Genomic DNA, 136,609 nt, shown 5'->3' on the forward strand with positions numbered 1-136,609 from the left:
AAGAGCACTAACATGCACATATATCATCACTTTCACAGAGAGATTACATATATAGGTTTGGATGGATTTCTTACTAACTTTGAATCCATCTCCAAAACAAAAATTAAAATGCATTTGTATCCTTTAGCTCGTACTGCTAAAAATCTAAACTGTACCAACCACAGCACATACATAACTCTTACTTACTCACTTACTTACTTACTCACACTCCCTTGCATTTGTATCTAGTGACTATTTTTGTATATTGGGTACTTTATATTTTTAAATATTTTTTGTCCCTTGTTCACATACTCTATCTTCTCACCTGTCTTGTCACTGTCATTCTGTCTGTGCTGTGGTAGTTCCTGTCACCAAGACAAATCCCTTGTATGTGTCAACATACTTGGCAATAAAGCTCGTTCTGATTCTGATTCTGATTCTCTTGCAGCAGATATGGTAATACGTTGTATGACATACCGTATGACGACGTGGTACAGTTCGTTCAGAGTGCTGTGTGTGTTCCCTTGGGGTGGGATGTAACTGCGGCCATGAGCACAGCCGAGATCTCCCTGGGCAGGTAGAACGGTTGGTATTTGATCAGAAGGTATTCAAGGTCTGGAGTGCAGTTCTGTGAAATCACTTCCACATTCGTACACCATGCATCATTAATAAGAAACGCCTCCTCCTGTGGTCAATAGCAGAACTGCGATAACTCGAAACTAAGTACGAGAACAAGCACCCAGATGGCCTGTTCGTTATCTCTGGGGACTTTAACCAAGCCGATTTAATGTGTAGCCAAAATACCATCAGCACATATCCTGTCCCACCAGATGCTCAAACACCCTCGACCACTGCTACACTTCACACAAAAGGCGCGTACCGCCCCATACTGCGTCCGCACGGGCAGTCAGATCATGCCTCGATCCTGCTGCTCCTGGTTTACAAGCAGAAACTGAAGCGAGAGAAGCCTGCGACGCATACTGTGCAGCGCTGGACACCAGAAGTGGAGGAAAGGCTCCAGGACTGCTTCGACTCCGTGGACTGGGACATGTTGTTCAGAAACATCCTCCAATCTGGATAAGTATGCCACAGTGGTAATGGACTTCATCCGGTACTGTGTAAGTGTTTGCATACCCAAAACAGTCCGCTCATTCCCTAAAACCGTGGATTACCACTGAAATCCGAAATAAAATCCGTGCGCGTACCTGCGCGTTTTACCCCGGAGACACGGACGCATACGAAGTGTACGTACGAGCTCCGCAAAACCATCGCCAGCACGAAACGGGAATACAGCAGGAAGGTAGAGTTTAACTGCACTCAAGATGTACGTAGGTTGTGGCAGGGAATCCAAACTTTAACAGATTATGAACCACAGACGCGGACATTGACAGGTGCCGCTGCATATTTTCCTGATGAACTGAATGCGTTTTACGGCCGTTTTGAGCTCGGAAACAATGACCCCCCCAGTGCTGCATGACTCCAGTCTTACCGTCTCTGTGGCACACGTGAGAAAAACTTTTAGCTGAGTCAACATCCTCAAAGCTGCTGGACAGAACGGAATTTCAGGGCGAGTTTTACAAACATGCAGTGAGCAACTGGCTGCTGACTTCACGGACATATTTAACACCTCCTTAAAAAGCTCAACTGTATCCACCTAATTCAAAAACACCACTATCCCCGTTACTAAGAAAGACAGTGAGCTGCCTTAATGACTATCGCAGTGGCACTGACCCCCCATTGCAATGAAATGCTTTTGAGAGGCTGGTGCTGGGACACATAAGGACACCATTCCAGACACTCTGGACCCACTGCAGCTTGCCTACCGCCACAACAGATCCACTTAAGATGCAATCTCACACACACTTCACACCACTCTGGCTCAACTGGACAATAAAAACAGCTATGCAAGGCTATTATTTATGGACTATAGCTCGGCATTTAACAGTCATCCCGACCAAGCTGACCCACCAACTACTAGGGCTGTCACGATTACTCGATTAATTTAGAGTACCCGGCAAAATGGCGGAAAGGCGGCGGTGTACAGAGACAGACGAGGGTCCGTGCAAAAATGGCAAAAAATGTCAACTGTGTGGGAACACTTCACGTTAGAAAAAAAAAAAAAAAAAAAGAGTTGTCTGCTGTCTGTGCAAAAACCAACTTAAATACAATAACAGCACATCTGCAATGCTACAGCACCTGAAGGCGACACATCCGCGTAACAGATGCTCCGCCAGCACGGTTCACGACTAGCTTTAATCATTTTGAATACTTTTAATTTGCACGCCGTTTTAAACACATGACCAAACATCATATATGTATGATATATTTGCATTATAAAGAGTTTCACCACTTAAACACCCGTCAGAGAGCACAATTTAATGGAATGTAGATGATGATAAACTCTGAGGAAATGTGAAGTTAAGGCGTGAATATATCCATGTTTCAAAATGTTCACATTACTTTTCATCGTGATTTCATAACTCATAAACTCCTGCTTGGGTTAGCATGTTTGATGGTTACTAATCACAAAAATCAAGGAATTATAACCCTTAGTGTGTGTGTATAAAAATTAACCATGACTTTATTTCAGTTTTGAAATGCAAAGCATGATATGTTATTCTTCACTTGTTGATTCTATTTTTATTGCAAATGAAACACAATTAAGGGGGTGCGGTGGCGCAGTGGGTTGGACCACAGTCCTGCTGTCCGGTGGGTCTGGGGTTTGAGTCCCGCTTGGGGTGCCTTGCGACGGACTGGCGTCCCGTCCTGGGTGTGTCCCCTCCCCCTCCGGCCTTACGCCCTGTGTTGCCGGGTAGGCTCCGGTGACCCCGTATGGGACAAGCGGTTCTGAAAATGTGTGTGTGTGTGTGTGTGTGTGTGTGTGTGTGTGTGTGTGTGAAACACAATTACTCGAGTACTCGCCAAAAGAATTGTCCGATTACGCGATTACCAAAATAATCGATAGTGACAGCCCTACAAACTACTAGGTCTGGGACTGAGTGCTACATTGCGCAACTGGATCCTGGATTTCCTCACCAACAGACCCCAGCGTGTGCGGATTGGTAGGAATACCTCGTCCCCACTGACCCTCAACACTGGCACTCCATAGGGAAGTGTCCTGAGCTGGGTGCTGTATTTCTTGTTCACACATGACTGTGTGACCAGGCACAGCTCCAATACCATCATAAAGTTTGCTAACGATACCATTGTGGGTCTGATCACTAACAACGATGAAACGGCCTACAGAAAGGAGGTGAGGCTCGTGGCAGAGTGGTTCCCGGACAACAACCTGTCTCTCAATGTCAGTAAAACTAACTGTTTGCTTGTGTATCTTTAATGTTATAAAAAAAAATGTTATGTTATTAAAAAAAAAAAATTGGTAGGAGGGTATCAGGATTTGTCTATCCGGTGTTTTATGCACCTACTTGAACGATGAACCTCGGTGCAGCAAGTGGTAGGCAACAAACTAGGTTTACTTGAGTCACATCTCTGCAACTGTGTCTCTTTCTTTCTTTTTATGTAATGCATAAATTATACTTTTGCTGAGATGTACATCGCTTTGGACAAAAGCATCTGCTAAATGAATAAATGTAAATGTCCTAAGGAGTTGGTGATTGACTTCAGGAAACAGGATACAGTTCATGCACCCATCTACATTGGAGGGGACATTTGTAGAAAGAGTCAACAGCTTCAAATTTCTAGGGGTCACCCTCACTGTCAAACTCACATGGACTGAGCACACAGCATCAACTATCAAAAAGGCCCATCAACGTCTCCATTTCCTCAGGTGTCTGAAGAAAGCTAGGATGTCCACTACAGTCCTCACCACTTTCTATAGGTGTGCTGTGGAGTCCGTCCTCACAGGGTGTATTACATCCTGGTGTGGCAGCTGCTCCATACAGGACAAGAAAACCCTACAAAAGGTGGTCAAAACAGCTCAGGAAATCATCGGCACACATGATCCTTGTACACAGTACTTGTACATATGACAATAAACTTGAAACTTCAACTTCAAACTTAACAAGGATGCAACCGGTCATCCTCACCTGCCCTTTAGTACACATACAGCTCCTGACTTAAAATTAGCACAATGGTAGAAGCACATAGGCAACATGGTGTGATTTGTAGGTGGTGTGCTCTTCTTTTAAAGGAGCATTTTCATATGCAGTATGTAGTGTGATGTTCAGACTTGTCCATAAAAATAAAGGCCAAGTGTTTATGATGATAATGTTATGTCTCTGAACAAAATGCTCTGTCACTCTGTAATCACAACTATTTGAAATATGTACTGATTTAACATATCTTTGCTACTAGGGGGAGCTGGTTGCGTAGAGATTAGAGTTGCTTTCTTTGGACTGCAAGATTGCAGTTTTGAATCCCACCTCCAACTGTAGTACCCTTGATCAAGGCCTTTACCATAAATTTCTCCAATAAAGTTTCCAAGCTCTAGAAATAATTGCCATTTTGTAGAAAAGTATTAGATAAATGTTATTAAATTGTTTCTGTGCTACACTGACTGTGGTGGTTACAAGAGGACTGTCAGATGATTATCTTTCAACCTTGGATGTACTCTTTTGGCTTCTACAAGTTATTCCTGTAAGGACAAGGGCATCAGCTAAATAAAGCATAGTAGTGTAGCTGACACCTTGACCAAGGCCACTTGAAATGTTACAATCATTTTTACACCACTGTGTTCCTCTTGTATCAATTCATGTTAGTACTTCAATTACTATACCAGGAGTGGGATTCTGGAAAGGGGTTATTAATTGTAACAGCCCATTTAGACAAAAAAAAAAAAAAAAACCTATTTATACCCCCTCTTTATTCTTTCTTTAATTTAAAAAAGAATGTTTATACTCATGGCCTGCTGTATGGTGGGTCTGGGGTTCGAGTCCTGCTTGGGGTGCCTTGCGGTGGACTGGTGTCCTGTCCTGGAAGTGTCCCCTCCCCCTGGCGCCCTGTGTTGCTGGGTTAGGCTTCGGTTTGCCGTGACCCCGCTTGGGACAAGTGGTCGACGACTCTGTGTGTTTTTACTTGTAATGAAGAACCATTTCTAATGCAGTTCAAACTGCTGAATCCTGTTGCTTTCCTATTTGTGTTATAAGATGAGACGTCAGGTTTCTGAAAGGTTCTTTGGAGAAATTGACTCCTTGTTTGTCTGAAATAAGTGCCTGCAGTTGTAAACCAAATGTCTATTATTTCAGTCTCATTGTCTTGTTTTAGGGGGTGCAGTGGCGCAATGGGTTGGACCAGGTCCTGCTCTCCAGTGGGTCTGGGGTTCAAGTCCTGCTGGGGGTGCCTTGTGGGGGACTGGTGTCCTGTCCTGGGTGTGTCCCCTCCCCCTCCGGCCTTACACCCTGTGTTGCCGGGTAGGCTCCGGTTCCCTGTGACCCCGTATGGGACAAGCGATTCAGAAAATGTGAATGTGTGTGTGTGTGTATATATATATATAGTGCTTATGTATTATAAACATGATAATATCTCTGTTCCCATCAGTGAACAGCAGGTGTGGCTGATTTGCTGGTTGATGGAGATGTGACAATAATGAACATAATGCAAAGCACAATATGTATGTGAAGTCATGAGCCAGCTGTTTGAAAAGACAAGGTATATGAAGTCACCTTATTGGGGAATTTCAGCTGAACTGAGATCTTTCCCTCCCTCCATTGCAGCTCTGAGGTTCTCTGTGGTTCCATAAGTGATGGTCTCTGAGTGATACTGATGTCCTCCACTTGAAGTAGCTTCTGTCCTGAGTGCTCATCCTGCCTGAGCCGTGAAGGTTATGAGTGACGATCCAAGTCCCAGAGAGGAGCTGGGTTCCCACCACAAGGAGCTGGCTGACATGATGACAGCCATCAGTGTGGTAGCTGGGAAAAGCCTTGTTTCCAATGGACATATGTCTAGTAGACCACAGGACCAAGTCTGGAGATTGCCTCAGCCACAGAATGTCTCAAACAGGAAAATGTCCTTACAGGAATGGGCGACATACCAAAGACCAAGTTGCAGGCCGACCATTGAATCCAAAAGGGTGTCTATCTCCAATGGCCAGGTCAGAGACATGCTGCGTACTGAAAAAATGGGGACAAGACTGCATAATACATGCATTTGTATCAAAGATTTTTGAACTCCAGCAGTGGTAGACCGTTTAAGTTAGTCAGTTTCCTGCACTTGGTGGCATAGGCACAGGCACTGGTTATGGTGGTTTGTTCATAATTTTGTTTGTACTTCCAAAATCACTTTCACTTTAAGTCACAATTGTTGAAAGCTTAACGATACCGATGTCCCTCGATTTATTTGTTGGTTGGGCTCTGTGAAAATTGTTGATAGAGCTATAAAAAAAAGCCTTGGTAATGATTTTAATTCTTTTATTCTTTATTTCAGGGGGCGTGGTGGCGCAGTGGGTTGGACCACAGTCCTGCTCTCCGGTGGGTCTGGGGTTCAAGTCCCGCTTGGGGTGCCTTGTGACAGACTGGTGTCCCGTCCTGGGTGTGTCCCCTCCCCCTCCGGCCTTACGCCCTGTGTTGCCGGGTAGGCTCCGGTGACCCCGTATGGGACAAGTGGTTCTGAAAGTGTGTGTGTGTGTATTCTTTATTTCTTTCTAATTCATTTCTTTCAGCTCTCTTGCATTAATATTGATGTTATACTTACTTTAAAATGTATTAATTTAAATTAGTTCAAAATTATCTTACACTCACTCGCATTTGTTAATTTTCATGAGCTCCCATTCTGTCTGTATTGTTGACAGATTCATCTCATGTGTAATGTTTGTCATCTTGTTATTGACTGTTAACCCTAATGAACACTAGATCCTGTAGAACTGTAAATGCTGTGGAAGTAAGCTGAATTAAGTTGCACAATCATATTCTGTTTAAGTGCTTTTTACTGATGGCTGACTGTCACGTTCCCCGTATCCGGCACATCGGCGACACCTGCCGTTCCCTGATGGGAACGACAATAAAGAGGGAAGCCGAGGAAACCCAGATGCGGAACCTTGTTTTGCCTCCTTGTTTCCCTGCGAACCGTGTTATCGAGAGACCCATTCCGACTTCGACCTTTTGCCTGTTTCTTTCTGACCACGTTCTTTGCCTAGCCCTTTGTACTACGTTTGCCGATCGCCTGCCCCTCGTCTCTGCTTATGGAATCTGATTCGGCTTCCGTGAACATCGATCCGAGAACTCTGCACTTGAGTCCGTCCGCTCTACGCGCAAGCGTGACACACTGTGTACAAAAACAGATTGATTTACAAGTAGATTTTCTTTTGTTTTAAGAAGTGAAGAAAAATTTAATTAAAAATAAATAACACTGAAAAATGCTGAGACCAGGGAAGCTAGTGTATGAAGGCAAAACGAACTGTGACGATGAAATTATTTTTTGTGTCACACCCCTCTTAGCACATCGGGGATCACCTGCGGTAGATCATTGGACAGGTGCATAAAAAGGGCAGCTCAGAGCACAAGCAGACGCGGAACCTTGCAGCCCTACTCCTTACTATCATTCAGTGTGCTCGTTACCTTGCCTACCTTTCCCGTTTCACCCGTCCTCTCCCCTGACCCATTTCCGCTCCTAGTCTTTTCTGCACTCAATGCCAATGGTTTCCACGATCTTCTGCCTGTTTCCCGGATTAGTTTTTGGATTGTCCTCTTGATCACGTCTGTACATCGGCAACCCTTTGCTTGTTTTTGACTACGGTTCCTGGATTCTCTTATTAAACTCCGACGCTCTGCACTTGGGTCCGATGGCTTCTTTCCAGTATGACACCATGACATTATGTGTCCATTCCTATAAGAAGGGAACATTGAGTTTGTACAGTTGACATCTTCTACAAAATCCAGCCTATCTATCGTGGTATACAGTCAAGCTCTCTGTTAAAATGATTCATTTTAACAGCTTTCTAAAAAATGAAAGCCCCCCTTTTTTGCTTCCTTCATGTCTGGTAGCATGCTGAAGCCAGTTACATTCATTGTTTCACTAACCCATCTATTCCCAGGATTGTGTTCAGCTCAACCAGTACAAGTTGAAGAGTGAAATTGAGAAGGTGGGGACATGCTATGTAAAGTGAAAAAATTTGTTTAAAGTCAAATATTTCCTTGATCTCCACATGGACATCTCACATCTGTCTGTCCTTATTCCTTAGGGCTCCTACAGGTGGTAAAATTGGCCTACAATGAAGATGATGACAAATATTATGTAAGTACTGTGCCTGCCAGGGCTTTCATCCCTGTATTGCTACCTTTGCTCTGGTAGTTTTGAGCTTCCCACTTCCTACTATCAGCCCAACATTTTTTGCTATATACAGTGCTGCTTAAAAGTTTGTGAACCCCAAAAAGGATGGTTGTATTTCTATCATAAAATAAATGTGAATGAATGATTATCATTTACACACCTGATTCAATTTATCTACTTGGTTTCTCAATGAGACTTGGGGTTCACTTATTTTTGTACCTGCACTACCCTTTTCAAACTGCATGCATGATTTCCTCTAAGCCAACATATGGAATTGGTCATTACACATGTTATTGCATGTCAGATGAGAAGCGCTGCTTCTCATTAAATAATTCTACCACAAAAAAGTTAAGGAACACAAGGGATTGACATACTTTCAAGCAGCACTCTAGCTTTCCCTCTGCTGTCTTAAACCCCTCTAATGTATATCTGCTTCCTCTACGAATCTCTTAACATTTTATCTACTTCATACCTGGGTATTTGTGGATACAGTCAGTGCATAAACAAGATGGTGTTATGTTCAGTTCTTTCTAAAGAAACAAGTCTGTTAATCATATGTGCAGTCTAACCTGTGAATAATTTCTAGAACAGTCAGTTTCGCTATGAGATGATTAAATCTGCTCAGTTGATGTATGTTTTAACTATGCCGCTTATATGGTTTAGATTTAGACTGTCTTAGAATTAATTCTATCACTATATCACTCAGCCAGCATTAAAAAGGGTTCCACACCAGCAATCTTAAAAGCATAAAATTTAATAATCTTAAGAATTTTCTCAAACTCTTGCTAGTTAAAGATCCAACCTATCAAAGTAAACAGATTTTTTTTTTTTTGTAGACTATGGAAGTAGTTTCTAAGAAGTTGTTGAAGCAGTGTGGATTTCCATGTAGGTGATCCTTTTGTACATTACATTTATTTAGCAGATGCTTTTCTGCAAAGCAACTTCCAATGAACTCTATATAGTGTTATCAGCCCACACCTATTGTCCAAGATGAGTATGCAGCAGTAGTACGTATAGTAGTATGCAGTGACTTGTTTTTACATACTGTACAAGTTTTACCCTGTTTTGGAGCTGAATTATGAAATCCATCATAACACTGTGGGATCTGTCAGACAGAATGCTACTGGCAGCATACTCCAATGAATCATTCCTTGTGAAATCAAAAAACTGTATAATTTCCAGATTATTTATTCATTTTCAATAACTGCTTGTTGTAATGAAAGGTTGTGGTTGTCTGGAGCCTATCCCAGAAGAATAGTGTGTGAGACAGAGTACACCCTGGATGCAGCAGAAGCCTGCCTCAGGGCAATCACTCACACTCCTTCACTCACAGTATCACACACTACAGACAACTTTAGAGTGAGCCTGTAGTGTGTGATACCTGAAAAGAGTCTTAAGTGTGAGCTGGTGACTCTAAATGGCCCTTGGTGTGTGTGTGTGTGTGTGTGTGTGTGTGGATGGGTAGATATTTGTAAGTTTCTAAGCGTGTCTAGCACTGTAAGATGCTTTGGACAAAGGGGTTAGCTAAATACAAATAAATAAGAATAACACTCTTCCTCACTGAAAATTACCATCCAAGTACAAACCCCATTTCCAGAAAAGTTGGGATATTTTCTAAAATGCAATAAAAACAAAAATCTGCAATTTGTAAATTCTCTTGAACCTTCATTTAACTAACAAAAGTACAAAGAAATGACAACATTTTGGCTGACCAACTTGATTGTATTTTGTAAATATAATAAAATTTTGAATTTGATGCCTTCAACACACTCCAAAAAAGTTGGGACAAAGGCAAAATAAGAGTGAAAGTTTATAAAATATTCAAGTAATACCGTTTTGGAAGATTCCGCAATAAGCAGGTGACTTGGTAACTGGTGAGGGTATCATGATTGGGTCTGAAAGGAGCATCCACGAAAGACAGTCTTTGCAGACAAGGATGGGTTGTGCCAGGCTACTTTGTGCCAAACTTCATGAGAGAATTGTCAGTCAGTTTAAAAAGAACATTTCTCAATGCAGGATCGCAAAATATTTAGGTCTTTCATCACCTACAGTACATAATATTCATGTAACTGTGAAAAGATTCATGGAATCCGGAAAATCTCAGTGCGTAAAGGGTAAGGCCAGAAACCACTAACGAACGTGTGTGACCTTCGAGCCCTTAGATGGCATTGCATGAGAAACCGTCATGCTACTGTGATAAATATAGCCACATGGGCTCGGGAGTACTTCAGCAAACTATTGTCACTTAACAGTCTGCTGCTGCATTCAGAAATGCAACCTGAAACTCTGTTATGCAAGGAGGAAGCCATACATCAGTTCTTTGCAGAAATGCTGCTGAGATCTCTGGGCTTGAGCTCATCTCAGGTGGACTGAAAGGTCGTGGAAACGTGTGCTGTGATCAAATGAGTCCACGTTTCAGCTTGTTTTCAGGAAGAATGGATGTTGAGTTCTCCGTGCCAAAGACGAAAAGAACCATTCAGACTGTTAGTAAAAGGTGCAAAAGCCAGCATCTCTGATGGTATGGGGATCTATCAGTGCTCACAGCATGGGTGACTTGCGTATGTGTGAAGGTACCATTTACACGGAGGCATATATTGGGATTTTAGAGAGGCATATGCTGCCATCAAGGCAACATCTTTTCCCAGGAAGTCAATGGTTATTTCAGCAAGACAATGCCAGGCCTCATTCTGGACATGCTACAACAGGATGGTTTTGTGGACACAGTGTGTGTGCTTGACTGGCCTGCCTGCAGTACAGATCTGTCTCCTATTGAAAATGTATGGCACATCACAAAGAAGTGTGGTCACAATCATGGACTGTTGAGCAGCTAAAGTCTTGTATCAGGCAAGAATGGGCAAAAATTTCACAATTTTGTATCCACAGTTCCCAAGTGATTAAAAAGTGTATTTACAAAGAAAGGTGTTGTAAAAAAGTGGCAAACATGCCTCTGTCCAAACTTTTTTGGAGTGTGTTGAAGACATCAAATTCTGAATTTGTTTATATTTAAAATACAATTAAGTTGGTCAGTGAAAACATTGAAAATCTTTTCTTTGTACTTTAGTCAGTTAAATAAAGGTTCAAGAGAATTAACAAATCACAAATGCTTTTTTTGACATTTAAGAAAATATCCCAAGTTTTCTGGAAATGGGGTTTGTAAAAACAGTTTTTTTTTTTTTTTTTTTTTTCTCTGTTTTACAACTTCCATATTTGCTTGGACCTGATTATTTCACTGTACTGCACTGAAATACATACAGAAATTTTCTACATGGTGTACTATTAATGGTGGTATAAGAACAAGAAAAAAATGGCACTTGAGTACAACTTCAGTGTCCTTGGGTGAACATTTATTGCCTGAAGCATTTTGGGTTTTATTTTCCCTTAGGTCGCCCCCTCCCAGAGGACAGGAAAGTGTCCAAGGACAGGAGCCTAAGATCCTTGGATCACTGGAGAGAGTATACCAGGAGATGGCAATCCTGAAGAAGCTGAACCATCTGAATGTTGTCAAACTAGTGGAGGTGAAATACTGTGAACTTCAGGCAAATGGTGGTGTTCTGTGTGGATGCTTGACCACATTTTATTCATATTAAAGACACATGTATAACACTTTTTTTTTTAAAAAAAACTTGATTGTGGTTGCTTTACTACAGCATTGCTCTCCTACCTCTTTTGTTTTGGTACCATTTCCTTTATGCAGGTTCTTGATGATCCTAATGAAGACAGTCTTCATATGGGTGAGATTTGACTGTTACCCTTTCTGTTTCCTTCAAGTCTGCCTGTCCGTGCAGAAAAAGATTTAAACAAGCAGGTTGATGTACAGTTGCATGGGAGGAATTCTGAATGTACTTTCAGGAGAAGAATGTGTATTAATGGTTTTGGCTGATTTGGGCTTTTTTAAAAATTTTTTTATTATATACAAGTATACCACCATAAGTGAAAGCATAAACAAGTTAATGGCAGCAGGAAAAATTTGCATGAACAGTGATTATTGTTTTTCCTTTTTTGTCTGTTTCCTACAGCATTTGAGTTAATGCAGAGAGGGTGAATATGAGCCCCATTTACTTTATTACTTTTTAAATTACTGTATTATTAAAGAGGCAAGTGTTAGCGCATCATGGGAGGCTTGTTGGACAGCAGCAAACCTCTTACATTCCAGGAAGCAAGTGGCTGGATACATGGGAAAAGGAAAGTGGTTGGGGCTACCTGCTGCTGTGATACCCAGTCTGGCAGACTTGTTTGTATTTCTGGTTCTACTCAGACCTGTTATAGAAGTTCACACCGACAAACCATTCACAGAGGAACAGGCTTGCATCTACTTCAGAGACATCGTCCTGGGCGTTGAATACTGTGAGTATCTTTCTAGGGCCCTGGGTGCCATACAAGGAGGTAGGCTGATCATGACATCTAATTCCCCATAAGCAGTGTCCCTGCACTCAGACTGGACCTTACAGACAGATCAGGCTTCAGATATGACATTTACATTTATTCATTTAGCAGACGCTTTGCTCCAAAGCGACGTATATCTCAGCAAAAATACAATTTGTGCATTACATTAAGAGAAAGAGACACAGCTGCAGACCTGTGATTCTTAAGTAAACCTAGTTTGTTACTTTCCACTTGATGTACCCATGTTCATCGCTCGAGTAGGTGCATAAAATGCAGGATAGATGAATCCTGGATAAGAGCTCTGTCACTCATTGTGACTGAGAGTCATAACAAGGGAACAAAGTGGCATTGTTCATACAAGCAAAGGAGGACTTAAATCAGTTGAAGCAGCCTGGGTAGCAGGGTATGGTTTCACCTGTCCCTCCCCTGCACCATTTTTTGGAGAAGAACAATGGAAACTGGGAAAGGGGACAAGAGTCAGAGAAGCACTCTGCTGCCTGGCAAGCACAGAGATTTAAGCCCCTTTCCAAACAACTGTAACAATCACCTTTAAAATCAGGATCAAACTGTAGGAAAGTTATAAGGTTGCAGAGCAGAAATCCAAAAACACAGGCAATGGAGAGAATGAATTCACAGATGAAGTTGTTTTCTTTGTTTCATGTAAAACCTACAAGTGCACCCAATTGGTCAAGCACTGTAACAGTAGGAGCTCATTTGAAGCTTCATTTTAAAAATAAGCAGTACTTCTCTGGTCTCTGCATTACAAAGAAGGATGGTAAAATTTAACATTTCCATGATCTGTCCAACAACTATCAGTAATTTTTTAAAGTGTCTCTGATTTGCTCAGACAGCTAAATGTCAAGTCTTTGCCCTTGTTTCTCCTCCTCCGCAGTGCACTTTCAAAAAATCATCCATCGGGACATCAAGCCCTCCAACCTGCTTCTGGGGGATGACGGGCATGTGAAGATTGCAGACTTTGGGGTCAGTAATGAGTTCAAGGGCAGCGATGCCCAGCTCTCCAGCACTGCCGGGACACCTGCCTTCATGGCCCCAGAGACCCTGACAGACGAGCTTCAGAGCTTCAGCGGGAAGGTATGAGCCAGCATTGCATCAGCTTACCTGTCATACAGTGGGGCCTGTGTTGCTGACTGGATGCTTCTTTGTATAGGCAGCAAAATTTGCAATACCGTACACGTACCCAACCTTTTAACCAATGTTTTTTTTTTTTTTTTTTTCCTAAACTTTATTCCTATTAGATATAGCTCTGCTTGAAAGCTTTTGAACTCTATAAGGATGGTTATTATTCTTGTATAAAATATTAAAATACATTTACATTTATTTATTTAGCAGATGCTTTTCTCCAAAGCGACTTCCAATGAACTCTAGGTAGTGTTATCAGCCCACACACCTTAATCACCAAGGTGACTTACACTGCTAGATACACTACTTACAATGGGTCACTCATCCGTACATCAAATGAATGATTATACATGAAACACATGAAAATAAACGTATAAAATGAATGATTTGCACACCTGATTCTACTTACGTACTTTGTTTAATCAGTGCAGCTTACTTTAAATTTATTAATTTAGCTGATCATTTTCTCCCAAGCTTCTTACATTAAGGTTACAATTATTACATACTCTCAATTATTTACCCATTGATACAGCTGGGTAATTTTACTAGTTCTAACCACTACACTCCCAGCTTGGGTTCACTTATTTTTGTACCTGCCCTGCTTCTGTTTTTCAACACATGCTATTTCCTATGAACCAACATCTGGAATTGGTCAGTACACACCCATGATAAAAAAGACTACTTCTCGTTAAAGATGTAGTAAAACTGGGGGACACTAAGCATTAATATACTGTGGCACGCAGCGCTGGGGGGTTTGGATGGGGTTAAGAAGGACGTAGAGGCACCATTCATCTCGAACGTTTTACTGAACACCGGCACACAGGGAAATAATGCTCTTGGTCCAAGGACCCCATTTCCGCGAAGACCTACGCCTCCAGCCAACCTTCCCAGTCTGCTTAGTGCCCCCAAGCTCTCCCTCCCAACACACTAGTAGGCACAGTCACCCCATCATTTCCCCCAGAAATGCCCCCAGTGGTTGCACACCCATATTTCACGTTTTTCCCCACAATGCAACTATCTACATTTCACAAGTTTCCCGCCCAAAACAGTAACACGGGTTGTTAAAATACTTTCAAGCAGCACTGTCTATTGGATATTACCATCTAGAGGTTATTACCACACACTGCCTACTTTAACAACAACAAGTTGTAAAGTGCTATGAGGTACTTTCCAAGGTAGAGGAAATAATAATTGCGTAGCAGACATATCGAGACATGCAGCACAGTAAATTGTGGCCAGAAGAGGGTGTTGTTTCTGTGTAGCTCATTATTGATTTTGTTGTTCTCAAGGCTCTTGATGTGTGGGCAATGGGAGTCACCCTTTACTGCTTTGTGTTTGGAAAGGCAAGTCACTTTTGAAATATTATGTCTCATCATGTTAACAATGGCAGATTAGTTGTTTAGGCAGTGGTTGAGGAGCTAGTGATAAAGCTATAGTGCTCATTCAGGTATCCATTTTTATGGATCTTGTTTTTTGGACTTGTATGTATGCTTTTTTTATGATGTGTGTTTACTGGCCTTATATTGTCCTCTCCAATTAATTCCAAATTTTTTAAGTTACTACTGGGAAAATGACTTTGTAGATTCTTCATATGCCTTCACCCACTGATGTTTCTACCATTCTAATGGCTGATTCATTTTCCTTTTCTTTTGGAAGTGCCCTTTTACAGATGAGTATATTCTGGCTTTGCACAGACGGATTAGAACCCAACCTGTGGAGTTCCCAGATACGTAAGCAATTTGACACATTACCAAACCTCACCATGTGTTGCACAGGCTGTTTGTCTACCTGTGTTATGAAAACCTTTGGCACTCATTGCCACACTTGAGTGAACTGCATAGTCCTTGTTATACTGTGACCCCTGACCCTAGATTTTGGCAAAGCATCATTGTAATGTCTGGTGGTGAAGCGTAATCTCACACAATACTTTTTTTGTTCCAAGGCCGACTATCAGCAATGATCTTAAGGATCTGATCCTGAGAATGCTGGAGAAAAACCCCAACACAAGGATCACAGTTCCTGAAATCAAGGTCAAATAGGTCTAGTAGTTCTGAACAGGATCTTGGGTAATATTATATACATAAGCTGAATACTTCATTATGCATCATATCGATTATACTGGTCTTTTTTTTTTTTTCTTACATTCTGCATGTTCCTGACAAATTCATCTGATTTGATCAGTGACATGCTCTCTATCTTTAAATGGTATATATAAATATATATGATGGTTTATAGCCTACATTACACAAGCTGTAAATGCCATCACATACTGGACTTCTGAGGAGTGTAAGCACTTAGATTTAAAAACTGCTGAATTAAAATGTTTATGAAGATGAAGCTATGACAATGAAGCTAATAATCTTCCAGTCTACAGGTCATTGACAGTCTGGCTCTGACTCCTGACTGCTGCTGGCAGCTGCAGCCATCAGTGTACACATTGAATCTCATGTGACTTTCACAGAAGATTAAGTGTAAGGAGGGTAAATCTAGTCCAGTGACATCATCTGCAAATCCACTGCATCAGGAAACCCAGAAATAACTTTTGGTCCATGTAAAGATCACGACAGGCTTTCCAGTAAGCAGCAGCAGAAGGAAAACAAGTTCTCTTAATTTTGCACCTAGCCCTCTTAGTTTTAAAGTCCAAACCTAAAATAGTATTAAACAGACCCACAGAATTAATTTTCCTTAGAATTCCCAAATAAACCCTTATATTTTGTTTCACTCTACCAGTTTTGCCATGTAGGTAGCAGCAGGCTGTAGGCTGGCTAAAGTCACCTGAATACACATTGTGCTGTTAGGGCAGCTGGGACCAGCTGGTATCATAATGGTTAGTGCTGCTGACTTTGGAGCCAATGGTTGTATGTTTAAATCCCACCTGCAGCTGTAGTACCCTTGAGCAAGATACTTATCCTCAGTTGCTCCTCTAAAATTACCCAGCTGTATAAATAAATAAAATGGCTCTTCCCGGATCGGAGCCTTGGTGTGGCAGAAGGGCTTGTGTGATCTAGGGATCTCCAGAGCTATGTCATTGGGAGCAGTATGCTCCTCGTAGGCTTTCCCAAGGCGAACAGGTCTGGAGTGAAGATCCAAACTAACACTATCCAAAAACCTCCATGGAAAAAGTAAACAGGAGAACTTTAACCCTACCCAAAATAGGGTCACCAGGACCTACCCCTGGACCCAGGCCCGGGGGTAGTGTTCCTAGGTGAGTGCCTGGTGGCCGGGCAGGTCACACAACCCGGCCGGGCTCAACTTGAAAAGGCAACGGGGGGGGCATGTGGGCCCACCACCCACAAGGTCCAATATGGGGGTTGGGTGTGATGTAAACCAGATGGCAGGAGAGGGCAGGGTGGCGCGTGGCATCGCTGCCCCTCGCGACAGAAACTGGCTCTTGGCACGGAGGGAAGGAGCCGGAACTGGTGCGGTAGGTTGAGAGATACCAGCTAGATATAGTTGGGCTCACCTCCACTCACCGTGTTGCCTCTGGAACCAAACTCCTCGATAGGGGGTGGTCTCTCTTCTACTCAGGAGTTGCACAGGGTGAGAGTTGCCGGGCGGGTGTGGGGATACTCACAAGCCCCCGGCTGGCTGTCATACAGTTGGAATTTATCCCGGTGGATGAGAGGGTCACCTCAATGCGACTTAATGTCGCAGAGAGGAAAACTTTGACTGTTGTGTGTGCTTATGCACCAAACAGCAGTTCAGGTATTCAACCTTCTTGGAGAGAGTGGGTGGGGTTCTGGACAGGGCCCCACCTACAGACTCCATAGTCCTGCTTGGGGACTTCAATTCTCACGTTGGCAATGACTGGGAAATCTGGCGGGGGATGATTGGGAAGAACGGCTTGCCCGATCTGAACCCGAATGGTGAAATGTTATTGGACTTCTGTGCTAGTCCTGGTTTGTCCATAACAAACACCATGTTCAAACACAAGGATGCTCATAAGTGTACTTGGTACCAGAGCTCTTTGGGCCAAAGGTTGATGATCAACTTTGTAGTCGTTTCATCTGACTTGAGGCCACATGTTCTGAACACTCGGGTGAAGAGAGGTGCTGAGCTGTCAACCGATCACCATCTGGTGGTGAGTTGGATCACATGGCAGAGAAAATTGATGAACAGACCCAGTAGGCCCAGGAGTTTAGTGAGGGTGTGCCGGGTTACGACTGTCGGAGGACTTTGTCCGGAATGATTTTAACTCGCATCTCCGGGAGAACTTCTCCCATGTCCCGGAGGAGGTAGGGGACATGGAGTCTGAACGCATCCCGTTCTGTAGAAGGAGCACTTTGACGAACTCTTAAACCCGAGAGATATGCCTCCCTCAGGGCCAGAGGCTTCCGGGCTGTCAGAGTCCATTTCTCTGGTGAAAGTCACTGAGGTAGTTGGTAAGTTCCACGGTGGCAAAGCACCAGGGTGGATGAGATTTGTCTGGAACTGCTTAAGGCCCTGGATGTTGTAGGGCTCTCATGGCTGACACGCCTCTGCAATGTTGCATGGACCTCAGGGACAGTGCCTTTGGATTGGCAAACTTTAAGAAAGGGGACCGAAGAGTGTGTGCCAACTATCAGGGTATCACACTTTTCAGCCTCCCTGGGAAGGTCTATGCTAGGGTACTGGAAAGGAGGCTCTAGCCGATAGTTGAACCTCGGATGGAAGAGGAACAATGTGGATTTTGTCCTGGCCGTGGAACAGTGGACCAGCTTTTTACCCTCTCACAAATAATTGAAGGGGCATGAGAGTCTGCTAATCCAGTCTACATGTGTTTTGTGGACTTGGAGAAGGCCTATGACTGTGTTCCCTGGGAAGTTCTGTGGGAGGTGCATAGAGAGTATGGGGTACCAGGGCCACTACTGTGGGCCATTCGGTCTCTGTACACACGGAGCGAAAGCTGTGTCTGCATACTCAGCATTAAGTCAAGCCCATTCAATGTGAGTGTTGGACTCCGCCAAGGTTGTGACTTGTTTCCACTCCTGTTTGTGGTCTTCATGGACAGAATATCAAGGCACAGTCAAGACCAGTAGGGAATTCAGTGTGGGAGTCAGAAGATGACGTCTCTGCTTTTTGCAGATGATGATGTCCTTTTTGGCACTGTCACATGGTTGCTTCCAACACGCACTGGAATGGTTTGCAACCAAGTGTGAAGTGGTTGGGATGAGGATTAGCACCTCAAAGTCTGAGTCCACAGTTTTCTCACGGAAAAGGATGGCATGCCACCTCCAGGTAAGGGGAGAGAATTTGCCCCAGGTGGAGGAGTTTTAAGTATCTTGGGGTCTTGTTCACAAGTGAGGGGAGAAGTAAGCTTGAGATTGCCCACAGATTGGGAGCAGCGGCAGCAGTAATGCGGTTGCTGTACCGGACTGTAGTGGTGAAGGGGGAGCTGAGCCATAAGGCAAAGCTTTCCATTTACCGGTCGATCTACGTCCCTACCCTCACCTATGGTCATGAACTTTGGGTAATGACCGAAAGAATAAGATCGCAGATACAAGTGGCTGAAATGAGTTTTCTCCGCAGGGTGTTGGGACTCACTCTCTGTGATAGGGTGAGGAGTTTGGACATCCGGGAGGAACTCGGAGTAGAGCCGCTACTCCTCCACATTGAGAGGAGCCAACTGAGGTGGTTTGGGCATCTGATAAGGATGCCCCCTAGGCACCTCCCTTTGGAGATATACCAGGCATGGCCAACTGGAACGAAGCCCCGAGGTCGGCCCAGGACTCGCTGGAGGGATTATATCTCACAGTTGGCCAGGGAACAGCTGGGGATCCCACAGGCTGAGCTGGAGGAAGTTGTGGGGGACAGGGGTGGCTGGGCATCTCTGCTCTCCCTATTGCCACCGCAACCCTACTAGGACAAGCAGGAAAGAAAATGGATGGATGTATAAATGGATAAATATTTTAAGTAGCTTAATATTTGTAAGTTGCTTTGGAGAAAAGCGTCAGGTCAATATAAAGTTAAAGCCAAACACAAACTGTTCATTGTTGACCAAAGAAAATTGGGTGGAGGCAAGAAGTTCAAGTTACCTGATAAAAACTCTTTCTGTTGTTGAGAAATAAAGTATATTTTAATCTCAAAATACTAAGACAGTAGATTTCTCTGGTACCAAGGTCCAGTCACTTTGCTGCATGTGGTAATAGCTTACTGTGTAATGAACATGTGACTATATATTGTCCTTGCTACACCCTGGCAATATTGTTCCCATAATACACTCTGCAGTCTCAATAAATATAGCCTTGTCTTGTCTATGCAGTTGCACCCGTGGGTAAGCAAAAATGGTACAGCGCCTCTGCCATTAGAGGAAGAGCACTGCACGGTAGTCGAGGTGACAGAGGAGGAGGTGCAGAACTCAGTCAAGCTCATCCCCAGCCTGTCCGCCATGGTGAGCAACTGTATTTACAAGGATAGTAAACTCTGAATACAGATGTTTTTTTTGGTCAAAATTTAGAATTCTGACAGTTTTTTTGTTGGTCTGTGTGCAATATTTGAAAGCTCTAACAGATAATATATGTATACATATTAATATATGCTTATAAAGCCTGTAACAGACTACTTGTCACAGTCCGACCCCTCTCTACCTGTGTATACCTAACTTCCAAACAAAATCCCCAATACAGATCCTGGTCAAAGCCATGCTGAGGAAGCGCTCTTTCAGCAACCCCTTTGAGTACCTGGCCAGGAAGGAGAGATCCATGTCCGCCCCAGGGAAACTGCTGATGTAAGTGGGGCATTGCTTCGCCATTACAATAGCCTGATCTTGATGCATTGTCATCATTGTTTTAGTCCTTACTCTGATCCATGTGCAAAGATCCACTTGCGTGAGTTTGTAAGGATTCGCTCGCTCACTCACTCATTATCATTTACTGTGTGTCCAAATCAGGGTTGCAGCAGCCTGGAGCCTATCCAGGAAGCACAGGACTCTAGGCTAAGAATCAATAGATGTCAGTGCAATTCTTTTTTTATATGCTTGCATAAATATCATATATGTCAACATCACTCAGACACTCAGCTTACCTAACTACATCGACTGCAGTATAAAACTGTTCATTTTCACATTGGCAGTATATGCAGTGTGTCTGTATATGTGTTGGAGGCAGCATGGTGGAGCATGTTCACCATATCTGAAACAGAAACTGGTAGCTGACTTCACAAAGGTGGGAAGCATGGAAGTGGAACTCTGCTGTAACTCAAGCACTGCTGAATTGAATGGCTTACTGCCGGATGCTGAATTTAGGGTTCAGCCTGAAGTAAATTAGTATTAGAGAAACAACCATCATATTCCCAGCTCCACCATAAAGCTCTGTGAGGCCAGCCTTTTTCTAGCTCCATGTTCCAACAGGTGTGTAAAGATGACAATTTCCAATAACCATGATGGGTTAAACACTTCATCCATCTTCTTCTGTCCTGCTTGTCCTAGTAGGGTCGTGGTGGCAGCAGGGAGAGCAGAGATGGGTTAAACACTTTGCACAAGGAATTTTCCATCAAATCTGATTAGATTAGCAGTTACCTCCAGAAACTTGACTGCTTGAAGTTTATGTTGGATTATTATGCATCAGTTTTCCACTGTGCTGGGAAGAATTTTTGTTCTGACTAAAACTAAGTAATCATAATCAAGAATGATTTTTCACTCACTTAATCCTGATATCTGCTTGTCCAAGTCAGGTGGTCTGCAGCCTATCTCAGAAACACAGGGCATTAGGCTAATTAGGGGACACCATGCATAAATTAACCTCAGTTTGCAAGGGCAAATTTGTTCTGTGATATCACCTTGTTAAGGGAATTCCTGTTGTTAGGGGATCAAACTAACTTTTTTCTTATTAGAAAAAAAGGTTGGCTGCCAGACGAAAAATGTGTCACCTAAAATGAATTTTGAAAAACAATAAAAAGTATTTTTATGCATGATACTGGAGCACTGAATAGTGTTTGACTGTTGATACTAGATGATCTTCAGTTGATTGCAGTATTAAAACTTTATTTGTTGTGGTGTGAGAGTGGCACAGCAAGTGATGTTGCTGTCTCACAGTGCCTGGGTGGTGCAAGAGGATGTGGGTTTGATCCTCACTCGGTCTGAGTGGAGTTAGCATATTCTCCCCTCGTCTATGTGTGTTTCCTTTGATTTCCTCCTACAGTCCAAACACATGCTATTCAGGTGGACTGGTAACTCTAAAGCCACCCAGTGTGTGTGTGTGTGTGTGTGTGTGTGTGTGTGAGAGACAAAGAGAAAGTGTGTTTCACTGATGTATGGATGAGTGACCCATTGTAAGAAGTGTATCTAGCAGTGTAAGTCACCTTGGCGAATAAGGTGTGTGGCCTGATAACACTACACAGAGTTCACTGGAAGTCACTTTGGAGAAAAGCATCAATGGATATTCATATTGCTCAATAAACGTGCATGTGTGTTTAATCATTTTTAATCATTTGTTCAATAATAGAAAAACCTATATGCAACAACATCTGTAATGTATTCTGATTCATATTCTAAAATCTGACAAATTAACTGTACTGAAGAATCACGGTTGGGGGTGCGGTGGCGAAGCGGATTTGGCCAGGTCCAGCTCTCTGGTGGGTCTGGGGTTCAAGTCCTGCTTGGGGTGCCTTGTGACGGACTGACGTCTTGTCTTGGGTGTGTCTCCTCCCCCTCTAGCCTTATGCCCTGTGTTGCCAGGTTAGGCTCCGGTTCACCATGACCCCGCTTGGGACAAGTGGCTTCAGCAAGTGTGTGTGTGTGTGTGTGTGTGTGTGTGTGTGTGTGTGTACGTGTACGTGTACATGCGTGAAGAACCACGTGTCTGCATCCAGATCTCTCCTTCTGTTGATTATGCATTCTTTTTATTGTTCTCAGTTGTATTTCACTTTGGAGAAAAGCATCTTCTGAACGAATAAATGTAAATATCAAAACTGATAAAGCAAATTCAGTTTATTGTTCCTAATTCATTTACTTGACATTTTTCTCCAAAGCAACTTACAGTGCTGGGCTACTAAAAATGTTTGATGTGATCATTGAGTACAGTCAATTCATCACATTCCACCAGCATACATTACATCAGTAGGTGCATATAGGCTTTTCCATTATTAAACATCATTATAATTATTAAGCATCACAAGCGCATACATGTTTATCAAGCACTTAAGAGATCAGGGGAGAAGTGAGACTGAAAGAAGAGAGTTTTAAGATCCTACTCATATGTAGAGAGAGATTCAACAGCTCTGAGTGAGAGGGAGAGGTCATTCCTCCACATCAGTCAGAACTGAAAACCTTTGTGCTTTTGATTGTGGACCAGTTGTGCATGGGACAAACAAGTGGGCAAAGGAATGTAGCAGTCTGTTTGGGGTGTAGCAAGTGATCAGGTCTTGTTAATATCGGGAAGCAGATATTTTAATGGTTTTGTGGGCTGTAACCATAGTCTTGTATTTGATCCAGGCAGCTATATGAAGGCAATGGAGAGAGATGAGGAGGGGGGATATATGGGAAGGCTTCGGCAGGTGAAATACAACTCGTGCAGCAGCATTCTGTATCAGCTGGAGAGGTTTGGTGGCAGAGGTTGGAAGGCCAGACTTAAGTCGATCATCACTCCCAGGCTCTTAGCCGATGAGGTAGACAAATAAGCAAGTTGTCCAGTTTGATGGAAACTTCTTGACAGGAGGTGGGACCAGCTGGGAGGTAAAGGATCTCTGTTTTGGACAGGTTAAGTTGAAGGTGATGATCAGACATCCAGTCAGAGGTGTACGAGAGGGAAGTGGTGATGTGTGAGAAAATATTATATTGACACTGATGAATGGTTTTGCCTGGTTGACACTGCCAGTGTGATATGATTTTGTTCTGCCATGTTGTCATACTAAGCAGATTCTGTACATAGTTAATTTTTAGTATTCTGTGATTTTAACTGTTCACGTGGGTTATTGTTTAACTTTGTTTTTGCTGCATTTAATGACTGCTCTGAAGCCAAACGACTAGATTTGTGTTGTCAGGAATCACCTGTGGAGGCCTGAGAACATGCGTGTGTGCTTCTTCTGTTTTCTTTTTTGAGGGTCCTGTGAAGAACTGTGTACCTGACAAAAAGCAATTCTGCTGAAAAAGCTATATATTTTCACAACCTGTTTCAGCAAATTTTTTTTTTTTTTTTGCTGTGGACTCTGGTATTTGAGGGAAGGTAATATACACACAGTCTTTGAAAACCTGACATTCTGTGTGTTAGGGGCTGGTTTTTCTAAATATGCCAGTGCATTTCATTACCCCTTGTTCTTGCTGGGCACTTGATTTGACAGAAGTCCAAAATTTCTTGCATGACGACCTTGACGACCTGTTCTTTGGTTCCCTTCTCTCTATTTACAGTGACACGTGTCTGTTGCGCTCCTCTGGAAAGCTGCATCCATCCCTCAGGTAACTGAGTCTTTATATGCTCTCCCTCTCAGGTCATGGGACTCTTTGTATGCACAAGAAACCTGAGGGTGATGGAGTTTAAAGGTTGCAGTACAGGCTGCAGGATTAAGCTAGTCAAAGAGAGAGTGTAACACTGAAGCTGCTTTACAGTGGGGAGGTCAAGAGCTCAGCTGTACTGTTAGGGGTGTCATAAGCTGTAATAAATTCGGAGTGTTTTGGTGTAAAGGCTTGTGGTTGGGTTTTTTATTTCCAGTCCTGGGGACTTAAGCAACGTCACCATTTTGCTGTAGGCCAGCATTATCATAGCAATGACTTGTTGTCCAAGCCCTTTGTTTAGTTAAAATGGGTGTGTTATGGGTGTGCTGTGGCTGGACTTGCTCTAAAATGTGTAGTCTCTTGGATCCTAAGAACTAGAATTGAAGAATTACCTTAATAGGGGTCATTTGCTTCATTGCATAATTCATCAATCAGTGTGTGTTTCCATCCATCTCTTTGTAATTCTGTCTTTGTCTGGCTCTGTGTTCATGCCAGTCTCAGTGTGATCCTGTGTGTATGGCTGTCTCTGCTTGACTCTGTGTGTGTGCCAGCCTCTCTTTGATTCCGTTGCTCAATTTGCTGGCTCTCTCTCCCTTCTGGCCTCTCCAGATCAGGAAGTGGGAGCAGCCGGGGGAGCAGGGAGGGCGAGCTGGAGGACCTCTGTGAAGATGAACCTTCAGTCTGAAGCCCCCAGCAGAATATCAAGCTTTTTTTTTTTTTTTTTTTTTTTTTTTTTTTTTTTTTTTTTTCTCTGTCTGTAGTACTGAGACTAATGTGGCATTCCAGAGCTGATGTGTTCCATCAAAGTGTTTATCTTGCTGTGGAAACAGCTGTTCACGGCACTTTGTATCATTTAACTGTTATCCCATGTTGTGTTTTCAGGGAACTTTAACTTAAAGTATAACAGTAAAAATTGTACTCATACCCATGCTATAAGACTGATGCTAATAGTGTTGATGCTAATAGTATAAAGGCAAAACGGCTACTTGTATATCTTTCTCTCCGCCTTTCGTGCCAAAAGTTAGAGGCACATTTCCAGCAAAGTACTTGTATTCCATCTGTATATTAAAGCTACAGGGGAATATTTAAAATGTAATTTTTGTTATAATGAGTGATCCTTCTTTGGTTCGCTTAGTCACTCCTCAGCTTTGAGTCAAAGCTTGTCTGTTCTTTTGGACTGTGACTTGTTGTGACTGGAGCTGTCCATGAAAATGTTTTTGTAGAACATTCTGCTTTTTCTCCTTTTTGTCACTCTGGTGTCTCTTAGGACGGTGGAGAAGTAATTACTATGAGCAGGCTAAGAAAATAATAACTTGTAATATTGGAAGCTGTCTTATTTAGACCAGGAGGAAATGTGTAAAGACCTTCTTGCACGTTCTTCATTCAAAGATGTTAAACATTTTATTTAACATCACCATAACCCTAATAAATTTTATCTTGCTATTTGCAGATCTGAATATTTTTAGAAAAAGTCCAAAAAGAGTTTGAGTTTATAAATGTCTGAACAAAAAAAAAATGTTTATGCCTGAAAACTGACATATTAGTTTTATAACTAACAAAATCTAAGTTCTTAGAATGGAACATGTGACAGGGTAATTTAATTTTTAGTTTTTAGGACTGTCTTTGTAAATGTTTCTAACAAATGCTGTATTAAAAATACTAAAGTTTTCATACCTGTTATACTATGCTTTGGCTGCATTACATATTATGGAAATTTGTTATAGTTTGTTAATGTAATTAGTCAATTCTATGGCTAAATACTATCACTTGTATATTTTTAAAAACAATACATTATTTGTAAGCGTCAGATTTTATTTGTACTCATTTTCTGCTGTGTAGATTGCAGTACCTCACAGATGGATGTGATGTTTTTTTTATCATGTGCTGTATATTGATATGTTACTTGTTTTCACTGATCTTATATTCTGATCTGATGATGTGATATGGCTGATATTTGTTTTTCACTTGCTTCACCCCAAGACTGCTATCCTCCAGCTGTGCCCACTTGATGGTCCCACACAAGAAAGGTCCAAAATCATAAGCACTAAGTTTTTCTTCCTCCGATGTGGTGGAGTGACCTCTCACTCAGAACTGCTGAATCTCTCTCTTCATTCAAGAAGGTTTTCAAAACTCTCCTCTTTCAGATTCACTTTTCCTCTGATCTCTTAAGTGCATGATAAACCTGTAAATGTTTAATAATTTTGTGATTGGAAATTTTTGAATAATGGATAGACCTTTTTGTAGCTGCTTAAGTAATGTATACTAGTTCATATGGTGGAATGTGATAAATTAACTGTACTCTAGAATCACATGTTTGTATCCAAATCTCTTGCTGTAGATGTAATGCACTCACTGTATTGTTCTCCGAGATGTACATTGTATTGCAGAAAAGCATCTGCTAAATGAATATATGTACATGTAAATGTTACTCCTTATGCGGACCTATGAGTATCAAAATGCAGTACTGACAGCTCAGAACCACTCTAGCAGTAGGAGGTCAGCAGTACTGACAGACAGAAGATTCATAAGAGTTTGATCATTATGACAAGAAGTGTTGAAAAACCAGAAAAAAACTCCTATAAAGGAAATGCAGTGAGATCAGTCTCCTTCCCGATAACAATAACAGACTGCGGCTCGTAGCAGGCAACGCAGCCGTCTGGGCAGCACTTTTCATACAGAACATTAATGCTTATATTATAATGGGTGCATCAATCTCATTCAGGCAGCAGAGGGCACTGTTTAATATTTACGCCACAGGGGTGTCAGTTGTACTGCGGGTGAGCGAAGTGCTGTCCAGCAAATCAGCAGGCATTTACTTTTACATTTCATTTAGCAGACGCTTTTGTCCAAAGCGACGTACATCTCAACAAAAGTACAATTTATGCATTACATTAAAAGAAAGAGACATAGCTGCAGTGAGGATCATCGTTCAAGTAGGTGTATAAAACACAGGATAGACAAATCCTTGATACCCTCCTACCAATTTTTTTTCCATAATATTATAAGATACACAAGCAAAAACAATGCTGGAGTAGTGGCTGAATAAAGCTTTATCTGGGGATGCTCATGAAGTTACAGTGCATGAACATTTACACCATCCATCAGCTGGAGAGATCTTGGGCGAAATGGGTCCGGAAAAGGTGAGTTTTCAGACCCTTCTTGAATGTAGATAGAGTGGCTGCAGTTCTGAGTGAGAGGGGAAGGTCATTCCATCACAACGGAGCCAGAACCGAGAACCTCTGTGCTTTACCTTTCGTGCGCGGGACCACCAAGCGAGCAAAAGTAGACGAGCGAAGGGGTCTAGTTGGGGTGTAGCAGTTGATCAAGACCTGTAAATAGCTGGGAGCAGTTCTATTGATGCATTTGTAGACAATAACCAAGGTCTTGAATTTGATTTGGGCAGCTATAGGAAGCCAGTGCAGAGAAATGAGAAGAGAAGATATGTGGGAACACTTTGGCAAATCAAACACAACTCGTGCAGCAGCATTTTGTAGAAGCTGCAGAGGTTTGATGGCAGTAGCAGGAAGGCCACACAGGAGAGAGTTGCAGTAGTCCAGATGGGAAGTCACCATGGCCTGGGCAGAGTCAATTGTGAGATAGGGACGGATCCTACAAATATCATGCAGGATGTATCTGCAGGACCGGGTTGTGACTTCGATGTGCTGAGAGAAAGACAGGCTCACGTCAATCATTACTCCCAGACTCATAGCCAAGGAGGTAGGCAAGATGAGTGAGTTGTCCAGTTTGATCGATATATCGTGACAGAGCTGATGTTCTTAGAGATGAAGGTGGAGAGTTGCGGGGAAAAGTTCTGTAGGAGTGACGATGGGATCGGGTCAGGTGAGCAGGTGGTGGCTCTGCGCAGTATCATGAGGTCAGACATTTCTGATTCGGAGAGCAGCTTGAATTCGGATAGTATAGCTTTGCAGGGAGGTCTAGCATGAACTGGGCTGGTTGATGCTGAGAACCAGATGAAAGTACAGTAATGTCAAAATTGCAGTTTGGTTCCTGAATAAATCGTTAGGTCGGGTATCACTTCCATCCAAAATGTGAGATGCTTTATAAGATGTGTCTTTCATAAATAGTGTCAGTCAAGAAAAAATATACACACACACACACACACACACACACACACACACACTTTCAGAACCGCTTGTCCCTTACAGGGTCACAGGGAACCGGAGCCTACCCGGCAACACAGGGCGTAAGGCCGGAGGGGGAAGGGGACACACCCAGGACGGGACGCCAGTCCGCCGCAAGGCACCCCAAGCGGGACTTGAACCCCAGACCCACCGCAGAGCAGGACTGCGGTCCAACCCACTGCACTACCGCACCCCCTTTTCAGAGCAAATATATTTCTATCATTTTCTTTTGTCATTAATGATTTATCCCTGACTACATTCAGGGGTCATTGTCTATCCCTGCAATTTGCCAGGTACAGAGAAATCAGCTTAATAATAATAATAATAATAATAATGATAATAATAAGAAGAAGAAGAAGAAATATTAACCAGGAGATGGGGGGGGTTTGGCTGGGGCCTGCCGTGTGGCGGGTCTGGGGTTTAAGCCCTGCTTGAGGTGCCTTGCAATGGACTGGTGTCCTGTCCTGGGTGTGTCCCCTCCCTCCCCAGCCCTGCACCCTGTGCTGCTGGGTTAGGTTCCAGTTTGCCTTGACCCAGCTTGGGACAAATTGTAGACATTATGTGTGTGTAATAATAAGATACTTATCCTGAGTTGTTCTGGTAAAAATTACCCTTCAAAGAGTTTTAAGTGGCTTTGGGGAAAGTATCAGCTAAATAAATAAATATACACGATACTTTTCATTCACAGTATTTAACATCACCATCAAGCTGAACCATAGTAGCAATATGCATATTTCTGCTTGTGGTCTTTAAACATAGAGCAACACTGCCATCTAATGAAGAACCATTTATTCTCTGAGAAAAACAATACAAGCCAAAAGCACTTTCCCTGTAGTGAGACTCCCATGCCAATCAGAGTATGGATACCTTTATTCTACTGTGACTGTAACCCACCAGTATTTTAAATACCTGTACATTTATGCATGATTGAACCTTATAGTTTGCATTGGTATACCATTACACACACATTTTCTGAACCGCTTGTCCCATACGGGATCGCGGGGAACCGGAGCTTACCCGGCAACACAGGGCATAAGGCCGGAGGGGGAGGGGACACACCCAGGACGGGACGCCAGTCCGTTGCAAGGCACCCCAAGCAGGACTCGAACCCCAGACCCACTGGAGAGCAGGACCTGGTCCAACCCACTGCACCACCGCGCCCCCCTTGGTATACCATTATTATTATTTTATTATCTTTGTCCATGGCATGTTACACTGTTAGATGTTCTTACTATCAATTCATGATAAATACCTTAGTCAAGGATACTACAGGAGAAAGCAGATTCAAACCAGGGACCTTCAGGTTAAAGGATGACAATCATGTCTGACAGTCTGTTCTGCCTACTGCCTCAGTTTACTAATTAAGAAAGACAAAACTGGTTGATATATACATAAATAGACCTACAATTTAAAACAAACATGTAACAGATTGGAGTGCCGTTTACTGTTGCCATCCTTACAGTGTAACAACTACAGTCCAATTAATGAACTGATAATCAGGGATACTGTACACATATCCTTTAACAAATGATGAGCAAACTAACAGCATTATGTGACTGAGCCATTACTTTCTGCTCTATATTTCATGTCATATTTCATTTGTTTACACTTCACTGGGAAGTACTGGTGTACTTAGCAGCCACTAGTGGCAGACCCTGCATCTCCCTACCCATCTCCCTGAATCACCCTACACTTCGGTGATTCAGAGGGAGAACAATGAAACTGAATGACAATATGTTGCCATGGCAACACTTGTTCTATAGTTAAGGCTCCAGTGCTGATCAGGGTATGGAAAGGGTTTTTCATGGCAGTACTTTAAATGTGTACATTTATAAATGATTGAACCTTATAGTTACCATTGGTATTTCTATGCTGGAGTACTTGTTGGATAAAATATAATTCATAGAGATCTGTCATAACACATAAACAAAAGTTTGAAACAAGTTCAACTTTGCAAATAGCTGAATGATATTCAGAATTGCAGCTCCAAAAGAAACCATATACTGTATATGTTTTCCCAAACTTCCAAATGGCTTAGTAATATCCCCTCCCCCTCCAGCCTTACGCCCTGTGTTGCCGGGTAGGCTCCGGTTCCCCGCGACCCCGTATGGGACAAGCGGTTCCGAAAATGTGTGTGTGTGTGTATTAGTTCATTTTTATCTAATGATATATAATTTCTGTGAGTTTCACAAACATCAGATTGTATTCCCTTCATTTTTCTCAGAGACATGAAAAAACGTGAAAAAACTGAACAACACAGAAATATGGTTATTGTAAAAGATAGTTAAAATCTGTCAGGTGGAATTTTCTACTCTGATGTCCTCTGTTACTGTTAATTTGTCAAATTGTGGATGTTAAAAGACAAATTCTTCAAAAAAGAAACCATGAGGCATTTCAGGCTAATTTCCAAATCAGAAAGGTGGGGTTTCCAAATTGCTAAATATATAGTCCCACTAACAGAAAACATGTAACACTGCAAAACTGGAGGTTTGGGTGAAATTGCAGGTGACACTTGGATCAGATATCATTCTTTCTGTGTTCACTCTAGGAACCACCTGTGGAATCAGAAGAGATTTCCTTAATTGTCTCAATTGTACAGTTACACAGAAAACAATAAAGTGAATTATAATCTCCTAAACAGTAAGCAGCAATAATGCTATAGATAAAAAAGCAGATCGCTAAAGGCTTTGATACCCCATTTTCACTCTAAATTGTACGTGATTCTTCAAGGAGCAGCTGGTAGAGTAGTGCTGCTGTCTTTGGACTCAAAGGTTTGCTCAAAGTAAAAATTAGACAGCTGTAAAAATGGGTAAATAATTGTAAGTTGCACTGGAGAAAAGTGTTAGATACATTTCAACATCTTTACTCCTTCTTTTGAAAAATGCCTGTCATCACAATTCAGAGTTACAAGGACAGTGGTAGCCAAGTCATTAATGTAAATTTTTTTTAAATTTTACATTACCATTTTAATATTAACATTTCAGAGCACCAAAACTTTTCATGAGGACCCAAACCATAATCCTACCCTAAGTATTAGGTTGTAATGAATGAAGTCTGGAATGAGAATCTACATAGGCATTAACAACTGTTGGTATCCATAGAATTTCACTGTAAACTTAGGAGTGTGTGCAAAGGTAATTTTTTTCCTCAAGTGAAACTCTGTGAAACACCAGGAGCCTGTCATATTTTCCAGTACCAACAAATAGTGGGAATCTTGCTGATGACGCACTTCTACTGCAATGTGTGCGAGAGACTGCTCTCGCGTTCCATTTCTCTAAGCCGTGTCTGGTTTCTGTTCCCAGCAAGGACGTTTTGGCAGAAAGACACTTGGATGCACTCTGACCGTCCCCTGCTGCAGTGAAGGGGACCATTGCTATTGTCAGGCTGCTTCGTCAGAGGTCACAGAAAGTTCTCCCTCACATTCCATTCTGGTAGTAAGTCCCACAAAAAGTTAGTCCAGCCTTTCCATAAATAGCCAGGAAGGGGTGTGGAGGTCTTTAAAAAGACGGCAGACGGGGAGCCATCCCCAGCTTTGCTCTGAGCAAGTCTGCACATACGCGTTCCTTCCTTGCAATGACTGAGAGACGCATCCCTCTCTCTTTCCTGCGGCCTCATGCCTGGGACCCCTTCCACGACTGGCACCACGGCAGCCGGCTCTTTGACCAGTCTTTTGGCATGCCCATTATCCCTGAGGACTGGTTCCACTGGCCCAGCGGTCACTGGCCTGGCTACACCCGGCCCCTGGTCTCAGCCCCTGAGTTGGGGGCCTCCACAGGACCTGTGAGCCCTTTTGTCCCTCAGCCCCCACTCATGTCTTCCTCAGTGCCCCCCTACTCGCGTGCCCTTTCCCGGCAACTCAGCAGCGGAATCTCAGAGATCAAGCAGTCGCAGGACCAGTGGAAGGTCAGCTTGGATGTCAACCACTTCTCCCCAGAAGAGCTGGTGGTGAAGACCAAGAATGGGGTGGTGGAGATCACTGGTGAGTCCTGATCCTAACTGTCTCAGCCTACTGTTATGAGTCTGGAGCTCCTCTGCAGCTGTTGACAGACACATATGCCTGACTCTTCCTACAGTTTGCCAGCAAAACACAAAGAAATTTTCATCCCAAGAATTCCATAAATATTAATGCTATATATATATTCCCAAATGTGAGATTATATGATGTTTGTGACTCTACTTGGGAGGTGTACAGCTGGCCAGAGTGCTGGTAAAAACTGTGTTATAAAATGAGATGTTTGCATGTACAGTACGTAGGAGTTGAACAAGAACAAGACGTCTGGTGGTAGAATGGCTAGTGTCTCACTGCCTGCCTGCCTGATGCTGTAAAAGACCTCTGGTGCCTGGCCAAAGCAAGCTGACACCATTTGTTTGCCAGCACCAGGAACTGTGCACTTACAGATCCTGTTCAAATACAGTCCACTGATCATCTCTCCTTCCTCGGCAGACTTCTCTTGTTATTCTTTACTTCACAACAGCTATGTAAAATATGTTTGTTTTCATTGTCTACACTTTTCAGAAATCGTATCTGAATCTTCAAAAACGTAGTATATGCACTGATCATGACAGAAAGCAATGCTTCAGGTGTAACATTTTTCACTTAGAAGATATTAAACATGAAGCAAAACAAAACAGTAAGTATACGCTTTAAAAAACTGGACATCCATTGTTGCGAATGACCTATATTGACCTGCTATGCCCTTTGTGTTTGGATCAGCCCTGCCTTTGAGGCTCAGTTGTGTTCAGTGGAACAGGCCAAATGAACTGCAGACCTCATTAGGGGACAGCGGTCAGTAACGGTGGCCACACCAGTCAGTTGTCACAGCAAACAGAGGAGTTGCCAGGATTGCTATTACAGCGCCAGCTGGTGGGCGGAGCCTAAACACTGACAGATCAGTGTTGCACGATGAACCACCTTCTAGCACATAGTAGACTGAAGATCTCAGCTGGGAGCACCTGGGCCAAAAATGGGGATTCAGCAGTTGCACACATTCACACACACTCCCTAAGGGAGAATGGGGGGATTTGATCAGTAGTGCTTTATATAGCCATCAACAGTGTTACACAGCTACTCATAACTTTAAACATCAAGGGTTTGACACTGCACCTCATCACCATTACCTACAGACACACCCTGAGGGCTATCAGGAGCTGAGGCTAACCCTGTGGATGTGCTCTGTCGACAGGGAAACACGAGGAGAGGAGGGATGAGCACGGCTTTATTTCCCGATGTTTCACCAGGAAGTACACGTGAGTACCCTCTCCACATTCTGATAATTATTTATTTATGCAACTTTTACTGGACATTTAGTGTTTTTGTGTGTCATACTACATACTGTATCTGCACTACTCTGTCACCAGACCCCCAGGACCATAACTGAGACCGTACTGTGTGTTCTGTCCTCTGCTATAACTGCCTGTTTAATCTGCACAAGGCTGTGAGCTTCAAAAAGGCTCTGAGCTGGATGCCCAAACTCCATTCCATTCCTTTGATGTAATCTGGAGTTGGATGCTTTGCCAGAGTCTATCAGCTGAGCACACTTGACTTTATATGGTCATTTTAGGCTGAATTCACCTATATGGATCTCACCCTGCTTACTTCTTACGCATAAGCGGCCCTAAGAATGCACTGGAAAAGTGAGACAACTGCTGTTTTTTCTTCTGAGTTCAGACTACCCCCTGGTGTTGATGTTGAGAAGGTGACTTCCTCTCTGTCCCCGGAGGGAGTGCTCACGGTGGAGGCACCTCTGGCCAAACCTGCCATACAAGCATCTGAGATCACCATCCCTGTGACCATGGAGGCCAAGCCTGTGGAGGCCAAGCCCAGCACTGAGGGCACTAAATAGAGCTCTGTGGCAAGCAATAAAACTCAAAAGTAATAAAAATCAATACAATCCTATCCGAATTTCAAACAAGAACATCACTTTTGAATAATCAATAACGTCTCACTGGAAGCTCTGAGCACCTTATACTTTTGGAGTTGTTTCACTTAACTCACAATTAATAACTCACACCCTTTCTTCTATTTCATATTTTCATATTTAGTGTGTTTTTTGGGTTCTAACTGAGCATTCTTTGTTTGCATTGTAAGTTTTTTTTTTTTTTTTTCAAAAAATGATCATTAAAAGCCTTAATTTTGTTCAGTGGTTTCCCATGCCTGGTAGCGGTTGAACAAAAGATAGCCATGATTTTCCTGTCAAAACTATTTTTAAACAACTAATGTGGAATCAATTTAAAAAGGAAAGAATGCATTTTCTAAAGTTTTATAAGTCCCAACTGCAAACTCTTTGTCTGAATAAATCATTTAACTAGCAAAGTCTATAAATGTCACAGTGAATAATTCATGCAGGAGGATCCATGTTTGGAAGTGCATGCATATCCTCCATGTCACATATATATTTTATGGCCGAAATGCATATTTCCAAGATTTACTTCAGCTCAGGGTCAGTGCCATTACTTAGGAGACATTATTTTAAATACACACCTATATGCTGTGTTATTTCATTTAGGGAAACCTATACAATTTCCTCTTGTCCTGATTTTGAATGAGCTGCAACCTACTATTACCACTATTTTGTTGTTTAGTCATCATTTCAATCCAAAGCGATATACAAATTTGCCTAATTATACAGTTGCCTTTATTTATCAGCAAGATTTAGGGTATCTTACCTGAGAATCCCATCACAGGACTGCTGTCACACTGTAACTATAATGACACCTGCCATCATCACCCTAAAGAAGAGTGAAGTGGTTTCATAAAAGTGAGAGTAACTACAATCCCGTGGTGGTGATTATTGTCTGATGCATTGCTAAAGTGGTGAGAAATCTCCTGCTGGAGTCAGAGCACATTGTGCCTACGTAGCATTTGGAGAAGAGCTGAGGGACAGGAGGGGGGTTACAGTGGATGGCAGGAGCGATGAGTCAGGTCAGTTGTTAGATATTACTGGCATGTCAGATGAGTTCTTGCATGATGTTCTTGTTCTTTGAATTCCTCTCTGCCTAAAAATTAATAAAATAGGACATTTTGAAACAGTTCACTCTTACTTGGTGCATGGGATGCATTTAAAATACATTTCTAGGTAAGTGTAGGCTCAGACAATTCTACTTTTGGAATCTTCCAATTCATTAACTTTAAACCCAATGAGTTGTTCAAACACCTTTCTTCTAAGAAAGAGTCTTAGCTGGATGCTGTAAACATCAATTCAATTCTCACACACATTGTCTGAAGCCACTTGTCCTAAGTGGGGTTGCAGCACACTGTACCCAAGCAGACAGTGCAGGGGGGAAGGGGACAAACCCAGGATGGGACACCAGTCTGTTGCAAGGCATGCCAAGCAGGACTCGAACCCCAGACCCACCAGAGAGCAGGCAGAGACCAGTCCCACTGCGCCACTGCGCCACTACACCCCCTCAATTCAATTTGCACACACATTGACAGAAACCACTTGTCCAGAGCAGGGTCACGGCGAGCCGGAGCCTAACCTGGCAATACAGGGCAGGAGGGAAAGGGGACACACCAAGGATGGGATGCCAGTCCATCACAAGGCACCCCAAACAGGATTCGAACCCCACACCCACCAGAGAGCAGGCACAGACCAAACCACGGCCCCTCTCCATTCAATTCAGTTCAATTCAGTTCAATTCAGTTCAACTCAATTCATTTTTATAGAGTGCTCTTCTCACACAGTGACACAGAGTGCTAAACCTGGGTATGCAATGCAGAAGCAGAGAAAAACAACCACAGGAAAGCCAAAAATAAGTTAAAAAGAGAAACATAAAAGCTACAGGCAAGAAAGGGAAGCTGAGCGCCGAAGAAGGCAAGAACACATTGACTATCCTGCAGCTGGCTTTTTGGAGCAACTGGGACTCAAATGCACGTTACTAGCTCCATCACTAGACCACTGTGGGGGGACAAGCTATTTATAGGTGCCCCTACATTGCTGTCCACTGTAGGCATTTTGTAGTCCTGTTTTTCAAGCTTAAATCTAGAAATCTAACTTGCAGTGTTTTGGGACATTGCATAGAGCAGAGAAATAAATAATCTACTGTAAGAGACGAGGCAGGAGACAGGAGATGCAGTCGCCCATAGCTCTGGGCTTTTATTTGCTAGACAGCGGAAAAGGACGGAGATGGGAAAGGGGGAGCAGGGAACAGGTAGGGAAGGGTTTCGTGCAGGCTGGGACAGTAGGGTCGATCGGGACGTGGGCTTCGTGTCAGAGATCGGGTCGGCGGTCGTCTCGGTCTGGTTCTCCTCCTCAGTCTCTCCCAGCTGTGGCTGCTTTAACCCCGTCTCCTCCCCCTCCCCAGGCGGCCTCGGCGTGCTACATCTATATTTTACAGCTTCAATGCAAAGTCCAACCGATGTCAACAACCACTTGTCCCACTTGGGGTACACACCCAGGACGGGACGCCATTCTGCCGCAAGGCACCCCAAGCAGGGCTCAAACCCCAAACCTGCCATGCCACCACACACCCCCATGTGAAGGCCAATTAAAATGTAATCACCACTTTCATCTAATAAAAAATCTTTAAAAGCAGAATAGGAAAATGTGCACTAAAGAGAGTAATGCAGGACTTACTTGTTCCTTAGGGAAATAATGTTCTCATCCAAAGCAATAGACTGCATCTTCCAGCTCATACCCAGCTAGAACTCCTCAGCGGAGGGTGGAAGGTTCATAGTAGATGTTTGCATTGGTTTGAGATAGACCAGTCCTAGCAAACATCCATCTTCTGCTCTCAGTATAACAATCAAACTATGTGTGTATTTTAGCAGAGCAGTTTCAAACAACACAATATGCCTAACAGAAGTGACCATATAATATTCCTTCATTTTAATACATTCTTTATATGATCATGATAACCTTTGAGTAGCAAGAGGCACACAATAGCAACTGCATACTTAGAACAGTTGTTTTAATTTTCCACAACAGCCCATAGAAAATGAACTAATTAATTCCTAATATTTTCTCCTGATGTGGTTTTGACCAGTGAAAGCTATACTAAATAATGATGCAAAAAGGGTCAGCTTCAAGATTTAAATATTTTGACTAAGCTTTTGTACACCAAAAGCAAATTATTTGATCACTATACCTGCACATTGCATATATCACAAATAATCAGGAAGTGGAAAATGCATAGAGGAATAATAAGGAAAGATTTCAGTGATTTGAAACTTGCATGCATCTTTATTTTAGATACAATATACAAGTCAGTTCTAACTTCTTCTTTATACCCAGATGAGTGCATCTTCTGTTATAAAATAGAAACAATTACTTTTATAATATTACCTATGTTATTTTGTAGTTTTCTAGTTGTTAGCCTACTTTAACCCATACTTCCATTGACATTTTTATTCAGGAATACACAAGCTTCTTCAGTGCACAATCTTAGCTCTTGCCATAACTGTAAGCGTTAAGGATTCCAGCTCACTAAAAAGAATTCTTGACATGAGAATGAAAAATGACCCATTATTTTGAAGGACAAGGAATGACATGATCCATTGATATTCATCACTAAGAGTCACTACTTTGAAAGTCTAACACAAACATGTGGCATCAAGGCAGAGTTACTATTTAGCAAGTGACCTGGACATGCAGGCATGGCAACCATATCCCATGAAAACCATCTTTACCAATATAGAAAGATAGCTTAAATAATAATAATAAAGGAAAACGCACTTAATGGTCAATGTTCAGTTTTACTCCTGAAACCATTACTGAGAGCAGATCTATATAAATTTATTCAGCATCATCTGCTTTGATTGTCTGTGTATTTTATATCTGTGCATTTATATCTCACATTCATAGGCAGCTACTTGAGTGATGTGTACTAGGAAAATGGACATATCAAACAAATTGCTTTAACAATCATGTACTTGTGTGCAAAGCTTTTGTTATTCAATGCAACAATTGTATACTGGGGGTGCAGTGGTGCAGTGGGCTTGGCCAGGTCCTACTCTGTGGTGGGTCTGGGGTCCGAGTCCTGCTTGGGGTGCCTTGTGATGGAGTGGTGTCCCATCCTGAGTGTGTCCTCTCCCCCTCCAGCATTGCGCCCTGTGTTGCCAGGTTAGGCTCTGGCTCACCGTGACCTCACTTGGGATAAGCAGCTTCAGCCAATGTGTGTGTGTGTGTGTGTGTGTGTGTGTGTGTGTGTGAGAGAGAGAGAGAGATTGTATACTGAGTTACTTTTCACTTCAGAGAAAAACATCTGCCAAATCAATGTAATGTAATTTAGAAATTGCACTGTAAGTGCTGATTAACATCACTAAGGTTGAAAAGAGCAGGTGCCTTTTTGTATGCTCTAGTAATAGGTATTTGTTTAAATGATATTTGAGAACAGGGGTAACTCTATAACTCCACATTTCACAACTCTGGTAGCACTTGCTTGCATGATGTTTCTGTTTTTCTGTGTCTGACATTACACTGTTTCAAAAAACTGGTCGGTAAGAAAGCTGTATTTCAGAGGTGGAAAAAAAAACAGAATGTAAGGTACCCATATATTATACAAGACCATACAAGCCTGCAGTACTGGGATGTGTGTGCAAGGATGATTTGGGGGAAAAATCCTGTTTCAATGTTTGCCAGCTGTGTGTTTGTCTCATTTGATTTTGTTCCTCTGTCTGGTATGCAGAGTGATGCCCCCTGGCTGTCACCAGTGCTATTACATCTCTCAGTTTGCACCTGTTTCTAGAAAAGCCATATCTCCCCAGGTGGCCTCAGTGTTGGAACATACTACAGATTGCTGACTCATTCATTCACTACCCATAACTGCTTATCTCAAGATAGAGTCACAGTGGTCTGGAGCCTATCACAGAAGCATGGGGTGCTAGGCTTGTCTGAGTTCACCCTGAATGGGATGCCAGTCCTTTGAAGAGTGTTCACAGAGACATTTAGTCACATAGGTACAAATTATGGGCAGTTTAGAACTACCAGTTCACCTGAAACAGATGTGTTCAGTCTGTTGGCGGAAACCTGGAAGGAACCCACGCAAACATGTGGAGAACATACAAACTGTCTATAGACTGAATGGGGACAAAACCTATGTTTGATGGTGTAGCTTGGGTACTGTGAGGTATTTGCACAGACTACAGAATAATTTTTTTTGAATGAAGCACCTTGGTAGGACTGTTTGTAGCTTTAGACTGGAACTAATTAATTATTGGACTTTGGGTATTGGAGGTGCTTTTCTGAAGCCAAATGAAAGCCTGTTGATTTTACGCTGAAATGTGATTTGATCTTCTTGCCCCTGTCAGCAACTCATAGCTCATTTGTGAAGAGAACCACCATATCTGGGCACCTTTCAGACAGTGCACCTATATGAACCACACCCAAAGAAAAGGATCAAAGTCTAACTTGTTCCTAGGACTAACAGCAGACACACACCTATGTGTATTTGGTTTGGGCCTCCATTACTTGTGTATTTTAACTGACTGACAAATGACATTTTCCTTTATCATACCATCAGCAAGCAGTCTTTGCACCACGCTAAAACAAATACAGAAATGTGCTAACATCAGCATTGCTCCAGGAAGCTGTCTTGTAATAGTCTACCTCCATTTCTGAAAAGAATCAAGCCATTTCCTCCAATATTTGAATCACACACGTGTGTAACAGCAGTTATTTAACGAGTTTGATGTAGCAGGGACCCAAGCTACAAGCAAGTTAGGATGCAACAGGTTTTTAATACATGCCTAACAGTCTTCATGGCACTGTACTAGGTACCTGAAGCAATGCTGCATAGAGCTGTACTGATAGAGCCCTAGCAACAGAGAACTGATTGGTGGATGGTATTCAAGAAGTTGCCTGCTATTGGCTTTCTAAGGAGAAATGCTAGTGTGCCAAAGCAGGCATCAAAGTTCATGTGTAAAATACCGTATGTCCTAATAAAATGAGTTTATCTGAAGCAATGAAAAAAATCGAGCGAGGTAGAATTATAAACATAAGACAAATGATACATTACTCATATAGGTGCAGAGTATTACTGTAGTGTGGGTGTTGTGAATAAATAAATATTTTTGGAATTCATCATGAACAGTATTAGTCTGTCATATTGTTGAGGACCTTGTACACCTTGCCTCACACATTTCTGGCTGTTAATTTAGCCCAAAAGAGGGCTTAATCCAAGATGACATTCAAATTATTTCTGTTGTTTTGGAGTGATTCTAGGTTGCCATCTGGTTTCAGTTTTCTCTCAGAACATGTTCAGGGATAGCTTCAAGGGCTACACAGTAGTTTTTCTGGAGTACTTATGGGCCTTTCTTTAGTTTATTGCTCAGCTGTTCTGGCTTGAGATCTGAAAGGAGTACATACCTTTGTAGAACATCACAGAAAATTCTGTCCACATGGTCTGCACTTTGTACTGTTACTTGTAGTAAGGAATTTACTCAGTCTCAGAATTCTTTCCAATGCCTTTTTCAGTGACATTTAAGGTTTAAGATCAGATTAGGAAATGGATTTTGCTCATGACAGTCTCTTTTTAGCATGAGAGAAGTGAGGCTCCACAGCAGAGCATTCAGGACTTCCTCATCTTTGGATTCACAAACAAGAAGGAAGCCCAACAGACCACAGCTTTCATAGAGCCATTATCCCCAACTTATTGTCATGCTGACCATGTGACTACTAGGGAAAAAAACACACGACTAAGCTTTTGCGAGAAACCAATATATTTAATAGGTAACAGTGGGCAAATCAGCTTTCCTTAGAAACATTTGAATTCTGTTACAATAATCTGGGTTTCACCTGATATCCTCCACCCTTTGTGAGAAGTGGCCTTTCCCAACTGCTTTTCCTCTCACAACACCTTGGTAATTTTTAGATGCTGACAGATTGTCAGCCTAGCAACCTCTATCAGCTTAAGCTTTCCACTACTTCTGGGTTTTGCACTGGATGGTGCAACATTCATTCAGGATCATGAACATTCATTTCAGTTGTGACCGGCATCCTGTCACCTGTTGTTTTAGTGTACTTTTCCCCTCATCTTAAAGACTGAACAACATGGTACGGATTATTGTCACAACCCATAAATACTACATACACAAAAGAAACTGGTTATTTTGAATGAAACCCTAAGAAATCATCAGCTTTCCTTCTTAACATTTTCCCATAATGCATTGTTCTAGCCATCAGTTCACACAATGCATGTGTTGTTTTTCTTCTGTGTAAAGGACAGGCTGCCACAGGTCTCCCAGGGGGAAGAAGTCAAATGACAGCTGTCACTGTTAGTGCAGATGCCAGATTTCAGTTCCAGTGACCTCTCAAACCTCAAATGCTGCTACTAACCTTAGCTTGTTAATGAAATCATATTGAGCTTGCAACTATTATAACTACATCTAAAGAAGGGAAATGTATATTCGATCCATTAGAAATGATAACTGAGGAACCAAGTAAGAAATCTGCTTCCATACATTCTTTAGTTATTATAGACACCTTGTAAAATCAAAATTTAAAACATCATAGCAATGCATTTGTAAATGCAAGACTGGAAACAGTTTCATTACTTGTAATAGGAGGCAGACAACAGAACTGTTTGTCTAGGAAAAAAGCTCTAGAGACAAATAATCAATACATGACATCACTTAATTGACAGCAGGTACCTTTTGCTGAGGAACGACCTATTGACTTTTATCTTGGCTTCTGCAAAGTGAGTGCAATTTTTCACTGGTATCAAAGTAAATCATGACTTCTATGACTCAGCAGATGGGTGGTTGAGACTTCAAGAAAGTGTGAACTCCCCATGCTCCAGGGCTCGTCTGCCTCCAGGATGTGCACGCTGCCAGTGATAAGACTAGCAAGGCAGGGCTATGTACTGCACAGCTATGTACAGAAGAGGCCTTATTACACTCTTTCAAGCATGTTATTCCTAGAGAAAAAAAATGCACTTTTCTGGCATCTCTGACACAAAAATTTAAATTACCACTGGTTTCTGTGTGGCAATTTTAATTCAAATTTATTAACTCGACATCAAGCTGCAGAAGACAGTGGTTTTCTATTTCAACATTTGTAGCTTGTAAATAGTACACAGAAGCTGTGCAAATTGCACAAAAAAACTGCTTTCTTCTAGAAAAATTAACATCTGCCTTGCCCTAGGTGTAGAGGTTACCATATAAGACAAGACTAACTGAAGGGGGGGGGGGGGGGGAGTGTTCAGATTATATTCCATTTACATGACATTAGGTATATTGCACAGTGCTAAAATGCCACAAGATGAGGCTTCCTAAAGGAAATAGCTAGGTGGTGAGTTCATACTGGGAGTAAAACAGAGTAGGCTATCAATCACAGCATTATTCCACCCATGTTTAAAGGTTTGTAGATCTTTTCTCTGATATTGCCATACAGAAAGCATTATCCATTAGCCCCATACAGACACTGTATTGTCATAAATAATATAAACAGATTTAAAAGTACAACTCAATACGAGTAGCTAATCGCAATTAGAGCTGCACCCATGAACAAAATATACTGTAGCATTATAGCCTTCAAGATCTTATTCCCTGAAATAAAAATGACTGGAGTCCCACACAAAAGAAAAACAAAGTTCATAAAAAAAAAAAAAAAAGAAGTATGTGTATGTCAGTGGCACCTATAAAGTATTTTTCCTTCCTCTTGTTAGGTTCATGTAAGACAACCACCAGGAAGAGATTTAGCAAATCAAAAGAATTCAGTCACAAATAAACTACCATTGCTTTTCAAGTAAATCTACAAATGCTTTTTGATTCTAATTCCCAATATCAATTTATTCATTTAAACCTATATTGGCAACAAAACTCACTAAAACAGCAGGGACCAGACACAGTGAGAACTTTGCAACACTGATTCCCCCCCCCCAATATGGTTATAATGAGTCCAATTATTGTACTACTTGTAAGTGACCATTCCACTATAACTTTAATCAGCAAACATTAAAAAAAACTAAACAATACAACATATATTCAGAAATTATGGTCCATGAGTAAGTTACATGATTAAGTTACAGAAGCATTCATTCTGAATTGTTACAACCATTCAAACCTTTGTTACTGCATGACACAAAAGAGCTGAAAGTTTTGAAAAATAAATTTTCATTTACAGGTTGTTATTGTAGTGACACCATGAAATCAGACAATATGATCGCCCAAGCACTGGTGTTTTTTCTTCCTAATTTACTTAAACAAGAAGTACATCTTACAATAGCAACATCCATAAAAGATCAATTTATTAACAATCACTCTTTTGGTACAGCATACATAAGCAAATAAACAAAAAACCAACAAAAGGCAATAAATTAAAATGTTCAGACTGATGCCTATTTATTTCTTGTTCCTAGGAATACATAACATCTACAATTTATTAAAGACAAGCTACTGTATATAAATACATCACCAGCATGCACAATATTGAATCATTGAGAATATCTGAGAAGTTATTGTCTTACACTGAAGAAACAGTATAATAGGCAAGTGCATTTCATTAAAAAAAATTAACACAAAAGTACGTCACAAACTTCAAAGCTGCTTAGTCCTCTTATGTCTCTGCCTTCTATTGTACCTTGAACTTCAATAAAGTTTGGGGTTCCAGTAGACTGTAGGGCTTAGAAATTTAGATTTCTACTGATATTGGTTCCTGAACAAAACAACTCATTTACTTTAAAAATTTCTTTATATTTTTAAAGGGACTTTCCATACACATAGTTAACTACTGCAACTGAGCCAGAATGATCTGATTGATTACACATTTAACATTCCCCACATGTACATACCCTGCATGCCAGTTTGAACCGTTTATGAGTTTACTTCAGACTGCTACAAGTTTCCTTTGAGAGGACTTAAGCGCTGCATTCTCTCTGGACGTACCACATTGGAACCATATATATCCTACTAAACTGAAACCACTGAGAAACTTGTTTTGGGAGGCTATCCCATTTAGGCTTCCGTCCCTCGCACTACTCATTAAAATGGTCTTACTGCACTCCAAACAATACACAAGCAGCTCCACACTGTTTGTATGACACAAACAGTCCCTAGGCTAGCATGAGGCTGGCAGCACAGCTCACGAGCAGCTGCTCCCAACTCACTGGCCTTGTCCTCTAAGTGGTTTTGGCAAATGTTGAAGAGGCAATAAAGAAGGAGGTGGTGCTCATTTAATTCTATTATCTGATTTTACCTCCCCATCTTTTTTATTTGTATTCTTTAAACTTGTGGAAAAATAAAGAACAGCTGCTGCAGTGGGAACATTGGCAAAAGCTGCTGCCAAAGTCCACCGGCCCCCTTTTCACGTTGCATAAGCCACTTCCATTTAGTTGTTGCCTTCCCCTGCCTCGTCATCTTGCTGGTCGCTTGTCCACAGCGTCAGGTTGTCTCGGAGCAGTTGCATGATGAGCGTTGAGTCCTTGTAGGAATCCTCATTGAGGGTGTCTAACTCAGCTATGGCGTCATCAAAGGCGGTCTTGGCCAGGTGGCATGCCTGTTCCGGCGCGTTCTGGATCTCATAGTAAAAAACTGAGTAGTTGAGGGCCAGGCCCAGGCGAATGGGATGGGTGGGCTGCATGTGCTCCTTGCTGATCTCATGTGCCTCACTGTAGGCCTTTTCAGAGGACTCCACCACAGCGGCCCTCTTCTCACCCGTGGCCACTTCTGCCAGGTACCGATAGTAGTCGCCTTTCATCTTCAGGTAGAAGACCTTGCTCTCATGCTGCGTGTCACTGCAATTCTTGATGAGGAAGTTATCCAGCAGGTTGAGAACATCCTGACACACAGCCTCAAGCTCCTTCTCGATCTTCTCGCGGTAGGCCCTCACCATTTCAACCTTCTTCTCATTGCCGTCTGCGGAGGTCTTCTGCTCAATGCTGGAAATGACACGCCACGATGAGCGGCGGGCCCCAACCACGTTCTTATAGGCCACAGACAGTAGGTTCCGCTCCTCGTTGGACAGCGCTTCATTCAGCTCCGTAACCTGGTTGGAGAGGCAAAGAAGATGGGAAGAAAGGAGAAAACTAATTTCAAAAGAAAATTCAATTTTTGTCTTGCTGAACATATGAACATTTAAAACTAATAATTCTGCCTAAAAATAAGGTCACTTTCATTGCAGTTAAACTACAGTACATGAAACCATCAGAACAGTACTGTACATGGTACAAAAGGCTAAACAGGATTGAATAAGACTTCAATGATTCATTTCAGAATCTAAAATTCATCTGTGCGTAACTACATCTTGGGTGATAGCATACTGGAATGACTGGTAATTCCAGTGCTTCACAATATTTTTAAATGTTTTCCATAAGCTAAAGAAATGGCAATTATTTCAATAGTAGAAGAGAGTACTTGCATTAAATTTTTAGTGATATTAAAAAAAAAAAAACGCAGATATGGCAAAGGAAGTGTCGTAGATGTTGCTCAATCACATCTGCATCCAAGTCTCTTTCTGCTAATGTAATGCACACACTATTTTCTATGAGATGTATGTCGGTTTCGAGAAAAGCGTCTGATAAATGAATACATGCAAATGTAATCCTCCAAAATGGCATGTTAATTTTATTGCCTTTTGTCATATTATATTGCATTTTGTTAAAATAAAGCATATTATTTACACATAAGATTACTGACATTTCAAAATGAGTTTAAAAAAAAAAAAAAAAACTGTTAAAGATGTCTGATGGCTTGAAATGTCCCGTCAATTGAATTATGTGCAACTATGGTTGCAGCAGGAGGATAAGCCTTTAACTATAGAGCACCTAAACTCCAGAATAGTCTAGCAGTTTTTGTGAAAAATGCCCCATCTGTCTCAGCCTTTAAATCCAGACTTTCATGTTCAATCAGGTATATCACAAAGTACTGTAATTCCAGTTGGCTGTGTTTTTCTCCCCTGTCTGTGTTAACCTGTCTAAGCCCTTTCAGTCATCATTTACTAAAAACTTTTGTTGAGCAATATTTCCCTATAAGACAAGATCTGAGGAGGGTGGCCGGCTAGCCGTCCTACCAGCACATAATGCTGACTGAAGCAGATGACCACCTGCAATGGTGGACGTGACATACCTTTGTGAACACAGGTTAACACTCAGCTACAATGTTATTGTAAATTGACTTAAGTCTTTAATCTAGAATGCCCAGGAGGGGTGGGCAGCCACTGGCCCTTGGACCCCCCTGAGATTTTTCTTCTCCATTGACTTTCAGTTGGGAGTTTGCTTCTTTCCTCTATGGCCAGTAGGCATACTTAAAGCTTTAATAACTGCATGGATAATGTATTACCCTAATACATAGTCAACTGTCTTATTTGTTTTTATGCCTTTCTTCAGCACTCTGTCACCGTGTGAGGAGAGCGCTCTATAAAATTACTTTGAACTGAACTATGGTCAACTGCGCACCTGAAGAATTAAAATTTTCTTATTGTTCTATAGTATTGACTTGCACATCTACAGATAGAATCACCCACACCTTCAATTTTAAAACTTTTAATTTTTGCCTGAGAAGTGTTTACAAATGCCATGTTCAGTAATATTGTCTACCAGTTTCTTATTCTTCAAAACCTTTGAACAGTAACCCAGCCTGCTAAACAAATCCATTAAATTGCTATCCATTTTAAGGCAACAGAAACACTGAAAATCATTACTTCTCCACCAGCCTAGTTTAGGTCTAACACAGCTTATGGCATGAGCAAGAAGCCAGTGGTTGCCTGTCAGCTGAGATTTCCACAGTAAATTTCTTATTGAGCACACCATGAATTTCCCATGACTACTGCAGTGAGGGTAGCACTGCAGGCAAGAACAGCAGATTTGGGAATCCTTCACAGCACCTCTAGTAGCAGTGAAAGCCATGATTGTGTCCAGGTTGTGTGTCTGAGTGATGCATTTCACTTCAAGTCCTGAATGAAATTTGGGTTTCCTGGGCACAATGGCCAGGTCCTCAGCAAACTTCTGCTCCACTGCTTTGACTGGTCTAACCAGTGGGCCATGGCACTCAAATAAGTAATTAGTTCACAAAATCAGTTATCACGCTAATTGTGAAAGTAAGCTTAAAGCGAACAGCAATAAACTTTCCTATCAACCCATCTGATCACAGACAGAAGTCACAGAACCCCCAAAAGTCACCTTCAAACTACACAACTTTTAACCATTTGGCTTTTCCACAAGCTGGTGTTGTTAAGGAAATGCACACAATGAAAAGGTAGCAGGTTTAAGTGGCAGTAAGAGGACTTTGTAGTTTCCAGAGCTAGGTTCCTTGAGCATAGCCTATGACGAGCTGTAGTATGTTCCATATGCACTGTGAAATTGGTAGGCAAATATGCTGACCTAGAATTACAGCACACTCAGAATGAACTCATTGCCAACATTTTTTTTTCCAAAAAAAGTTTGTTATTCAACAACTGACAAAAAAAAAAAAAAGCCTAACTGAAGATCTTTTTGCAAAGCTGGCTGGAAAACATCAAAAATTTTAAATATTAAAAACAACAATGACCAGTAATGACTGTGAATATTATTTTATTGTATAAGGAATAAACACTGACAAAGACCCACTGTTCCAACGTGTCAGTGACACACATGGCAAAGAAGAATCCAGATCATGGTACATAATTTAAGCAATTTGATTCAAATATTGAACAACTTGTCCCTCGCACAACGTCTTAACCTCAACTTTAAACAATCCAAGGTGGACCAAAATACTAAATTTTATCCTGGGGTAAAAAGTTTCTGGTTGAAAACAATAGAACATATCTTACAGCGCAACAAACAAGTAACACCAAGCATTACTGCTCCAAATACTGCAGCTGTGACTTCCACTTACGAATTTCCAAATGGCATTGATGCATCTCAGTCCATGAGAAAGACAGTGATGAGACCTTAACATTTCAAATCTGAGATCTGAAGGTCTAACTACTGCAAGTTATGCAAATTACATACATTCAAGATACACAGAACAAGATGTTACACCCTGTGCATATAACATATGACAGTGGCTGAACACAAGGATCCAGCTCAACCAAACTCACCGCGATGCCACAGAGAACATCCAGCATTTCCAAAATATGGCATCATATCTCTATGATTTGAGAACCAAGAAGCTTAACTTGCTTCCCTAACCAACACAACTACAAGGTACCAACATGAGTTGACTGGCTGCTTTCACCTTATCCTAACATAACTATTAATAACTGCAACATGTATTATGAAAACAGATTAACATGAGGACATGAAACACTTTCAGGAGTAAGACATAGGAAACTCAAACACTCATCATTCACAAAGGCAAGGAACAAGGAAGAGGCTGCAGGAATCAGGTGAGAAGCTGATGAGAAGAGGTGGGGATGGAAAAATTAAGCCAAATGAGCTAATCAATCATCCTTTCTAAGGCACAGCTGCTGCATGGAGCCCAGCGTTACCCAATTGTGATGAGCTCCCAGGTGTTTGTGAAGATAGTGAGACTGTGTGTGTGTGCAAGCATGCACATGCGGAACCACCCAGCCCAGAATCTATCCAGAACATTGGTCTCAGACTTGATTCCTTGGGACCTGTTAGCAGATGTTTTTTGGCCCCTTAACCCTATTAAAACCAATTGGCTTTTGACATTTAAAGAATAAACAGCTTGACAACTGCAGTTATTTTGCTGTGTTTTGGAAAAGCTATAACTCAGCACTCTGGACTATGTCAGGTGAACAGGTCAACCAACAGACAAACCACACACACACGTCTGAAGTAGCTTGTCCTGACTGGGGTCATGGCAGACCAGAACCTAACCCAGCAACACAGGGCGTAAGGCTGGAGGGGGGAGGGGACACACCCAGGAAAGGATGCCAGTCCATCATAAGGCACCCCAAGTGGGACTTGAACCCCAGGCCTGCCAGAGAGTAGGACCCAGTCAAGCCTGCTGCACCACCATGCCCCCTACCACAGACAAACCAACTGTAAAGAATTTACATGTAACTGATTTGATTTTGGTCAACAAAACAGATTTAGAAGAACACTTCTATCAGCTGTTGTCTACAAGTTCATTTCCATTTATGCTGTTTATATTAATACTGTCATCATAATTACAGGCATTCCATAATATGGTTTATAGTGTTTAGTTCTGTGTCATGTGTAATAAAACATGTAACAAGTTTTATGTCAGTACAAAACCATTACAAGTAATTAATAACAGTGTGAGATCGAATGTCATTGAGTAAGACACCACAGAATCTACAAAAGTGAAAAAAAATCTAGTTAGAAGTAGCAGAAGCAGTAGAATGCCTCACTCGTCTTCCCTCACGACATTTTCTGAGAAGTAAATTTAATTAAAACAGATGACGGTGCCATCTAAGTTTTATTCAAGTTATTCTGTATTTAGCTGATGCCTTAGTCCACGGTTTCGATATCAGGTTTGAATAAAAGTGCAATACAAATATGCCTGCAAGGTTACGGAATTTAAAAACTTCATGCCCCATGATGCTCAGGACTGGTTCTGGATCTCTAGAAGCAAACTAATTACGCAAAGAAATTAAGTACTGAATTATTTCAGCACAGAGTGCTGTTGTCTCACAGCCCCCATGCAGTCCAAGAGAATGTGGGTTTGAATCCAGCTCAGTGTATGAAGCTTGCATGTTCTCCATCTTTGAACGAGTTCCCTCCTGGTGCTCCAATTTCCTCCCACCATCCAAAGATGTGTGTATGAAGTAAACTGGTGACTAAGTTACCCACTGTGTGTGTTCCTCTGGTCTGTAAATGAGCAATTGACTCTAGATACTGTTAGTCACATTAGGTGAAGAGGTATACATAAGGTTCACTGGAAGTTGCTTTGGAGAAAAGCATCTGCTAAATAAAAGCATACAAATAACAGAAGATGCTCCCCAAATCAAATAATAGCCATCATCACAAGATTAGTGTTAGTTAAAACCATCATAAAAAATATGAAAATTCATATGCATTCTAAAATTCATGCTGGCAAAGATGACAAATATGTAAAAACACTAAAGAATTCCATGTAGTTAGTCTTTATGTCACTGCATTTCTTGTATTTTTGTACCCTCAATTCATTACATTTGTGTTATAATTATTGATCATTTATTAAAACTGAAGCATCATGGATGGTATGCCATCTTCTCATCTGCAAGAATATGCCAAAAAGAGCAGATCAATTCACAGAAACTGCCATCACTGCTATTGTTCATCTGTCATAAGTATATTAATGTGAAGATGATGTGACAGTTAAGGTAAAACATTAAACCTGTGCAAATGCCAAAAGTCAAAAGGCAGCTCTTTTCACAGTGACTGGTGTTCCACATCATTTTCTAGGAGTAGAAACTGATGACATATTTAGTCATACAAGAGGGAACAGCAAAGGCAGTGGTCACAGCACTTTATTAAGCTTTATCCAAGGTGAATTAGTTTTAGAGAAGCAGTTTTGCAATATTTGTCCATTTTTACAACTGGGTATTCTTACTGTATCAATGCTGAATCAGGACTTTGATGGAATGTAGCACAACAGGAGTAGGATTCGAACCCTGAACCCTAAGATTGAGGTATTCGCTGCAAAACACTACAGTATGAAAACTCGGTGCCTTTAGTGGTACCTACGGCAGTGTTGGACATCGCACTGCCCTCACTCGCTTACACGGCGCCGTGAGGCGGTTGCCATGACTGCAGCTTCACGTGACTGCGCGCGAAAGAGCGAGGCGGACACACCCATCCTTGTGAGCCCCGCGGTGACCCCACCGGTGAAACTCATCCTCTCAAACTCATTTCTTCACCTATCCATGGACTCATTTATGATTTTAATCTGACAAGAAAAATTCGGAGACTGCGGTTGTGCTGCTATTGCAAAGCCTAGCGCATCACAGACCATCAGGTCAATGTACGGTCAATTTAAGATCCTTACGTTTGCAACCATAATATCAACACATTAAAATGTATATTATTAATGAAAGGCTAAATTCGATATGGAGGTTAAGACATGGGCCTCCGCGAGCGGCTCACACACACCGTCCCGTCCGTGTTATGACAAGGCATTTTCTGTTGTCAAAGCCATCCATGTACAACTACTGCGCGTGTATGTGTAAACCGAAGGATCAAACACAGCGCGACTTAAAGTTAATGCTGTATTATTTTATTTCGAAAGAACCGGCATTTCTATACTCTTTCATTTACCTCGCGGAATTTTCAACCACACCTAACACATAGCGACGACAGACAGATGATCTCTTCACATGAAGACCTGGTTACATAAGCCTCCGAAAAAAAATCTTGTCGGAACTGCCACCCCCCATGTACCGTCTCCAGCCAGGTCTTGAATGACTGGATGAAAACCCTCCGATACGTATTTGTTCCAATGTCACTGGCGCACTCCCAACACTGCCAGTATGGTTGGGGGCTACAGAACCAGGCCTCCGGATCAGCAAGAGACACCGCCGCTGTGCGAATGACTTTCATTTCAGCTGAACGTTAAAATAATTCCACATCGGAGGGAAATGTGCAGGAGGCTCCGTCGAGCTGCGACAACAGCAGGAGCTCGCAGCCCTTCTATGACACATCATTAAATAAATAAATATATTAATATACATACATATATATTTCCCAAACAACCGACAAACGTTTGAGTGGAAGCGTAGATATTACACAGCGTTGAGCGGTGCGGTCATGTGAGAGATTGTCCAGCGCGCCACAACCGCCCCCCCTCCGGAGGTGTGAATGTGAATATGGAATTAGACAGCCTACTGTCTTTTACACACACACGCGCGCGCTTACATGTCCTGCTTGAAAAGTACACAGGTCAGGATACACATTCCCCTGCATCTTCACCCTCAAGTACTGAATAACCGGAGACAGCAAACCAAATGTGTGGGGGTCGTTTTCATTCAAATATAGTCGACAACTCTGCTGAGAATAATAATTAAAAAAGCTACGAATCTTAATAAGTTATGGTTCTTGAGTTAAAGGGAAGATAAAGGCTTCCAGGCTGGGAACAGAGTGATCTTGCCCTCGGTAATGATGTGTTAAAGGGCGAGTTACTTTGAAAGGCGAAAGGCACCGCCCCGAAAATCACTGTCTGCATTCGACACCTCTCCCCTTAAAACGCCCTTCTGTGGATTTCTGATGATAAAAGAATATCTCAGTGTTCATATTTTAACCATACTCATACAGTGCGAGCCCAATGATATGCGGTGACTAAGCAACGGCAAACACATTTTAAATTATAGACATGATTTAGTACACTGAGGGGGGAGGGGGACCCACGACATGCGGCACATTTGATTTGAGACACTTCTGCCACACTGCACAATTTTGTAACATTTCATCTCATTCCATAATTTTTGTAACCGTAAATCTGTTAGTAAACAGTAATGACTGCCATCTCAATCTCACTACTACTAACTAATCAGAACATTACAGAACAATAAAAATAATGATTGTTCAATAGGCTATAGTTTTATTGCAAAAATTAATTAATGTCAAGGAATGTTGGCGCGTAATGGTAATGACAGATTTGAATTACGATTTTGATAAGAAGGACGGAACTTACCGATTTCATGGCAGCTGCCATATCATCATAACGTTCAGCCTGCTCAGCCAGCCTGGCTTTCTGCACCAGCTGCTCGCGGTCTACCATTTTGTCTGTCTTTGGTAGGCGCGTCCTTCTCGATTTTTGCACTAAATTTTAAAATACAACTCGCTCGCGACGCAGTGGTATGCCACGCGATGTGATCCTCTCACTGCAGCTGCTCCCTGCCGTCTGCGCATGCCGACGGGGCCCCCCTCCTTCCCTGCGATTTCCACAGACTGCGTCATCCTTCTAAAAAGGCGTGTGCTTGGACTGTGATGTAACAAACCTAATACAGTATGGGGGTCAGAACGCTGCGAGTGACAGGAGCGAAGCCAATCAGAACATCTGTTTTACATCAGGTGGTTCAAATGGATCCCAGTGCACCATGGGAATTGTAGTTTAAAGTGACAAATTCGCACATCTTTTATTTCCAAAGGAAACGCCCAGACCTGAAAATATAGTAACTGGCCATCAGTATTTCTGTTGCATACCTGGCATTTGGGATGTTTTTACACAATTACACAGCATATAATTAATGAAATTATTGTGCTCAGTAACATCATTCATACTAGGAGAAACCGAAATGTGTTTTCCTTCAGAGAGAACAAATAACCACTATTTTACAAATAATGTACAACACTGTTTTAGCCCCCTTTAGTCATACATTAGGTGCATGTTACACAAACTGCACAGGACTGCATGAACCAAACACAATCCAGTGTCAAATTACAAGTCAGCCCACACACTGCAGGATGCCTGGCCAGGGAAGCACAGAGAATCTGCACTATCCTATAGGGATCCAAGGGAGTGGTCCAGTCTTTTAAAGGCTGCTGATATAAAAGCATGTGGATTTATTGCATTTCTGCAGCATTCCTGTAAAGAATAATTCAGGCTATATCAGTTTATCTCACTGGACCATGCATCTGTTCTCTGGCTATGTAGTAGGTCAGTGCTACTGTAGAAATGCTAGTGTCTAAGGAGCTGAACAGAGGGAGAAAAAAACAAGCTAAAATATGGAGTGTCAATCAGAAGGGATGGAACCAGGAAAACAACAGAAAAAAGTGAAGTCTGAAAACAGTCCAAAAATATGCTGCAGAAAAAATTGCTAGAGATGAATAAAACAGAATTTGGGGAGATGAGATAGGTCAGTGAGCTATCCACAGAGGAAGTCAGCTTTCAGGAGGGAAGATGGTGGAGGAGGTTGGAGTGAAACAGGTTGGGGAAGTGAATACTTATGAAATATCAAAAAATAATTCCTTAATGGAAAAACATAAAATTATTTTGAACAAGGTAATAGTAGTGGACAAATGAACTGATGCTAAAAATGACAAAATTGTAGGCACATTTTTTAAGCCATCTGGTAGGAATACATATTATTACTTGGCTGAAATATGATTAAGAAATATGCATACTACCTTATGCTTTCACACACAATTTATTGTGATAAGCTAGAAACATTTAAATCCCCCCATGATAGAAAAAAAATTAAAATATACAAAATTTTTAGTGCAGAGGCATAAAATAGCATGCGCACTTATAAATGTACTGTTTATTTGTATATTTTTGCACATATAGTTGTTGTGAGAATGAGTAAACTATTTAAAAAAAAATGCATTATTTTAGAAAAGGGGGGGAATGGTGCAGTGGGTTTGGGCAAGGCCCACTGTGTGGTGGCCTGGGGTTCAAGTCCTGCTGGGGGTGCTTTGCACCAGACTGGCATCCTCCGTGGGGTGTGTCTCCTCCCTCTCTGACACTGCGCCCTGTGTTGCCAGGTTTGGTTCGCTGCAACTATGTCAAGTGGTTGTAGACATTGTGTGAATGACATTATTTTATAATTTATTTCACATATAGAAATCTGATTGTGTCAAAATACCATTGGATGGAAATGTTTGTAAATATAAAAATCATAAAGTTGATGACATTTGAATGCCAGTTCTTTTAAAATAATTGCAGACAATGTGAATAAATCAAAGGAATGTACAGGTACTTTTCTGCTTAGTCATTGCACATAAAAACCTTTAAATCAATGTGTCCCAGTTCTCTGGACTGAAGTACAAACTACTTGGGAATATCCACCCCATACAACCAAATGACTGTTTCAGTTCACACAACAAGAGTCAGCACTTGGTTATCTCTCCATGTTTGGTGGATGGATGCCCTTCAGTGCTTTCTTCCTCCATAGCTTTCTGGTCATTTGCAGGTTACATTTCCATGTGCAGGGGGTGCAGTGGTGCAGCGAGTTTGGCTGGGGCTTGCCATGGGTCTGGGATTCAAGTGCTGTTTGGGGTGCCTTGCAGCAGACTGGCATCCCATCCTGGGTGTGTCCCCTTGTGCCCTTTGTTGCCTGGTTAGGCTTGGTTCGCCGCGACCCTGCTTGGGACAGGCAGTTTAAGCCAGTGCATGTGAGTTCCATATGCAGGCCTTCTGATTAGTCACAAGTATAGTCATTAATAAAGAAAGCCAAGACTCTGCAAGACCGCTTTTGGCCAGCCAACCACAAACACTGGCAATGAAACGAGCCCATCCTCTGCATCATCAGTGAAACAACTGCCAAAGTACCAGCCTACTCACTGGGCCAAGCCACACTTCTTTGGAGCAAGGGCACAATTTGGTAAATTTCCCAGAAAGAAATTTTATCACTTTGACAGGAAGAAGTCTGCAATATCTCATCTATCTCTATATGTATTTCCATATAGGAAAGCCAGATGATATTCTTTTACATTGTAAGATACTTGGCTGTTTGAGAGGGACAGAGTCCTGGAGTGGTTGGCTATAAATTACATGAATGCAACATGGGAAATCTTAAAAAATTTACCTATATTTAAATTCTGAAGCACAGACTAATCCCAGAAATTGAGTATAAAAGCAGAAGGAGGAATTGAGACATTGGTTGGAGAGGGCCTCGCACCCCTTTCTAGTATTTACCAGCCACCACAACCTTCAGAAAGCACGCAAGTTAAACCCATGCTAGAGCCGATGGGCCCTGTTCTTCACCAGGTTTCAGTTCACTGTATCACATCGGCTGGGCACTAAGAACATGAAGGCAGATGCCCTTTCGCGTCTATACACCAGCGACTATCCAACCGAAAACCCCAAACTGATCCTGCCCAAGAACTGTGTTGTAGTCCCAGTGTGCTGACACTTTTTCCATGATCTCCTGACCGTGCAGGCGGCCATACCCGGCCCGCCTAATTCACCCGATGGTAAGGAGTACGTGCTGGTAAGATTGTGACCAGCGCTTCTGTTGTGGGCTCATGATTCACCCACAGTAGGACACCCTGGCATCTGCCGGACACTTTTCCTCCTCCTGGGGAGGTTCTGGTAGCCCTCCATGCAAGAAAACATCCAAGAGTACGTGGAGACCTGTGTAACCTGCTCCCAGGACAGGACCCCAACCCAGAGACCCATAGGGTTGCTGGAACCGCTACCGGTGCCCTCATGACCCTGGTCACAAGTGGCGGTAGACTTCTTGGGGGACCTTCCCTCTTTCGATGGTAAGACCACAGTTGTAACCTTAGTTTACCGGTTTTCCAAGGCCTGTCACCTGATCCTCCTGTTGTGGCTGCCCACATCCCTGGAGACGGCGGAGGTGCTGTTCCATCAGGTGGTTCGCCTATTCGGCTTATCTGAGGACATCATGTCAGACCAGGGGCCCCAGTTCACTTTGCAGGTTTGGAAGGTTTTCTGGAATAAGATGGGGGTCTCGGTGAGCCTCACCTACGGTTATTACCCTCAATCCAATGGTCAGGTAGAATGATTGCAGCAGGACATCACTCGGTTCCCCAGCAGTTACTGTCGCCCATAGGCAACATCAGTGGGCCAGGTACCTGACTTGGGCTGAAAACATCCACAACACCCTGACCTACTCTTCCACAAGTATGTCGCCATTCCAATGTGTCTTAGCCCACTCTGTTTCCTTGGTGCCCCAACCTGAGTAATGTACCCGCGGTCAACACCTGATACCAGGTAAGTCGTGGTACATGGCGTGCCATCAGGAGGCACCTACCAATACAATCAGCAAGTGGACCGGCATTGACGCACCCTATAGTCTTCCAGCTGGAGCAGAGATTGTGGCTGTCCGCCCAGAGCCTGAAGTTACATCTCCCATCTAAGAAACTCAGCCTTCGCTTCATCGGGCCCTTTAAGGTCCTCCGCCGGGTCACTCCTTTCTCCTATAAGCTCCAGTTCCCCCTTGCTTATGTGTCCATATCACCTTCCATGTGACCCTGCTCAAGCCCTGTGGGACTTCCATTCTCCAGGCCCCAAGTGACATCGTGCCAACCCCGCCGGTTCAGGTAGACAGGGACCCTGCCTATACTGTCCGGGCGCTTCTGAACTCCCGTCGGCGGTGAGTGGGCCGACAATACTTGGTGGACTGAGAGGGCTATTGGCCAGAAGAGCAATGTTGGGTTGCTGTGCGTGATATTTTAAACCCTGTTCTTATTGCTGATTTCCAAAGGGACCATCCGGGCTGGCCGGCGCCTCACCCCAGGGGGGATCCTCACTCCCAGCAGAGGGTGGCAGGAGCCGCCAATAAGAGAGGGGTTACTGTCACTGTCACCTCCCGACTGTATCCCAACCACGTGCCTGGTGACCGCATGCCTAATGACCACTGCGACCATCCTGTGAATGATCCTGGAGACAGAGTATAAAAGCAGCTGGTCAGACGCACTTGGCCATGAAACCTCAATCTGATAAGACGTACTCCTCAACAACACTCCAAAATGTCTATGACCCTCCTCTCTGAGATTACAAATATAACTCTTATGTTATAGTAATAAACATACCTGCATTTGAGTCCATCAGCCTTGTTTCATGCATTTGCCATTACAGCATTATTTATTTAATATTTATATCACAGGGGGCACAGTGGGTTGGACTGGGTCCTGCTCTCCAGTGGGTTTGGGGTTCAAGTCCTGCTTGGGGTGCCTTGCAGCAGACTGGCATCCTGTCCTGGGTGTGTCCCCTCCCCCTCTGGCCTTATGCCCTGTGTTGCCAAGTAGGCTCCAGTTCCCCATGACCCCATATGCAACAAGCAGTTCAGAAAGTGTGTATTTATGTCACTCATTTACCTTCCTTGAGCTATAAGGGTACTTTTATATTTATTCATTGACATTTTTCTCCAAAGCAACTTACAGTATTAACTTCACAATTATTCACTCATTTACAGAGCTAGGAAATTTTACTGGAGCAGTTTAGGGTAAGTACTTTGCTTAAGGGTACTACAGCCAGAGGTGGGGCTCAAACCTGCAATATCTGGACCCAAAGGCAGTAGCTGTAACCACTACACTACCAGCTATTTAGTTTCTAATTAAAATTTCAGAAGACATAATTTTCTAATGAAAAATACTGCTTTAACTGCTTTGTTACACATACAAATACTATGTTATCTATTATCAGTAAATGTTTGCCCCATGCACAGTTGCAGTGGTCTGGAGTCTATAATGGAAGCATAGAGCAGGGGGTAAAGTAAATCCTGGATGGGATATACATGTGAAACTGCACTGGCTCCTTGTATTATAAACATTTGAGTTTTCAATTAGCGACTGGCCGCTAAATGTGAACTTGGGCCAGCAGCTGAGGTTCCCAGAAAATATTGTATTCACACCCCTAAGCTCAGACATGATCATCTTTTCAGAGACTACAAAGCAAATGGTCATGTTGAAGCTCAAAGTGCCCTAGGAAGAGCACCTGGTGGAAGCCTAAGAGTGGAAACATGCAAAGTACCAGGAGCTTGTGGAACAATGTGGGAGGCAAGACTGATGGACACACTGCATGCCCATTGAGGTGGGCTGTCAGGGATTTGCAGGGAGCTCATTGTGCAAAGCCCTAACGCTGCTGGGAATCATAGGGGAGGCAAAGAAGAAGGCCATCAGATCAGCTATTGAAGCTGCAGAAAGAGCCACTAGGTGGCTCTGGATTAAGAAAGTTGATCAGTTGCTGCTGGGACGCAAGTCGGGGCTTGATTGACTCCGGCTGGGTTGCCTAGGAAAAAGTGTCTGATGCTGAAAGACCCGAAACATCCAATGACTCCAGGTCACATCATTGATGTTGTGTTCCAGCACATCTGCAGGATTTATCTTATCACTGGAAGCCTCTCCTAGCTAGTGACACTCAGGAACAGACTGGGTGACAACCAAGTAAAGTTTGGTGAACACTGGAGAGACAGCTGACGAATCAAAAAGACAACATCTAAGACAGGATGGGTCAGCATCCCCTCCTGTATCTTCTGTGAGGAGGAAACCCAAATCAAGCTTCGGAGAAGCCTTGAGAAACATACTCCCAGGTGAGTCTGGGGGGTGGGGGGTGAGATCCCCAACAGGATGGATTCAAGGCATCTGACCCATGCTGACGGTTGGATGTTAAACACAAGATGCACCTGTGGCAAGTTATGTAAGAACCTGTGCGGCCTTCATATCCATCAGGCCAGAATGAAATGCTTGGAATGTGAGAGAGATGTGCAGCACACAGGACCTGACCCTAGTGAGATGCAGGAGGAGTCTGGCCAGGAATCACCCCTCAGTGTCCAGTCCCTCCAGACACCTGAAACTCCCATTCCTTGAAGAGTACTTCAGATGCAGCTACGGATCAAATGGCCTCCAGCTTCCAGCCATAGAGAGTGGCAGCAGTTTGACAAAGAGGTAAGCAATATCATTCAAGCCACAGCCAAGGGGGACAGGGATAGTCGACTTCATTCTATGACAGCAATAATTGTCAGCTACACTTCCGAAAGGTTTGGATGTGTAAAACCTGAAAAAAAGTTTGTATACTCAATGAAGTGCAGAACCACCAAGATAGACCAGCTGAGACAAGATCTCCGAACTCTGATAAGGCAGCACAAGAAAGCCAGTGAAGATGAGCAACAACCACTGGTGGAGCTATGTAACATACTAAGGAGAAGGCTCATGACACTCCGTCAGGTAGAGTGGCACAGAAGATGTGGAAATCAAAGAGCCAGGAAACAGGTATTCTTCATTTGCCTTCACCAAGAAACTGCTAGAGGATAAGCACGGTGACCAGCTCATGTGCTCAGTGGAAGAAGTAAATACCCACCATCACAGCACTTTTGAGTGACCCAAAAGGAGGCCAAGACTTTGAACATCATAAGGTCCTCATTAACCTAGAGCCCCCCACTTTTGATTTTGCTACAAAGGAACCCTGCTGGAGGGGTTAAAGAGGTGGTAAAAAGAGCAAGATCAGCCTTCGCCCCTGGGTCCAGTGGAGTGTTAGAGATTGCTATAAGTGGTGCCCTGAAATTCTTCACTAATTGTTTAAAATCTTGAGGGTGATATAGGGCAGGGGAAATATCACTTCCCGGTGGAGGAAGACAGAATGCATTTGGATCCGCAAGGAAGAGAACTCAAAGAAAATCATCCAGTTTAGAGCTATTTTATTTCATAGCATGGAGTGCAAGATATTCTTCAGAATCTTGTCGCGTCAACTGACAGAGTTCCTCTTGAAGAACACATACATGGACACTTCGGTGCAGAAGGGTGACATCCCTGGAGTGCCTGGATGTTTAGAGCTCACTGGTGTAGTTACACAACTCATCAGAGAAGCTCGCAAAGACAAAGCGGACCTGGTCATGTTATGGCTGGACCTTGCCAATGTTTATGGGTCCATAGTACACAAGCTGGTTGAGTTCGCTGTACACATACACCATGTTCCCATCAAGATCAAGCACCTCATCTTGGATTGTTACAGCAACTTCAAGATGAGAGTCACTTCTGGGTCCATCCCATCAGACTGGCATCAGCTTGAGAAGGATATAATAACTGGTTGTACTATCTCAGTTATACTTTTTGCCCTTGCCATGAACACGATAGTCAAATCAGCTAACGTGGAATGCAGAGGCCCCTTGACAAAGACTGGAGTAAGCCAGCCCCCCATAACAGCATTCATGGATGATCTCACAGTCATTACTACTGCCACACCCACGCTATCACCATAATAAGATACACCTGGACCTGGCAGGATATAAGGCAAAAGCAAACAGAGAAGGACGCGGAACCTTGTTCGCCGACACAGCTCACTTGCTTGAGTCAGCCTGCTCCTCGCTCTCATCCTTGTTCCCAGTCCACCCGCCCGACTCCTTCTCCCGTGATCTCCACCTTCCTGTGTTCTGATTCATGTTTCCGTGTTTGACCTATCGCCTGTATTCACTGACCACAATTCTGGATTTCCTGGTAAATGACGTTTGCAGTACGAAGACCCACGCCTGTCCCTGACCACGGTTCCTGTCCTGTCCCTCAATAAACTCCTGTGTATTCCGCAATTGAGTCCGCCTTCTACTTCCGGACGAAAACATGGCAACTACATCTGTGCCTCCCAGCAGGTAGATCCTTCAAGGCCTACAGAAACTCATTATATGGGCAAGGATGAGCTTTAAACCAGCAAACTCAAGTTCTCTTGTGCTGAAGAAGGGAAAAGTGGTGAATGAGTTCTGTTTTTCTTTGTCTGGAGCAACCATCCTGTCCATCACTGAACAATCAGTCAAAAGTCATGGAAAGGTTTTTGACAGCAGCCTCAGAGACACCGCTGCTATCCAGAGAACCACCGGACACTCTTCTACTCTCAGGAACAGTTCACGGTAGCACGTACAAGAGAAGTGCTCCAGTACACAGACTCCACAGACCCCAAGGTGACTGCAGCTGGCATTGAGGTACAAACAGGCCGGAGATGGAGGGCAGAGAAAGAACTAGAGGGACTGGAGCCATGCCTGAGATGGAAGGCATTGGTGGGAACGGTGGCAACAGGGAGAGCAGGCCTAGGCCTCTTCCCAAAGACCCAGGCTTGCAAGACCCATGGCAAAGATTGGCACCATATTATTCAAGAGGAAGTACAGGCAGGCATGGAGGAAGTAACAGCCAGCAGAATGGTGGGGCTCAAGCAACAAGGAACATGGACAAAGTGGGAGAGTGCATTACAACGGAAAGTTACCTGGTCGAACATCTGGCAGGGTCATTCCCATCAAGTCAGTTTTCCGGTCGAAGCCGTATATGACATTTCACCAAGTCCAGCTAACCTTCATGTCTGGGAGAAGAGTGAATCGCCCTCCTGCCCTCGTTGCAGTGGGAGAGGATCCCTGGAACACCTTCTGAGCAGTTGCCCAAAAGCTCTTGATGAAATGTCGCTACCGTTAGGATCACGACCAGGTGCCAAGGCAGTTGCAGAACATGTGCAGCAGCAATCACCACCCTGCATAGGATACTATTTCCCTTGTCAAGGCTGGCCATAAGGCCCACCCATAGCCTAGAAGAAAGACAGGCCTCTTAATCATAGCTACTGACTGACAGCTAAGAGTGAACTTGGGCAAGCAGCTGAGGTTCCCAAAAAAACATTGTGTTCATATCTCTCCGCCCGGACATGATCATCTTTACATAGACAACCAATCAAATAGTTATGTTGGAGGTCACATTGCCCTGGGAAATGTGCCTGGAGGAAGCCACCGAGCAGAAAAGTGAAAAGTACTAGTAGCTTGCATAACAATGTCAGAGCCAAGGCTGGCGGACACACTGCATGCCCATTGAGGTGGGCTGTGGGGGATTTGCAGGGCAGTCATTGTGCAAAACTCTAACGCTGCTGGGCATCATGGGGGAGGCGAAGAGGAAGGCCATCAGATCAGCGACTGAAGCCGTAGAGAGAGCCACTAGGTGGCTCTGGATTAAGAAAGCGGATCCGTGGTCAGTTGCTGCTGGGACGCAAGCCGGGGCTTGATCGACCCCGGCTGGGTCGCCTGAGCAAAGTGCCTGATATTTGAAAGACCCGAAACACCCAATGACCCCAGGTCACATCACCAATGATGTGTCCCAGTGCATCCGCAGGATGTCTCTAACAACCAGGAGCATAAACAGCTCTAGATGTCATTATTATCTAAAAATACAACACACCAACGCACCATCAACATGAAGTTTACTCTTTGATCATTTTATATAACTTTTTTCTCAACATGAGCTTAATTCACACACATTCTGTGTGTGTTAAGTTGTGAATGCATGGCATCAGTAGGCTGAAGATCCCATTGGTATCTTATAGAAAAGTAAATTGAAGCCTTGTCATCCGTATAACTTATACAGCATCAATACTGTTGCAGACTGTGAGAAGGTGGTTTTGACTGTGGAGGAGGTGTGTCAGGGTGTGACAGTCTACCTGCCCTCACAATTGGTAGCTGTTACAATCATTCAGAGCAAAAAGGGGCACTCCTAAATGCTTCTTGTGGCTGGCACTGTCCAAGAAAAAAGGCCCTTTTTTGCAGTTGGCACATCACTACTGCTTACTGCACTGTCCTTGCTGTGTCCACCAATCTCATTGCATACACAGCTAACAAGCCCTATGGCATCTCATTGTATTTTTCTCATTAAAAATGCTTTTGGATGCAGCGAAAAAACATAGATGCACTGTTGTCAAATGAGTTAATGGAATTTTAGTGCTAAGAAGAAGCTGTTTGTGTGACTTTGTGGTTATTGTCATTGAAATATTTACACAGCAAACACTATAGAATGAAAATTCTGGATATATCCCACCAGGACACCTGAGAGAAAATAGGTAGAACTCCAGAAATACCTTATTTAAGGAAGAAGCATTGTAATGTCTGTATTTTGTCCTTAATCCTTCATCCTTATTCTTATTTTATTGTGTGTTATGGTATGTATTGTTTTATGTGAGTCCAATGTTGTGCACTGGCTATGTCATGGTTGTCCAAGATAAATTTCCCAGAAATGGGACAATAAAGTCTATTCTATTCTATTCTATTCTATTCTATTCTATTCTATCCATTTTTGATCACTGCTTAAGCAGAAAGGATTGCAATGGACCAGTGATCTGTAAGCCTGGGGTGTCCGATATGTTTTTTTACCAAGGGCCACAGTCATTACTGCGAGTTGGTCCAAGGGTGACACAAAAAAAATTAATAAAAAAAAAAATTTCATATTGTATTTTATTTAGTAGGGGACGTGGTGGTGCAGTGGGTTGGACCGGGTCCTGCTCTCCGGTGGGTCTGGGGTTCGAGTCCTGCTTGGGGTGCCTTGCGACAGACTGGTGTCCTGTCCTGGGTGTGTCCCTTCCCTCTCCAGCCTTATCCCCTGTGTTGCCAGGTTAGGCTCTGGCTCCCTGTGACCCTGGATGGGACAAGTGTGTGTGTGTGTGTGTGTGTGTGTGTATTTTATTTATGTGCAATTTGTGTTCAAGTAGCTGCGTCTAGCTGTGACACTGTTTTCACCTGATTCAATAGAATTTATGGCATTTATGGCTGGTGTAGTATGTATTAATCATTTTAGAAATGTTCTCGAGGGTCGCATTGCTTGAAACAGCTGGCTCTTTAGAGCCCTCAAGCCACATGTTGGATATCCCTGCTCTAACCAAAAGAGGGACTACCAAAAGGGCCTCATCTGAGGGTAAACACATTCATTGACACTGTTGCAATTTTCTGTAACGAGTAGGATAGCCAACCACGTGAACATGGGAAAAACTTTACACAGAGCTCAAGTCATATTCGAACCTATGACTGCAGAGCTTATGGCAGCAGCTGTCCCTGTAGAATCACCAGTTTGCCTGTGAACAAGTGGTACAAGAGGAAATAACATTAGCAGTATGTGGGAGGCAACATTTCTGATGTCTTGAGGAGTGCAATAACAAAGCCCTTACAAGGGAAGGTATCTGCATGGATGCGGCTCGGTAGGTCCTCAGTATGTCCTCCACCAAAGCAGTTGCTAAAAATGGATAAAGATGCAAATGTAGAAAAGGCGCTCATACTGAAAAATGTTCCACAGTGCCTCCTACAGGTTGGTGGGGAACTCAGCATTGAACAGCAGAAGTTTCTCTTTGGATCTATGAACTGATCAAGCTATTGGCCATACAACATACAATACCAAAAATGTGAAGTCAGGCAAAAGTGCAGGAACTGAAAAAATATTTTCAGTTTATTTACTATTTGCATTTGTCAGAATTTATGTCTTTGGTATATGACATAAATATCATATGACATCATATGTCACATATATGTTATGTCTGTCTGTATCTCTGTGTATCTTACTGGCAGTGACTACCAGGTAATGAACAAAGATGGTGAGATTTTTGCTGCCAAAGCAAAATGAACAGTGGTCACACATATATCCTGTGGCCCCAACCACAACCATTTCACGGATTTGAAATGCTGAGTTTTTGAGCTTTACAAAGTTAAAATGTGTAAAATAGCTACTGATCCTTTAAATTACAATTATCCAATAAAAGTGGGAGTGTTAAAATTATATTTAATTTTTGTTTTTTAAATTAAGACTAGATTTTGAAGGAAATATGTTATAAGGAATTTGGGAAGTGCATAATTTTCCACTGGTAAAAAGTCAAATGCTGCATATGTAATAATAAGGTTTTGTGACTAGACTGAGAGCATGTCTTAAGTAAACAAACTACGAATCACTCCGTGGGCATCATGGACCATCTTTACAGCTGAAGGGCACTGTAATGAAGAGATAAAGGGCAGTGTCTTTTTGACCTCTATACACATATAACATGGCCATTTCATGGTGTGCATGCAGAAATGTGGGGGTCCCTATGATGCACCACAGCCTGCCACATCCTATAGTCTCAAAAACAGTTTTCACTTGTCTGCCTATGCCTATACACAAATAGGATTGCAGAGCAGATCAAACCCTCAATGTCTATTTTTTTCCCGTACACTGATGACCATGTTTTTAACAATATGTTGACAAGCAGCTACATACAGATGCTCAAAACACATACATCACACACACACACACACACACACACACACACAAACTCAGATATACTTGCATACAATAATGTGCTCAACACAAATGTGATATTTATGCAATGTATTTACAAATATATATATTATTAATTATAAATATACACTAAATATGCAGTATAATTAAAAAGTAGCTACTTTTATGTGTTCATTTATATTTTTAATTTTCTTTTTGTTTTTATGTATAATTCTGCAAGACAGAAATTATTTACAGCAGCATTATTTCATCTCATGGGTATTCTGTCATTGAAAGAGGAAGACACATAGGCACACTGAACGCAGCCATGTTGAATGCATGTTAATCTTCTCTGACAGCAGAGTGGTATGATCCAGTAAATCCTCTCTCTGTTGCCGTGGCAGCACGGAAAAGGTTTTGTCTGGTAGGTAAGACCTCGTTGTACCAAAGACTGTTCTAGCTCTGCTGCCCTGGATTCCTGAAAGCAGGGGAAAGCCTTCAGGCTGCCAGAAATCAAGTGAAACAGGTAGGCAGTGTATGTGAGTGTGTGTGTGTGTGTGTGTGTGTGTGTGTGTGTGTGCGTGTGTGCGTGTGTGCGTGCATACGTGTGTGCATGCATGTGTTTGTGTGTGTGTGTGAGCGTGCCTGACAGAGATCGACTATGTGTCGGTGTATGAGCATGCTTAAGTATGCGCATGTATATGCTGGTTTGTCCCTGAGTGCAGCTATACTGAGGGTGGGAGGTGTATGTGATTGCTGCTGCTTTCAAAATCCCACTAAGGGAGGTGGACTGCAATTTCTCACTTGGACAACTGAAGCTGTTCAATGTCCAAGGGAGCTGCAGTCCTAATGACGTCCATGCTGTTATGCAGGACATCACCATTAGCATCCTTACATCAGTTTAACCCCTACTGACTGTTCTCCCTATTAATCTAGCTGTTGTTTTGCACTTTAGTAAAATTTTGTGTTTGTTTCATTTTCACATTCAAGTCTTGCAGGCTTTAGCTCTCCTGACAATGTGCAAATATGTCAAACTTCTGAGATGGAAAAAATTATGTGGGGATTTCACTAATTTGCCTTAACGCTGCAAATCCTTGTTTCTGCTCCATACCGGTGCAGAAAATCACACAAGGATCTATAGACCTGAGTCAATAAGTATAGTTTTACAAACTGATATCCATCAGTTTAGTTCTGCAGGTTTCCATGATTTACAGTAGCATTTAGGATATTTGTGGAGTCTCCCTGGGTCTGAACTGTTGACAGCCATGTTTTTGTATGCAATGGCTATGTGGACAGAACAGCTGTTGGCAGAGTGTGGATGCTTAGGGACTTATAATGGATATGGGGAACAGTGACAGGCTGTATATCTTGAAGGCATATACTTACAATTTGCTTGCATTTCTTGTCTTAATATTGAGACCCAAGATTGTTTTTGCTGCATTATCAACTGTATTGGACGTAGCTGGACTTATACAGCTGAACATGGCACAGCTGTATAAAAACACTCACCAAAGTGTAAATCAAAGTGTACATTTTTATGAAAAGGAAACATTGGTAGTATCCAAATTAACATGTCAGATGGTGCTGAAGGCAGCCATGACTGTAATGTGCTCGTCCAAGGGAATTGCTGAGAGAGAGGTAAAGAGTGAGCAATCACTAGTGCTCAATGTGACAGGGGTCAATGGTGAGGAGGAAGAGAAGTAGTGGTTGTGTGGAAGTGATCGAAGCTGCTGTCACTCTGAAGCTGGCTTGCAGACCAATCCAGGAGTCAGTGTGAGGACTTCCAGGTTAAAGGCTGCTGGTAAGGGATCCCCACCACCATTTGCCTAGTTACGACAGTTACCGTCTTTGCACAGTTCTCTGGTATCAATCATACTGATCAGGTTCTGGCACAGAGTACTGATTTGTTATTTTTCCCAGATATAATTAACAGTTCTGAAACTGAGGATTCACATTTTAAATAATCTATTATTTAGTGATATACTTCTAACTGCTCCATGAATAACAACACAATAACCTGCAATAGTTGTTCTTAACGATATCTGATGTAACATGTACATATGGCTATGCTATACTTACTCCATACTATTTGTTGGAAATATGGCTTTAGTATAGCTCTTCTTTTTGTCGTAGTTATCTCTATAATGTATTTCTAAGACAGTGAGCTGGGCAAGGAACGAAAAGAATGTGAACGTGTAAAGCATGAGGAACGTGAATAACAGATGAGTTGAATTTGGTAAGTCTATGCCACTATTTATAGGTAGAATATGCCTTTTAATTTTAGTCATACATCATGCTTAGACCCTCAGTTTGTAATGTGATGTTGGACTATTTCACAGTGAAACCAAAGTGGAACCGAGCATTTGACCTGAAAAGAATCTGTTTTGTTGACCTCTCAACCAAACCCCTTTGCAGTTTCAGTGAGTGACCAGTAAGAAAGCCAGCATGAGGAGGACAAGGCAAAAATGAACAACACAAGGGGGATGGACTGAAGTGCAGGGCACAGTGGCTCAACCAGGTGATGTGTAGTGTTGGCGCAGTCAACTCTGCATTAGAGAAGTGGTAAATTAATTATACTTAACGGAGGTAACAAAGTACACGCTGACACCATCGGTTTTCTTAAACCGGAAGAGAGGAACATTTATTTACATACGTGCTTCATCAGAACACATCACGTACAAAGGTCATGTGATCGATACTTCGCCAACATGAGAGCACACTGAATAGAACCTCCAACATGTAGTCAAACAGCCAAAGGAAAGCTGCTGTCAGAGGTGTGGGCAGTTATACCCCATGAGGTCCAAGTAGTTTGCAGATTAGGTGGCATCACAACCTTCAGATGATTAAGGTCATCATTTTAATAAGAGATTGTCACCAGACTTTTGCAAGCAAAAAAAGGTTCTGAGCAGAAAAAAATCCCAAGAATTGCTGCTAATGAAAAAAAAAATTAATTATTACTATTCATACTTTACTTAATGCAATGACCCTTTTGCAACCCTCGTATGGCATGACTACCCACAATGCTCAAATACATACCTACAATCCTGCTGCTGTATACATTTATCCTGCATTGCTGTATGTCAATGTATTTGATGAAATGGTAACTCCTACAGTATTTTTCAAGTTTTACAAAAGGCTCACAAGTCAATATACATTTGTAACTGAAAATTATGACAGTGTTAACTGTTGTTAAACTACCATTCTTCTTCATTACATAAGTTATGTAGACAGAGGTACTCTCACACACACACACACACACACACACACACACACACACACACACACACACACACACACACACACAAAGGCTGAAACCACTTGTTCTGAGTGGGGTTGGGGCAAGACGGAGCCCAAGCCGGCAACACAGGGTGCAAGGCTGGAGGGGGAGGGGACACACCCAGGACGGGACACCAGACCGCCACAAGGCACTCCAAGCAGGACTACAAACCCCAGACCCACCAGAGAGCAGGGTTCAGCCAAGCCTGCTGCACCACCACACCACCGCACCACCGTACCGCCCATACTAAAGTATCATACTGGAATTTTTATATATCACATTTCAAGTACTTTTCTGTTGGACAAAACAACTACAATATCCAAGAATAATATTGCACTGAAGGACATGTTAAGGAAAATAAGGATACACTTCTGCTCCTGTTTGACTTCTGACCACCGACTGCTTCCATTCTATAAGCCCTATTTAAGAATGAAGAGCTGAGGTCTGTTTGCTGTGACTGTTCAGTGCATTTCAGCTCTCAGAAAGGACCAGAGACTCCACGCCAAACTGGAGAACCTAGAACAGGTCCTAAAGGTAGGCTTTGCTCTAACCTGTGGTGAGCACCTAGAGTGAAAAATGCCTCACTATTGTATTATTAAAGCATCATTATTTGCATTATTTGTATTCAAGAGAAAATGTTTCTACATAATCCAGGTGAGTGTGAGGTTGCTGAAACTTGAAATGTGACTTGACATAATTACTTTTTAATTCATTATAATTAATTTATAGTGATCATTATGTTTATTATATGTACATATATACGTATAAATACATATAATAAGTAAAGGTGATCATGTCATTCTCAGTCATTTTTACAAACCGTGGGGTTGTCCTTTTGTGTCTGTTAACATTTATTAATATTGAGCATGTTGCTCCAGGGAGACCTTGAGTTTGCCCCTGAGGTAGCTTTTATCTTACTGTAATACGGGACAAAGTGTTTTCGGTCTCTCTTATGGCAGCATATGAGAGAGGTAGCCGAGCGAAGGCAACAGCTGGAATTTGAACATGAGCAGGCCCTGGCAATCCTCACGTTCAAACAAGATGAGGTCAAACGGCTGCAGAGAGTGAGTCCTCAAAGCCAGCCAGCTGGGAGAAGTATAATGTGCCTGTTAAACAAAGTTATAAGACCTGTATCCTGGCTAGTATTTAAAATAGCAATTTTCTAGACAAGTGACTTTTTAAATTATAATAGTGTGTGATGTTCTTAAAATATGGTAAAATACAGTAAAATGGTACAACACCGTGGTTTATGATATAACTAATGATACTCAGCAATCTATGAATTTTCTGCATCCTGGTTAAAAGTCCATGCCACCCTGTATTAATTGTTCACATAGATTTAGGAATACAGTACATCAGCCTTATAGCATCTGATACCATGTTTTTTCTTAGCACTATGCATTGTAATATTCAATCTTTAAACATATTTTTAATATGATTTCTATTTCTTTCCATTTGTATTAAGGCTTTTTAAAATTTCCATGTATCTGATTTTACAGGCTCAGTTTGCAGCTAAGAAGGAACATGAGGGAGTTGTCCAGATGCTGGAGGTAAGGGTTGTTTAGAGACGAAGTTTTTCTTGAAGTTCTGCTTCTAAAGAGAATTCTCAAAAAAATAAGTTTTAATTACGATTAACTTAAATGCAAAAAATAGACAACATGATCCTGATCAGCCAAAGGTTTGCAAATTTTTTCACCAAACATGCTTAATTTCTGCCTAACCTTCAAAACACAGAGAAATTCTAATTCAAAATCAAAGTCCACATAGCAAAGCAGTTGTGAGGCAGTTCTCATAATTACTACAATCACTTGTAATGTTCATAACCATTTCCCACTGAGTTATTGATGCCATATACAATAAATGAATAGGAAACCAAATCACTCAAAGATATTTGCAATGATATTGCCTTTAAATGAAAATTATATTTATTTTATCATCAGATTTATATACAAATGTCTGAACCCTGATGTGTAGGACAAGCCATACAACATAAGCGGGAGGGCTACTTACCTTATGTGATGCTTGATGCCACCAAAGAACATATTTATAATTAAAACATATATTCTTGTTAGACATTTAGAAGCATCTAAGTTGACAGCTCATTGCTTTCATTTTATGTTATAAATCGCATTGTTTGTAAAGAATGATTCTAATTCAGTTCAAGGGTCTTTGGTATATGAGGTAAGCATGTATACAATGTAGCTGAGGTTCGAGTGTGTAATAATACCGCATTACAGATGTGTGTACATTATAGATGTGTAATCAAAACCCATTACATAGCAATACACAAGAAACCTGTGAAGAATCTTAACTGTGGGCAGTAGTTATCATGTAACTGCATGCAACATATTTTTAGAAGTATGTATTATCTTTGTTTTTTTGGATGATTACATTTATTTTTAAATTTCTTGTGGTTTTGTTTTTGATGCAAACCAGAGTACACTGGACAGTATGCAGGTAAAAATGCTTAAATGTCCTTCATTACCATAAATCCAGTTGTTGGTTATAATCCATAGAGGAAGAATGGCCAGTTGTTTTATTGAAGCAATTATTTTCATTCCAAGTCTCCTAACAGTTTTTCCTGTGTAAATCAAAATCCCTTTGAAATGTGTTCTCCACAACTTGCTGGACTACAGAGAACTTACGATAAGATGTCACAGAGATAAGATGTCAGAGCAGCTGACAGAGAATTAGGATGCAAAATCGGGACACACTCTACACTCTCTTAATATTAATGTAGTTAGTGAGAATTTTCTTGTAGGCCTTAATAGCAATATCCCTTTCTTTGAACTCATTCTGTTAGAATTAAAGCCTACATTTCATGCAAACCCTGTAAACCAACCTGGAACCATTAGGCGTTTGTTTTCAGGTGGCTTGACTGCTGTCTTTGCAGAGTGACATGGAAATTTTATTTTTCAACTAAAACTAACAAAATGACTACAAATAAAACCACTCACATTAGGCTCCACAAGCTACCCAAAATTAAATAAAATTCTAAAAGAAGGAAGAGTCCCCCAATCCCCCCCCCAAGAAAGCACCAGTCATGTCACCAACAGTTTTATGTTAGACTCCACTCAGCCCCCCAGCTAGAATCTCTGATACTACACTTTTATGTTAACCAAAAGGTGGAGAACTTTTACTTGTTTTCATGTGCCTCTCTAATCACCTGGGTCACCACACCATTATCCTTTAGGTACCCAGAAACCGCAGGAATTCCACCTTTATGCACATTTCATCAGTTTGGGTTGACAGTAGATGGATGGATGGATGGATGGATGGATGGATGGATGGATGGATGGGTTAGTACAGAGTAGGACCTGCCAGCTGACATGGCAAGCCATAGTATTTTTTTAAGAAAGGTGAAAGAGGAGATTCAGGACTCCAACTGGCAACTGATTGATCACTTTGGGAGATAGCTTAGGTTTCCGGCCACTATCACAGAAAAATCGCAGAGGCCATCCATTGTGCTGCTGCCCAGAATTTACAAGCAAGTCATGCTGCTGAAACTTCCAATTTCTTGGGTAGAATGGCTCAAATGGGCATATGAAAGAAAGATGGTGAAGTATGAGGAATTTGTGAAACAGTGCTACTCAAAAAACCAGAGAACAAAATGTGTAGTAGGCTATTTGGGCTTTGCAGTGAGCTCTGCAAAAGGCTTATAACATGTTGAGTATCAAAGTGAGAGTATGAAGACTGTAACAGTTGTTACGAAGTAGTGCATTAAAAATATTCTGTAACATTAGTTTAATTTGTTTTTCTAAATTTTGTTATAATTTGGTTCTGAGAAGGTCTCTTCAAGAGTAGTTAGAAATTGAGCAGTTGTGATGGCAGATGAGAAGTAACAGGAAGAAAGCAAGAAGTTAAAGATAGATCAATTGAAAGAGTTTTGGAGAAATTTTTATGGCCCAGTGTGAGAGCAATGTCAGAGAAGTCAATTTCATAAAAGGAATGAGATCTTGCTTAGAGTCATGGCATGAGTGGTAGAAGTAGGTATGAAGAACTTGCTGGTGATGACATCAATTTTGTCTCTAAATAATGAAGCAAAACCTTCAGCAGTGAGAAGATGGAAGAAGGTGGTACAGGATGTGAGATGGAAAAAGTAACAAAAAGTGTGGGATTACTGCATGTTGAGGATTTACTGAGGAAAAATGTTTTTGTTGTGGAAAGAGCAGAATGAAAAGAATCAAGAAGTTCATTATAAACTGGTGTATCAGTGAGACCCTTGACATTTTTACAGTGTTTATTTAGCTCTATGGAATCTGTTTATTTGTATGCCAATTTATCCAGTAAACATTGTCTGAAAGAAGGATTGGTAGTATGGAGGTAAGAGGACAGAAAGAGTCAATAGAAGATAAGGTGGAAATAAGGAGACTGGTGAGTATGTCAGTGGACAGAAACTTACAATGATTGGAGGTTAGATTAAAGATGACAGGGAAGTCAGCAGGAGGATTTTAGGTTGCTGAACAGAGGGTATAGTGAACAAAAGCAGAGTGAAGAAGATGAAGAAATGGTCAGAAATGGTCAGAAACTTGAAGGGGAACAAAAGAGGACTCGAGAACCACAATTGCAAGTATAAACTTGCATATAAACTCATATAAACTGAAGACACCCAAAGCAATGGGTGAACAATTGACCACTGGCAGGGGGCTCAGCAAAATGTCAAGGTAATTTAAGATCCAGCCAAGGGAGCCGCGAAGGTGGTAGAGGACAACCACCAAGAGCAGAGACGGCATGGAATTCAAAATTGAACAGACAATGATGGTTGCAAGTAACAACTGAATAATTTTTCTAGTGAGAGACAAGCAAACTTGTACTTCAGTCTCTGTTAGAGGGTTCAGGGCTGTGGAGGGCCACAAAGGTCAGTAAATTTTCATGGGTGGCCCATGTTTAGGTGAAACAAGAGAGCAAGAGATGGGGGGCATAACCCTGGATGAAGTAAGCATTCTTCATTGCAGACTGGCAGTTCTATTGAACAATTGAAGCCAGCTGCCCTGCAATTGCTCAGCTACCTTCACCCAGCTGTGTGCCCGGGTAGCTAACTTTGGCCCTGCGATGGACTGACATCCTGTCCAGGGTGCGCACCCTCCCACCCCTTCAGCCTTGTGCCCAATGTCTCCGGGACAAGTGGTTCTTGAAATTGGTTGGTTGGTTGGTTGGAAGAAATGAAGAAGGACAGTATACCAAGTTGCTGAGCAAACTGCAGTATTTACCTCTGTGTGTATGAAGATGACACCTGGACCAGTTGCTACAAACAACTTCAATTCTATATATTTTTTTAGATACTGGTATGAGATTGTTAACATAATCAACCATGAAATTTTGGAGAGGCAAGCAAACATCACCATATGTGACTTTCCTGTCATTTGAAGTTTAACTGTGACTGTAAATGGCTTCAGCTAAAAGTCCTTCCAGCCTTAGCACAGCTAGTGCTTTTTGTTCTGTTGTAATTCAGTATTTTCGCTATTTTTTTCTGTAACATACACACACACAGAGTCTGAAACTGCTTGTCCCGAGCGGGGCTGCAGAGCCAGAGCCTAACCCAACAACACAGGGTGTAAGGCTGGAGAGGGAGGAGGCACACCCAGGATGGGACACCAGTCCGTTGCAAGGCACCCCAAACAGGACTCACATCCCAGACCCACCAGACAGCAGGACACTGCCAAGCCCACTGCACCACCACACTCCGTTACAACCAAGCACACACACACACATTTTCAGAACCGCTTGTCCCATACAGGGTTGCGGGGAACCAGAGCCAACCCGGTAACACAGGGCGTAAGGCCAGAGGGGGAGGGGACACACCCAGTACGGGACACCAGTCCGTCGCAAGGCACCCCAAGCGGGACTCGAACCCCAGACTCACCGGAGAGCAGGACTGTGGTCCAACCCACTGCGCCACCGCACCCCCTACAACCAAGCACAATATATCAAAAAAAATTTTGATAGTGGTAGTAAGAAAAGGTGTACAATTTGAGACCCAACTTTTACTGTGAGTGTGACATTATTCATTGAAGCTTTTCATTAAATTTCTATACGCTTACCTTATTTGACACATTGTTGGCAAAAATAGGAGTAAGTTTTGACTTAAAAAACCAATTTGGGGCCAGATCTATAGTTATTATCATGTTTGTAAGTTGAGGACTTACTACACTTTCTGTGTAAGGAAATAAGCAGTGAACACTGGAAGTAGAAAATACCCTTTTATGAGCTACAACAATGCAACTATACCCTTAGCTGCTGATCCCCATTTCACCCCTTTCTTTAGGCCAAAGTTCTGGAGCTGGAGGAGAAATGTCGAAACCAGAGCAAACAATTTAGCCTCCTGTCTCATGAACTGGGGAGGTTCCGTTTGCAGGCTGAGCACTTTGACCATAGCAGTGGACCTTCCCTGTCTAACCTGGAACTGTACCAGCTGACCAATGGTGTGAAAGGTTAGTCAGAGAGCCTATAAAATCCAGGCAGTTTTGTTTGTTTTATCACACAATTCAAGAGTTTTGAGCACTGTGACAAGGATGTGGCTTTAGACATTACATGCATCATGACAGACTAATAATTTACGTAGAACCTAACACCAGTATACAATGCCTTTGTGTATTGTCATTTATCTTTGCAGCACAAATACACAAGTACATCAGCAATTAAATAGATCTTTTGGTCCTTGTTTTCTGCAGATCCAGAGGCCATGCCAAGCATTGCAAACAGCCCTCTTGGAACAAGGCTGTGGAGGGCAGATCAGATGCCGTTGATTCATCATCGTGAGTTGCCTACCATCAGTAGTAAGTCAGGATCCATGGCTGAAGTTCCGAAGCTCCATGGTCTTGCTCCAAAAGCTGCGTACCTCCAGCCCAGCCCACAAAAGGCCTTCCCACCCCAGGGTGTGAGTTGACCCCTCTTCATATGTGGGGATTTCCCTTACTAAAAATGCAGATGGGGCTTCATGTTATCATGATCCTAACACCACAAAGAAAGAAAGAAATTTAGAAATAGAAGAAATATAACTAAATACACTGGAGGTAAAACCTTTATTTTCCCTGGGTGCTGTGACTGTTGTGAACAGTAATCAGCAAACACGCAACTGACACAAGATGATCAAATTTTGAAATTATGACATGTGGGCTTCATTACACAAGCTTTTAAATATTTTTGCCTAAACATAACACTAGCTACATTTTCTAAAATTGTGGTTGTATTATAGCCGTTTTCTTCAATACCATACTCAGACTTTCAAAATAATGTCTTTTAAGGGCATAGTTGTGAGAAATCATATTTAAATATTTGTCTGAAAGTATGTAATAGGGTCCACAAAACATTATACTTGTTTCCACACAAAATATCAATTCAGGCTTTTACTGTCAATATAAACACATGAATTTGTGACGTTAGTGAAAGGTAAGCTGCAGGCCACTATTCTGAGAGCAGTTCACATCCAGGACAATAATCCTTACCCATGACAAAGCCTCTGCCTTGGTGAGTTATCCTGTATTTTTTTTTTCAATTCTGGACTAATGGGTTGTGTTTGGATGTATACTTTAGGCACATTCTGTCCAGCAGCTGGAAGAGCCAAAAGCCTATCCACAGCCACTCCTAGAGCCCAGTAGTGGCACCCCATTTCAGGTGTTCATTGCCAGATACAGGCAAGAGTTTGAACCACCACTTCATTTAATGACCATTCAGAGTGTTGTGCACTTTCAGGCACAGTAGTTTATTCTATGATTTTGGTTTTCTACAGCTACAACCCATATGATGGTCCTAATGACAGACCAGACTTGGAGCTGCCACTAACTGCAGGGGAATATGTATACATCTATGGTGACATGGATAAGGATGGCTTTTATAAAGGTGCTTTTAGGATGCTGTATTTTCAATTGAATTTTATAGGCAGTTCTGCCTAGCATGTTAGTTTTTGCTTTGTGTTTAGATTTGATCTTGATGATTTGGAGTCATTTCCAATCTAATCCTTAGCCCACCCCCTGTTCTACAGGTGAGCTTGGAGGTGGCCGAAGAGGGCTAGTCCCTTCCACTTTTGTGGAACCAGTTGTCCAGAACAATGCACCGAATGTAGGTCCTCCAGGGGCCATCCAGAAGTTTGGCAGTTATTCTCAGAAGCCCCAAGACATGGAAAGTCCAGACAATATTGGTTTGTCTGACCATAGTTCAGACATACTGGACGTGGCCTTTGAACCGGACATAGAGGAAGCTAATGCCGACATAGTGCCTTATCCCAGGAGGCTAACTGTCATTAAGCAACTTGCCAGGAGTGTCATCATTGGCTGGGAGCCACCATTGGTGCCTGCTGGTTGGGGGGACGTTTTCAGCTACAACGTTTTTGTTGATTCAGAGCTGCGACTCAGCGTACCATTTGGCTCACAGACAAAGGCAGTGCTGGAGCGTCTTGATGTTCAACTAAAGACCTACCGTATCTCTGTGGAGAGCGTGACAACAAAAGGGACCTCAGATCGACTACGATGTAGCTTCTTGGTGGGGAGGGATGTGTGTGTGGCCCCCACCCAGCTGAGGGTTGACCACATCACTGCTACCTCTGCCAGCCTCACGTGGCTTCCAAGTAACAGCAACTACCTGCACATGGTGTCCTTGAATGATGTAGAGTGGCAGTTGGTTAAGGCCGGTAGTTATTCGCTCCGCCTTACCAATCTCCAGCCCTACCAGTGCTACAGGGTCAAAGTAGAGGGCCGTGCACCCCAAACGCCATGGGAGTTGCCCCCACATCGGAGGGAACATAGGAGTACAACCATTACCTTCACTACACTGATAGCAGGTGAGTTTTGAAATGAATGATTTTTCCTCTTTGAGCGGGGGGGTGGAGTGGCGCAGTGGGTTGGACCTGGTCCTGCTCTCCGCTGGGTTTGGGGTTTGAGTCCCACTTAGGGTGCCTTGTGATGGACTGCTGTCCTGTCCTGGGTACGTTCCCTCTCCCTCCAGCCTTACGCCCTGTGTTGTTGGGGTAGGCTCTGGCTCCCCGGCCCCGTATGGGCTAAGCGGTTCAGACGGTGTGTGTGTGTGTGTGTGTGTGTGTGTGTGTGTGTCCTCTTTGAGTGACTGCATAGACTCAATACAGTGAATTGCTGCTTCAATCTGACAGCAAAAATTCAAAGTTCATCATATCAAGACCCCTTAGAGTAGCAATTCAAACCTATTCCTCTTCTTCTAATGAGGGCAGGAATACTTTTGCCTAGGTGTCTAGGCTTTCTACTGTTTTGAGTTATCAGCAAGCCATGGGCTTGTTAAAAAGGGATACTGAACTCATAATTCATGCTGCTCTCTAGAAGCTTCTTGGTAGGATTACATTTACATTACTTCATTTAACAGACACTTTCTCCAAAGCAACTTCCAATGAACATTATGCTGTGTTATCAGCCCTCACCTTATTCACTGAAGGTGATTTACAATGCTAGATACACTACTTACAATGGGTCACTCATCCATACATTAGTGACACACACTGTCTCTGTCACTCAATCTATGGGTGACTTGGTCACCAATCAACCTGAACAGCATGTTTTTAGACTGTATGAGGAATCCCACATAGCCAAAGGGAGAACATGCAAATTCCACACAGTCTAAGCAGGGATTGAACCCCTTCTTCTCACACCACCCAGGGGCTGTGAGAGACCAGCTCTACTCACTGTACCACCATGCCATCAGCTCAGATGGAAAAAATATTGGCTACAACTGGAGTATGAATTAACGCATGACTTAATTTATGAAAAGACAACATAAATGGAAATGGAGTGGTTCACAGTAATCTCTTATATAAGAATCTTTAGGGGAAAATATGACTTTGTATCAGTTGTGCACTGTAACTTTTTGTATGGCTCAGACTGTTCTTCCTATAGAAATCATACTGTATGTAAAGCATAGCGTGCAGTGGGCTTGACTTTTTTCTGCTTTCTAGTGGGTCTGGGGTTCAAGTCCTGCATGGGATACCTTGTGATGGACTGGCATCCCATCCTGGGTGTGTCCCCTCCTCCTCCACCCTTGCGCCCTGTGTTGGGGGGTTAAGCTCTGGCTTGCCGCAACCCCGCTTAGGACAAGCAGTTTCAGTCAACGTGTGTGTGTATGTATATGAAGCCCAGAGCCATGGTGGACTGCCATTTCCAGTGCTATTGTCTGCAAGGTGTAGTATGTTAGGGGATGTGGTGGCGCAGTGGGTTGGACTAGGTCCTGCTCTCCAGTAGGTCTGGGGTGCGAGTCCACTTGGGGTGCCTTGTGACAGACTGGTGTCCCATCCTGGGTGTGTTCCCTCCCCCTCCAGCCTTATGCCCTGAGTTGCTGGGTTTGGCTCTGGTTCCCTGTGACCCCATATGGGATAAGTGGTTTAGAAAATGTGTGTGTGTAGTATGTTAGTGGTCTCAGGTTGCAAGACATCAAAGCTTCTCCTTTTTTCATACCAGGGCCACCAGAGGCACCACTAGATGTGCGGGTGGAGGCTGGGCCATCCCCAGGTATTGCCCTTATCAGCTGGTTGCCTGTCTTCACCGATGCTGCTGGGGCCTCCAATGGTGCACAAGTAACTGGATACACCATATATGCAGATAAAAGAAAAGTAAGAAAAATAACCTACTTTCCTGTCAGCAGAGGGTTATAATAAAGTGACATTCCCTCAAGAGCATATATACAAAGAGCTATTTTCTTGTTAACTCACAGACTTTTTCAGTTTCTTAAAGGTAATAACTTTACAAGTGTCATCAGTTTCTGTTAAACCTAAGCAGCTGTAGTAGCCATAGATGTATAAATGTTCATTTGTGCTAATACCATGACAGAATGTCCGGACTGCATGTTAGTCACACTGTCCTGTAGCAGTTTTGTCAGGCGTGCATCATAGTTCTTTTTTGCAGGGAGTCAGGAATAAATGGAGTTAGGATATTGTAATAACTGTTCCTCTTTTGTGAGAGTTAGGAGTGTGTGGTTTCTCCAGGTTTTGGAGGTGTCTTCTCCAACTGCCAGCAGTGCGCTGATGGGTCCCTCCCAGATCCATACCCTGGTGGCTGCTGGTGAATTAACGGTGCGGACCATGTCGCCTCATGGAGAGTCCACTGATTCAGTGCCTGCCCAGATTCTCCCAGACCTCCTCACAGCCATCACTGTGGGTGGCACACAGACCCAAACATTGGGAAAACAGGCAAACAAGGTGCCCACCCTGCTTCGGAACCCACCACTAGGTGCCCCTGCCAATTCCTTTGATGCCTCTCATGTGATGCCTACAGACAGTAGCAGGATCCTTGAGGTAATCTAATAATCCATTTTTCTTAAACCTGGTGATGGACTGTATAGTGGTTTTCAGATTAATTGGCCCTGTTCATCTACTCCCTGGATGTATTGTGGTTTTCAGATCACATGATCAAAAGAACTCCCACATTTTTCTGTAACATTTAAATCAAATTTGTGTTAACATATTATAGTGAAGATTTATGAAAATGTGGCAACATAGTGTTACATCACAAGTCCAACAATTTATAAATTGTTACATGAATCAGTCAAGGAACTGAACAAACAATATTCTCATTATAAGGGCAGTATTTGCAAGGTATGAATGTATTCTATTGTTTCATGAGGATGAAATCAAAACATTGTTGATAATGCGATAATTTCAATTCAATCCAATTTATTTTTATAGAGCGCTCTTCTCACACCGTGAGAAAAGAGCGCTGAAAAACGGCATAAGACAAATAAATAGATAATTGCATCTATATTAAATTACTATACTATTCATGCAGTTATTAAAGCTGTAAGTATGTGTACTGGCCATGGAGGAAAGGACAAAAAGCTCCCAAACAAAAGGCAAGGGTGAAACAAAACCTCTGGGGTCCAAACTGCCAGTGGCTGCCCACCCCTCCTGGGAATTCTAGATTGAATAAGACTTTTAAGTCATTTTACATCTATTAATAACATTGTAGATAAGGGTTAACTTGATGTCCCAGTTCACATTTATATTAGGAAGAAAAATTACCATGTTTATTCTTAATAGCCACCTGTACCATTAATTGTAAAGCTGTCAGAATTTACTCAAATATGCACAGTGCAACTTTTAAAACATAATTAATGGGACACCTGGCAACACACACAAACATCATCTGAAACCGCTTGTCCCATACAGGGTCGCGGGGAGCCAGAGCCTAACCCAGAAACACAGGGCATAAGGCTGGAGGGGGTGGGGACACACCCAGGACAGGATGCCAGTCCATCACAAGGCACCGCAAGCGGGACTTGAATCTCAGACCCACTGGAGAACAGGACCCAGTCAAACCCACTGTGCCACTGCACCCCCCCTCACCTGGCAACCTAGCAGTCCTAATGCTACATATCTGATAAAAGTATGAAGTGTCAGTTAAACAGCTGTAATTATGGAATTTAATTAAAGTAATGTTTCTGCAGTGCTTATACTCATACATGTCCTATGGAATACTAATTAAATTAGTTCAGTGTTCTAAACTAGGTCTGGCTTTATTATGCTCTATGAATTCTGTAGTGTCTGCAGGTATTCACTGTGTCCCAGCTTCCAACTGAATAATTAAAGTTGTAATTTGGATAGAAAACAACATGCTCAGCTGGCTCTCGCGGATGAGATTAATGCACACATTTCCCCACTGTCTAGTTGGCAGGCAAACAGCAGGTGTGACTATCTAACAATGGATGTAATTAATCAATTGAGTGCTGGGGTAAAATGAACATTCATGATTTTAAGGCTCCCATTAGGCATGATTGGCCACCCCTGCTCTAAAATTAAATCTCATAGCAATAAATAAAACCACAGAGTAATTAGTATAGTTCATATTGCAGATACAGTACTGTGCAAAAGTTTTAGGCACTTGGGGAAAAAGGCTGTAAAGTGAGAATGCTTCCAAAAATAATGCTCTTAATTAATAAACTTCAACCAAAGCTTAGTAACCATCCATTGTCAACAACTCTTTTTTTTCCCGAGCGGGATTGTGGTGGACTTGGCTGGGTCCTGCTGTCTGGTGGGTCTGGGGGTCGAGTCATGCTTGGGGTGCCTTGTGATGGACTGGCGTCCTGTCCTGGGTGTGTCCCCTCCCCCTCCAGCCTTGCACCCTGTATTGCTGTGTTAGGTTCCAGTTCGCCGCGTCACCACTTGGGATAAATGGTCTCAGACAGTGTGTGTGTGTGAGTGTGTGTGTGTGTGTGTGTGTGTGCTTTCTCTCTTTCATGACATACAAAACCCTTATTGTAATACTGTAACTTTTTGAAATAGGAATGCTTGGAAATCTAAATATGTTCTTTCCCATTGACACTAATGCAGAATACATTAAATAACCATCATAACACACACACACACACACACATTTTCAGAACCGCTTGTCCCATACGGGGTCACAGGGAACCAGAGCCTACCCGCTAACACAGGGCGTAAGGCCGGAGGGGGAGGAGACACACCCAGGACGGGACGCCAGTCCATCGCAAGGCACCCAAAGCGGGACTCGAACCCCAGACCCACCGGAGAGCAGGACAGCGGTTCAACCCACTGCGCCACCGCACCCCCCTACAGTATTGTATATAAATATAAAACCAAAAATTCTATATAAAGTCATGGGTCTGGAGGAAAATAAAGGAAAACATGGTATATTTATCTTTATGCATACTTTTATGATTTATTCAAAGGCTATAAAACAGCTGAATGCAACTGAACAGGAAAGAGTACTTCTGTGATTAAAAAAAGATGAAGACAATGAAATCTCAAATATATTAGGCATGAAACTGCAATGCCATCAGAAAGATTTTCTGTTGAATAAAAAAATGTAGCTTTCAAAGAATTCAAATGTGGCCATCTGAATAAGTTGCAGATATTTTGAATTATTCCTGCATTTACTCTTAGATTATACTGTATCATACAATGTAAACGGATTGAAGTATCATATGATATTAAAATCCAAATGCAAAAAACCTCCAGTTTAGTTCTTTACTCCAATAACATGTTATATGGATACAGCGGCATGGGCACGGATGACATGTGCATGTGTATGGAGTTATCTTCAACATGTTCACATCTCTATTCCTTCAGGGCAGTTTGTTGACTTTACCTCCTTGTATGAACCACCCTATGGATTTTACTAAAGACCCAGGACATCAGGGGATAAACCACCTCCCTGCCTCTGAGTCCACAGACCAGACCATGCTCATCACCCAGAACAATATAAGTTCTGGCCCAATACAGTCTCAGAAGGTAGGCCCATGTGGCCCCTTACCCTCTAGGAGGGGGTTTCATGGTCAACACAGACCAGGCTTGTTGCATCACAATGCCAGGTCAGCAGTTCCCGGAACAGCCTGAGGTCCTGTGCCTCCTGCTTTAATCTCTTAATTGTCTGACGCAAGTTGCAGTGAGGCCTGTGACAGGCAAAGCTTGTTCAGATCACTGCTCCAGATTACAAAAAGCAAATGCCTGATTGAGGACAATCTCTCCCTGTAGGCACTAAAACCCTATGGCATCACCTCCTACATTTCCATGGAGTTAGAAGGAATGACACAAAGATATATTAACAGGATTCACTTTATCTGTTTTTCCACTTCTCCATTTTTCAAATATATTCAGATGTTTGAAATGTTTTGGCACAAATTGCAAAATGTTGCAACAGGCATCACCTGTTCTGGTGATCAAGACAGGCTTTTGTTCTGGTCTCTACCAGGGAATTAGTTTAATTTCTTCAAACAGATAATTGTTTTGTTTGAAATCCAAAAATAACAATTTGTAAAAGCCATAATTGTTTCTTTGCTTAAATAAGTACATGATCAACTCAGTTTCCCAAAAAGCTCTGACAGAAATGTTTGACAGTGTCTAACAAGGCAGAGACTGGAATAAAATTACTTCTGATCTCTTTTTTGGAATATTTTCAATTGCTAACTTTAAAACTTATTCATAAACACAGTTCTCAGGACAACACCAAGGTAACAAAATCCATACTTCCCCACTGCCGGACATCCAGGAAGAGGAGGAACCCTACTCTGACAACCCGGGAGAAGAGAACAGCAAAACTGGTAGCAGGGTAAACAGTCACATCTATGCATTGATTGCCTCTTTACAGCTGGACCAACATTTTCAAAATATCTCTGGTGCATCATCCTCTTTATGCGTAAATTCAAAATTAGACAATCCACACTAATTTACAGAAGAATAGTGAAGTGCATTTGAACAATAACACTTGTTAAAAGTAATTATTATTTCTTTCTATGTGATAATCTTATAAATATGGCTAAAAAAAATGAATAACAGTTTTTTGTGCTCATCTTCAATGCAAATTCAATAGTTGTGTGCCAATCCCATACATTTTTTACTGTCATTTCCTGCTCAAGTTAACATAACCATAGTTGAGACCTCTACAAATGCTGATGTTAGACATTATGCTTTTCTATATTTGCAAAGTAGCCAGTAAAAACACTCATACTTTGAAAAAAAAATAAAAATTACCTCCAGATTTACATGTTCTGTAACTCTAGGTGGCAGCAATTCAACAAACAGTGATGATGATTTTCCCATTTGAGGAAGAATTTTTTCCTCTTCATCTTGTAAATGACCATCTCTCCAGTTTTCTTGAAAGGAAACCCCCATCTCAGGCAAATTTATTGTTTTTCCTCTTCTTTTTCTGCCCTCATGGGTGCCTGTTTACCACTCTCCCCAGCCAGACCCCTGTGAGACAGACAGTGACGAGGAGGTTCTGGAAAGGCTCATGAAGCTACCTTGGCAGTTTCAAAGTAGAAATCAGCTCTCCAGCATTGCTGAGGTCACAGAGGAGGAGGACGATATCCAGGAGCAAGATGAGTCAAGGAAGGGGGTATGCTCTCCACAGATCCAACAGCTGGTTTCACGGCTTGAAGAGATCAGTGTCTGTGTTCAACATCAAGCTGGTATGATGTGCCAGAGTGGATGCCCTGATCCAGTTGGTGGTGGCTCCAAAACAACCATCAGCAAGCAGCAAATTTCTGAGGATTTGCCAGTCAACCCTGGAAGCCAGATTCATGCCCATGGAGACCAAAGTGATGAGAAGTTGGGGGGAGACCACAACCAGCATAGGCATGGTAGTGTCTTTCCACCTAAGAACAAGCCTCAGCGGAGAGTCCACTACTCAAACATTGTTGAAAGCATCAGCTACCAGGAAGAAGACTCAGACTACAGTGTTGAGACCCCGGTGAAGGAGGTTCGTCGGTTGCCAGAGAAGGTACGCAGGTCTTACCTCCTGGAGACTTCAGACACATGTGGCAATCCGCTAAGAAAGGAGATCCCACAAAAGACCTTGATGGCTTCCAGTCGACCACCCCCAGGCCAGTACTTGGGCAGCAAAACTGTTCTACGGACAAAGGCTCATGGAGGTTGTGGAATGGAGATAAGCTTGGAGTATGGCACTGAGGATGATGATGAAAGTCTCCTAGGGGACACCGCTGATGTTGTTGTGGAGCAGATGTGTTCAGAGTGGTGGCTGGACGGTGGGACTTCAGAAATTTTGCGTCAGTTGAGAAGCTACTCCAGGCATCAAGAGCCCCAGACTGCGCCTGCCCAGCAATGTCACCACAGAAGAGGGAGGGTGGATACCTCAGGGACAAAGAGCTCTTACAAGGGGAAGGTCTGCAATAGAAAGTCTATAACTAGCTGCCATAACCCAAAGTACAAATGTGCCAAACCAGAGCAAGGGATGACGAGTTACAGGGTCAGAGATGATCATCAGAGGGTATGTTTACCTTCATTGTGCTCTCGTTGATACCTGTTGTGTTAGCATCAGTGATGCAACATGTACCTGTACAAAAATGCATTTATCACCCCACACTGGAGTCCTACGCTATAGGTAGCTAAGACAACCATTGAAGTGAAATTTATAACCCTACTTCTACTTGCCTTTACAAAAAATGCTATCTGTTCATACTGCACAGGCTTCCCTCATGTAACAAAATCCTTTTTACCAGAATTTGAACTTACAAGAAAATGTCATTTGTGCCCTAAAATTTACATAACAAACTATCAAGGCACACTAATATGAAAAGTCTTACTAGAACAGTACCATCACCCAGGTGAAAACTAAGTCAACATGAGAAACACATGCAAACTCTACACAGACTGAGTGAGATGCAAACCCATATTTTGTACCGAAATAATAAAATAAGCAAGATAACTGACAAGAGCAGAGGTACAGTGGGTGGTCTTCCTGCCTCATAGTACCTGGGATGTTCAGGCATTGGTTTGAATCCACGTATGTGTGGAATTTTCATGTTCTCCACAAGTCTCGGTTCCCTCTGCATGCTTTGCTATTTTCCCACAGTCTAAAGACATGCAGTTCAGGTGAACTGGTCTTCTGTCCAGGGTGTACCCCTCCTTACCATATGTGCAGTGATTCCTGGATAGGCTCTGGACTGCCTTACCAGGGCTAGCAGTAAATGAAAGTAAGGGGTGACAGGAAAGCCTTGCAAAAAACATGAGCTTGCAACAATATAAATGCATTATTTTTAACATGTGGGTCTGAAGACTTGATGTAAAGGTGGACAGAGCAGTTCTGATATTCTGGATATGGATTTGAATTAGTTTTTCCTCCATGTTTAAAAGATAAGGCAGGGATTCTGCGTACTTGTTTTTAACCAGAATTTACTTTACAAGCAGATCTTCAGGAATTAAACACACTTGTGGAAGGGAAGGCTATACCTATTAATCATGAAAGGGTAACAATCAACCAACGTCAACTTGTCCAAAGCAGGATCACAGTGGCAACACAGGACGCAGGGTACACACCCAGGATGAAGAACCAGTCCGCCACAAGACAACCCAAGCAGGGCTCAAACCCCAGACCCACCACACCGGCAGCACCAGCCAAACCCTCTACACCATGCCATACTGCACTGCTACACTCCCAACAATCAACACATTGTTTTTTAGTTTACCTAGTATGGGAGAGGTTGAAATGGAAGATGATGATTAGGATAAGTGAGTTTACATACATTTCTTGATGAATATAAACTTTTCATTTGTCCTTGTTCCATGGTCTCTCTGTTCAGGCACACCGGTGTATGTGACTTCAGGTGTTGAAATGAAGAAATGTAAACAAGGCACTATTTTTCATTAGGAGACCAACACCGATGCCAAGCAGTCACTGGATGCAGCAGCATCTGCTCATGGCAGACTCTGCAGACCATCTATGAAGAGAATGCCAGCAAAAACCAGAAGGCGACTCGAAGGTCAATGTTTTGCCATAATACACACCATTATATACCGATACATTTCATGTAGTGCCAATCTGCAGGAAATAGTGTGTGTAGCTGTGCTGCCCTAATTACCGAATTAATATATTTAGACACATTTATTTATTTGCAAATCCACCTTTCTCTCTCCATCCTCACTCACTATGAGATATTAAAATATTTCTTTGTGCTATTTTCACAGTCCTGCACAGAAAAAATAGTGGCATATTTGTTTTGCACTGAGACCTTATTCAAATGTCAATGGAGGAGGAACCACTCACAGAATAGGATTAGTGTTTAAGGGGATTTATGGTCCTCCACTGAGGACTGCAACTAAATTAAGACAAAGGAGTGTTGGGTCAGACAGTGTCCTGCTTCAGATTAGAGGAGACGCAGAGAAAGTGTATTTCAGTTGTGGCAAAACATGGACTGGCTTCCCAAGGCCTTCTTTGAGTTACCAGTGTATCTATACCCAGATGGCCTGCGACTTGCTTCCCCTGAACCAGAGGAGGATCTAGAAGGACTGAACACCAAGACCCGCATCTTTGTGGCCCTTTTTCCCTACAACCCAGCCGTCATGTCCCCCAATCCCGACAGCACAGAGGAGGAACTCGCTTTCATGGAGGGACAGATCATTGAGGTAACACTGCTCTGCATCTGTATAACACAGTACAGTTTCCTGTGGAACAAGGGGAAGAGGGTTCCAGTTTACCTGAAAGTATCTAATACTGAAACTGTATGAAATTAAGGAAAAAACATAATTTACATTGGGGGTGCGGGGGTGCAGCAGGTTTGGCCTGTGCCTGCTCTCCGGTGGGTTTGGGGTTCGAATCCTGCTTGGGATGCTCTGCGACGGACTGGTGTCCTGTCCTGGATGTGTCCCCTCCCCCTCTGGTCTTGCACCCTGTGTTGCTGGGTTAGGCTCTGGCTCGCTGCGACCCCGCTCAGGACAAGCGGTTTCGGACAGTGTGTGTGTACGTGTATAATTTACGTTTATTCATTTAGCTGACGCTTTTCTCTAAAGCAACTTGCAATGTTAATCTACTTATAATAATTTACCCATTTATACACCTGGGTAGTTTTTACTGGAGCAACTTAGGATAAGCATCTTACTCAAAGGTACTACAGTCCAAGGTAAGACTTGAACTGGAAACCTTTGGGTTTAAAGGCAGCAACTCTAAACAGTAGACTACCCACTGTCCCAAAGCAAGCTTCCAGTTTGTACACATACTGCATATACACAAACACATATTATGAAAATTTAAATAGAAGTCATTCTTAAAATAAAATAAACACAGGACATATCATTAAAATATTGTCTGATGTCTGTTTTTGTTATGAAATGTATTTAATGATGAATTTTAGGGGCAACATTATATAGCAGCAAAAATTTGCTATCTTTAACAGAACTGTTAATATTTATTTGTTTTAGTGGCTCTTTTTCCCTTGGTCTTCAGCTACAGTGTTTACCTTTTACCTTATTATCTGCAGTGTTTGATCATGAGACCGTTTCTATTTGTAGAACTTTTTTTAGATGAGGAATTGTATCTTATATAAGGGTTTTGACAGTCATGACTTTGAGTAGAGTGAGTACTTTTAGTGAGTTGAGATATACAGGATGTATTATACAAAAATTTATGCAAGCTGCTATTAAACCTCAGAGAAAGGCTGTTGTATTGATTTCTGTCTTCAAAAGAGTAGTATAAATGAAAAGCTAAATCCAAAAGTATTAACCTGAAAAGCCCAAAGCCAAATAAAACATAAAAATAATTTGATGTAGCCTAGTGCAGACTTAAGGTGGAGTAGTGTCATCAAGTCACATTCAATTTATGCAGACCACTCCCATGGTTGTTTTGGGTATCAAAGTAGTTTACTCTTCCTTTCTTTCACAATATGTCTTTGGATTGTGAACACAGGGAGAGCATTCAAACTCTGCAGGCCCTGAGCTGGATTCAAACCATACCGAGCCAAGCAAGTTCTGCTAACCATGAAACACCAACATTACTTCTTGTACCACTACAAATGTTGACCATCTATTTGTTGCCTGTGGAAGATTTTCGTGAAGCAGGAAGGGGTGTCTGTATCATCGTCTCAGTTCTTCCTTTTTAAATTCCGCATTTTGCTCATATGAAATGTCCCCAAAAATATACTAGGTTGCTCAAAAGCTTTCCCTGGGAAAAAAAAAAAAGTATGTGAATCTTATTTATCGCCTTATACAAGTTGCATGGCATAGATCCGATTGACCTGATTGGGGAGGTGTTACTCGTGGCCTTCAATTAACAGATTGTGGCATATCTCCTCTTAGCAGATTGTTACCCAGGGACTGACACATCATCGGCAACTAAAACCTTCCAATCAGTAAAGCAAGTGTCAGATCACAAACATGAGCTACTAAACAAAACCTTTCATGAGATTTTACTAACTGTCAGACCCAGCACATATTTTATTTGTATACAACTTAATTCACACATGATGTCTACAACTGCTTGTCCCGAGCAGGGTCAGGGTGAGCCAGACCCCTACCCAGCAGTGCAAGGCACAGGGCTTGGGGTACACACCCAGAACGGGATGCCAGTCCACCACAGGGTATCCCAAGCAAGTCTTGAACCCCCGACCTGCTGCATAGCAGACCCTAGCCAAACCTGCTGCACCACCATACCCCCCTCAGCTTAATTGAGTTCCGTCCAATTCAGTTTGTTTCTGTAAGGTTTTCTTTCCGGCAGGTTGCTCAGAGTGCTTCACAAAGACTAGTTACCCAGTTAATAGTTAAATATATATATCGCATGTTCTGTGGACAACTAGAAGAACAAACAAGTTGATTGTAGAAGAGATAAAGCTGACCATGTCACTCGAAGCTCAGTCAATGAAATTCTGCTTATCATACTTTGGCCATATGATTAGAAGAGAGCAATCATTAGAGAAGGACATTATGATAGGAAAGATTGAAGGAACAAGGAGAAGAGGAAGACCCGCAATGAGATGGCTCAATACGTTGACAACAACAATGGGGATGACACTGGAAGAGCTCGCCAAACTAGCACAAAACCAGTATAGTACAAGACTTGAAACATAAAACAAATGTCATAAGGCTGATACAGACATAAAAAGTCCTGTTTTTCATTCATCTTCGACAAGTGAGGAAAAAATGTTTAAATTTTTGTTTACATTTATTCACTTAGCAGACACTTTTCTCCAAAGTGGTCTTACGTATATCTCGGAGAATGATACAGAGTGCATTATACCAGTAGAAGAAGTGATTCGATGCAGACCTATGATACTTCAGTACAGTCAATTTGTCACATTCTACCATATGATGCAGAGGTTGCAGCATATGTTTTTTAAATTAATTGAATAGAAAACATAGACACATTTATAAAGAATATAGGAGATCAGAGGAGAAGAGAGACTGAAAGATGTGAGTTTTGAGACTCTTCTTGAAAATAGAGAGACATTCAGCAGTTCTGGTTGAGAGGGGGAGGTAATTCCACTATTTCTCAGCCAGAACCAAAAACCTTTTGCTTTTGTTTTTGGACCTCTTGTGCATTGGACCACCAAGTGGGCAGGGGAGTGTACCAGTCTGGTGTGGGAGTAGTGAATGGTCAGGTGTTGTTGAGCAGGGAAAGCGATACATTGATGGTTTTGTAGGTCATAACCAGAGTCTTGAGTTTGATCTGGGTAGTAATAGAAAGCTAATGCAGAAAGACAAGGAGGAGTAATACATGGGAACACTTGGGTAGGTCAAACAATATCATTATGTTAATATTTATGCTAAATGTTAATATTTTGAAAGCTATTTGTCCATATTCCGCCACGATCCACCTGTCTGGTCAGCAAGTGATGTTTGGTGGCTTAGGCAATAGAAAAAAGCCTTTCAGATCTCAGTGCAACAACATTAATCCTAAACATGTTTTTTGGTAACAAGTGAGGTCAACTACCATGTTCAAATGTATAAATAACCAATGGCTCCTTTTACAAGGACTTGAGCCTTCATGATAATGATACTGCCTTCAGCCACTACCGTTGTACAAACCACTGTAAATCATTGCTAAAATGTAATGATTTACAGTGCCATTCACTACACTGTCACGGACATGCAGAAGAAGTCTGAAAGCAAATATGAATACCTCAGCCAAATAGTTTAATCTCTTTTTTTTTTGTTAAGATGCAATATTTTTGTTCAAACAAGGAAGGAAACTTTCGATCAGTTTTCAGAGTATGGGAGATTGTGTGAGAAAGAGGAAGTGAGCATGGCTGTCTGTGATTCTTTGTGGATCTGGAAGGTATACGGAGACAAAGATGTAGACGGCTTTTACTACGGCGAGTCCAATGGCCAGTTTGGCTATGTGCCATGCAACTTGGTGTCTGAGATACAGGTGGAGGACGAGGAGACCAGGCATCAGCTACTTCTGCAGGGATTCCTGCCCACAGAAACTCCTTTGGAGAAAATAGGTACCCTCTTCTCTTCCATGCACATTTTGTTTTCCTGTCATTGTGGAAACTTCACATTGGTTCCCACCAAGAAAGGGCTGTTATCTCCACCCTGAACGCTCAGTGTGAAAAAAATAAATGTGAACATATACTGAATAAATATTTGAAAATGGCCAAACATTTGTCTTGCATAAATTTCAAGAAAAAATATGCACATTCTATTCACGCTAAAAGATGCAGCCTAAATTCATGTGATATATTTAAAAATAGTTCTCCTCTAAAATGTCCCCAGTGATTAGCTGATTAGCATGTCATACAGTACCCATGCACATAAATGTCAGCACTTTGCTGTTATTTTTTTCACTACTACTTTTCCACTTCCATTTAATGACAGTAATATCATCAGTGCTTGTGAATTCAAAAAACAGTGGTAGGACAGATTTTTTTTGCATAGAAATGAGAACAAAAAAAGGTATTTTAAACTCCTATGTTTAAAATAATAGATTCATCAACATTTGAATGACAATAACATTAGAATGACCCTTCGCCCAGCAAATTTATTTTCCAGTGTAAAGATTATTTTTGAACATATACTATAAATAAAACTGGGAAATAAAAGTGTTTATATTGCATGTCCCACTCATTCAAAAACTCCGTCATCGTTAATTTCACACAGCTCAGTGTACATGGCTTGTATTTTCAGTCTCTGAAACAGTACTGTCTGTACTGAGGCCAAAGACTGCATTTAAATGCACTGTAGTTTCCCTGTTTTCACATGTGAATGCTAGGCAGATAAATTAACTATGGACTGCTATGTTAAAAATTATTGCAGCTTAAAAATAAAAGATGCGCTTTTTCATCACAAAAAAAAAACTTTGCATAAAATCATGCATATCATGGAAATATAATAGTTACATGTAACACACAGCACTGTAATCATTCAGACGACACTAAAAAAAATTGGCTATAATGCCTGCAACAATTTCAACTTGACTGTATGATATTTTTCTACATTCCATACTAAAATTTTAGTTCATACAAGCTGTTCAGTTTTATTTCCAAAACTCTTGAATGAATATGTCACACAACCATTTAAATGTTAAAAATATCAGGGTATCTTTTCTACATATTGCTGTAACTGCCTTACATGAATTACATGCTGTTTCTAACCTCTGGAAAGGTTCTTTATGAAGAGTGTGTTTGTCTGCTTGCATGTCTAACATATGTGGAATAAACTGACTGTGGGTTCTCTGTGCTTCGTTGTTCTCAGATACCTGTGAACCTGCAACTGTCCCCCAAGCCCTTGCGCCTCATAAGATGGTGGCTATGTTTGATTATGACCCCCGAGAAAGCTCCCCCAATGTGGACACTGAGGTGAATACTCAGCCTCCACAACCAGATTCACTATTTTAATTGTGGTTGTACACGTAGACATGTACGAGGGTTGACTATCTTGATGTATGATGAGGGTCTTTCTCTCAGGCTGACCCAATGTAGTTTACTGTCCATAAATATGCTAGGCTTAGATAACAGGAAACACTTGAAAGACCTTTATATAGATATGCATGCATCTAAATGTGATTAACTTACTTCTGCAGTTCATATTATATAACTTGCTATTGTAGATATACTTGACAAAACCTTCCTGTGAGAAAATCATTAAAAATGGCAAGTACTTACTTTTTAATAAGTACCTCTGTGAGAGGAGATACTGCATCTACCCCCGTAAACTACACTGTGTGTCACCAACAGGCAGAGCTGACCTTCAGTGCAGGGGATATTATTTATGTATATGGAGACATGGATGAAGATGGGTTCTTCTATGTGAGTTATTAAAATCTTTATAATGACTGGCTGACTTCTGATAGGCTTGAGGTGGGCAAATACAACAATGATGGGCGCTTCAACCTGATTGTGGAATTCAATTTCAGGGGGAACTGAATGGACATCAAGGGCTGGTTCCATCCAACTTTCTCCAGGTTGTACCTGAGACTGGGGATGAGGCCAGATGGGATCCAGAGCATTCCTGTGTAAGCAATAAAGCACAAACATCCTGAAATAACATTGTTAAATTCTATGTATTTTTAAACATTCCTCAACGGAAATATGTGTTGTTTTTAATAATAAGAAAAGCAAATACATTCTGTAGTATAGCAAGTGACCAAAAGGATGACAGCACATACCAGTGAAAAACTGGTGAACATTTTCAGGGTTAATGAAAACATTTAGTGAAGAATGTTTACCTTTTAAACAATAAAAAGATGAATGATTAAATGGACAGGTAAAGGTTGGCTACAGTTAGGTTCTTCAGGTCTTCAGGTTTTAAGATGTATACACAAGTCACACTATGCTTTTCCATCTACTTTTATTCATCCAGATCATTTCATGAGCTATTGTTATTCATTTTGTTTGTCAGTTTTATTTATTATTCAGTTTCTGTTTTATTTTAATCACACACTTGTTTTTGACCATTCTTCATGTCCTACTGCGGAGTAGCAGGGACGCAGGAAGAGTGTGCATTTCAAGCACTAAGAGTAAGTTCTCCATTATGCATTTACAGCTGAGACAAAAAATACCCTCTCCTGAGATTCCTGTGATCACTTCATGTTTCCTTGGGAAAAAGAAAACAAAACATGGTATCCAACACTGTGCTTTACGAGCACTGCCTCTTGCTGGTACACTATACTTAATTAACTTCTCAGAAAACAGCAATTTAAAATGTTTGCATCATAGGACAGGAATATTATTTTACTCATTAACATTATCAGCAAAGTCCCAAGTCAGCAGTTTTCAGAAAATCTGGAGAAAAATAAGTATGAACGTATGTGTTGCTAGTGTTGCTCATATGCTCAATAGATTATAAGATTGAACATTTCCAAAGAAAATATCTGCAGCACACCAACATGCTATCGCTGGATCATGATGAACACTAGTTTATTCAGCTTTTCCTGCTTTCTACTACAGGCAAGCCAGCTGGACAGAGAGACTCGATGTGGAGTCCATACACCCAATATGACTCTGCTCTTTTGTGTGCAACAACAGGTGGCTCTTATCAAGTTTGGAGCTAAGAATATCAGTAAAGCGAGTTTTTTGATTTTGTGCACTGCCAGTTGTCATTACATCAATACTGTTTGAACTAGGTTTGCACCTGGTTGTCTCTGCTTTTCTGACCAATGCTGTGGAACTCATTGTAGGAGTAGCTAAAGTAAGGCAAGGTTTGCCAGAAAAATAAAGCTATAGAGAGGAGGCCTGGATGACTAGAATTAATAACATAAAAAATATTTGAAACCAGGGGGCATGGTGGCACAGCGGGTTTGGCTGGGTCCTGCTCTCTGGCGGGTCTGGGGTTCAAGCCCTGCTTGGGATGCCTTGCAATGGACTTGTGTCCCATTCTGGGTATGCCCCATCCTCTACCAGTCTTGCACCCTCTGTTGCCTGGTTGGGCTCCAGTTTGCCGCAACTCCGCTCGGGACAAGTGGTTTTGGCCAGTGTGTGTTTTAAATAACTAAAACTCCTCAAAAAAGATCCTCAAAGCTCAATAGCAGGTCAATAAACTTAGACTACCATACAGGTGGCACAGTGGCACAGCAAGTAGTACAACTGTCTCACAGTGTCCGGATGGTGGGAGAGGCCATGGATTTGAGCCCTGCTCAGTCTGTGTAGAGTTTGCATGTTACCTCATGTCTGTGCGGGTTTCCTCCTACTGTCAAAAGATATGCTGTTCACGTTCACCCATAGTGCACGAGTGACAGAGAGAGTGTGTTCCACTGATGCATGCATGAGTGACCCATTGTAAGTAATGTATTTAGCAGTGTAAGTCACCTTGGTGAATAAGGTGTGTGGGGGCTGATAATACTACGTAGAGTTCATTGGAAGTTGTTTTGGACAAAAGCATCTGCTAAATAGGGGGCGCGGTGGCGCGGTGGCACAGTGGGTTGGACCAGGTCCTGCTTTCCGGTGGGTCTGGGGTTCGAGTCCCGCTTGGGGTGCCTTGCGGCGGACTGGCGTCCAGCCCTGGGTGTGTCCCCTCCCCTTCCAGCCTTACGCCCTGTGTTACCGGGTAGGCTCCGGTTCCCCGTGGCCCCGTATGGGACAAGCGGTTCAGAAACTGTGTGTGTGTGTGTGCATCTGCTAAATATGTAAATGTACACTCTTTGTAATACTATTATGTTTTTTGGAAATTAGATCAGCCCTTGAGGAGTAAAAGCCTGAAGCTAACTAAATGAAATCATTTTGAAAAGAAACAAGGCTACCCACCAGAGAATATTATAGACTGTTTTGAAAACTGTTTTGTGTGCATATGCCTTATTTGAAAACTGGAGTGATTTGAAGATACAGGCATCCCTCAGTTTACAAATGTAATTTGTTTATGAAAACCATTCATATACCTAGCATATAACACACACACACACACACACACACACACACACACACACACACACAAAACGTCCACAACCACTTATCCCAAGTAGGGTCTCAGTAAACTGGAGCTTAACCAGGCAATATATTGCACAAGGCTGGAGGGGGAGGGGACACACCCCGGACTGGATGCCGGTCTACCACAAGGCACCCCAAGCAGGACTAGAACCCCAGACCTACCACACAGCGGGCCTACCGAGCATATGTCAAAATTCAATTTTCTGTTATTTCTTATGGGAAAAATAATAAAGTGTTCATGTACTTTTACAACCCACCTAAAATTTCTTTGCTTTTCACTTCTAAACCTTGCAATGGACTGGTGTCCTGTCCAGGGTGTGTCCCCGTCCCCTCTAGCCTTGTCCTCTGCATTGCCTGATTAGGCTCTGGATTGCTGTAACCCCACTTGGGACAAGCAGTTTCAGTCACTGTGTGTGTGTGTGTGTGTGTGTTTAACATTGAAGGTAATACATACAACAAATAATATTACATTTATTCATGTAGCAGATGCTTTTTGCCAAAGTAACTTACATCTCATTGTATATTAATAATAATAACACTAATACAGTACTAGAAATTGTTGTCTTATTTGAGTATAAATTTCAGTTCTGGCTGGGGCACATACCAATGTAAGGTTTTTTAACTTCGAAACCCAAATGTGTGCATATCGATTAAGGGTATTTATTGTCTTAGGCCATAACACACTGGTATACATACAAATAAAACTGGGTAAACACAGCATTGCTAACATACTTTTCAAAGACAGCATGAAACAGCATGAAAACTAGGTAATCGATTTACTAAAGCTTACAGGACATAGCGGGGGGTGTGGTGGCACAGTGGGTTGGACCGCAGTCCTGCTCTCCGGTGGGTCTGGGGTTCGAGTCCCGCTTGGGGTGCCTTGCAACGGACTGGCATCCCGTCCTGGGTGTGTCCCCTCCCCCTCCGGCCTTGCGCCCTGTGTTACCGGGTTGGCTCCCTGTACGGTACAAGCGGTTCTGAAAATGTGTGTGTACAGGACATATCCTAATATTGTGCTCCATTTGGGTTGTTCTGTTTTTGTAGCTCTACAGTTTAAGAATTATGACATCCTTTTTCTGGGACAATCATTTTTGTAATCTTATTATATTATTGGGCCATAAGACAGCATTTGTGGCAAAAGTTGTTGATTTGAACATTTCCAGTTCATACCCCTGTTAGTGCTTTGCTATTGTGCCCTTAAAAATTATACTTAACCTGACCTGTTTCAATTCAGTTGTATCAACAGAAACAAATTCAAATTAGTTTGAATGAAAGAGTCACACCTGAGCATATAAAAGGTATTTCTACATTTTCTTTTTTTGCCTTTTTAGGAAATTTGACTCAAGACTGTAAAGTCATAAAGTCATACAGTATTCTACCTAGTTCTGGCTAACCACTGCTTTGCATTTTAACATCCATCTATCCATCCATCTTCCTCCGCTTTTATCCGGGGCCGGGTCGCGGGGGCAGCAGTCCGAGCAGAGTCCTCCAGACTTCCCTCTCCCCGCACACCTCCTCCAGTTCCTCTGGGGGAACCCCAAGGCGTTCCCAGGCCAGCCGGGAGACATAGTCTCTCCAACGTGTCCTGGGTCTGCCCCGAGGCCTCCTCCCAGTGGGACAAGCCCGGAGCACCTCCCCAGGGAGGCGTCCAGGAGGCATCCGGAACAGATGCCCGAGCCACCTCAACTGGCTCCTCTCGATGCGGAGGAGCAGCGGCTCTACTCCGAGCTCCTCCCGGGTGACTGAGCTCCTCACCCTATCCCTAAGGGTGCGCCCAGCCACTCTGCGGAGGAAACTCATTTCTGCCGCTTGTATCCGTGATCTCATTCTTTCGGTCATGATCCAGAGTTCATGACCATAGGTGAGGGTAGGAACGTAGATCGACCGGTAAATTGAGAGCTTCGCCTTACGACTCAGCTCCCTCTTCACCACAACAGACCGGTACAATGACCGCATTACTGCGGACGCCGCACCGATCCGTCTGTCAACCTGCCGCTCCATTTTTCCCTCACTCGTGAACAAGACCCCGAGATACTTAAACTCCTCCACTTGAGGGAGCAACTCCCCCCTAACCCGGAGGGAGCAATCCACCTTTTTCCGACTGAGAACCATGGCTTCGGATTTGGAGGTGCTGATTCTCATCCCCGCCGCTTCGCACTCGGCTGCAAACCTCCCCAGTGCACGCTGCAAGTCTTGACTTGATGAAGCCAACAGGACCACATCGTCCGCAAAAAGCAGAGACGAGATCTCGCGGCCACCAAAACAGACACCCTCCGTTCCCTGACTGCGCCTAGAAATTCTGTCCATAAAGATAATGAACAGAATCGGTGACAAAGGGCAGCCCTGGCGGAGTCCAACATGCACCGGGAACAGGTCTGACTTACTGCCGGCAATGTGAACCAAGCTCCTACTCCGGTCATACAGGGAACGAACAGCCCGTAGCAACGAGCCCCGAACCCCATAATCCCGAAGTACCCCCCACAGGATGCCACGAGGGACACGGTCGAATGCCTTCTCCAGGTCCACAAAACACATATGGACTGGTTGGGCAAACTCCCACGAACCCTCCAGCACCCTAGTGAGGGTATAGAGCTAGTCCAGTGTTCCACGGCCAGGGCGAAAACCGCATTGCTCCTCCTGAATCCGAGGTTCGACTATCGGTCGGATTCTCCTTTCCAGTACCCTGGCATAGACTTTCCCAGGGAGGCTAAGGAGTGTGATCCCCATGTAGTTGGAACACAATCTCCGGTCCCCCTTCTTAAAAAGAGGGACCACCACCCCGGTCTGCCAGTCCAGAGGCACCGTTCCCGAACTCCACGCGATGCTGCAGAGGCGTGTCAGCCAAGACAGCCCCACAACATCCAGAGACTTGAGAAACTCGGGGCGGATCTCATCCACCCCCGGAGCCTTGCCACCGAGGAGTTTTTTGACTACCTCAGCAACTTCAGCCAGGGTAATGGACGAGTCCCCCTCCGAGTCCCCAGCCTCAGCTTCCTCTACGGAAGGCGTGTCGGAGGGATTGAGGAGATCCTCAAAGTACTCCTTCCACCGCCCGAGAACATCCTCAGCTGAGGTCAGCAGCGCACCACTTCCACTGTAAACAGTGTTCGTGGAACACCGCTTCCCCCCTCTGAGTCGCCGGACGGTTTGCCAGAATCTCTTTGAGGCCGACCGAAAGTCTTCCTCCATGGCCTCACCGAACTCCTCCCAAGCCCGAGTTTTTGCCGCGGTGACTGCCAGAGCCGCGCTCCGTTTGGCCCGTCGGTACCTGTCAGCTGCTTCAGGAGTCCCATGAGCCAGCCAGGCCCGATAGAACTCCTTCTTCAGCTTGACGGCATCCCTTACTTCCGGTGTCCACCACCGTGTTCGGGGATTGCCGCCGCGACAGGCACCGGAGACCTTATGGCCGCAGCTCCGAACCGCCGCACCGACAATGGAGGAGCGGAACATAGTCCATTCGGACTCAATGTCCCCCACCTCCCTCGGGACCTGGTTGAAGCTCTGTCGGAGGTGGGAGTTGAAGACCTCTCTGACAGGGGCCTCCGCCAAACGTTCCCAACAGACCCTCACTATGTGTTTGGGCCTGCCAGGTCTGTCCAGCTTTTTCCCCCGCCATCGAATCCAACTCACCACCAGGTGGTGATCAGTTGACAGCTCAGCCCCTCTCTTCACCCGAGGGTCCAAGACATATGGCCGAAGGTCAGAAGAAACGACTACAAAGTCGATCATCGACCTCCGACCTAGGGTGTCCTGGTGCCAAGTGCACTGGTGGACACCCTTATGCATGAACATGGTGTTCGTTATGGATAAACCGCGACTAGCACAGAAATCCAATAACAACTCACCGCTCGGGTTCAGATCAGGGAGGCCGTTCCTCCCAATCACGCCCCTCCAGGTGTCACTGTCGCTGCCCACGTGGGCGTTAAAGTCCCCCAGTAGAACGACAGAGTCCCCAGTGGGAGCGCTTTCCAGCACGCCCCCCAGGGACTCTAAAAAGGCCGGGTACTCTACACTGCCGCTAGGCGCATAAGCACAAACGACAGTGAGAGACCGTTCCCTGACCCGAAGGCGTAGGGAGACGACCCTCTCATTCACCGGGGTAGACTCCAACACATGGCGGCTGAACTGGGGGGCTATTAATAAGCCCACACCAGCCCGCCGCCTCTCACCTTGGGCAACGCCAGAACAGTGGAGAGTCCACCCTCGATCGAGGAGAGTGGTTCCAGAACCCAAGCTGTGGGTGGAAGTGAGCCCGACTATATCTAGACGGTATCTCTCAACTTCCCGCACCAGCTCAGGCTCCTTCCCCGCCAGTGAGGTGACATTCCAAGTCCCAAAAACCAGAGTTGGCGCCCGAGGTTTGGGTCGGCCGGGCACTCGGCCCCGACCACCGCCCAAATCACAATGCACCGGCCCCTTACGGTTTCTCCGGCAGGTGGTGAGCTCCACGTCATGGCTTCGGGCTAAGCCCGGCCAGGCCCCGTGGGCATAGACCTGGCCACCAGGCGCTCGCATGCGAGCCCCCCCCCAGGCCTGGCTCCAGGGTGGGGCCCCGGTGACCCCATACCGGGCGGGGTAAACGAAAGCCTTGATTTTTCCTTCATAAGGGGTTTTTGAATTTGCATTTTAACATTAAAAATTTTATAATTTCAGATAAAGTTCATCTGGGTGTTGAAATGTAAACTTAAGCTTGAACAGGGGATTCTCCTCTGTGTGTATGCAGCTATTAGTGTTTTTTTAATTACTATAAAATCAGGTTCCTGATAAAGAAGTATTTTTTCTGGTAACATCAGGCAAAGTGTTAAATATAGAAACTTAAAAATAAGGAAAGATTCTTGACTGCAGGTTACAAATATGTTTGCTTATCTTTCACTCTTTGCGGTGTTGTTGAAGTCTGTTCGATGCACAAGGTATATAGTGCAATGATCAAATGAAGTAATAAAATCGTTGTAACGAAAGGCACTTTTTCAGAGATTCAGTTTCCCTGTGACTCTCTGTGCACAATAACCCACAAAAGCTGTTAGCAAGAGGACAGACTTGGTGATACTGTCATTTATATTCTTTGCTGCTGTTTGAACAGGACTCCAAGTGCTCATTCCTTTGGAGTTGCTGTTGACAAGCGACCTTAAGTGATGACTCTTAGTCTTAATTGTATCAAATCCACATTCTGTGACGGGGATGTATGTGTCCCTCACTCTGCCTTATGCTTTTTATATATGCATGTGTATTTTTCATGTTTTAATATGGCTGATTCATGCAATGGCAGCCACCTGAAAAGTGTGTGAGTTACAGAAGCCAAATTGCTCAATGAGATGTATTAAAAAAAAGAGTCTGCTTTAACTGTCACAAGATAAATGTCATCATAATTGTATCTAACTTTCTTCTTACTGCTGTACAACTGTAAGAAACTGGATTTATTTTTGTCAATGAAAGCACATTTGTGAATATAGTTATCATATCAGGTTCAGTGTATTGTGTATATGTCTTCATGAGAGTTTAGGAGGAACTGACATAATAACAAAGTATTTCTTATATAACAATGTAATTTTTACAGGAATAAAGTATATTTTCACAGAAAGTTGGTATTTTCATTGTGTTTGTCTTGGCACTCAACACTGGAACAATGGTGTGTTGTTGAAGGAATTTTGCAGTGCTTGGTCATGTCATGTGACATGGTACTATCCTTTTGATGGACCACACACACACACACACATTTTCTGAACCGCTTGTCCCATACAGGGTCACAGGGAACCGGAGCCTACCCGGCAACACAGGGCATAAGGCCGGAGGGGGAGGGGACACACCCAGGACGGGACGCCAGTCCATCGCAAGGCACCCCAAGCGGGACTCGAACCCCAGACCCACCAGAAAACAGGACTGCGGTCCAACCCACTGCACCACCGCACCCCCTAGGTTTTGATGGACCACTAATGTTATATACTATAATTCTATAGTATATTTTTATCAAGAAAAATTGCATACTGTGTGATGTTTTATTAACTAAATTCATCTTACTCTCACAATGTTCATCATTTTTCTGTAGACAAATTATTAACAATTAGGACAGTTAGGAAACATTTCTTAAAAACAGAAAAGTTTTTGCAGTTTTATTGTGATTCAAAACAGGAAAGGAGTCAAGTAAAACAAAAAATAAATATTTGTGAAGCAAAAAAGCATATCAAGAGACATGGCGGGGACAACCAATGACAGAACATCAAAAAAATATGGTTCTCTTTTGTTTCTTAAAACAAAAAACTCATTTTAGACTGTCTTCAGGGTCAGGTGCCTTCATAAAGTTTAAAAGGAGTGTCTTGCTTGTTGTATTTTCCACAGTAGCCAACAGTACACTCATCCATAAAGTAGGAAACACTACACTGTGCAGTGGAGTTTAGTACTGCTTTCTACTTTATGGATGACTGCACTGTATCTCCGCAGTCCTCCTCCAGCAGGTGGCGATGTCCAGGACTTCGGCTGATAGGATTCAGTGCTGCTCACAGACACACCTATATTCACCTTCCCTTCAAGACACCCAGCAACCACACTCCCCCACTCCCACTAAACACATCAAGGCATATTACGCTCTAAAGATGACCTTATCAAATCGTACAGTATCAATTTTTTTCAACATATCTGCTTTATTTATGAAAAATACATTAAAATAATTTTCTGTAAATGCAAAACTACACTTTATAACAATTCACATGGTATGTTTCCTTTTGTTCAATAATTTGTTGCTAATCCTTTTTAATACAAATACATGTGCTTGACACAGAATTTTATATGTATCTGAACTCCAGTTTACTAATTAAAATATATTCAAAATGCTGAAATACTCTTTAAAATTTAAGATAATATTTTCGACAAATCTGGAACAGTACAGAATGGAAAAAGTGAAAACCATAAGGAAACACCATTCAGAGCAGAAAATTTTATGCAAACAAGCAATGGTTTTCATGGGGAAGCCATCTTGAATTGCATCTAATGTTTTTGCCAGTCTATCTTAAAATACAATATAACCTTAAAAATCCATGTGCATATATCACTTTCCATCAGCCTGAGCAATTAATATTTTTTTAAAGGATTATTTCAATAGTTTGCTTTGCTTCAATAGAATATCAAAAGTATAGAAAAAATCAAATGCTCATTTGGAAGACTAAAAGCTGTTTTTTTGAATAAAGTGAAAAATTTGTTGAAAGTCCACATACAAGAACAAAGTAATTTCATGAAACTTTAAAACTTAAAAAATAATTAAAACTAATCAAAAGCAGTAATCATAAATCAAGTAACATTCTCTAAATTAAATAATTGTATTTTCTAGGTGATTAAAACCCAGGAATAAATTGCAGCGGTTGTCAAATTTTTTCACACTTCAATTTCCTGAAAGTTAACTCAACATCTTTCACAAAGTCCTTTAAAAATTCATATGCAAAACCCCATAAAAATCTATGGAGGATCCAGCTATGGCAAAAGTCTTTCTATTCTAATGCAATATTCACACTCCTTGATGCTTTCTGAACAGAAAGTTTGCTTAGCCATCTTACCCGTTTCATCTCTTCAGTTGTAGAAGGAACAGGCCACGAAGAGAGAGTTCTCCTTTTTACTCCTTCATGACCCACGTGGTATGAACCACAGGAAAAGACCCGCCACTCACACTCCAAAGACACTAGTGCTCCACGCCCATAGGCCATGGCGAGATATTATAGTTTCTTTGGACTCCAAATGAACTATGAGCCATTCTCCCCTTTTATGAGCATGATAAAAACCAATTAAAAATATTCTTACTGAAATGTAAGACAGAAGCTATTAAGCAATAGCATGCATCATGGAAGCGGATCTGGAAACCCAGTGCTAAGTTTAGCTAGCCTTCTGAGGTATGAGCACATGTTCAAAGATGTGGTCTCACCTGCAAATTTCATCTGCTTAAACCTGACCAATTTTACATATATATATATATAATATTTGGGGGGGTGCGGTGGCGCAGTGGGTTGGACCACAGTCCTGCTCTCCGGTGGGTCTGGGGTTCGAGTCCCGCTTGGGGTGCCTTGCGACGGACTGGCGTCCCGTCCTGGGTGTGTCTCCAGCCTTACGCCCTGAGTTGCCGGGTTAGGCTCCGGTTCCCCGTGACCCCATATGGGACAAGCGGTTCTAAAAATGTGTGTGTGTGTGTGTGTGTGTGTGTGTATATAATATTATAAATATACACACACACACATTTTCAGAACCGCTTGCCCCATACGGGGTCACGGGGAACCGGAGCCTACCCGGCAACACAGGGCGTAAGGCCAGAGGGGGAAGGGGACACACCCAGGACGGGACGCCAGTCCGTCGCAAGGTACCCCAAGCGGGACTCGAACCCCAGACCCACCGGAGAGCAGGACTGCGGCCCAACCCACTGCGCCACCGCACCCCCTGTATTATAAATATATATATGAATATTATGAGCATTAACAATTTACCCAACTTCAGCCTTTTACACATCATTGAGGGCAAAGGGTTAAATCAGATGAGTTGCATCTCTAGCACTTGCATTCTGAGTGAGAAATGAGCTATTAATTAAATCTGTGAAGGACATTTATTATCCAGTTAGACCCAGTTCTATTACACTACAGTTTCAGTGAAATCTATAATTCCTGTAGTTTGTATGGGACAAATGTTTTTACTAATTCAACATGGCCACCACAATGGCATAGCAGAGTGACACACTACAATGAAATAAAGCGCTCCTACAGTATTTTTCAAAAAATTGTGCTAATGGAAGGTGTCACTGATACTGGGCATTCACTATCTTTCATTTACATTAATGAACGTAATCACTGGATTGGAAGACACTGAGGTTATTAAACTAAAAATGGAACACTGAGAAATATGCTATAACCAGATTTTGTTGACATTTACTTGTACTGCTAGTAAATCCATGGCAAATATTAGTACAAAAAAAAAGCAAAAGATGAACAGAGTGTAGCAGACTGAGAACCTGGTGGGTTGATTCGGGTTCTTCACAGACCGATGAAAAGGTATTAAGGAGCACAGCACTAAGGCCTGGGCTGTCTGAGCGAAGACGGTGCATGAGACACATGGCACATGAACACCATGCTGCAGAAGCAGTGGAACAATTTGACTCTTGGTCTCACATTGCTCGCAAACATTCATTCACACCTCAACAAGCAGCCACAGTTCACAGTTATAGCACACAGCTATGGCGGGAACAACTTTCAAAAAACAAAAGTTCAACAGCCAGTGCAAAGCAGCTGTCCCACATATAACGCTCATATGAAAAATGTTTCTGCAAAAAAGAAAAAAAAAGTACACATCTCCACACAAGTGCTTCTTAATTATAAAATATTAAAAAATTATGAAGGAGAACATAAATCTTGCATCCGCACTCTGAATTACCAAATCAAAGCAATAGAACAGATAAAAATTAAGTACACAGATATTTTGTTTGTGTCTGGAATTGAAAAATTGTGATGGAGCAGCTACCACTGGAGAAACTAAAAGAAGCAAAAGAAATTTTCGAACATACAGATTTTTCTTTGTAATTCTGATGATTTTCTGATTAGAACTGATAACACACTTAAGAAGATTTGATTTGAAGTACTCCTGGTTTAGATTCTAGGCTTGGATCTGCATGACAATTTGAAATTATTGTATAGTGCAAAACTTTAATACAACATTTGACAATTCAGAGGATTTGATTGTGATATATCTAGATGAAAAATATATCTGGTGAAAGTATTCTTAATACTAACACCAATATCTATCCATCTATCCATCCATCCATCCAATTTAAATAAACACTTGTCCTGAGCAGGGTCACGGGGAACCAGAGCCTATCCCAGAATCACTGGGTAGAAGGCTGGGGCTACATCCTGGAGAGGATCCCAGTCCATTGCAAGGTACACACTCACTTTCCCAATCACACACTAACAGCAACTTAGAGTCAGCAATTCACCTGAACTGCAAGTCTTTGGACTGCACACCAGTGTCCAGACTTGAAAAAATTAATTACATGTTTAATTCACAGAACCAAAAAACTGAAGCATCTCTATTGTGTCATTGTAAATTGTAGGGCACCCTCAGTGATCTCCTTGTTTAGATCTGTTCTTCTTTCTATGATACTGAGTACAGCATCAACCACAACCCTGATCAGGACAAGTGGTTACTGAAAGGGATTGATAAATGAATACAGTATAACTCTCTGTATCCATATGCATACCACATCATATAACATCTATATCATGAAAAAATTGGCAATATTTTGTTGTGATGTATGTGCTGTATATTCATATATGGTGGTGATGTTTTTGTTACATTTTGTGTATATCTATATGACTGCTAACATCTGTATCATTGTATTGGTTCATTATATTATATGAAGCAGCAGCTTCTAAGTGACATCCCTGTTATGAGAAGTTTGGCACCTGAAGTCATGGAGGGGGGTCCTTGAGCAAGGAAAGCCAAATTTTCTCCAGTAAAATAAAGAATATTATTATTATTATTATTATTATTATTATTGTTGTTGTTGTTTATTTTAATTAATTTTCAAATAATTTTGTTCACTGAAAAACTGAAAGTGAGTCTTTTACTTTAAAAATGTTTCATGTGTTATTTTCACTTTGTTTGACAGGAAACTGCTCACAGGCCTATAGCTAGCCACAGCAGAACCTTCATGCCCACTTCGGGTGAGATACGCACACCGTTGTCTAGACAACCCAAACCTCAGAGTTTAGCAGAACGAGGAGATGAGGAAGTGTGGGGGAAGGGTGGTACGGTGGCACAATACATGAAAAACAAAAAGTTAGTTCATCAGCACAAGGCTGTCATTTTATGAGATGCCACATGCTATCTTGTATCTTAACGCCCACTTGCCGTAAATTACTGGTTTTTCATGAACACTTGATCTCTCTTTATATCATGCTATAAGTTTCGAAAGTACTCCTATTTGAATTTTCATACGTAAGTTTCAGGGCCTTTTTATTTGCATTTTTCTGAAAGTATCTAGTACTTTAGTTTCACAGTAAAGTAAAAGCAGCATTGTTTACATTTAAATTTATTCATTTAGCAGATGCTTTTCTCCAAAGTGACATACATCTCACAGAAAAATACAATGAGTGCATTACAATAGCGCAATGGTTTAATGGTGCAAAGTGGCTAGTTCATGCAAAGCATTAGCCATTGGCTGGCAATACTATACTATACCACATCATGGCTTGAGCTGGGCCCGTTGCTTGTCTCTTAACTACAAAGATAAAGATTAAATAATGAAGGGATGTTGTTTTTTAAATTCATTTCCCCCTTACAAACTCTGATTTTACTTCAGACCCGTACCATTTATTCATCGACTGTATCTCCCTTTGTGACCTAGGACCGCTATAACATTTAGAGTATCTCCAAAATTAGCCCTTCCACATCAGGGATGCAAAGAATCCAGTTATTTAGGAACAAGTTCTGTCTAAACTGGATAACTGCAATTACTGTCTTGTCTACCTGCATAAGGTGGACAACCACTACAATTCTACCACTAACTGTAGGCAAACCACTCCTGTGCTGTGTACACAGGACAGACACTATCTAAATTAAGTTAGAGTCCCTGGTCTATATACTGAGTCTAAAATTAAAATTACCTAGAAGGCACCTGATTTTTTTCTTCCTGTGTTTAAAAAGCTACCTTTTGGACTTTTCACTGAATGAATAATAGAGTTTAATCACTGACTGCTTGGCTGACTTACTCATGGCTTTGATATCCAATGGTGATCATGGGGAGGAGAGAGTTAATGTTTCCAGCATTTACCAGAAATGTGAGTGGAATGCATTTTTCTAAAAATATTTTTGTTTTTATAAATGAGTAATAATATTAGTTTCTTTATCTAAACTCGTAATAAATTACTTTCTGTCTTGCCTCATCCCAGACCTCTGTGACATGTGACAAACTTTGTTTGCATTTGTATTGTACTATAAACCAACATAACCACATAATATGATGTGGATGAGTTCAGTTTGGCTCAATTTAATTTATTTTTAATGGATTGTTCTTCTGACACACTGAGAGAGATTGCTGAACAAAGGATCAAGAGCAAACAGTATAATAAAGTAAGTATACAAAGTCCGGCGGAATAGCTTGATGGCTAAAAATGGCTTACATACATGCAGTACGGAGAAACTGCAGCTGAACTGAAACTAAAATATCTGGCAATGTACTTGGGGATTTCGGGGTTGACAGTTTTTTTAATTCCTATATTTTGTCACAAAAAACAAGAACCTAATTTAAAAATATTTAAGTAGCTATTGACTTGGCATATTTGGTTGTGTTTGGTTTGGTTTGGAGCCAATGCATTTTTTTCTTTATTGATTTTTACAGGGACCAAGTGTAACATCATTTAGCTTCTGTTTGAACATTCATCTTCTAGTGCTGACAAATGCCCAAGAGAAAAAAGGTTTTAAAGTTGCCGTCCAAAGTTTTCAAATATGGTTGAAAAGGGATGCAGGAGGCATAGTATGGTACTAAGCTTTTAACTACTTGTGTTCTTTTCTCTCGTATGGTTCACCCTTGGTTAAGTTCCTCAATTTTAAACTATTTTCAGTTGCTTAAAAGTGTAAAACTGTGAGTTGTACTGTACAACTGAGCAGAACATGGAATCAGGTAAATGCCAGACAATTTGAGTGTTTGACCTTATTTCAGGAAGAACACACTCAGAAGGTCTTTTGGGGTTACTTATAGTCATATAAGCTACAGCAGTCACTCTACCATGAATGGCCTGTAAGGCTTTACATTGTGATACAGCCTGAAGCCTTTATCCATACATGAGCCTGCACCTTCTCCACTTCCAATCCAGTCCCCACAGTAGCTGTGTGTACTATTTAGAATGAAATAACAAATAGCATTTATTTACTTACCATAAATTTTCTCCAAAGCTGCACAAACAGACAGATTATTAACTAGTATTTAGCTGACACATTTGTCCAATTTGATTTACAATGCTGGATACAGTTCATTAAACCCCCTACAGACGTTCACCCGTTGATACAGCAGAGCAATGTAAACCACACATTCACTCACACCTACATGTATGCTTTGGGTAATTTAGTTACCAGAGCACTTGAAACATATGTCTAGACTGTGGGACAAATCAAGAGCACCGAGAGGAGAACCACATGGACATGGAGAAAACAGACAGAATAGGAGTCAAACCAACATCCAGATGCAAAGCCTTGTGAGACATCAGCACTATTCGCTGCACCCCATACTGTCCATTTCATCAATTGTGCATTGTCTTCTAAAAGCATTTAGAACTTGTTTTAAGAGTATTATGTACCATACGAATATGTACCATAACCTGTGTGTCGAGACTCTAGTTCCAGGAACCCTGAAAACTATTCTGCTGTATATGACTATTCATAAAATTCATACATTTATTCATAAGTTATTTATAAGTATGTGCAGGAGGCCAATAACTGCCGTTACACACTCATTCCAGGTGGTTAACCGTGCAAAAAGAGGACTTAGTGACGCATTTTTATAGCACTGCACAAAACTAACAAACACCTGGCAGAGCATAAATCAAATATGAGCATTCAAACATAACAGCCTGTTTCTTTGATGCTTCTCATCTCTCTGTCCCGATAGGTCATGAAGGTATGGAGAGAGTGGAGGACAAGCTTGCTGCCTCTACTGTGGAGGTGTGCACTCCCTCATGGGGCCTGTAGCACAAAAAGCAACAGTGGTCTGGAGCTCCTCTATACACTAAGCACCTGTGGCTTGAGGGGCAGCATCTGTTATTCTGAGATGTTCTCAGAATGCCCTGGGAGCATTATCTTTTGCACTGTAACACTGAACAAATTTGCTTATTTTTTCATAAATTAGTAAAATATTTGCGGCAAACTGACTGAGTGCATTCAGTACAAGTACATCAGTAAATCAGTCATTTCACAGAGAGTTAGAGGCTGGAAAGAAACAAATGATACTGAGTAATTTACAGATTTAAATATATAAATATATATCATATTATATATTATATTATATATAATATATGTAATATAATATATCTCCTACACTGAAATTAGTAAAAAGAAAAAAGAAAAACTCTAGACTGAAATTGAGGTAAAAGGCAAAAGTCTTAAATCCTGCTTGTGCAACTCAAAGTAATGTGACTAAAAATGTTTATTTGGACTTAAACATTTATTGGGTCATCCAATAGATAGATAGATAGATAGATAGCAGTAGAGCTTAACATTGAATTATGGTGTCAAATCAAAATTACTCTACTGGCAAAAGAGGCCTGATCTTAATACCATCCATCCATCCATCCATCTTCCTCCGCTTTTATCCGGGGCCGGCTCGCGGGGGCAGCAGTCCGAGCAGAGTCCTCCAGACTTCCCTCTCCCCGCACACCTCCTCCAGTTCCTCTGGGGGAACCCCAAGGCGTTCCCAGGCCAGCCGGGAGACATAGTCTCTCCAACGTGTCCTGGGTCTGCCCCGAGGCCTCCTCCCAGTGGGACAAGCCCGGAGCACCTCCCCAGGGAGGCGTCCAGGAGGCATCCGGAACAGATGCCCGAGCCACCTCAACTGGCTCCTCTCGATGCGGAGGAGCAGCGGCTCTACTCCTAGCTCCTCCCGGGTGACTGAGCTCCTCACCCTATCCCTAAGGGTGCGCCCAGCCACTCTGCGGAGGAAACTCATTTCTGCCGCTTGTATCCGTGATCTCATTCTTTCGGTCATGATCCAGAGTTCATGACCATAGGTGAGGGTAGGAACGTAGATCGACCGGTAAATTGAGAGCTTCGCCTTACGACTCAGCTCCCTCTTCACCACAACAGACCGGTACAATGACCGCATTACTGCGGACGCCGCACCGATCCGTCTGTCAACCTGCCGCTCCATTTTTCCCTCACTCGTGAACAAGACCCCGAGATACTTAAACTCCTCCACTTGAGGGAGCAACTCCCCCCTAACCCGGAGGGAGCAATCCACCTTTTTCCGACTGAGAACCATGGCTTCGGATTTGGAGGTGCTGATTCTCATCCCCGCCGCTTCGCACTCGGCTGCAAACCTCCCCAGTGCACGCTGCAAGTCTTGACTTGATGAAGCCAACAGGACCACATCGTCCGCAAAAAGCAGAGACGAGATCTCGCGGCCACCAAAACAGACACCCTCCGTTCCCTGACTGCGCCTAGAAATTCTGTCCATAAAGATAATGAACAGAATCGGTGACAAAGGGCAGCCCTGGCGGAGTCCAACATGCACCGGGAACAGGTCTGACTTACTGCCGGCAATGTGAACCAAGCTCCTACTCCGGTCATACAGGGAACGAACAGCCCGTAGCAACGAGCCCCGAACCCCATAATCCCGAAGTACCCCCCACAGGATGCCACGAGGGACACGGTCGAATGCCTTCTCCAGGTCCACAAAACACATATGGACTGGTTGGGCAAACTCCCACGAACCCTCCAGCACCCTAGTGAGGGTATAGAGCTAGTCCAGTGTTCCACGGCCAGGGCGAAAACCGCATTGCTCCTCCTGAATCCGAGGTTCGACTATCGGTCGGATTCTCCTTTCCAGTACCCTGGCATAGACTTTCCCAGGGAGGCTAAGGAGTGTGATCCCCATGTAGTTGGAACACAATCTCCGGTCCCCCTTCTTAAAAAGAGGGACCACCACCCCGGTCTGCCAGTCCAGAGGCACCGTTCCCGAACTCCACGCGATGCTGCAGAGGCGTGTCAGCCAAGACAGCCCCACAACATCCAGAGACTTGAGAAACTCGGGGCGGATCTCATCCACCCCCGGAGCCTTGCCACCGAGGAGTTTTTTGACTACCTCAGCAACTTCAGCCAGGGTAATGGACGAGTCCCCCTCCGAGTCCCCAGCCTCAGCTTCCTCTACGGAAGGCGTGTCGGAGGGATTGAGGAGATCCTCAAAGTACTCCTTCCACCGCCCGAGAACATCCTCAGCTGAGGTCAGCAGCGCACCACTTCCACTGTAAACAGTGTTCGTGGAACACCGCTTCCCCCCTCTGAGTCGCCGGACGGTTTGCCAGAATCTCTTTGAGGCCGACCGAAAGTCTTCCTCCATGGCCTCACCGAACTCCTCCCAAGCCCGAGTTTTTGCCGCGGTGACTGCCAGAGCCGCGCTCCGTTTGGCCCGTCGGTACCTGTCAGCTGCTTCAGGAGTCCCATGAGCCAGCCAGGCCCGATAGAACTCCTTCTTCAGCTTGACGGCATCCCTTACTTCCGGTGTCCACCACCGTGTTCGGGGATTGCCGCCGCGACAGGCACCGGAGACCTTATGGCCGCAGCTCCGAACCGCCGCACCGACAATGGAGGAGCGGAACATAGTCCATTCGGACTCAATGTCCCCCACCTCCCTCGGGACCTGGTTGAAGCTCTGTCGGAGGTGGGAGTTGAAGACCTCTCTGACAGGGGCCTCCGCCAAACGTTCCCAACAGACCCTCACTATGTGTTTGGGCCTGCCAGGTCTGTCCAGCTTTTTCCCCCGCCATCGAATCCAACTCACCACCAGGTGGTGATCAGTTGACAGCTCAGCCCCTCTCTTCACCCGAGTGTCCAAGACATATGGCCGAAGGTCAGAAGAAACGACTACAAAGTCGATCATCGACCTCCGACCTAGGGTGTCCTGGTGCCAAGTGCACTGATGGACACCCTTATGCATGAACATGGTGTTCGTTATGGATAAACCGCGACTAGCACAGAAATCCAATAACAACTCACCGCTCGGGTTCAGATCAGGGAGGCCGTTCCTCCCAATCACGCCCCTCCAGGTGTCACTGTCGCTGCCCACGTGGGCGTTAAAGTCCCCCAGTAGAACGACAGAGTCCCCAGTGGGAGCGCTTTCCAGCACGCCCCCCAGGGACTCTAAAAAGGCCGGGTACTCTACACTGCCACTAGGCGCATAAGCACAAACGACAGTGAGAGACCGTTCCCTGACCCGAAGGCGTAGGGAGACGACCCTCTCATTCACCGGGGTAGACTCCAACACATGGCGGCTGAACTGGGGGGCTATTAATAAGCCCACACCAGCCCGCCGCCTCTCACCTTGGGCAACGCCAGAACAGTGGAGAGTCCACCCTCGATCGAGGAGAGTGGTTCCAGAACCCAAGCTGTGGGTGGAAGTGAGCCCGACTATATCTAGACGGTATCTCTCAACTTCCCGCACCAGCTCAGGCTCCTTCCCCGCCAGTGAGGTGACATTCCAAGTCCCAAAAACCAGAGTTGGCGCCCGAGGTTTGGGTCGGCCGGGCACTCGGCCCCGACCACCGCCCAAATCACAATGCACCGGCCCCTTACGGTTTCTCCGGCAGGTGGTGAGCCCACCGAAGAGCGGCTCCACGTCATGGCTTCGGGCTGAGCCCGGCCAGGCCCCGTGGGCATAGACCTGGCCACCAGGCGCTCGCATGCGAGCCCCCCCCCCAGGCCTGGCTCCAGGGTGGGGCCCCGGTGACCCCATACCGGGCGGGGTAAACGGACGCCTTGATTTTTCCTTCATAAGGGGTTTTTGAACCGCGCTTTGTCTCGTCTGTCATCCAGGACCTGTCTGCCATGGGAGACCCTACCAGGGGCATGTAGCCCCAGACAACATAGCTCCTGGACTCATTCAGGCACTCAAACCCTTCCACCACGATAAGGTGGCGGTTCACGGAGGAGTGATCTTAATACAGTATTACAAATAACTTTTACCCTTAGAAAACATCCCCTGCTTGATTGTTAGGCTAATTTCAAAAATCAGTCACTTCAATATTCATTTCATATATCTTTCTGTGAAACTTTGAAACTGATCACAGAGAAATACTGTCCTTATCTTGCTGGACATGAAATATTATGAACAGTGCGTTATGGAAGCAAAGTTTTTTTACTACCATGTGAATTAACAGCTGTTCATGGAGATGACAGCAAAGTTTCTCCCTGTTGGAAAATGGTGGTCTTAGATGCAAATTGGGCTTTTTGTTTGCTGGTTCTGGTTTAAAGTTTGTATTACAGAGTAAAGACCTCAGAAAGGGAGTTTAAAATATCCAGTCAATGGATGGATGAAAAGAGTGCTCAGGGAATTGTAACTCTAGGACTGAGACTAACAAGATATACTATAGATATTTAAATGGGACATGATTTTTTCCTCACTCGCTTTTGATAAGCACTTGTTCTGGTCAGGCTCACTGTGATCCAGAGCCTATCCCAGAATCAGTAGGCAAAAGGAGTAAGGGATTCCACCATGGATGGGACATCAGTTCATTGCAGAGCAGCTACACAAACACTACAGGCGATTTAGAGTGTCTAATTCACCTAGACTGTGGGAGGAATCCAGAGCACCCAGAGGAAACACACACAAACACAAGGAGAATATGATAACTCCACACAGACTTACAGGATTTAAACTTATATCGAACCAGCCCAGGCTCTTTCCCTACTTGCTGCATTACCGTACCACCAGAAATTTTCCATAAGAATAAAAATAATACTACATTCAAGATACACAGGACAAGATGTTGTACCTCATGCGTATATTACAACGGCTGTACACAAAGACCCAGTCCAACTAGTAACATGAAGCCACAGAGAACATCATCCAGCATAGCCAACATACACCTCCATGACCCGAGACCAAGAGCAATAATAATGAAATATACAGTAAGACCACCTGGTTAAATAACTTTAAATATTTTGGGCTCGATAAAACCATGAATATTCATACAGACCAGATAGGCCATCACACTTAGGCTACATTTTGACCCCTGATTTCCTGTTAACATTTACCGAAAAAAGACTGGTATCTGTGAACAGCTCATTCAGTCATGAAACTCTAAGAGGAAAAGGAAGTAAGTGCAGCTGGAGAGATTTGTGAGAAAAGAGCCTGAGTACTCAGAGCATAGGAACAAGAAGCACGATCACAAAATAGTGTTACTTGCTCATGTAAAGTCATTTACTTGCATTGTATTTATGGCCGGATACAATTTACATTTACCACAGAACATTAGACAGGGCATGTTCACAGTAATACTTTTAACAGACAGATGAGAATACAGTGAAAAGATCATTTCTGGACTTTTCTTGAAATTAAATTTATAAATTATCCTTGTGCAAAGAAAAACACAAAATAGCAGATGCTTTATCAGAATATTTTAATTGCTTCTGAAGTCTTCTGTAGATTATCCCTGATCTTAAAGACGAGGGAGTTAGGGCATTACCTTTTATGGACAAGGCCTTAAGCAAACGGACCAATGGAAGCGATGGGTGCAGGCTTGTGAGCTGCAGTGTGCCGGCACTGCACAGCGGTTGAACGCATCAAGCTAGCGTGGGCGGCGGCTGACACAGAAGAAGAGCTGTTTTTTTCAGGGTTGTGGTTGAGAATGTCCCATGTGAATTCAGAAAGTGAGCTGGCTCCTGGTTTTGCTTTGAGCAATAAGTTTGGTTTTGCTTCTGTATACTTTCCACTGTGTACAGACGGTGTTTGCTGAAGTTATGACATTTCTTGTCATATTACCTGTCAGGAAGTGGATCATTGGGTGCAGCATGTGAGGGCAACAGCGCATCATGTACGAAATATGTGACATATTACTATTATTAATACTCATTGTAGATATTTTTCCTTTTTGTGTGCACCTAAGCATCAATATATATATGAGTTACACATTGAGTTAATTAATTTCTTTATACTGCATTATGTGAAATAACAGAAATGTGAATTTCAGAACAACAGTAATGAATATTCTGACAAGGAAATTACTTCACTTCTTTGCTACTTATTTTCTGGGTTTCAGAAGAGGAAGTGAAAGTATTTTGTAAAACAATGCACTACTACTGAGAAGAATAATCCCTTAAACCTTACATGAACTGCGCGACAGTGCTAATTTTAAAAAGGGAGATTCCTTTTATAAGCAGTGATGTAAGAAAAAACAAGAAGATAATTGAATTTAATTGCTGATGAGAGCACACCATTTCTGAGAAATTACTTTCTTAGCTTTCCTTTTTTAGCTTTTCAACTGAAGCATTAGGAGAGACTACCATACTTTCATTCACACAAAGATTAAGAAATTAGGGAACGGTTCAGTTTTAAAATGTTGGTAGTTGATCTGCTTTATAAATTTAATCACCCTTTAAAAATAATCAGAAAATCCACATTTTCCTATTTATATGCACTGCTGAAATACACACACACACACACATTTTCAGAACCGCTTGTCCCATACGGGGTCACGGGGAACCGGAGCCAACCCGGTAACACAGGGCGTAAGGCCGGAGGGGGAAGGGGACACACCCAGGACGGGACGCCAGTCCGTCACAAGGCACCCCAAGCGGGACTCGAACCCCAGACCCACCGGAGAGCAGGACCCGGACCAACCCACTGCGCCACCGCACCCCCTACTGCTGAAATAAGAATTATCTATGCAGCACAAGTTATGGTGTGGTCAAATGTTTCTGGTCACTAAATTTAGTATTTTGAGATTGTTCCTCTAAACTTGTGGGAAAACGGGTAGAACACAAAAACAGAAATATACACATAGTCCCATACAGGTCGCGGGGAGCCGGAGCCTAACCCGGCAATACAGGGCGAAGGGCTGTAGGGGGAGGGGACACACCCAGGATGGGACGTCAGTCCATCGCGAGGCACCCCAAGCCGGACTTGAACCCTGGACCCAAGGGAGAGCAGGACCCGGACCAACCCACTGCGCCACTGCACCCCCCAAAAACAGAAATATACTTGTATACATATTTAACTTTTTGAACAGTTACCCAGGAGGAGGAAAAAAGCCTCGTTGGCATAAATACAGATAACCAGAGTAGGGAGTTAGAATAAAACAACTGTTTGCCAGTGATTATAAGGTTGTAATTGTTTGTCCTTCATTTAGTTTTTTTATTTACTCAAAATCCTTCTGAAGTACAATTAAGTAAAGAAGGGAAAATATGTCTTCATAAACAGTATTGTGAACTTCCATGTAGGAATGTCAAATCAAAACAAAGAAATTGCTGTTGACCAACATAAATTAAATTATGAGTGCAAAAATGCTTAAAACTTTTGTTATAAGTCACCACTAGAAAGGCAATAAAAAATTAAATTACAATCATAAAACAGTTGTTAAGTTGCCAGGAAGAGGACACTAGTGCACCTTTTCCCCAAGCTCCATGAGAAAGGTAGGAAGAGATCTAAAAAATCCAATCCATAAAAGCAGAGGGACCACAGAGTGTGGTAGACTGGCAAGAGGCTATTTGGAAGAGTTGGTAGGAGAAAGCCCTAAATAGCAACAATTTATATCCATCCATCCATCCATCCATTTTCTATCCTGCTTGTCCTAATAGGGTCACGGTGGCAGTAGGGAGAGCAGAGAGGCCCAGCTGCCTCTGTCCCCCGCAACTTCCTGCAGCTCAGCCTTATTGCTCAGCTCCCCTTCACCACTACAGTCTGGTACAGCGACCACATTACTGCTGCCACTGCTCCCAGTCTGTGCTGATCTCATGCCCCCTTCTGCCCTCACTCGTGAACAAGACTCCAAGATACTTAAACTTCTCCACCTGGGGCAAATTCTCTCCCCTTACCTGGAGGGAGCATGTCATCCTTTTCCGTGAGAGAGCCGTGGACTCAGACTTTGAGGTGCTGATCCTCATCCCAACTGCTTCACACTCGGCTGCAAACCGTTCCAGTGCATGTTGGAGACAATCATGTGACGGTGCCAAAAGGACAACATCGTTTGCAAAAAGCAGAGACGTCACCTTCCGACTCCCACAAAGAATGCCCTCCTGGCCTCGACTGCACCTTGATATCCTGTCCATGAAAACCACAAACAGGAGTGGAGACAAGGCACAACCTTGGCAGAGTCCAACACACACATTGAACAGGCTTGACTTAATGTTGAGGCTACAGAACATATGTAGACTGGATTAGCAAACTCCCATGCCCCTTCACTTATTTGTGAGAGAGTAAAAAGCTGGTCCACTGTTCCATGGCCAGGGCAGAATCTGCATTGTTCCTCTTCAATCTGAGGTTCAACTATCAGCCAGAGCCTCCTCTCCATCACCCCAGCATAGACTTTCCCAGGGAGGCTGAAAACAGACAAACCCTGATAGTTGGCACACACTCTCAGGTCCCCGTTCTTAAAGATAGGGACCACCACCCCAGTTTGCCAATCCAAAGGCACTGTCCCGTAGGTCCATGCAACATTGCAGAGGCCTGTAAGCCATGACAGCCCTGCAACATCCAGGGCCTTCAGCAGATCTGGGCGGATCTCATCCACCCCCCTGGTGCTTTGCCACCATGGAGGTTACCAGCTACCTCACTGACTTCCACCAGGGAAATGGACTCTGACAACCCGGAAGCCTCTGGCCCTGACTCCTGTAAGGGAGGCATATCACTCAGGTTTAAGAGTTCTTCAAAGTTCTCCTTCCACTTCCCGACAACGTCCTCATCAGAGGTCAGAGTTTTTCCACTCCTGCTGAGGACAGCCTGAGCAAAGCTCCTGCGACCCTTCCTGAGCTGCTAGATGGCTCTTCAGAACCTCTTTGAAGCCGACCGATAGTCGTTTTCTATAGCCTCTCCAAACTCCTCCCATGCCCTGGATTTTGCTCCTGCAACCGCAGCCAGTGCTGGCTTTTTCACCTGCCAATACCTGTCTGCTCAGTCAGCAGTCCCCAGAACCAACCAGGCCCTAAAGGCCTCCTTCTTCAGCTTGACAACTTCCTTCACCACCAGTTTCCTTCAGTGGGTTCTCGGGTTGCCGTCCTGGCTGGCACCAACAAGCTTTTGGCTACAGCTGTGCCTGGCTGTTTCTACAATGGAGGCTTTGAACAGGGTCCATTCAGACTCCATGTCCCCTACCCCCTCCGGGACATGGGAGAAGCGCTCCTGGAGGTGTGAGTTAAAATCATTCCAGACATGATCCTCCAACAGTCATTCCCAGGACACCCTCATTAAACGTCTGGGCCTACCGGGTCTGTCCATCAGTTTTCCCTACCATCTGATCCAACTCACCACCAGATGGTGATCGGTTGACAGCTCAGCACCTCTCTTCACCCGAGGGTCCAGAACATATGGCCTCAAGTCAGATGAAATGACTACAAAGTCAATCATTGACCTTTGGCCCAAGGAGCTCTGGTACCAAGTACACTTATGAGCATCCTTGTGTTCGAACATGGTGTCTGTTATGGACAAACCAGGACTAGTGTTGTTGTCACGAACCACGTTGCAGCCTTTCAAGTTCGCAAATGACGAGACTGACTCCTGGGTTTCTAATAAAACGTTACATTTAATTAAAATACCAACAAATATCCGTCGCTCCACTTGTACACTCTGAGGCAGTACACTCTTCTTCACTACTTTTACATTTACGCAAAAAGACCAAGGAACGTAATTAACGTATGGACATCTAGTGGCAGTTCTATAAATCGCATTTCAAATTGTACAATTAAACTCAATGCCAATCATTCATCAGCAATTACAAGTTAACAACCAAATACAAACAATAAAATACAACATCCTCCCCCCCATGAAGACCGTAACACCATCAAATTTCTAAAGGATATAAACGCTGAACAGGTCTTCTTAGCACAGTCCCAGCTGGAAGATGCACAGTGCACGACCTCACACGTCCATCTCTGCCTGGGATCAGCTCCTTTATTATCCCAGTTTTCCAGATCTGTCGTGGCATTCGGTCATCTCCAACCAAGACCCGATCTCCTTCCTTTAGTGGAGTAGGAGGGGGTATCTTATTGGCATGTGCAGACTTCAAGTCTAACAGATACTCCGTTCTCCATCGCTTCCAGTACTCATTCAGAAGCCTCTGACGATATTTCCATCTTCGTGTGAGTTCCTCTTTGCCAACGTTGGTGGCTTGACTCTCAATGTGGAAAGACCTTGGTGGTAAAGAAGTAAGTCTTTTCCCAACAAGAAAATGTGCTGGTGTCAACGGTTGAGGCTCTTCCAACTCACTGTACACAAATGTGAGCGGCCTTGAATTGACTATCGCCTCCACCTCTGTCAACAACGAAGACAATTCTTCAAAACTCAGTGAAGCTCTCCCCATCACTCTTTTCAGGCTTGTTTTCACTGATCGGATTAACCGTTCCCAGAATCCACCCCACCAAGGTGCTCTTTCTGCAATGAACTTCCACCTGATGCCGTTTGAGGAAAAATATTCCTGAAGCTCAGGCTCTTTAATTGCTGCCCAGAGTTCTCTGAGATCATGATCAGCCCTTTTGAAGGTTTGAGCATTGTCTGAGTAGATGACTCTACAGAGGCCACGCCTGGACACGAACCTTTTTAGAGCCAGGAGGAATTTTTCTGTGGACAAGTCTGACACCAACTCTAAGTGTACCGCTCGTGTCACAGCACAGGTGAACAATGCAATGTATGCCTTTTCTACGGTGGTCCGAGTTTTCACATAAAGAGGGCCAGCAAAGTCAATGCCTGTAATTTCAAATGGAGGCGCTTCAACAATCCTGTCCCTCGGTAGGGGTGCAGTCACCTGCTGAGCTGGGGTTGCTGTGAACCTTTTGCAGATCATGCAGGCAGATATGATCTTCTTTACCTTCCGTCTGGCACCTGGGATCCAGTATCTTTCTCTCAGCTGGACCAATGTGTCCCTGACCCCTGAATGCATTACCTTGTTGTGGCAACACATAACCAGCATGTCAGACAGTCGGTGGTTGGTAGGTAGCAGCCATGGATGCTGCTCTCTCTCACTCAATCTTGACTGTTGCAACCTTCCTCCCACACATATTACTCCGTACTCATCAAGGAAAGGGTTAAGGTCTCTGATTTTTGAGTCCTTGTGAATATTCTGCCCTGTCTTCAATTCATTTATTTCTCTGGCAAACACGTTGCCTTGTGCCTCCTGAATCCACAATCTTTCAGCTTCTGACAGCTCCTCTGCTGTGAGGTCTCCTCGTTTCTTGTCTTGAGCACGAGAATTATGGACAAATCGTCTGATCCAAGCAGTGACTCTTAAAACAGTGGTAAGCTTACTGAATGCTTCTAGTTGTAGTAGTGGTTCAGACTGAGTCACTTCAGTGTTGCTAAGCTGAACTGTCACTTGACATGGCTTCATCTCAGACTTCAATTCTTCCTCAGAACACCCTTCCACTGTTGATGCTGGTTGTGTTGGTGATGTTAGGAAAGGTGGACCTGACCACCACAACCCATCTCCTTTCAGCTTGGATGCTGTCTGTCCTCTTGTGATAAGGTCCGCTGGGTTGAGCTTACCACAACAATGTGACCATGATTCTGGTGCTGTCAGTGACTGTATTTCTGTGACTCTGTTCGCAACGAACTGCTTCCATTTTTGTGCTGAGCCACGAATCCACTGAATAACTATCATGGAATCTGACCACAAACAAAGCTGGGATGGCATCATGTTCAGAATCTTTAACAAGTTGCTCCCTACTCTAGCTCCAACTAAAAGCTCCCATCAACTCCAAACGTGGTAGAGTTAGTTTCTTTATAGGAGCCACTCTCGATTTGGATGCAACAAAACTGGTGACAGTTCTTCCATCCTTAGTTCGTCCTTGGAGGTATACAACTGCTCCATATGCCCTTTCACTGGCATCACTGAAGACATGAAGAAGTGGGGATTGCGCATTCTGCCAGTCGCTTACTCCGTACCACCTCGGAATGGCAATCTGATGCAGCTGTGGGAGCTCCATGCACCATTGTTGCCACTCATGACTGAGGTCTTCTGGCAGCTCCTCGTCCCATCCTAAGCCCCTTTGCCACATGTCTTGGAAAAGGCACTTAACTCGTATAGTGAATGGTGCCAGGAAACCTATGGGATCGAATATTCTAGCTGATGATTTTAGGACGCTTCTTTTCGTGTTACCCTGCTCCTTTAAGATGCTCATCAGTTGTCTAAGGTCAAAGACAAAATCATCACTATCTGGTCTCCACACCAACCCAAGCACCTTTAGCACGCAACCATGTGCTTCAGGTTCTGGCATACATTCAAATCCACCATTCAGCCACTTAGCCTTCAGTTCTGCGGAATTCGTCGTCCACTTACACAAGTTCATGCTGGCTGTGGACAAGATCTCCTTTGCTCCTGATGTCAACATATAAGCCTCGTCAATATCCTCTGCGCTGGCAATCAGATCATCTACATAAAGGCAGGTTTCTAGAATGTTAACAGCATGTGGATGGCTGTTTCTGTACCCTTGCAGATGATGCCGGATAGTGGCTGCTAGCAGGAATGGGCTTGAGGAAACCCCAAACACGACACGAGCCATCCTCATCTTGCGTGGCCTTGTGTTCTCAGTGTCAGGTGGTCCTGTTATCCATAAAAATCTTAAGGCATCTCTGTCTTTCGTTGCAATGGATATCTGTAGGAAAGCCCTTGTAATGTCTGCTGTGAATGCAACTGGATGCAGTCTAAATTTCACTAAAATGCTTAAAAGGTCTGGATTAAGGTTTGGACCGGTCAGTAAACAATCGTTAAGAGATGGACTGCCATGCTCATGAGAGGAGGCATCAAAGACCACTCTCAATTTAGTTGTCATTTTGTCTTCTCTGATAACAGCATGATGGGGCAAGTAATACATTACATTGTCCTCCGTCACCTGTGAACAGTCGTCTTCTGGGACATCTTCACACACCCCCTGCTGTAGATAATCCTCAATGACATCATTGTATCTCTTAAACAATACTACATCGGTTCTCAGTTTCCTCTGCAGTCCATCGAGTCTTTCCTGGGCAATTCTGAAATTGTCTGGGAGGTGTGGGGCATTTTGCTTCCACGGTAACCCTACCTCATATCGCCCTCTAATGTATTTGACTGACTCCTCAAAGCTCTGTCTGGCTTCGCGGTCATCTGCGCTGTCCCCATCTCCCTGTGTTATGCCAAGGGAATCCAATTCCCAGAACATGCGCAGCTGCTTTGAGACTTCATTGCATTCACTTATTTCAATGTTCATACAAGCAACCTCACCCATATTTGAAGCAGAGACTGGTCCCTGTACTGCCCAGCCAAATATTGTTTCTACAGCTACTAGGGCTTCTGATATTCGCTCTACTCTTCCTGACAATATCTTCCAGTAGTAATCGGCGCCAATCAGTACGGATATTTCTGGCTCCTCCCTGCTATCGACTGAGACATCTGCTAGTGGTAGGCCTCTCTTCTCTAGCTGGTGTCGAATGTGTTCACCAGGCACCTTCATAATTGCAGTGCACACTTGCGGTGTCTCAATGGCTTCAATCTCTATTTTCTGTTCCTTATTCCAGACATTCTCCAGCACTAATTTTACAACATTTCTCACAGCCGTTACCGGGTTCTCACAACCAAAGGTATGCAACTTTAGAGTCTCCCTCCTTTGAACTGGTAGACCCAAAATCTTTACCTGCTTCTCGTGGATGAAACTTCGTTGGCTCCCACCATCCATTAAACAGCGCACCGCCTTCCGACCGCTGGGTCCTTCAGTCCATGCTCTCACTGTTTGCAACAGCACAGTGTTCTGACCCTTTGTGTGTGTGTTTGCAGTACGGGGCATAACGGATGAAATTAGTGCATCTGTAGAACCTTCAGTGTCATTGGGGGCTTCTGCTTGTTTGGCCTTGTCACACAATGTAGCATGGTGTCTTCTGCCACAAGCAGTGCATGACACACCCTTTGTTTTGCAAACCTTTGCGATGTGTCGTGGTCGTAGGCAAATAAAGCACCTCCCCATTTTCTTTAATTTCTCTTTTCGGGTGTTCACTGTGTCATCCGTGCACGCTTCTGATTTGTGGCTTGTGCTATCACAGAATATACAAGTAAGAGGCGTGGTCGAACTGCCTGTGTGGAGAGCTGCGGCTGTAGGCACATTTGCCCTTCTGACCCTTGTCTCGCTCCGTACATCTACTTTACAGTGTTGCTTGTGAGAAGCCTGTGCATCCTTGGTTATGGTTCCTGCGTTAGTCAAGTGCATCGCACGCTCTCTACTTTCAACCTCCCATTGCAGAAAAGTAACAAGCTCAAGAACCTTCCATTCATGACCTGGACTCATTTTGCGGGTGTATTCAAGGGCAAGATCGTCTGGTATCATTTGAAGCAGTATGGGGCACAATAATCCTCCATAAGTGTCTGATACAACACCTAAGGATTCTAAACTTCTGATCTGTACCTCACATTCGTCATACAGTTGTCTTAATGCTTCAACGTCGGAAGATTTCTTTACTGGAGTCAACTTCAATAATTTGGACATGTGCGCACTCACCACAAGGTCCTTTCTTCCAAATCTTTCCTTCAGCATATCAACTGCTGTGTCATAATTGCTGTCCGATATCTTTAATCCTGCAACAGCTCGGGCAGCAGGTCCAGTGAGGTATGACTTCAAGTAAGCAAATTTCTCCGTTTTGCTTAATTCTCTGTTTTCATGGATAGCAGTTTCAAACTGATCCCAGAACTCTTGCCAAAGACATACTTCTCTGTTAAATTTACTTATAGACAGCTTCGGTAATTTCACCGATGATCTATTAGTTAATCTGTCTGCATGCGTACTCACATCACTTAGCCGGGCCGCCCTTACTCCCTCCGTCGCGTCAGTCTGACGTTCAATCAACCTGGCAGCACGGGTTTTCCACAGACTGATGTGGTCCTGATAGTCTGCGGTTTTCGCGACATCTGCATCTAGCTCGTCTATTGGTATTTCGCCTTCTATGTCTTTATCCAATTCGCGGAGATTCTCCTCCTTAATGGAGAGCATGGACAACAACTCTCTCAAACGGTCGCAATTCACGTTGTCCTTACATGTTTCTTCTTCTAGAGACCGCAGTAGTTTCGTTGCGGATGCCCGCAAAACTCCGCGTTTATGTTTCAGCCTCTGTAGTCGGTCCGACATTTTCTCTTTCACCTTCGCGGCTAGGTGCAACGAGCTATCCGTTTAGTTCGCCTCTTCCCGGGTTTCGGCACCAAAAAATGTTGTTGTCACGAACCACGTTGCAGCCTTTCAAGTTCGCAAATGACGAGACTGACTCCTGGGTTTCTAATAAAACGTTACATTTAATTAAAATACCAACAAATATCCGTCGCTCCACTTGTACACTCTGAGGCAGTACACTCTTCTTCACTACTTTTACATTTACGCAAAAAGACCAAGGAACGTAATTAACGTATGGACATCTAGTGGCAGTTCTATAAATCGCATTTCAAATTGTACAATTAAACTCAATGCCAATCATTCATCAGCAATTACAAGTTAACAACCAAATACAAACAATAAAATACAACAACTAGCACAGAAGTCCAATAACATTTCACCATTCGGGTTCAGATCAGGCAAGCCGTTCTTCCCACTCACCCCCCGCCAGATTTCCCAGTCATTGCCAACGTGAGCGTTGAAGTCCCCCAGCAGGACTATGGAGTCTGTAGGTGGGGCCCTGTCCAGAACCCTACCCACCCTCTCCAAGAAGGTCAAATACTCTGAACTGCTGTTTGGTGCATAAGCACACACAACAGTCAAAGTTTTCCTCTCTGCGACTTTAAGTCACATTGAGGCAACCCTCTCGTCCACCATGACAAACTCCAACTGCACGGCAGCCAGTCAGGGGCTTGTTAGTATCCCCACACGCGCCCAGCTCCTCTTACCCCATGCAACTCCTGAGTAGGAGAGAGACCACCCCCTATCGAGGAGTTTGGTTCCAGAGCCAACACTGTGAGTGGAGGTGAGCCCAACTATATTTAGCTGGTATCTCTCAACCTCCCGCACCAGTTCCGGCTCTTTCCCCCCAATGAGGTTACATTCCATGTACCAAGAGCCCCTGTTCACCTTGGGAGACCCTACCAGGAGCATACTGCTCCCGATAACATAGCTCTGGAGATCCCTAGATCACGCAAGCCCTTCCGCCACGCTAAGGCCCCGATCCAGGAAGGGCAACAAATTATAGCGCATGGAAGTTACCAGATGCTGTTTACACTTGGACTGAAACCTTGTCCTAAGGTCTGACATGAACAAAATTGAGCTTTTAAGTACACTAAAGACACTTCTGTGAATGCACAAGAAGACAAAACCTCTTGGAAGTAAAACACTGTACTACTGGATCACTGATGTTCTTTTGTGGTTTTGTTGCTATTGCCTAGGAGTTCTTTCTCAAGATTACTTGCACTATGAAATACATTAAGTCCCAGAACATTTCAGCCAAAAGCTGCCTCAAGCATGACCACATATAGACCTTTCAGATGACAAAGAGCCCAAATACACCTTAAATACAGTCATGACCCCTACTTCAGTGTAGGTAATGGCAGAGGCTAGGATGAGATGGAGGTTAATGTCCATTGTGAACAATAGTTCATACTCGCTTAAGCAGATGGTCACCATGAGCTCCTTCAGGTCCCATATCGTTCACTTAGAGCAGTTTTCGGGTCTTTCTTTACAAACAGAAAATTCTCACACACACACACACACACACACACACACACACACACACACACACACACACACACACACATTTTCAGAACCGCTTGTCCCATACGGGGTCACGGGGAACCGGAGCCTACCTGGTAACACAGGGCGTAAGGCCGGAGGGGGAGGGGACACACCCAGGACGGGACACCAGTCTGTCGCAAGGCAGCCCAAGGGGGACTCGAACCCCAGACCCACTGAAGAGCAGGACCCAGTCCAACCCACTGCACCACCGCGCCCCCCGAAAATTCAATTTAATTCAATTCAATTCATTTTTATAGAGCTCTCTTCTCACGCAGTGACACAGAGCACTTGAACATAGGCATAAGGCAAAGAAACAAATACATCAGACAAAGAAACAAAGAAGAATGTTGACTACAGACTAGCGTAATACATTATCAATGCTTTGTAAAGCTATAAGTATGCATACTGGCCACGGTGTAAAGGAACAACAAACTCCCAACTGAAAGTCAAGGGAGAGAAAAAACCTCTTGGGGTCCAAGTGCCAGTCGCTGCACAACCCTCCTGGGCATTCTAGATTGAAATAGACTTCTGAGTCAAGTGGAATTAAATTTTGTGGTGATATGTCTGTGTAAACATGTACAATGGAACCTCAGTTGGCGAACGTCTCTTTTTACGAATAATTCGGAGTACGAAGTGCAAATACGAAAAAAATGTTTCTGTATACGAATGGTGGCTCGGAATACGAACAGCACGCAAATAGCCAAGGTTGTCGAATTTAATATTCGAACATTCAGTACGTATGATTCTGTTTATGAATAAATGTATTCGTAAACTTCTTCGGTTTTCGAAAGATTGCCTCCAAGCACGAACATCCTGTTTGAACCTGTACGCGTGGATACGCTTCGGGAAGCATCGGGCGAGTAGGGAGACAACGAATACCGTCCTCCAAGCATCAGTTGTATACGTAGCCTCACGATATGAACATCTCGTATCCAAAGCTCTCGCGCACATGTTTGAGAAATTCTTTGTGATTTTCTTTAGCGTACGTACGTAGTGTGCATACCCTAAGCAAAGGAGTGACAGCGTTAACAAAGCAACGGTGTTAGGCCATCGAGGACGTAGAGAAGTTGTTGCTTATCTGGATAAACAAGAGGCAGTTAGCGGGTGATAGCGTGTCCGAAGCTATCATTTGCGAGAAGGCAAGGCAGTTGTATACCGATCTCATAAAGTAAAGTGCAGTCAAATGTTCATTTTATTCTATTGTATTGTTCATTCATTGTATTGATTTGTCTTTTATATTATTTAACATTGTGTTAGGTAGGTTAAACTATGGTTATTTTGTGTGATTTGGTTAGGCAAGTGATTTTTTTAGTAATATTTTTGGGGGCGCAGTACCAATTATTTTGTTATACATTATTTCTAGTAATGGGGAAATTCGTTTTGGTGTACAAAAATTTCAGAGGACGAATGAATACATGGAAGGAATTAAATTCGTAAACCGAGTTTCCACTGTAAGTCTTTAGTTTTGATTTGAAGACTGATACAGACGGGGCATTTCTGACAGTAACTGGTAGAGGATTCCACAGTTTAGATGCTCTATAGCTAAAGGCACGCCTCCTACTGAGGTTTTATTGCTCACAGGTACTTAAGGTAACCTGCATCCAATGAACGAAGATATTGTCTTGGAACATAAGAATCACACACACACACACACATTTTCAGAACCGCTTGTCCCTTACGGGGTCACGGGGAACCGGAGCCTACCCGGCAACACGGGGCGTCTCTCAAAGGTAAACCAGAGCATTGTTCTGCCTTATAGGGCAGAAATAGGATTTTATAATCAACTCTTTAAGTGACTCTAACATTTGCCTCCCTTGTTCCCCTCAAGGACCTGTGAATTCCTCAACAAGGTGATACAGGGAGTGCATGGAGTCATTGCACTGATTTAATCATTCTCACTTTAGGCCTAGTATATCTGCAACATTTAAATGTTGACTTTTTTGTTTGTTATTTTGTGACATTGTCTTGTCAAAATAAATCCACTTTGTTGTTATGTGCCATTTTGAGCTGCTGTGTGTGAATTTCCCTGCAGGGATCAGCAAAGTAATAGCCTATCCTTTCCTGTCCTGTTAATTCTTGTCCGACCCTAAAAGGGCAGGCAAACATTTGAAAACTTGCTGTTTGAATTGCTTTCCATAAACTTCATATTGTTTCCCAAACAAATCAATTTACTTCAATAACCTTATGGAATTAGGGAATTTTGAACCCTTGTGTTAGTAATGTGGGGCTTGAGCATGTTTTAACAGCAGGACCCTCGGTGCAGAACTGTCCCACATCCAATGTAACATTAAAGACAGAAAAATATTTTACCATTTCAAAGGAAAAAGCATCACTAAATAGATTATCGCCCTCTGGAGGAAAGTGGGCACAGTGCAGAAGATATGACATTTTCACCACCAACCTGTTTTCCTAAAGTAGTTATTATTATTATTATTATTATTATATTTGTAGCATAGTGCTTAGAGCTGCTGCCTTTGGACCCAGAGGGTCCAGGTTTGAATCCCACTTCCAGCTGTAGCACCCTTGAGCAAGATGCTTATCCTAAATTGCTCCAGTAAATTACTCAGCTGTATAAATGGGTTTATGGGTTTAAACCATTGTAAGTCACTTTGGAGAAATGTGTCACCTAAATGAACTACATTTATTCATTTATTAGATGCTTCTTTCCAAAGTGATGTACATCTCATAGAAGATACAATTTGAGCAATACATTAGGAGAAAGAGAGACATAGTTGCAGATGTGTGATTCTTAAATACAGTTTGTTTCTTTCCACCATATGCACCAATGTTCATCATACAAGTAGCTGCATAAAACTCAGAATATTGATGATTCCTGATCTTAAAGTATATATATATAGAAATTTACTGTGATTTACCCCTGTATTCTTACTGTTTGAAAGCAGAGGCACAGTGAAAATTATGCGATAGACTACACAAAAGTGCTCTTTAATGGCTACAAGTAGCATTCAGTAAAAAAGTTCAAACTGTTTTCTAGAGAGTATTTCCACAGGATATAGTAAGTTTTGTCTCTGCTAGTAAACACACACACACAGCAGTATATATACAGTAGAGCAATTGAAAAATGTTTATCGCTGACTTGGATGAATATCATCAAGTTTTCATTAATTTTTCCTCAGAATTATTATTGATATGAGAGCTCTGGTTCTATTTCAGAATCAGCTGCTTACGATGACTTTATGCCTGAAAGAAAACCTAAGAGTAGCTTTAAAAAAAAAAAGTTTTGGAAGCATTTTGTTTTATACTTTAAGTTTAAAATTGTTTTACTTCACACAGTCGCTACTCCAGCATTGTATGTGAATGCTTGTTTGTGTACCTTATTATTAAAAAAAAAAAAATTGTAGGAAGGTTATCAGGATTTATCTATCCTGTATTTTATGCACCTACTTGAGCGATGAACATTGGTGCATCAAGTGGAAAGTAACAAACTAGGTTTACTTAAGAATCACATGTCTCCAGCTATGCCTCTTTCTCTTAATGTAATGCACAAATTGTATTTTTACTGAGATGTATGTCGCTTTGGAGAAACGCATCCTAAATGAATAAATGTAAATGTACATGTAATATAGCTGGATGTTTAAAAAGGTTTTACAAAGGAGTGCTTTATTTTTATAGCTATGTGTATTCAAGGTTTTTACCAAAGCTAAACTGGAGATAAATGAAGGTAGGTCTATTAAGTTTTTTTGTTGAATTCAGGGTAAAAGTGACTTTGGAGCTACGAATGAAAAGAGTTCCACACAGCCCTCTAATCCTTCTGTTACTTCAGGAGTCTCTACATAATAATTTAAAGACTAAAAAAACATTTAGTATTGTTCTCTGAGATGTATGTCACTTTGAAGAAAACTGTTCTCTGAATGAATAAATGTACGTGTTGTTTTGTATTGCATTTTTTTCTAAAACATTCATGTAGACCTATGACAAAAGGCCAACATGGATGTGACATGCATCTAAAAAGTTTTGTATATAGTAAAATTATTTTACTCTGAACAGTCTCTCACAAATTAATTTGTTTGCTTTGCTTAACACAAACAAGCATAGGTCACCCCCACTTTAAATAAAAAATAAACACACAACCGTGAAGACCAACATTTCTGCCTTTTCGTTCCAAAACACAGGAACATCATTAACTACATTTTCTTCTAGCTCATTTTCAGAATAAACTGCTCCACCCTTAATTTTTCACATGTTGGTGCAATTTTAGTTTAGGATAAGTGGTCAAACTGCCTTTGTGTATTAGGAAGTGAATGCAGCAGGTCATATGACACATTCATCTCTTCATTCAGCTGATGCTTTTCTTCTAAGCTTATATTGTTAAGTTACTTACAAGAATTTAATGATTGATACAGCAAGTAATTTTAAATGGAGAAATTCTGAGTAAGCATCTTGCTCAAGGGTACTACAGAAAGAGTTGGGATTCTAATCTGTGAACTTTCAGTCCTAATACAGCAGCCCTAACCACTGCACTACTAGCTACCCCACATATATTATCAAGATGATGGGCTTTGAATGGGATGTAAGGATCAGTTATGAAGAAACTGGGAGAAAATGTAATTAAATGTGAAAAAAAATACACTTCAAAGATATAACCAATCTTAATTTCAGGTGTAACTGGATCTAGGGGTAACTAACAGGTGCAGAGAAATAACAATCCTTTAAATCATTAATTCTAATAACCTGAAATAACAGCCCCTTACTGGATCGGGGCCTTGGCGTGGCGGAAGGGCTTGCGTGATCTAGGGATCTCCAGAGCTATGTTGTCGGAAGCAGTATGCTCCTGGTAGGGTCTCCCAAGGCGAACACGTCTGGAGTGAAGATCCAGACTAACACGATCAGAAAACCCCCTATGGAAAATGGGAACAAAAGAACGTTTACCGTACCCGGAATAGGGTCACAGGGACCTACCCCTGGAGCCAGGTGTGGGAAAATGTAACGTGGAGGGTCCATGTGGGCACACCACCCACAAGGTCCAACATGGGGGTTGGGTGCAATGTATACCAGGTGGCAGAATCACGCAGGGTGGCGCATGGCGTTGCGGTCCCTTGTGACAGAAACTGGCTCTTGGTACGTAGAATGTAACCTCACTGGGGGGGAAGGAGCCGGAACTGGTGCGGGAGGTTGAGAGATACCAGCTAAATATAGTTGGGCTCACCTCCACTCACAGTGTTGGCTCTGGAACCAAACTCCTTGATAGGGGGTGGTCTCTCTCCTACTCAGGAGTTGCACAAGGTGAGAGGCGCTGGGCAGATGTGGGGATACTAACAAGCCCCGGGCTGGCTGCCGTACAGTTGGAGTTTGTCATGGTGGATGAGAGGGTCGCTTCAATGTGACTTAAGGTCGCAGAGAGGAAAACTTTGACTGTTGTGTGTGCTTATGCACCAAAAAGCAGTTCAGAGTATTCGACCTTCTTGGAGAGGGTGGGTAGGGTTCTGGACAGGGCCCCACCTACAGACTCCATAGTCCTGCTGGGGGACTTCAACGCTCACGTTGGCAATGACTGGGAATTCTGGTGGGGGGTGATTTGGAAGAACGGCTTGCCCGATCTGAACCCGAATGGTGAAATGTTATTGGACTTCTGTGCTAGTCCTGGTTTGTCCATAACAAACACCATGTTCGAACACAAGGATGCTCATAAGTGTACTTGGTACCAGAGCTCCTTGGGCCAAAGGTCAATGATTGACTTTGTAGTCATTTCATCTGACTTGAGGCCATATGTTCTGGACACTCGGGTGAAGAGAGGTGCTGAGCTGTCAACCGATCACCATCTAGTGGTGAGTTGGATCAGATGGTGGGGAAAACTGATGGACAGACCCGGTAGGCCCAGACATTTAATGAGGGTGTCCTGGGAATGACTGTTGGAGGACCATGTCTGAAATGATTTTTACTCGCACCTCCGGGAGAGCTTCTCCCATGTCCCAGGGAGGTAGGGGACATGGAGTCTGAATGGATCCTGTTCAAAGCCTCCATTGTGGAAGCAGCCAGGCACAGCTGTGGCCAAAAGCTTGTTGGTGCCAGTCATGGCAGCAACCCGAGAACCCACTGAAGGAAACTGGTGGTGAGGGAAGCCATCAAGCTGAAGAAGGAGACCTTTGGCCTGGTTGGTTCTGGGGACTGCTGACTGAGCAGACAGGTACTGGCAGGTAAAAAAGGCAGCAGCAGCTGCGGCTGCAGAAGCAAAATCCAGGGCATGGGAGGAGTTTGGAAAGGCTATGGTAAATGACTATCGGTCGGCTTCAAAGAGGTTCTGGAGAACCATACGGCGGCTCAGGAGGGGTCGGAGGATCTTCGCTCAGGCTGTGCTCAGCAAGGGTGGAGAAACTCTGACCTCTGAGGAGGATGTTGTCGGGAGGTGGAAGGAGCACTTTCAGAAACACTTTAAGCCAAGAGATATGCCACCCTTTACAGGAGTCAGGGCCAGAGGCTTCCGGGCTGTCAGATTCCATTTCCCTGGTGGAAGTCACTGAGGTAGTCAGTAAGCTCCACAGTGGCAAAGCACCGGGGGTGGATGAGATTCGCCCAGAACTAAAGGCAGAGCGTCCAGAGCGAGGCAGAGCGTGGAGTCACACACCGGTTGCTGAGACGGCGTCCTTGGAAAGAATGGAGTCCCTGTTCGATGTAAGTTCTATCCTGAATGTATCGTCTGATGGCAAACCTGTGTGTTGTGTATCATGTGACATGTTTTGTTTGGTTGCACCTGCTGATATTGTAGAACATTTCATTTGCTCGAAATGCGTAACAAATAATGACTTGGTGCGGAAGGTCCGCGATTTAGAAAAGGGCATTAAGAATTTGCTTTCTATACGAGAAACAGAGAGTTGGTTGGACTCAGTGTGTCCCGATGTCTCCGTAGTGTCGAACTTGGAGTCGACACTTACAGGCTCCAGTACAGCTAATAAGAAGCCGGGTACCCCAGAACGCTCTCATGGCGACTGACTTACAGTTCAGAGTAAGAAGTTGAATAAAGCGAAGCCTAAGCTATGGGTTCCTGGTTTGGGCTCTCCCGTCAAAACCCAAAATAGATTTTCGGCTCTAAGCAGTTCACCTAATAATAATATAGTAATAATAATAATAATGTGCTCATTTTGGGGGATTAGACTGTCCGAAATGTTAAGGTTCGGGGGCCTGGGAATTGAAATGTAAATGTAAAGGTAAAATGTTTCCCACACGCACGTGTGCCCGACATGGAGGCTCGTGTCAGTTCTCTGCCCAATAATGCCGTGTCGACTATGATGGTGCATGTTGGTGGTAATGATATTCGTTATCAGCAGTCTGAGGTGTTAAAGAGCTGATTTATTTCTATGTGTAACAAGGCCAGAAGGAAATGTCGTAAACTAATAGTCTGGTCCTTTACCTGGACTCTTCATGGGGGACATAGTGTACAGTAGATTGGTATCTTTTAACAGGTGGTTAGAGACGTGGTGCCGCTCCAATCGTATGTCATTTGTTAATAACTGGGATGATTTCTGGGAAAGGCCCAGGTTTTTTACACGTGATGGTGTACACCTCATCTGGAGGGGTGGAACTTGGCCTGCAAGTTGCAGGACTGACTCATGGTCCATGGATCATCTCCTTTAGCAGCTTTGTGTATTGATAGGTCTGTTACTCATTCTGATATCAGTAGTCATTTCTCATGTGATGGGGTTTCTTGTGCCTTGTCCAGTGTGGGCCTAAAAACTTTAAATAAAAGCGTTAAGTGCAGCCAAAACATACAAACTATTACAAGGCCATGGCGTTTAACTAGACTTAGTGACAGGAGTGTTTACACCAGAAAACTAAAATACATTAAAACAAACATTCTCAACTTACCACTGAGTCCAAACTGTAATATAAAATGCTGTCTAACATTTGTTCACTAACAAGTAAAGCTGTCCTAGTAAATGACTTAATATTAAGTTACAAGTCCGATCTATTCTTTCTTACCAAAACCTGGCTCGGTGAGTCCGATACGATTCCGCTAATAGAAGCCGCTCCAGATGGATATGATTATTTCCATAAATCTTGTTCTGTACGTCATGGAGATGGACTCAGCGTTCTTTTCAATAGAAAAACTGTGATAATATCACCTTGTTTGAAGCGCTACAATTAGATTTCAACTCAAACCCTAATATAATTATATTCCTTATCTACTGTCCACCTGGACCGTACTCCTCTTTTCTCGAGGAATTTAGCAACTTCATAACTGATTTAGTCATTAATCATGACAAAATTATCCTGCTGGGTGATTTCAATATTCATGTAGACATGTCATCGGATACTCTCGCTAATAGTTTTCTGTCTTTCTTAAACTCCGTTGGTTTTACCCAAGTTGTTACCGGTCCTACTCATTCCCGTAACCATACGCGCGATCTCATCATAACCTACGGCGCAGATGTTCATCATGTTAATATTATTACTTTAAACGAGGCTGTTTCTGATCATCCTTTAGTAACCTTTGATCTATACCTGCCCGTCCCGTCTGACAATAGTAAGACCAAAATCGTGTGGCATATTGATGACAATATTACTGCTAAAATTATTGATCATATTAAAAGCTTGGATTTTAGAACGAGCGTAGATATTGATCAAATGGCTTTAGATGATAATTTGGTGGTAAAATTCGCCCTAGACTCTGCGGCTCCACCAAAAACTAAACCTATTCGAACTGTAAGAAACTCGCCATGGTTCAACTAATCAACTCGTGCAATAAAGTTAGAATGTCGTAAATTAGAGCATAAATGGCGTTCAACTAAACTAAACGTTTATTATGTAGCCTGGTACGATTGTCTAAAAAAAATATAAAAAGGCACTTTTTCATGCCAGATCCGAATACTACGCAAAGTTAATTGATGAAAATCACAAGAACCCTGGCTTCCTGTTTAATACCATCGCTGACTTAACTGGTAAACACAAAGATAAACAATGTATTTCTGCTACCATTACTAATGATGAATTTATGTTGTTTTTCAATAATAAATTAGTGAATATCCGCAAATCCATAGTGCCTTCTAGTTTGTTTTCAGCAAGCATAAGCGCTTCTGACGATGATAACATTAGTTGTCCGCACCATCTTAGTAGCTTCGACATAATAACTGTAGAGGAAATTACCATGCTAATTCGCTCTACGAAAGGTACTACCTGTCCTTTATACCCAGTCCCCACTAAATTACTGAAAGCCACAGTTTCCGTACTTGCAGAACCTATTGTTAATATTGTTAATACGTTGCTACTAAATGGCTGTGTTCCAAAAGCTTTTAAAATCGTCGTTATTAGACCCCTACTAAAGAAATCGGATCTGGACTGTCATAACCCATGTAATTATAGACTAATCTCCAATCTACCATTTTAATCCAAAATTCTAGAAAAAATTGTAGCTTCCCAAATTGTAAAATATCTTAATCATCATACTATATTTGAAAAATTTCATTCTGGTTTCCGCACTGGTCACAGCACTGAAATGGCACTTACACGTGTTGTTAATGATATTCTCATTTCTTCTGATGCTGGTCAGATCTCTATTCTCATGTTACTAGACTTGAGTGCTGCGTTTGATACTGTAGGCCATAGTATCCTACTGAGTAGACTTGGAAACCTGGTTGGACTAAGAGGTACCGTTCTGAAGTGGTTTGAATCGTATTTAGCTAACCGTGAACAATTTGTATTGAAATCTGACGACTGCACCCCCTCCATCTCTACTACGGTTCAGTATGGTGTGCCACAGGGCTCTGTGTTGGGTCCATTACTGTTCTCACTTTATATGTTACCATTGGGTGACATTATTCCCAAACACAATGTGAATTTCCATTCGTATGCTGATGGCACACAGTTTTATGTATCGTTTAAGCCTGATGATCCATCACACGTGGTGTTGTTAGCTAATTCTTTTACGAGTAGAAAATTATGGATGAGTAATAATTTTTTATCTCTAAATGCCAGCAAAACAGAGGTACTTGTGGTGGGTGGAAATGCGAAAACTCTCAACATAATCACGCCAATCTTTACAACAAATGGTATTACCTTCAAGCGTATGGATTGTGTCAAGGATTTGGGTGTCCTGCTGAATGGAAAGCTGTCATTTGTATCGCATGTAAATGTTTTGACTAAGGCGTGCTTCCTTCAGTTAAGAAGCATAACTAAAATGCGGCGATTCCTTTGTACACAGGATTCTGAGAAACTGGTTTGTGCTTTTGTTTCCAGCAGGCTAGATTTATGGATTAATGCTTTATTAATGGATTATTAATGGATTAATGCTTTATTTTCGGGCTGTCCATACCAGACTGTATCCAGGCTACAGTTGGTACAAAATGCTGCTCCGAGAATTGTCACTAGGACTAGGAAGTTTGACCATATAACGCCGGTACTTAAATCGTTGGCTCCCGGTCACTTATAGAGTTGATTATAAAATCCTACATTTGACCTATAAGGCAGTACATGGCATTGCTC

The 136,609-nt window shown here is 42.9% G+C and overlaps 4 protein-coding genes and 1 pseudogene across 13 annotated transcripts; 4 read left to right on the plus strand and 1 right to left on the minus strand.

The window, feature by feature from the left end:
- Positions 1 to 1,017: 1,017 nt before the first annotated feature.
- Positions 1,018 to 24,855, plus strand: LOC114911599 (calcium/calmodulin-dependent protein kinase kinase 1-like). 10 transcript variants are annotated; one of them, XM_029255453.1, is made up of 15 exons: positions 1,018 to 1,279; positions 7,967 to 8,014; positions 8,114 to 8,166; positions 11,585 to 11,717; positions 11,897 to 11,933; positions 12,219 to 12,240; positions 12,458 to 12,546; positions 13,478 to 13,677; positions 15,015 to 15,068; positions 15,382 to 15,455; positions 15,668 to 15,755; positions 19,967 to 20,095; positions 20,331 to 20,431; positions 24,047 to 24,094; positions 24,740 to 24,855. In XM_029255453.1, exons 3-15 carry the CDS (start codon positions 8,144 to 8,146, stop codon positions 24,813 to 24,815), a joined length of 1,074 nt encoding a protein of 357 aa, XP_029111286.1. In that variant the 5' UTR covers positions 1,018 to 1,279; positions 7,967 to 8,014; positions 8,114 to 8,143; the 3' UTR covers positions 24,816 to 24,855. The 10 variants fall into 10 exon arrangements, 9 of the variants coding, with proteins under 9 accessions (XP_029111286.1, XP_029111287.1, XP_029111285.1 ...); XM_029255454.1 differs by having other exon boundaries at positions 1,021 to 1,097; XM_029255452.1 differs by lacking the exon at positions 1,018 to 1,279 and adding an exon at positions 7,038 to 7,225.
- Positions 24,856 to 31,762: 6,907 nt separating this feature from the next.
- LOC108938306 (heat shock protein beta-1-like) lies at positions 31,763 to 34,147 on the plus strand. The gene is made up of 3 exons (XM_018758783.2): positions 31,763 to 32,251; positions 33,456 to 33,519; positions 33,941 to 34,147. The coding sequence occupies exons 1-3, from the start codon at positions 31,846 to 31,848 to the stop codon at positions 34,113 to 34,115; spliced, it is 645 nt and encodes a 214-aa protein (XP_018614299.1). The 5' UTR covers positions 31,763 to 31,845; the 3' UTR covers positions 34,116 to 34,147.
- An 8,249-nt stretch (positions 34,148 to 42,396) lies between these two features.
- LOC108938343 (14-3-3 protein gamma-1-like) lies at positions 42,397 to 52,994 on the minus strand. Its single transcript, XM_018758863.2, has 2 exons — positions 52,727 to 52,994; positions 42,397 to 45,194 (listed from the first exon to the last, which is right to left on the minus strand). Exons 1-2 carry the CDS (start codon positions 52,811 to 52,813, stop codon positions 44,538 to 44,540), a joined length of 744 nt encoding a protein of 247 aa, XP_018614379.2. The 5' UTR covers positions 52,814 to 52,994; the 3' UTR covers positions 42,397 to 44,537.
- A 6,451-nt stretch (positions 52,995 to 59,445) lies between these two features.
- Positions 59,446 to 61,870, plus strand: LOC108938293 (uncharacterized; annotated as a pseudogene).
- Positions 61,871 to 67,062: 5,192 nt separating this feature from the next.
- On the plus strand, positions 67,063 to 93,414 carry LOC108938294 (RIMS-binding protein 2-like). The gene is made up of 21 exons (XM_029255563.1): positions 67,063 to 67,150; positions 69,219 to 69,277; positions 69,703 to 69,807; positions 70,243 to 70,293; positions 71,180 to 71,200; positions 75,009 to 75,174; positions 75,415 to 75,620; positions 76,277 to 76,377; positions 76,473 to 76,582; positions 76,725 to 77,519; positions 79,156 to 79,307; positions 79,680 to 79,988; positions 82,779 to 82,940; positions 83,641 to 83,757; positions 84,391 to 85,434; positions 86,815 to 86,926; positions 87,406 to 87,569; positions 91,210 to 91,378; positions 92,628 to 92,731; positions 93,110 to 93,181; positions 93,289 to 93,414. The coding sequence occupies exons 1-21, from the start codon at positions 67,063 to 67,065 to the stop codon at positions 93,412 to 93,414; spliced, it is 4,233 nt and encodes a 1,410-aa protein (XP_029111396.1).
- The last annotated feature ends 43,195 nt before the right edge of the window (positions 93,415 to 136,609 follow it).

Source organism: Scleropages formosus, chromosome 10 (genome assembly GCF_900964775.1).
Source record: "Scleropages formosus chromosome 10, fSclFor1.1, whole genome shotgun sequence".
NCBI classification, from domain to species: Eukaryota; Metazoa; Chordata; class Actinopteri; order Osteoglossiformes; family Osteoglossidae; genus Scleropages; species Scleropages formosus.

What these genes read in the sequence shown, in the direction of transcription:
- LOC108938343 (XM_018758863.2), bottom strand. Translation starts at nt 52,813, where the DNA reads ATGGTAGACCGCGAGCAGCTGGTGCAGAAAGCCAGGCTGGCTGAGCAG. An exon ending in TGGCAGCTGCCATGAAATCG is followed by an intron (nt 45,195 to 52,726) that starts GTAAGTTCCGTC and finishes CTCTCCAACCAG; the next exon opens with GTTACGGAGCTGAATGAAGC.
- LOC108938306 (XM_018758783.2), top strand. Translation starts at nt 31,846, where the DNA reads ATGACTGAGAGACGCATCCCTCTCTCTTTCCTGCGGCCTCATGCCTGG. An exon ending in TGGGGTGGTGGAGATCACTG is followed by an intron (nt 32,252 to 33,455) that starts GTGAGTCCTGAT and finishes CTCTGTCGACAG; the next exon opens with GGAAACACGAGGAGAGGAGG. An exon ending in TGTTTCACCAGGAAGTACAC is followed by an intron (nt 33,520 to 33,940) that starts GTGAGTACCCTC and finishes TTCTGAGTTCAG; the next exon opens with ACTACCCCCTGGTGTTGATG.
- LOC114911599 (XM_029255453.1), top strand. Translation starts at nt 8,144, where the DNA reads ATGAAGATGATGACAAATATTAT. An exon ending in CCTGTGGAGTTCCCAGATAC is followed by an intron (nt 15,456 to 15,667) that starts GTAAGCAATTTG and finishes TTTTGTTCCAAG; the next exon opens with GCCGACTATCAGCAATGATC. An exon ending in TCCCCAGCCTGTCCGCCATG is followed by an intron (nt 20,096 to 20,330) that starts GTGAGCAACTGT and finishes TCCCCAATACAG; the next exon opens with ATCCTGGTCAAAGCCATGCT.
- LOC108938294 (XM_029255563.1), top strand. Translation starts at nt 67,063, where the DNA reads ATGACTGTAATGTGCTCGTCCAAGGGAATTGCTGAGAGAGAGGTAAAG. An exon ending in GAGTTGTCCAGATGCTGGAG is followed by an intron (nt 70,294 to 71,179) that starts GTAAGGGTTGTT and finishes GATGCAAACCAG; the next exon opens with AGTACACTGGACAGTATGCA. An exon ending in ACAGTAGCAGGATCCTTGAG is followed by an intron (nt 79,989 to 82,778) that starts GTAATCTAATAA and finishes CTATTCCTTCAG; the next exon opens with GGCAGTTTGTTGACTTTACC.